This window comes from Poromitra crassiceps, assembly GCF_964638095.1.
Source record: "Poromitra crassiceps genome assembly, chromosome: 26".
NCBI classification, from domain to species: domain Eukaryota; kingdom Metazoa; phylum Chordata; class Actinopteri; order Beryciformes; family Melamphaidae; genus Poromitra; species Poromitra crassiceps.
In genome coordinates this window covers 10,170,753-10,314,931 of record NC_139640.1, presented here as the reverse complement: position 1 = coordinate 10,314,931, position 144,179 = coordinate 10,170,753, and the positions used below count along the sequence as shown (strand labels likewise).

The 144,179-nt window shown below is 45.3% G+C and overlaps 2 protein-coding genes across 2 annotated transcripts; both read left to right on the top strand.

Moving 5' to 3' along the window:
• Window positions 1-27,945: 27,945 nt before the first annotated feature.
• LOC310798940 (histone-binding protein RBBP7-like) lies at window positions 27,946-41,049 on the top strand (the record flags this gene model as incomplete). The annotated part of the gene is made up of 12 exons (XM_083661495.1): window positions 27,946-28,028; window positions 28,215-28,307; window positions 29,410-29,555; window positions 31,681-31,854; window positions 34,222-34,337; window positions 34,638-34,798; window positions 34,979-35,105; window positions 35,402-35,479; window positions 36,037-36,113; window positions 37,882-37,939; window positions 39,423-39,533; window positions 40,981-41,049. The coding sequence occupies 12 exons, from the start codon at window positions 27,946-27,948 to the stop codon at window positions 41,047-41,049; spliced, it is 1,293 nt and encodes a 430-aa protein (XP_083517621.1).
• A 5,463-nt stretch (window positions 41,050-46,512) lies between these two features.
• Window positions 46,513-113,684, top strand: megf8 (multiple EGF-like-domains 8; the record flags this gene model as incomplete). Its single annotated transcript, XM_083661223.1, has 44 exons — window positions 46,513-46,536; window positions 47,716-47,905; window positions 48,073-48,236; window positions 48,344-48,553; window positions 49,455-49,635; window positions 50,097-50,185; window positions 50,882-51,095; window positions 51,805-51,988; window positions 52,246-52,391; window positions 54,098-54,208; window positions 54,317-54,468; window positions 56,858-56,959; window positions 58,612-58,759; window positions 61,043-61,206; window positions 63,341-63,544; window positions 66,544-66,744; window positions 70,779-71,024; window positions 74,851-74,969; window positions 75,588-75,719; window positions 80,798-80,911; window positions 83,201-83,284; window positions 85,313-85,558; window positions 86,285-86,469; window positions 88,137-88,350; window positions 88,905-89,145; window positions 89,832-89,964; window positions 90,120-90,370; window positions 91,376-91,486; window positions 93,130-93,248; window positions 94,662-94,887; window positions 94,994-95,165; window positions 95,521-95,684; window positions 96,461-96,596; window positions 96,885-97,116; window positions 97,219-97,345; window positions 97,988-98,198; window positions 98,683-98,897; window positions 99,299-99,494; window positions 100,395-100,563; window positions 105,515-105,707; window positions 106,880-107,050; window positions 107,261-107,391; window positions 108,498-108,630; window positions 110,566-113,684. 44 exons carry the CDS (start codon window positions 46,513-46,515, stop codon window positions 112,075-112,077), a joined length of 8,667 nt encoding a protein of 2,888 aa, XP_083517349.1. The 3' UTR covers window positions 112,078-113,684.
• Window positions 113,685-144,179: the final 30,495 nt, after the last annotated feature.

The window sequence follows — 144,179 nt, the reverse complement described above, 5'->3', positions numbered from 1 at the left end:
ATGACAGTAACTCACCTGTACATCCTGTTCCTGCATGACAGTAACTCACCTGTACATCATGTTCCGCATGACAGTAACTCACCTGTACATCCTGTTCCTGCATGACAGTAACTCACCTGTACATCCTGTTCCTGCATGACAGTAACTCACCTGTACATCATGTTCTTGCATGACAGTAACTCACCTGTACATCCTGTTCCTGCATGACAGTAACTCACCTGTACATCATGTTCCCGCATGACAGTAACTCACCTGTACATCCTGTTCCCGCATGACAGTAACTCACCTGTACATCATGTTCCCGCATGACAGTAACTCACCTGTACATCCTGTTCCCGCATGACAGTAACTCACCTGTACATCATGTTCCCGCATGACAGTAACTCGCCTGTACCCTAGAGGAGAGAGGAGAGGAGAGGGGAGAGGGGAGAGGAGAGGGGAGAAGGGGAGAGGGGAGAGGAGAGAGGAGAGGAGAGGGGGAGGGGAGAGGGGGAGAGGAGAGGGAGAGGGGAGAGGAGATGGGGAGGGGAGAGGAGAGAGGAGAGGAGAGGAGAGGAGAGGAGAGGAGAGGGGAGAGGGGAGAGGGGAGAAGGGGAGAGAGGAGGGGAGAGGAGAGGAGGGGAGAGAGAGGGGAGAGGAGGGGATGGGAGATTGCTCCCCCGTCCCCTCCGCTCGCCTCGTCTCCCCCCCCTCCCTCCTCTCCCCTCCCCTCTCCCCCTTCTCCCCTCTCCTCTCCCCTCTCTCTCCCCTCCTCTCCCCCCCCCCTCCTCTCCCCTCCCCTCTCCCCTTCTCCCCTCTCCTCTCCTCTCCCCTCTCTCTCCCCTCCTCTCCCCCTCTCCTCTCCTCTCCTCTCCCCCTCTCCTCTCCCCTCCCCTCCCTCTCTCCTCTCCTCTCCAGCGGCCTCTCTGGTGCCCATTTAGAGGCGGTTTGGCTGGATATTTTAATGCCTAAAACCAAGCCCCTTTTAGTCGGGATGTCATTTTATGGATTTCCGTTTTGGAATCCTAACAACAATTGTTGTTGCTAACTATCGATAGTCAGTAGCCGTGCTGGTGCGATCAAGCCATATTATTATTATTATATTATATTATAACATTGCTAACGTTGTTACGAAATGCCATAATTATCGGTGGTAATGTCGTTGTTAAGTTGTTTTTATCAAGATACAGCTTACGTGTAATGTTTGCACGGACATTTTCGTAAGATGACCGGGCTAGCGTTATCTCCCAGGCTGTTTATCTAACAATAGATCATTAGATAAAAAGCATCCTGTCCCTTTTGGACCAGGAATCCAACTGCGCCATGCGCGGGCCTCTCCGGGCACCGTAAAAAAACCTCATTTTCGTAACCCTAACCCTAGGTGCTAGTCGGGGTTAGACAATTGCTCGGCAACGAAACTCCTGAGCGAAAAGGGCCCCATACGTTTTCTGCTCCCTTTTGGACCAGGAATCCAACTGCGCCATGCGCGGGCCTCTCCGGGCACCGTAAAAAACCTCATTTTCGTAACCCTAACCCTAGATGTGGGTATGGCAATTTGCAATGGTTCGGCAACGAAACTCCTGAGCGAAAAGGGCCCCATACGTTTTCTGCTCCCTTTTGGACCAGGAATCCAACTGCGCCATGCGCGGGCCTCTCCGGGCCCCGTAAAAAACCTCATTTTTGTAACCCTAACCCTAGGTGCTAGTCGGGGTTAGACAATTGCTCGGCAACGAAACTCCTGAGCGAAAAGGGCCCCATACGTTTTCTGGTCCCTTTTGGACCAGGAATCCAACTGCACCATGCGCGGGCCTCTCCGGGCACCGTAAAAAACCTCATTTTCGTAACCCTAACCCTAGATGTGGGTATGGCAATTTGCAATGGTTCGGCAACGAAACTCCTGAGCGAAAAGGGCCCCATACGTTTTCTGCTCCCTTTTGGACCAGGAATCCAACTGCGCCATGCCTCTCCGGGCACCGTATAGGTGCTAGTCGGGGTTAGACAATTGCCATGCAAAAAGGCCTGGCACATTTGGAGGAATATTGATAGAAAACTACCTGTTATTATTGAACCATTCCACTTCAGACTCATAGTACCTCACCCCGGGGGTTCACCCAGAAACTTTCAGAAAAAACTGATGTAGCATTTCAGAATAAAAGCCTTCTAACTATTCATATTTCACTGCATCACATGTACATTTGGAGGAATATTGATAGAAAACTACCTGTTATTATTGAACCATTCCACTTCACACTCATAGTACTCCACCCCAGGAACCAGGAATCCAACTGCGCCATGCGCGGGCCTCTCCGGGCACCGTAAAAAACCTCATTTTCGTAACCCTAACCCTAGATGTGGGTATGGCAATTTGCAATGGTTCGGCAACGAAACTCCTGAGCGAAAAGGGCCCCATACGTTTTCTGCTCCCTTTTGGACCAGGAATCCAACTGCGCCATGCGCGGGCCTCTCCGGGCACCGTATAGGTGCTAGTCGGGGTTAGACAATTGCCATGCAAAAAGGCCTGGCACATTTGGAGGAATATTGATAGAAAACTACCTGTTATTATTGAACCATTCCACTTCAGACTCATAGTACCTCACCCCGGGGGTTCACCCAGAAACTTTCAGAAAAAACTGATGTAGCATTTCAGAATGAAAGCCTTCTAACTATTCATATTTCACTGCATCACATGTACATTTGGAGGAATATTGATAGAAAACTACCTGTTATTATTGAACCATTCCACTTCACACTCATAGTACTCCACCCCAGGAACCAGGAATCCAACTGCGCCATGCGCGGGCCTCTCCGGGCACCGTAAAAAACCTCATTTTCATAACCCTAACCCTAGATGTGGGTATGGCAATTTGCAATGGTTCGGCAACGAAACTCCTGAGCGAAAAGGGCCCCATACGTTTTCTGCTCCCTTTTGGACCAGGAATCCAACTGCGCCATGCGCGGGCCTCTCCGGGCACCGTATAGGTGCTAGTCGGGGTTAGACAATTGCCATGCAAAAAGGCCTGGCACATTTGGAGGAATATTGATAGAAAACTACCTGTTATTATTGAACCATTCCACTTCAGACTCATAGTACCTCACCCCGGGGGTTCACCCAGAAACTTTCAGAAAAAACTGATGTAGCATTTCAGAATAAAAGCCTTCTAACTATTCATATTTCACTGCATCACATGTACATTTGGAGGAATATTGATAGAAAACTACCTGTTATTATTGAACCATTCCACTTCACACTCATAGTACTCCACCCCAGGAACCAGGAATCCAACTGCGCCATGCGCGGGCCTCTCCGGGCACCGTAAAAAACCTCATTTTCGTAACCCTAACCCTAGATGTGGGTATGGCAATTTGCAATGGTTCGGCAACGAAACTCCTGAGCGAAAAGGGCCCCATACGTTTTCTGCTCCCTTTTGGACCAGGAATCCAACTGCGCCATGCGCGGGCCTCTCCGGGCACCGTAAAAAACCTCATTTTCGTAACCCTAACCCTAGATGTGGGTATGGCAATTTGCAATGGTTCGGCAACGAAACTCCTGAGCGAAAAGGGCCCCATACGTTTTCTGCTCCCTTTTGGACCAGGAATCCAACTGCGCCATGCGCGGGCCTCTCCGGGCACCGTATAGGTGCTAGTCGGGGTTAGACAATTGCCATGCAAAAAGGCCTGGCACATTTGGAGGAATATTGATAGAAAACTACCTGTTATTATTGAACCATTCCACTTCAGACTCATAGTACCTCACCCCGGGGGTTCACCCAGAAACTTTCAGAAAAAACTGATGTAGCATTTCAGAATAAAAGCCTTCTAACTATTCATATTTCACTGCATCACATGTACATTTGGAGGAATATTGATAGAAAACTACCTGTTATTATTGAACCATTCCACTTCACACTCATAGTACTCCACCCCAGGAACCAGGAATCCAACTGCGCCATGCGCGGGCCTCTCCGGGCACCGTAAAAAACCTCATTTTCGTAACCCTAACCCTAGATGTGGGTATGGCAATTTGCAATGGTTCGGCAACGAAACTCCTGAGCGAAAAGGGCCCCATACGTTTTCTGCTCCCTTTTGGACCAGGAATCCAACTGCGCCATGCGCGGGCCTCTCCGGGCACCGTATAGGTGCTAGTCGGGGTTAGACAATTGCCATGCAAAAAGGCCTGGCACATTTGGAGGAATATTGATAGAAAACTACCTGTTATTATTGAACCATTCCACTTCAGACTCATAGTACCTCACCCCGGGGGTTCACCCAGAAACTTTCAGAAAAAACTGATGTAGCATTTCAGAATAAAAGCCTTCTAACTATTCATATTTCACTGCATCACATGTACATTTGGAGGAATATTGATAGAAAACTACCTGTTATTATTGAACCATTCCACTTCACACTCATAGTACTCCACCCCAGGAACCAGGAATCCAACTGCGCCATGCGCGGGCCTCTCCGGGCACCGTAAAAAACCTCATTTTCGTAACCCTAACCCTAGATGTGGGTATGGCAATTTGCAATGGTTCGGCAACGAAACTCCTGAGCGAAAAGGGCCCCATACGTTTTCTGCTCCCTTTTGGACCAGGAATCCAACTGCGCCATGCGCGGGCCTCTCCGGGCACCGTAAAAAACCTCATTTTTGTAACCCTAACCCTAGGTGCTAGTCGGGGTTAGACAATTGCTCGGCAACGAAACTCCTGAGCGAAAAGGGCCCCATACGTTTTCTGGTCCCTTTTGGACCAGGAATCCAACTATGACAGTAACTCACCTGTACATCCTGTCCCCGCATGACAGTAACTCACCTGTACATCCTGTTCCCGCATGACAGTAACTCACCTGTGCATCCTGTTCCCGCATGACAGTAACTCACCTGTGCATCATGTTCTTGCATGACAGTAACTCACCTGTACATCCTGTCCCCGCATGACAGTAACTCACCTGTACATCCTGTTCCTGCATGACAGTAACTCACCTGTACATCCTGTCCCCGCATGACAGTAACTCACCTGTACATCATGTTCTTGCATGACAGTAACTCACCTGTACATCATGTTCTTGCATGACAGTAACTCACCTGTACATCATGTTCTTGCATGACAGTAACTCACCTGTACATCATGTTCTTGCATGACAGTAACTCACCTGTACATCATGTTCTTGCATGACAGTAACTCACCTGTGCATCCTGTTCCCGCATGACAGTAACTCACCTGTACATCCTGTTCCTGCATGACAGTAACTCACCTGTACATCCTGTTCCCGCATGACAGTAACTCACCTGTACATCCTGTTCCTGCATGACAGTAACTCACCTGTACATCCTGTCCCCGCATGACAGTAACTCACCTGTACATCATGTTCTTGCATGACAGTAACTCACCTGTACATCATGTTCTTGCATGACAGTAACTCACCTGTACATCATGTTCCCGCATGACAGTAACTCACCTGTACATCCTGTCCCCGCATGACAGTAACTCACCTGTACATCCTGTCCCCGCATGACAGTAACTCACCTGTACATCATGTTCTTGCATGACAGTAACTCACCTGTACATCATGTTCTTGCATGACAGTAACTCACCTGTACATCATGTTCCCGCATGACAGTAACTCACCTGTACATCCTGTTCCTGCATGACAGTAACTCACCTGTACATCCTGTCCCCGCATGACAGTAACTCACCTGTACATCATGTTCTTGCATGACAGTAACTCACCTGTACATCCTGTTCCCGCATGACAGTAACTCACCTGTACATCATGTTCTTGCATGACAGTAACTCACCTGTACATCCTGTTCCCGCATGACAGTAACTCACCTGTACATCCTGTTCCCGCATGACAGTAACTCACCTGTACATCCTGTTCCCGCATGACAGTAACTCACCTGTACATCCTGTTCCTGCATGACAGTAACTCACCTGTACATCCTGTTCCTGCATGACAGTAACTCACCTGTACATCCTGTTCCCGCATGACAGTAACTCACCTGTACATCCTGTTCCCGCATGACAGTAACTCACCTGTGCATCCTGTTCTTGCATGACAGTAACTCACCTGTACATCCTGTCCCCGCATGACAGTAACTCACCTGTACATCCTGTTCCTGCATGACAGTAACTCACCTGTACATCCTGTCCCCGCATGACAGTAACTCACCTGTACATCATGTTCTTGCATGACAGTAACTCACCTGTACATCATGTTCTTGCATGACAGTAACTCACCTGTACATCATGTTCTTGCATGACAGTAACTCACCTGTACATCCTGTTCCTGCATGACAGTAACTCACCTGTACATCCTGTCCCCGCATGACAGTAACTCACCTGTACATCCTGTTCCTGCATGACAGTAACTCACCTGTACATCCTGTTCCTGCATGACAGTAACTCACCTGTACATCCTGTTCCTGCATGACAGTAACTCACCTGTACATCCTGTTCTTGCATGACAGTAACTCACCTGTACATCATGTTCTTGCATGACAGTAACTCACCTGTACATCCTGTTCCTGCATGACAGTAACTCACCTGTACATCCTGTCCCCGCATGACAGTAACTCACCTGTACATCCTGTTCCTGCATGACAGTAACTCACCTGTACATCCTGTTCTTGCATGACAGTAACTCACCTGTGCATCCTGTTCCCGCATGACAGTAACTCACCTGTACATCCTGTTCCTGCATGACAGTAACTCACCTGTACATCCTGTTCCCGCATGACAGTAACTCACCTGTACATCCTGTTCCTGCATGACAGTAACTCACCTGTACATCCTGTCCCCGCATGACAGTAACTCACCTGTACATCATGTTCTTGCATGACAGTAACTCACCTGTACATCATGTTCTTGCATGACAGTAACTCACCTGTACATCATGTTCCCGCATGACAGTAACTCACCTGTACATCCTGTCCCCGCATGACAGTAACTCACCTGTACATCCTGTCCCCGCATGACAGTAACTCACCTGTACATCATGTTCTTGCATGACAGTAACTCACCTGTACATCATGTTCTTGCATGACAGTAACTCACCTGTACATCATGTTCCCGCATGACAGTAACTCACCTGTACATCCTGTTCCTGCATGACAGTAACTCACCTGTACATCCTGTCCCCGCATGACAGTAACTCACCTGTACATCATGTTCTTGCATGACAGTAACTCACCTGTACATCCTGTTCCCGCATGACAGTAACTCACCTGTACATCATGTTCTTGCATGACAGTAACTCACCTGTACATCCTGTTCCCGCATGACAGTAACTCACCTGTACATCATGTTCCCGCATGACAGTAACTCACCTGTACATCATGTTCTTGCATGACAGTAACTCACCTGTACATCCTGTTCCCGCATGACAGTAACTCACCTGTACATCATGTTCCCGCATGACAGTAACTCACCTGTACATCCTGTTCTTGCATGACAGTAACTCACCTGTACATCCTGTTCCCGCATGACAGTAACTCACCTGTACATCCTGTTCCCGCATGACAGTAACTCACCTGTACATCCTGTTCCTGCATGACAGTAACTCACCTGTACATCCTGTTCTTGCATGACAGTAACTCACCTGTACATCATGTTCTTGCATGACAGTAACTCACCTGTACATCATGTTCCCGCATGACAGTAACTCACCTGTACATCATGTTCTTGCATGACAGTAACTCACCTGTACATCCTGTTCTTGCATGACAGTAACTCACCTGTACATCCTGTTCTTGCATGACAGTAACTCACCTGTACATCCTGTTCCTGCATGACAGTAACTCACCTGTACATCATGTTCTTGCATGACAGTAACTCACCTGTACATCATGTTCTTGCATGACAGTAACTCACCTGTACATCATGTTCTTGCATGACAGTAACTCACCTGTACATCATGTTCTTGCATGACAGTAACTCACCTGTACATCCTGTTCTTGCATGACAGTAACTCACCTGTACATCCTGTTCTTGCATGACAGTAACTCACCTGTACATCCTGTTCCTGCATGACAGTAACTCACCTGTACATCCTGTTCCCGCATGACAGTAACTCACCTGTACATCCTGTTCCTGCATGACAGTAACTCACCTGTACATCCTGTTCTTGCATGACAGTAACTCACCTGTACATCCTGTTCCCGCATGACAGTAACTCACCTGTACATCCTGTCCCCGCATGACAGTAACTCACCTGTACATCCTGTTCTTGCATGACAGTAACTCACCTGTACAAGAGGAGGGGGGGAGAGAGGAGGAGGGCATCCCCTCCTCCTCTCCCATCCCCTCCTCTCCCCTCGTCTCCCCCCCCCCTCCTCTCCCCTCTCCTTGTCTCCCCCCTCCTCCCCTCCTCTCCCCTCCTCTCCCCTCCTCTCTCCTCCCCCCTCCTCCTCTCCCCCCTCCTCCTCCTCTCCCCTCCCCTAGTGTCCCCTTCTCTCCTCTCTCCTCCCCCCTCCTCCCCCCTCCTCTCCTCTCCTCTCCTCTACCCCTCTCCTCTCCTCTCCCCTCCTCTCCTCTACCCCTCTCCTCTCCCCCTCTCCTCTCCTCTCTCCCCCTCTCCTCTCCTCTACCCCTCTCCCCTCCTCTCCTCTACCCCTCTCCTCTACCCCTCTCCTCTCCCCTCCTCCCCCTCCTCCTCTCCTCTCCCCTCCTCCCCCCTCCTCCTCTCCCCCCTCCTCCCATACGGAAGAGGCATATATACACATATATGTAGTAAACATACATGTAGTATATGTAAGTATATGTAAATATAAGTATTCGACATATATCCACCTATATATCCAGGATATATGTGCATATATGTGCATATGTATCACAATATATGAACATGTATGGAATTGGAACGTTTCATATATGGTCCATATATGTTTGTCCTATATAATTATATATGTGCATACACGTATAGATTGTATATGGACACATATGCAATTAATTATATGTACATTTGTATGCATTGACACTATACCAACCAGGAAAGACTAGTGACTACTGGAGAGTCAGTTGACAGCCGGAACAGGGACGGCACCCGGGTAGCAGTATGGGTTAGCTCCCCAGCCTGCGTCTTCCGTGAGGAAGAAGCCCAACAACCCACGAGAGGCCTTTTAGGAGGGCCATTCAAGCCGCAAGTGGAGACTGCAGTGCCACCAAGTACTGGTACTACATGGTATCCACCAAGATACCATCACCTCGGAATGAGATGTTTGGAGCGGGGGAGTCTGGTGCAGCGCACAGGTCGTAGACCTGGTGAGACGAGGGAGGAACCCGGCCGGGTGGCAACCCACAGAGCCCGGTCCCTCTACGTACTAGAGCCCTCCCCCTCCCCCGGTCCCAGCAGAGTAGTTCCGGAGCAGCGGATTGAGTGGCCCTGACCACGTGACCACCTTCGACCCTCCCTATAGGGCTGACCGTGGGTAGCTACTGGGACGTAAGTTGGGGCTTGGCCAGCCCCGGCTGGGTCACCTGGGCGAGGGTGTATGATGTTGCGAGACCCGAAACATCCTATGACCCCAGGGTACATCACTGAGGATACGTCCCAGTTATGCATCCATGCGATGTTTTTTTTTCTTTATTAGTTAGCCTGGCCTAGCCAGTGACTCATAGGAATAGACTATGTGACAACCAGGAAAGACTAGTGACTACTGGAGAGTCAGTTGACAGCCGGAACAGGGACGGCACCCGGGTAGCAGTATGGGTTAGCTCCCCAGCCTGCGTCTTCCGTGAGGAAGAAGCCCAACAACCCACGAGAGGCCTTTTAGGAGGGCCATTCAAGCCGCAAGTGGAGACTGCAGTGCCACCAAGTACTGGTACTGCATGGTATCCACCAAGATACCATCACCTCGGAATGAGATGTTTGGAGCGGGGGAGTCTGGTGCAGCGCACAGGTCGTAGACCTGGTGAGACGAGGGAGGAACCCGGCCGGGTGGCAACCCACAGAGCCCGGTCCCTCTACGTACCAGAGCCCTCCCCCTCCCCCGGTCCCAGCAGAGTAGTTCCGGAGCAGCGGATTGAGTGGCCCTGACCACGTGACCACCTTCGACCCTCCCTATAGGGCTGACCGTGGGTAGCTACTGGGACGTAAGTTGGGGCTTGGCCAGCCCCGGCTGGGTCACCTGGGCGAGGGTGTATGATGTTGCGAGACCCGAAACATCCTATGACCCCAGGGTACATCACTGAGGATACGTCCCAGTTATGCATCCATGCGATGTTTTTTTTTCTTTATTAGTTAGCCTGGCCTAGCCAGTGACTCATAGGAATAGACTATGTGACAACCAGGAAAGACTAGTGACTACTGGAGAGTCAGTTGACAGCCGGAACAGGGACGGCACCCGGGTAGCAGTATGGGTTAGCTCCCCAGCCTGCGTCTTCCGTGAGGAAGAAGCCCAACAACCCACGAGAGGCCTTTTAGGAGGGCCATTCAAGCCGCAAGTGGAGACTGCAGTGCCACCAAGTACTGGTACTGCATGGTATCCACCAAGATACCATCACCTCGGAATGAGATGTTTGGAGCGGGGGAGTCTGGTGCAGCGCACAGGTCGTAGACCTGGTGAGACGAGGGAGGAACCCGGCCGGGTGGCAACCCACAGAGCCCGGTCCCTCTACGTACCAGAGCCCTCCCCCTCCCCCGGTCCCAGCAGAGTAGTTCCGGAGCAGCGGATTGAGTGGCCCTGACCACGTGACCACCTTCGACCCTCCCTATAGGGCTGACCGTGGGTAGCTACTGGGACGTAAGTTGGGGCTTGGCCAGCCCCGGCTGGGTCACCTGGGCGAGGGTGTATGATGTTGCGAGACCCGAAACATCCTATGACCCCAGGGTACATCACTGAGGATACGTCCCAGTTATGCATCCATGCGATGTTTTTTTTTCTTTATTAGTTAGCCTGGCCTAGCCAGTGACTCATAGGAATAGACTATGTGACAACCAGGAAAGACTAGTGACTACTGGAGAGTCAGTTGACAGCCGGAACAGGGACGGCACCCGGGTAGCAGTATGGGTTAGCTCCCCAGCCTGCGTCTTCCGTGAGGAAGAAGCCCAACAACCCACGAGAGGCCTTTTAGGAGGGCCATTCAAGCCGCAAGTGGAGACTGCAGTGCCACCAAGTACTGGTACTGCATGGTATCCACCAAGATACCATCACCTCGGAATGAGATGTTTGGAGCGGGGGAGTCTGGTGCAGCGCACAGGTCGTAGACCTGGTGAGACGAGGGAGGAACCCGGCCGGGTGGCAACCCACAGAGCCCGGTCCCTCTACGTACCAGAGCCCTCCCCCTCCCCCGGTCCCAGCAGAGTAGTTCCGGAGCAGCGGATTGAGTGGCCCTGACCACGTGACCACCTTCGACCCTCCCTATAGGGCTGACCGTGGGTAGCTACTGGGACGTAAGTTGGGGCTTGGCCAGCCCCGGCTGGGTCACCTGGGCGAGGGTGTATGATGTTGCGAGACCCGAAACATCCTATGACCCCAGGGTACATCACTGAGGATACGTCCCAGTTATGCATCCATGCGATGTTTTTTTTTCTTTATTAGTTAGCCTGGCCTAGCCAGTGACTCATAGGAATAGACTATGTGACAACCAGGAAAGACTAGTGACTACTGGAGAGTCAGTTGACAGCCGGAACAGGGACGGCACCCGGGTAGCAGTATGGGTTAGCTCCCCAGCCTGCGTCTTCCGTGAGGAAGAAGCCCAACAACCCACGAGAGGCCTTTTAGGAGGGCCATTCAAGCCGCAAGTGGAGACTGCAGTGCCACCAAGTACTGGTACTGCATGGTATCCACCAAGATACCATCACCTCGGAATGAGATGTTTGGAGCGGGGGAGTCTGGTGCAGCGCACAGGTCGTAGACCTGGTGAGACGAGGGAGGAACCCGGCCGGGTGGCAACCCACAGAGCCCGGTCCCTCTACGTACCAGAGCCCTCCCCCTCCCCCGGTCCCAGCAGAGTAGTTCCGGAGCAGCGGATTGAGTGGCCCTGACCACGTGACCACCTTCGACCCTCCCTATAGGGCTGACCGTGGGTAGCTACTGGGACGTAAGTTGGGGCTTGGCCAGCCCCGGCTGGGTCACCTGGGCGAGGGTGTATGATGTTGCGAGACCCGAAACATCCTATGACCCCAGGGTACATCACTGAGGATACGTCCCAGTTATGCATCCATACAATGTTTTTTTTTCTTTATACGGACATATATGGTTAATACATATAAAACTATATATGAATAATAACTATACATACATATATGTTTTATTTTATATGAACATATATGACTATTACCTGTGTATAACTGTATGTATTTATCTGTATTCGACATATATCCACCTATATATCCAGGATATACGTGCATATATGTGCATATATATCACAATATATGAACATGTATGGAATTGGAACGTTTCATATATGGTCCATATATGTTTGTCCTATATAATTATATATGTGCATACATGTATAGATTGTATATGGACACATATGGCAATTAATTATATGTACATTTGTATGCATTGACAGTATACAGGCATATATGGTTAATACATATATAACTATATATGAATAATAACTATACATACATATGGTTTATTTTACATGAACATATATGACTATTACCTGTGTATAACTGTATGTATTTATCTGTATTCGACATATATCCACCTATATATCCAGGATAGATGTGCATATATGTGCATATATATCACAATATATGAACATGTATGGAATTGGAACGTTTCATATATGGTCCATATATGTTTGTCCTATATAATTATATATGTGCATACATGTATAGATTGTATATGGACACATATGGCAATTAATTATATGTACATTTGTATGCATTGACACTATACGGGCATATATGGTTTATACATATAAAACTATATATGAATAATAACTATACATACATATATGTTTTATTTTATATGAACATATATGACTATTACCTGTGTATAACTATGTATTTATCTGTATTCGACATATATGCACCTATATATGCAGGATATATGTGCATATATATCACAATATATGAACATGTATGGAATCAAAACACATATCTCTTAATTAAAAGAAATATAATTTTCCAAATTATTTTTGATTGAACAACATCTCAGAAGTGAAACCCACCATAAAAATGGTTAGTTTTGTGCAAGACTTCCAGCACTACTGGATATTTTCAAGGTTAGTCCAGTGTGCATGAGATTGGTTTTTTGACAGAGGTGTCATTAAAATGCCCCATAGTCTATATTATGGTTTTAATGTAAACATTATATATTATATATGATTTAGAAGCTCATCGTAAAGCTGATTCCAAATATATAATTTAGAAATTTCATAAATTAAATCCTGTGGAGTTATTAACCATATTAGATCCCTAATATCTGCCCCAAATGCATCATGGGACTTCCATGCAAATTCTGGAGAAATGTTCACGCCCCCTCCAACCAGTCTCTCTGCTGCACCCTGGATTACTTACATGAACATAGATGATCACATGTATGAGAATACTCATATATGTTAATTGCTTATATGAGCATACCTGCTGACATATGTAAGTAAAGTATTCTATGTTAATTGCTGATATACACATATATGTAGACATATGTAAGTTTAACCCTTGTTCAATGCGTACACAAACATATATGATTACATGTATGAGAATATCCGCATATGTTAACTGATTATATGAGCATATATGTTGACATACATAATAGTAATCATATATGTTTAATGCTTATACGAACACATATTTTGATATGGAAGAGAATAACATATATGTGTGTTGCTTGTATTGGCATATATGCGGAAATATGTAGAAATATTCTTATGTTAATTGCTTATATGTACATATATCTAAACATATGCGAGAATAACCCTGTATGCCCATTACTTGTATGAACATATATGATCACATGTATGAGAATACTCATATATGTTAATTGCTTATATGAGCAAACATGCTTGCATATGTAAGTAAATTCTTATATGTTAATTGCTGATATGCACATATATGTAGACATATGTAAGTTTAACCCTATATGTTCAATGCTTACACAAACATATATGATTACATGTATGCGAACATCCGCATATGTTAATTGATTATATGAGCATATATGTTGACATACGTAATAATGATCATATATGTTTAATGCTTAAATGCACACATATTTTGATATGCAAGAGAATAACAGATATGTGTGTTGCTTGTATTTGCATATATGCGGAAATATGTAGAAATATTCTTATATGTTAATTGCTTATATGTACATATATCTAAACATAATAGAATAACCCTGTATGTCCATTACTTGCATGAACATATATGATCACATGTATGACAATACTCATATATGTTAATTGCTTATATGAGCATACATGCTTACATATGTAAGTAAATTCTTATATGGTAATTGCTGATATGCACATATATGTAGACATATGTAAGTTTAACCCTATATGTTCAATGCTTACACAAACATATATGATTACATGTATGCGAACATCCGCATATGTTAATTGATTATATGAGCATATATGTTGACATACGTAATAATGATCATATATGTTCAATGCTTATATGCACACATATTTTGATATGCAAGAGAATAACAGATATGTGTGTTGCTTGTATTTGCATATATGCGGAAATATGTAGAAATATTCTTATGTGTTAATTGCTTATATGTACATATATCTAAACATATGCAAGAATAACCCTGTATGTCCATTACTTGCATGAACATATATGATCACAAGTATGACAATACTCATATATGTTAATTGCTTATATGAGCATACATGCTTACATATGTAAGTAAATTCTTATATGGTAATTGCTGATATGCACATATATGTAGACATATGTAAGTTTAACCCTATATGTTCAATGCTTACACAAACAGCCTCCTGTCCTCCCCTCTGACCCTCAGTACTGGTGCCCCCCAGGGCTGTGTCTTTTCCCCCTGGCTCTTCTCCATCTACACCAACCTTCTTACATCCCACCACAGCTCAGTTTCATTTTTCAAATATGCAGACGACACCACCATAACTGGACTCATCACCAACAATAATGAAGATCACTACCGGAACCAAGTGGCCCAAGCGGTCACTTGGTGCCAGGACAACAACCTACAACTCAACACCTCCAAAACCAAAGAACTCATCACAGACTTCAGACGGAATCCACCCCCCAAGACACCCCTCCACATCTCCGGTCAACCCATAACCACCACAGACACATACAAATTCCTGGGCACCCACATCAGCAACACACTCAAATGGGACAATAACACCGGTCACATAATCAAAAAGGCCAATCAAAGACTTTTTCACCTCCGGCAGCTGAAAAAATTCAAGGTAAAATCCAATCTGCTCCTCCAGTTTTATACAGCCATACTAGAAAGCATCCTCACCTCATCCATAACCATCTGGTACGGCAACCTGGACAGTAACTCACGAAACAAACTCCAACGAATAATAAAAAAAGCTTCAAAAATTATAGGTACCCCACTCCCATCACTAGACACTCTCTACCATAAACGGACAATCACACGAGCACAAAAAATAGTTTCTGACCCATCTCACCCAGCCAATCACCTGTTTCAACTGTTGCCCTCTGGACGGCGCTTCAGATCACTCTCCACCAAAACAACACGTTTCAAAAACAGTTTTTTCCCCACTGCCATCAGGTTTCTGAACTCCACTCACCCCTGAAACCTCACTGCATACCTCTCCAGCAATGTATATGTTGAATGTTCTGTATTTATGTTGTCATATGTCTGTCTATGTACTGTAATGTCTCATGCTGACACTATATTCATGTGCTAACAAATGCTGTACCGAAAGCAAATTCTGCCGACTTGTTGTGCAGTCCTTAATAAATGAATCTGAATCTGAATCTGAATCTGAATCTGAAACATATATGATTACATGTATGCGAACATCCGCATATGTGAATTGATTATATGAGCATATATGTTGACATACGTAATAATAATCATATATGTTTAATGCTCATATGCACACATATATTGATATGCAAGAGAATAACATATATGTGTGTTGCTTGTATTTGCATATATGCGGAAATATGTAGAAATATTCTTATATGTTAATTGCTTATATGTACATATATCTAAACATATGCTAGAATAATCCTATATGTCCATTACTTACATGAGCATATATGATCACATGTATGGGAGTACTCATATATGTTAATTGCCTATATGATCATATATGTCAATTTATATTTGGATCACATATATGATCCTCACATATATATGCATATATCTCAGGTGGGTTTGTATGCAAAGTGCATACATGTACATGTATGGTGACATATATGTGGACCTTGTGTCGGATGTATGTCCATATATGTGTATATATGCCTCTTCCGTATGGGCTCCTCCTCTCCCCTCCCCTAGTCTCCCCTCCTCTCCTCTCTCCCCTCCTCTCCCCTTCACTCCTCCTCTCCCCTCCCCTTGTCTCCTCTCCTCTCTCCTCCCCTCCTCCTCCCCTCCCCTCCCCTCCTCCCCCCTCCTCCTCTCCCCTCGTCTCCCCTCGTCTCCCTCCTTCCTCCTCTCTCCTCCCCCCCTCCTCCCCTCCTCTCCCCTCCCCTTGTCTCCCCTCGTCTCTCCCCCCCTCCTCTTGTCCCCTCCCCTCGTCTCCCCCTCCTCCTCTCCCCTCCTCTCTCCTCCCCTCCCCTCTTCTTCTCCCCCACTTTCCCCCTCCCCCTCTCCTCTACCCTCCCCCTATCCTCTCTCCTCTCCCCTTCTCCCCTCTCCTCTCCTCTCCCCTCTCCTCTCCCCCGCTCCCCTCTTCCCTCCTCCCCTCTCCTCTCCTCTCCAGCGGCCTCTCTGGTCCCCCCCACCCTCCCCTCTTCTTCTCCACCTCCTCTCCCCTCTCCTCTCCTCTCCCATCTCCCCTTCTCCCCTCTCCTCTCCTCTCCCCTCTCCGCTCTCCCCTCCTCTCCCCTCCCCTCTCCTCTCCTCTCCTCTCCCCCTCTCCTCTCCCCTCAGACAATGAAACACATCATCGACGCTTGCCCTCTACAAAGACTTGAAGGAGGACTAGTCACCCTCCATACAGCAGATCAGGAGGCAACTGCTTGGCTTAAGGACCTTGCATTCGCTAAATAAAACGTGTTAACGTAAAATGTGTTAGAGCAGCACTGCATGTTTAGGGCAGCACTGCATGTTTAGGGCAGCACTGCAGCACTGCAGTGCTGCATGTTTAGGGCAGTGCTGCATGTTTAGGGCAGTGCTGCTCTAACACGCAGTTTTATTTAGCGAATGCAAGGTCCTTAAGCAATGCAAGGTCTCCCAGGCTGTTTATCCTCCTCTCCTCTCCTCTCCCCTCTCCCCTCTCCTCTACCCCTCTCCTCTCCTCTCTCCCCCTCTCCTCTCCTCTCCTCTACCCCTCTCCTCTCCTCTCCTCTACCCCTCTCCTCTCCCCTCCTCTCCTCTCCTCCCCTCTCTCCCCCTCTCCCAGGGTCGTAGGCAGAAATTAAATTATGGGTGGGCCTGGATAAAATTGGCTGGGCCTGGATAAAATTGGTGGGGCAATTGCATGACGAAATTTTGTGCGCAAAGCGTGCAAAATTCCTAGATGTCATGAAGTTGTCATGCATTAGACTCTGGAGATGATGTACCCTGCGTTTTTAAGCTACAAAACCATTAGCTAGCAAGGCAGCAGCAAGTTTGCCTCTAGAAAACAACCAATAAAAAAAAAAAAAAAAAAAAAAAATTGGGGGTGCCAGGGCAAGAAGTGGGTGGGCCTGTGCCTACCCAGGCCCCCCCGTAGATACGCCCCTGCCCTCTTCTCTTCTCTCCCCCTCTCCTCTCCCCCTCTCCCCCTCTTCTCTCCCCCTCTCCTCTCCCCCTCTCCTCTCCCCCTCTCCTCTCCTCTCCTCTCCTCACCTCACCTCACCTCACCTCACCTCACCTCCTCTCCCCCTCCTCTCCAGCTCTCTAGTGGCCTCTAGGGTCCAGACTGTCGACCCAGCGTTCAGCACTCGCCTTTTATAGCCATGGCCTAACGATTCAGCGCAGCGCAGGGCAACGCGATTGGCTGGCTCGCCAGCCAATCGCATTGTACTGCGCTGCGCTGAATGACCGGATGGACCATATATGGACTTCCTCCCCCCGCTTCCTCCCCCCGCTGTTACTGCACGTAACGTAGTTTAAACAGGCCGCGATGTTCTAAGAGCTACTATGGTAGCTCTTAGTTTTGAGGGGCTTTTGGGCCAAGTCCCTCAAAACGATGTTCTAAGAGCTACTATGGTTCCCAGTTCCTGCAGTGTGAGAGTAACTGTTCTCCAACTGTTCTTAGAAATGCCTAATGTTTGGAAAGTGTAGTGGGAAAGAGTTGTCGTGTTTGATGTGTGTTAATGTTTGGAAAGTGTAGTGGGAAAGAGTTGTTTTGTTTGATGTGTGTTAATGTTTGGAAAGTGTAGTGGGAAAGAGTTGTTGTGTTTGACGTGTGTTAATGTTTGGAAAGTGTAGTGAGAAAGAGTTGCTGTGTTTGATGTGTGTTAATGTTTGGAAAGTGTAGTGGGAAAGAGTTGTTGTGTTTGATGTGTGTTAATGTTTGGAAAGTGTAGTGAGAAAGAGTTGTTGTGTTTGATGTGTGTTCATGTTTGGAAAGTGTAGTGGGAAAGAGTTGTTGTGTTTGATGTGTGTTAATGTTTGGAAAGTGTAGTGGGAAAGAGTTGCTGTGTTTGATGTGTGTTAATGTTTGGAAAGTGTAGTGGGAAAGAGTTGCTGTGTTTGATGTGTGTTAATGTTTGGAAAGTGTAGTGAGAAAGAGTTGTGTTTGATGTGTGTTAATGTTTGGAAAGTGTAGTGAGAAAGAGTTGTTGTGTGGGCCTGTGCCTACCCAGGCCCCCCGTAGATACGCCCCTGCCTCTCCTCTTCTCTCCCCCTCTCCTCTCCCCCTCTCGGTACCTAACCACTGCTAGTCTGTACAAGTCGACGAATCACAGGGCGAAGTCAATCTTTCTAAAGCCAACCACATGCCGAGCCTAATCTTTCAAGAACCAACCACATGGCGAGCCTAATAATTCAGAAGCCTATCAAATGACCAAGTGAATCTTTCACAAAGCCATCCAATCAGAAGGCGAATCCAATCTTTCATTCAACCAATCCCAGCGATTCCGACCGCCGAGAGGTCACCGCCCTCTTCTTCACCATAACAGATAACAGCGTGTGTACACAATAACAGCGTGTGTACCAGCCAGTATAGCACAAACATCAAAGCAAATAGAATAACCAGCCTCTTACCTTTAGTAGTTTAGTAGAGCATGCAGTCATTGCCTCGGTCCTGTGGTGTTGCTGGGTGGCCAAGTGAGGGGTGCGTCCTGGCAGGGTTTGAGTGCAATCTCGTGGGCGTGGGCGCGTCCTCCGAGTCCGTGCTGCTGGGGCGAGGTGCAGGGTCCTTCCTGGTAGGCTTTAAGTGCGATGGTGTCGGCTCCTGCTGGTACTGGGGCCGGGTGTAGCAGACTCCTCTCTGCCCAGACTGCCCGGGCAGCCCGGCTGCTTCTGCTGCATAGACATTGGCGCCAGGTGGGCGCCGGTGTGAAGCTGCTCTGCCCCCTCTCCTCTCCTCTTCTCTCCCCCTCTCCTCTCCCCCTCTCCTCTCCTCCCCTCTCCCCTTCTCCCCTCTCCTCTCCTCTCCTCTCCCCTCCTCTCCCCTTCTCCCCTCTCCGCTCTCCCTCTCTCCCCTCTCCCTTCTCCTCTCCTCTCCTCTGGGTGGGCCTGGATAAAATTGGGTGGGCTTGGATAAAATTGGTGGGGCAATTGCATGACGAAATTTTGTGCGCAAAGCGTGCAAAATTCCTAGATGTCATGAAGTTGTCATGCATTAGACTCTGGAGATGATGTACCCTGCGTTTTTAAGCTACAAAACCATTAGCTAGCAAGGCAGCAGCAAGTTTGCCTCTAGAAAACAACCAATTAAAAAAAAAAAAAAAAAAAAAATTGGGTGTGCCAGGGCAAGAAGTGGGTGGGCCTGTGCCTACCCAGGCCCCCCCGTAGATACGCCCCTGCCCTCTTCTCTTCTCTCCCCCTCTCCTCTCCTCTCCCCCTCTCCCCCTCTCCTCTCCTCTTCTCTCCCCCTCTCCTCTCCTCTCATCTCCTGGGCATCCCAGGCCTGGAGCCCCCCTGTCGGGCACCAGAAACCCAGGCCAGCCCCCTACCTCCACACTGCCTCTGCCCAGGCCTGGAGCCCCCCTGTCGGGCACCAGAGACCCAGGCAGCTCCTCAGAGCCGAGAACCAGAGGGGTGCGTGATGCACTGCTGCCTCACCTCTCCTCTCCCCTCTCCTCTCCCCCGCTCCCCTCTTCCCTCCTCCTCTCTCCTCTCCTCTCCAGCGGCCTCTCTGGTCCTCCCCTCTTCTTCTCCACCTCCTCTCCCCTCTCCTCTCCTCTCCCATCTCCCCTTCTCCCCTCTCCTCTCCTCTCCCCTCTCCGCTCTCCCCTCCTCTCCCCTCGCCTCTCCTCTCCTCTCCCCCTCTCCTCTCCCCTCAGACAATGAAACACATCATCGACGCTTGCCCTCTACAAAGACTTGAAGGAGGACTAGTCACCCTCCATACAGCAGATCAGGAGGCAACTGCTTGGCTTAAGGACCTTGCATTCGCTAAATAAAACGTGTTAACGTAAAATGTGTTAGAGCAGCACTGCATGTTTAGGGCAGCACTGCATGTTTAGGGCAGCACTGCAGCACTGCAGTGCTGCATGTTTAGGGCAGTGCTGCATGTTTAGGGCAGTGCTGCTCTAACACGCAGTTTTATTTAGCGAATGCAAGGTCCTTAAGCAATGCAAGGTCTCCCAGGCTGTTTATCCTCCTCTCCTCTCCTCTCCCCTCTCCCCTCTCCTCTACCCCTCTCCTCTCCTCTCTCCCCCTCTCCTCTCCTCTCCTCTCCCCTCTCCGCTCTCCCCTCCTCTCCCCTCCCCCTCTCCCCTTCTCCCCTCCCCTCTCCTCTCCTCTCCCCCTCTCCTCTCCCCTCAGACAATGAAACACATCATCGACGCTTGCCCTCTACAAAGACTTGAAGGAGGACTAGTCACCCTCCATACAGCAGATCAGGAGGCAACTGCTTGGCTTAAGGACCTTGCATTCGCTAAATAAAACGTGTTAACGTAAAATGTGTTAGAGCAGCACTGCATGTTTAGGGCAGCACTGCATGTTTAGGGCAGCACTGCAGCACTGCAGTAGCCTAGGTAAACCCAGCCACCACGTGACCTGCTCTCTCAGTTCCCAGTCACTAGCATCTAGACTCCGGGCCATTCAAATAGTGACTGAGAACAGGTCTGAGAGCAGGTCACGTGGGGGATGGGTTTACCCAGGCTAGCACTGCAGTGCTGCATGTTTAGGGCAGTGCTGCATGTTTAGGGCAGTGCTGCTCTAACACGCAGTTTTATTTAGCGAATGCAAGGTCCTTAAGCAATGCAAGGTCTCCCAGGCTGTTTATCCTCCTCTCCTCTCCCCTCTCCTCTCCTCTCTCCCCCTCTCCTCTCCTCTCCTCTCCCCTCTCCGCTCTCCCCTCCTCTCCCCTCCCCCTCTCCCCTTCTCCCCTCCCCTCCCCTCTCCTCTCCTCTCCCCCTCTCCTCTCCCCTCAGACAATGAAACACATCATCGACGCTTGCCCTCTACAAAGACTTGAAGGAGGACTAGTCACCCTCCATACAGCAGATCAGGAGGCAACTGCTTGGCTTAAGGACCTTGCATTCGCTAAATAAAACGTGTTAACGTAAAATGTGTTAGAGCAGCACTCCATGTTTAGGGCAGCACTGCATGTTTAGGGCAGCACTGCAGCACTGCAGTGCTGCATGTTTAGGGCAGTGCTGCATGTTTAGGGCAGTGCTGCTCTAACACGCAGTTTTATTTAGCGAATGCAAGGTCCTTAAGCAATGCAAGGTCTCCCAGGCTGTTTATCCTCCTCTCCTCTCCTCTCCCCTCTCCCCTCTCCTCTACCCCTCTCCTCTCCTCTCTCCCCCTCTCCTCTCCTCTCCTCTCCCCTCTCCGCTCTCCCCTCCTCTCCCCTCCCCCTCTCCCCTTGTCCCCTCCCCTCTCCTCTCCCCCTCTCCTCTCCCCTCAGACAATGAAACACATCATCGACGCTTGCCCTCTACAAAGACTTGAAGGAGGACTAGTCACCCTCCATACAGCAGATCAGGAGGCAACTGCTTGGCTTAAGGACCTTGCATTCGCTAAATAAAACGTGTTAACGTAAAATGTGTTAGAGCAGCACTGCATGTTTAGGGCAGCACTGCATGTTTAGGGCAGCACTGCAGCACTGCAGTGCTGCATGTTTAGGGCAGTGCTGCATGTTTAGGGCAGTGCTGCTCTAACACGCAGTTTTATTTAGCGAATGCAAGGTCCTTAAGCAATGCAAGGTCTCCCAGGCTGTTTATCCTCCTCTCCTCTCCTCTCCCCTCTCCTCTACCCCTCTCCTCTCCTCTCTCCCCCTCTCCTCTCCTCTCCTCTACCCCTCTCCTCTCCCCTCCTCTCCTCTCCTCCCCTCTCTCCCCCTCTCCCAGGGTCGTAGGCAGAAATTAAATTATGGGTGGGCCTGGATAAAATTGGCTGGGCCTGGATAAAATTGGTGGGGCAATTGCATGACGAAATTTTGTGCGCAAAGCGTGCAAAATTCCTAGATGTCATGAAGTTGTCATGCATTAGACTCTGGAGATGATGTACCCTGTGTTTTTAAGCTACAAAACCATTAGCTAGCAAGGCAGCAGCAAGTTTGCCTCTAGAAAACAACCAATAAAAAAAAAAAAAAAAAAAAAAAAAATTGGGGGTGCCAGGGCAAGAAGTGGGTGGGCCTGTGCCTACCCAGGCCCCCCCGTAGATATGCCCCTGCCCTCTTCTCTTCTCTCCCCCTCTCCTCTCCCCCTCTCCCCCTCTTCTCTCCCCCTCTCCTCTCCCCCTCTCCTCTCCTCTCCTCTCCTCACCTCACCTCACCTCACCTCCTCTCCCCCTCCTCTCCAGCTCTCTAGTGGCCTCTAGGGTCCAGACTGTCGACCCAGCGTTCAGCACTCGCCTTTTATAGCCATGGCCTAACGATTCAGCGCAGCGCAGGGCAACGCGATGTACTGCCATGTAGTTGTCATGCATTAGACTCTGGAGATGATGTACCCTGCGTTTTTAAGCTACAAAACCATTAGCTAGCAAGGCAGCAGCAAGTTTGCCACTAGAAAACAACCAATTAAAAAAAAAAAAAAAAAAAAAAAATTGGGTGTGCCAGGGCAAGAAGTGGGTGGGCCTGTGCCTACCCAGGCCCCCCCGTAGATACGCCCCTGCCCTCTTCTCTTCTCTCCCCCTCTCCTCTCCTCTCCCCCTCTCCCCCTCTCCTCTCCTCTTCTCTCCCCCTCTCCTCTCCTCTCCTGGGCATCCCAGGCCTGGAGCCCCCCTGTCGGGCACCAGAGACCCAGGCCAGCCCCCTACCTCCACACTGCCTCTGCCCAGGCCTGGAGCCCCCCTGTCGGGCACCAGAGACCCAGGCAGCTCCTCAGAGCCGAGAACCAGAGGGGTGCGTGATGCACTGCTGCCTCACCTCTCCTCTCCTCTCTCCCCTCCTCTCCAGCTCTCTAGTGGCCTCTAGGGTCCAGACTGACGACTCAGCGCTAAGCACTGCCTTTTATAGCCAGGGCCAAATATTTGAATTTGAATTACCGGATGGACCATATATGGACTTCCTCCCCCCGCTTCCTCCCCCCGCTGTTACTGCACGTAAAGTTTAAACAGTCTAACGGCTGGCCACATCTACGCGTCGTTTGACGCGTGCTGACGCTGCTGCCTGTGGTGTTTATTGTGTTTGTAGGTCTGACGTAGCTCATGCGAGGGGCATGCTGGGAGTCAGAGCTCGATTGGGATAGAGAAGCTAGCCAGTGAAAACACTCAGGTAACGCATTATTAATTTGTGTCATTTTGCTTAAATGTCATTGTATCGTGATAATTTCGCATGTTTAGTATGGTATCTGACACGCCTTCGCCAGTCTAACGGAGCTGTTTACTAACGTACATGTGGTATTTGGCGAAGTAAAGTTTATTGCCAGTGTTAGCCAGCACGATTAGCCACCAGCTACCTAGCTGCTGCTACAGCGTTACGGTTAGCATTGCTAACAGCAGCAAACTAGTGTTGGCTAACGTTAGCACTGCGTACAACAGCTAACGTCAACCAACCAGCCTACCCTTATAGGTAACGTTCATATTCAAATGTCATATTCTCTGCTAGGGAGTTCAGCTGGTGTTTTCCTGCACGAGTCAACTGCGCACACACACAGGGGCTAACGTTACATCAACAGATGTGCTTGCTAGTTAGCTTAGCTACACAGGTAACTTATAGCGACGTGAGTGTAACGTTAAGGTTACAAGTCATAAAACCTGGTGTTATTATCTAACCGTTATATATATATATATTGGTACAGGGAAGTTAGTCTAACTGACGCAGTAACGTAGCTATTATTCTAGTTGGGTTTCAGCAAGCAGCAACTTGCGAACAAGGTTAGTTAGCTTATCATTAACTTCCGCCCTGCCTGTCGCTTGTCTGTCACAGTCAGTCCCACGAACTTTTACATTGTGTAACTTAATTTCTAGCGATCAACCCGTTGGGAGGGCTTAATTAATGCTAGTCGGCTTTAGTGCTGAGCTTTAACCTGAAATGCTGAAAAGGAGCTAATGATTTGAAGTAACGCTAGCTATTTGTAGAAGTTAACTTGCAGGCCTGAGACTGCTGTCAAGATATGCTCAAGTCAAGACAAGTCGTCCCCTGAGTATATTTTGGACGTTCATGTGCTTACAGTTTGATTTGGGTATCCTAGCGTATATCTTGCTTAAAGGCTAACCTAAAGCTCCATCTCCAAAATTGAACCCTGTCAGGGTATGTTGTGAACTTGCAGTGCTGACATTTTTAGCCCCATGTGGCGTAGTCACCATCTACCTTATGTCGCATTATAGTTCATATTCTGTTTATTATTGCTTTGTCCTATTATAGTCAATTTGTTCCTGCAACAATGCAATTTCCCCTCAGGGATCATTAACTGCTCAGTTTAGCTAGTCCTCATTTTTTCTCTCTCTCCTAAACAATCAGCCAGCGCCATCAATCTAGTGATTTTTTTATTTTATTAAAAAAAAGAAAAGAAAATCATCCAGGATCGAACCACTCAAGTGTTTTTAGTTTAATATAAAATTTGATTGAAGTGGGCACTGGCCCAGCATAATAATAAAGACTGGCCTAATCATAATAAAAGCACATGATAAAGAATTATCCTTGAACATGTGGCTGTTAAATGAAGTGATGCGTTTCCTGCAGCAGTTTGACTGTAAAATAAGGCCCAGGTTGAAAATAACCAGAATGATCCTGAACAGCAAATGTAAAAACGTTCATGAAGTGGAAAATAGGTGAAATCACTCTTCTATGTTATCACTCAGCCATTTCCCAATGTTTTCCTGCTGATACAGGGGAGAGAAAAGGCTCACCATGCAATGCACTCAGCAGTCTTCTAACTTCAATGAAAAATGTCTGCCGATGCCAAGGTTTTCTGATTGGTTCATAAAAAAAAAGATCCGAAAGGTAACTTAATTTCTCTGATGGTCTTGTCTCAGGGAAAGAGGTTCTTCTGCTGATGCAGGCCTTGAACTCCCTGGCCACTCCTGAGAAGAAACTGGCTGCCTTGTGCAAGAATTATGCGGACCTGGTAAGCTCCGGGACGGTCAGTCACTCTTCAAATATTTCCATTTCAGTTAGACTTGAATGCTAGGGCCAGAGTTAACAGACAAAATTACTTAAAGCTAAACTTGGGACTTGTCCCAAAAATGCTTAAAGGAGAACTTCACCGAAAAACAACACTGATTTGTTTTGCGTTCATGCTCTCACAGTGTGAGATCACTGCTTACAGTTTTTGGATATGTGTGTGTGTGAGACTCCCACGCACACACACACATATCCGAAAACTGTAAATAGTTTTGCAGGCATCCATTCAGTTTGACAGTTATTGAGAGTTGATTTGAGGTAAGTTGTGGTTGTGGACCAGTTCAGTCATTTGTGCATGAATAACATCACTGGTCCACAACTGAACTCAAATCAACTCTCCGTGACTGTCAAACTAAATGAATGCCTGCAAAACTGTTGACAGTTTATGTGAGATCACGTGCAAAATAAATCAGCATTGTTTTTCGGTGAAGACCTTTAAAGGGACAGCTCACCCTAAAATCCAAAATACATAATATTTCCTCTCACCTGTAGTGCTATTTATCCATCTATATCATTTTGGGATAATTGCTGAGTTTTGGAGATATCGGTCGCAGAGATGTCTGCCTTCTCTTGAATACAATGGAAATGGATGGCACTCGGCTTGTTGTGCTCGAAGCACCAAAAAAATTAATTTGAAAAACTCAACAGCATTGTCTCTTCCCAGAAATCATGACCTGGTTACTCAATATAATGCACAGAGTTTGTTGTGAGCAGTTTCGTGTAGGAACTATTTTCTTTTGCAGTCTCATGTAGGAACTAGCTAGCAGTCAAAAGAAAATAGTTCCTCCATGAAACTGTTCATAACAAGGTCTGTGGATTATCTTGAGTTAACAGGGTCATGATTTCTGGAAAGGGACATTGCTGTTGAGTTTATCAAATGTATTTCTTTGAGCACCACAAGCCGAGTGCCATCCAGTTCCATTGTATTGGAGAGAAGGCAGAAACTCTGCGGCCGATATCTCCAAAACTCACAACTAACACAAAACGATATAGATGGATAAATAGCACTACGGGTGAGAGGGAATATATGTACTTAGGATTTTAGGGTGAGCTGTTCCTTTAAGCTTAAAGCAGTTTTGGGACAATTGCGGAAGTCATTTGTGTATCATTTCACATATTTGGTATCGGTATAAAAAACGTAGCAATAACCAGTTTTAGTCATGTCAACGTTTTAATTGTGTGTGTGTGTGTGTGTGTGTGTGTGTGTGTGTGTGTGTGTGTGTGTGTGTGTGTGTGTTTGCAGTTGGAGGAGAGCCGCTGCATGCAGAAGCGTCTGAAGGCGCTGCAGAAGAAGCAGTCTCAGATCGTGAAGGAGAAGCTCCACCTGCAGGGCGAGCACAGCAAGGCCATCCTGGCTCGCAGCAAGCTGGAGAGCCTGTGCAGGGAGCTGCAGAGACACAACAAGACACTGAAGGTCCGCACCAACCACACATTTAACATTCTATTTTCTATTCCATGTTGTGCAAAATATCATCTTTATTATCACATGTCGTACATTACATTGATATAAGTGGAACCATGAACATAGTGGTGTCTCGAGCATCTGTTACCGGTTTGTTCCTGACCTATCTAGATTGGTACAACATGAGTATTTTCTCCTCATTCACCATATTCACCCAGCATACTCCCACCCAGAGTCGACTAAATGGTCACAAAATATTGCCAAACCACGCTGGTTTTACGAGATCTAATCTCTGCCCATCACTTTACACCACACTGGATTGTTTACATCCCGGCAGTAGCAGGGAAGGGTCTACAGGGGGTGGCTGCTTAACATTTTAGACGCAACCGTTAGAAGAACACATTATTCATTTAAAAAATTTGTTTGACCGTGACTAGTATTTCTGGTGCCGACGACTAGCGAGGTAGCGGCCATTTAAAGCGACTAGTCGCGCACATCCCTAGTGTTGAAATGGCACAAATCCCTCTCCTAACCTGCCTCGCTCACCTGCCCCTGCGCTCTGGTGGCAGGAGGAGAACGCGCAGCGCTCCAGGGAGTACGAGGACCAGCGCAAGGAGGCCATGCTGCACTTCCAGACCACCTTTCCAGACCACCAGCCGACAAGCTGAAGAAGCTCATCGAGCAGTACGAGCTCCGCGAGGAGGTAAACTCACCCTTTTATTCAATTATTGTGCTTCCAGGAAAAATTAGAGAAATTATTCCCAGGATTAGTGTCTTATTCCTGCAATCGCACAGATAAACGTTCCCATGCGCTCCACCACCAGCGCTCACCGCCACTCCGCCATAGTCTCTACAAGCACTGACCATCCGGGGATTTCCCCCGTCTCCAGGTAAAAGCCTCCAGCTAATCACCGCTAAACACAGCCCCCGAATTCCAAGGCGTGCCAATCACTCTCCACGGGAAACGTGAATTTGACTGACATGTTACGCGACCCGAAGTTGAAATATCAGAATGAGACAGCCTATGAGATTGTCCAGTGTTCCTTTATGTCTGACTGTATTTTCATATATCTCAGCTCTCTCTGTACATGGACAAGTTTGAGGAGTTCCAGAGCACTCTGGCTAAAAGCAACGAGGTCTTCACCACCTTCAGACAAGAGATGGAGAAGGTGAGGGACAATCGGGACTCGGATATTATAGATGCTTCTCTGTTTCAGAGTTGTGCACTTGCCAGCATGAGGCAGAATGTTTCTGATTAATTTCAAAAGGTTTGAAGACACTTTGGAGAAAAAAAAATAGCTTTTCTACTAGAGGACTGGGTTCAACTGAAATCACCTTCTCCTATGTGTGTCAATCACATCAGCAGCGTTACCAAATGAATACAGTAACACATTTCATCAAACCAAAACCTAGTCCTTTTAGACCATAGCACATACAATCCTATAGCTTATTTGATTATTGGCCTTTTATCATTACCAAGGTCATGTCGTGGTACTCTGCAGGCCGGATATGACCAGCAGAATATTATACTTCTGGTCATGTCGTGGTACTCTGCAGGCCGGATATGACCAGCAGAATATTATACTTCTGCTCATGTTGTGGTACTCTGCAGGCCGGGTATGACCAGCAGAATATTATACTTCTGGTCATGTCATAGTACTCTGCAGGCCGGATATGACCAGCAGAATATTATACTTCTGGTCATGTTGTGGTACTCTGCAGGCCGGATATGACCAGCAGAATATTATACTTCTGGTCATGTTGTGGTACTCTGCAGGCGGATATGACCAGCAGAATATTATACTTCTGCTCATGTTGTGGTACTCTGCAGGCCGGGTATGACCAGCAGAATATTATACTTCTGCTCATGTTGTGGTACTCTGCAGGCCGGGTATGACCAGCAGAATATTATACTTCTGCTCATGTTGTGGTACTCTGCAGGCCGGGTATGACCAGCAGAATATTATACTTCTGCTCATGTTGTGGTACTCTGCAGGCCGGATATGACCAGCAGAATATTATACTTCTGCTCATGTTGTGGTACTCTGCAGGCCGGGTATGACCAGCAGAATATTATACTTCTGGTCATGTCATAGTACTCTGCAGGCCGGGTATGACCAGCAGAATATTATACTCCTGGTCATGTCATAGTACTCTGCAGGCCGGATATGACCAGCAGAATATTATACTCCTGGTCATGTCATAGTACTCTGCAGGCCGGATATGACCAGCAGAATATTATACTTCTGCTCATGTTGTGGTACTCTGCAGGCCGGAGGGGAAGGACTATGCGGTCCACAGGCTGGTTCTGGGGACCCACACATCAGATGAGCAGAACCACCTTGTCATCGCCAGCGTCCAGGTGCCAAATGATGATTCCCAGTTTGATGCCTCACACTACGACAGCGAGAAAGGAGGTAAATACGGCGGGAGTTGTCTGCAAGCTTAAATCTTATTAAAAAAAAAAAAAAAAAATCACATCCAGGTGTTAAAGTAAGTGGTGCAGGTTTGTGCAGGTTGAACCCTATAATCCTTCCCCCTCCCCCCTCTCTGGCAATGTGTGTCTGCATGCATGTGTATAGGCGCTGACACTGCGCAGCCTCCACTTGGAGCCTTGCCGCGGACTAGCGGCGACAGCGAGACTGTGCATACTCGAATGTAACTCGGGGCGTTTGGCTGCGGTACACGTCCAAAACACTAGGTGGCTTGTGGTACACTAAGTCCATTACATATGACGTTATCATGTCATTTACCAAGAACTTGCATGTCGGTGGGGGGACATTTTATTGTCCCTCCATTTCAATACTCAATTCCGGTGAGCCTGCAGAAGGCTTTGCTAGATGAGGGACAAGCACTGTTAAATGAGGAAATGGCATTTCCTCATTCCTCACAACAACTACGTCAGCGGATATGTGTGCTGCCCAAGCGAACGGCCAATCGCAGCTCTCGTGCTGGTCACGCGACGTCCGCGTTGACGCCGCGGAGTCACATTTTCGAGGAGCTGCACGCCCCCCCCTCCGCCGAGCTGCGCCGATAGGACGGCCAGCTGCGGCGACCCGTCGGCGCTGGCGATTTCGCGTAAGCATAAAACCCGTTTTAGTGTGTGCGTGCGTGTTTCACCGACCCACTGTGCTTCCTTGTCCTTTTACAATATTGATGCTGTCAAGTTGAAACCGTCTATAAGACCATCACAGAAATGTCAGGTTTCAAGCTTAGTTTAGTTAGGTCAGGGGATTAGGTTTTTGTTGCTTTATAAATCAGGCTCATCCTGTAAAAACTAACCTGCCTCCAATAAAGCAATAACATAAGAGCTCTATAGGGCTTCAAGATTGATCTGTCTATCTCACATCAAGACACTCGATTATTCAAATTATTAAAGTTGGTTAGTGGTTTGGGTTTCCCTCTGGTGCCATTCTGTTAGATTTAGCCAGAAACCATATTTCCTACACGCAGCGATTCCCAAACCGCGGGCCGCCGTGGACGGTGGAGGTACTGCAGGTGGGCCGCGAGTTTGTCAACACTGCCGATAAGCCGTTTTTTCCCTCCCGGAAAAACGTCTTTTTAATAAATTTTCCATTCACAACAACGCCAGTTCCCCTCAAGCGAGGAGGGACCGCCCTCTCTCTCTCTCTCTCTCCCCCCCCCCCCCCCCACCCTCTTTGACTGTCTCCCTCTTTGACTACTTTTCAAGTGTGATTCTTGTCGCTCTCCATTCTTCCTGGGTGCTGAAACTGTCTTATTCTGTCTCCCAGCAGGTATGTTGATGGGTGCCGTACTGTGTGCAGGGCTGCTGAAGGCTCCCTGCTGCTCTGGTGTGATGATAGAGGTAGTCTGTGTTTGTGAGTGTGAATAGATGTTGAGCCATTTGAAGGTACAGTTGAAGTCTAAACCTCCGTGCATACTGCTGCATACAGAAGCCAACGTAGCAGCATTACAGATGGCAGAAGAACAATGTTTTGAGAAGATGTTTAATACTTCTATTTTATTTGATCCATAAAATATGTCTACTATTAAAGGAACACTCCGTCCATTTTCAACCAGCTTTGTATCATTAGAACATCAGTAGTATATCAGAAAACTGTAAACGGTTTTGAAGTCTGTCATTTAATTTGACAGTTATTGAGTGTTAAAGTGTGGACCAGTGACATCACTGGTCCACACTAACTCAAATTAATAACTCATTAACTCAAACCAACTCTCAATAACTGTCAAACTATTCATCATTCATCTAGTTTGACAGTTATTGAGAGTTGATTTGAGTTAATGAGTTATTAATTTGAGTTAGTGTTGACCAGTGATGTCACTGGTCCACACTTTAACACTCAATAACTGTTAAATTAAATGACAGACTTCAAAACCGTTTACAGTTTTCTGATAAACTACTGATGTTCTAATGATACAAAGCTGGTTGAAAATGGGCGGAGTGTTCCTTTAAGTTTTGATAAGAAATCATGTCCCCAATTGAATTCTCCAAATACAAGGCATAAAGGTTTTAACCCCATCAAGTGATGTACTAGTATTTTCTTTGTATTTTCTCTGTAGAATTTGGCGGATTTGGTTCAGTCAGTGGAAAAATAGAGATTGAGATCAAGATCAACCATGAGGGAGAGGTGAACCGAGCCCGCTACATGCCCCAGAATCCCTGCATCATCGCCACCAAGACCCCAACCTCCGACGTGCTGGTCTTTGACTACACCAAGCACCCCTCCAAACCAGGTTGGCCTGCTGTTCTACACCCACCATAATGGATGCTAGGGCCAAAATGTATCTGCAGTCGTTAGATCCTTGAAAGGATGCGCCTTACCTCCTGGTGGTTTTTTTAGTGGCGCTAAACCAACTAATAAACTCACTGGATGAGTGCCAACTCCCTGCAACTAAACGGCAGTAAAACCGAGGCCATCCTCATTGGGACCCCTCTGCAAATACAAAAGGCTGCCATCACCCACATCACCATCTGTGGCCAGTCCATCCCCCTTTCCTCACTCATAACTAGCCTTGGTGTCACACTGGATTCATCACTATCTCTGGACGCACACATCAAATCCATCTGTCAAACCTCCTTTTTCCATCTGAAGAACATCTCCAAACTACGCCCCTCACTAAGCAAACCTGATGCAGAAAAACTGGTTCATTCCTTCATTAACTCCCGCTTAGACTACTGCAACTCCCTATTCGCTGGCCTTCCCTCCAAAACCATCCAGAGACTTCAATATGTCCAAAACTGTGCCGCCCGGATTCTTACAAAAACACGTCAGAGCACACAAGTCAGAGCACATCACCCCGGTTCTGCACTCCCTTCACTGGCTCCCAGTTAACCACCGCATCACCTACAAACTTCTCCTGTTAACATACAAGGCCATCCATCACACTGCTCCAACCTACCTCCAAGATCTAGTTACCCCTCAATCCTCACTCCGGACACTCCGATCATGCAGCTCCAACCTCCTTTCTGTCCCTAGGACCAAACTTACAAGCATGGGTGACCGTGCCTTCTCCTCACTGGGCCCCCGGCTGTGGAATCAGCTCCCAGGACCACTCAGGACTACAGACTCGTTTGACGTTTTTAAATCAAAACTCAAAACCCACTTATTTATTTTAGCTTTCCCCTAGGGTCCTCCCTCTCCATTTACACGTGTTATATTTTTATGTCTTTATCCTTTTATCTTTTTATTCTTTTAGTAGCTGTTGCTTTATATTTATTTTTTATATATTTTTATTTTTCCCTGTTTGATTGCTTGATTGTTTTTATCATGCATCTGTAAAGCACCTTGTGAAGTCCTTGGATTTTAAAGCGTGCTATATAAATTGAATTTATTATTATTATTATTAATAGTTTGAAGCATAAAGTACCGAAGGCACAAGGTAGCACTCGCAAAACTTCAGGACAAAGGAAATCTCAATTTCACCAATTTATTTGGCCATGGTCAATAAAAAAGCGTGCCAACGTTTAGGCCTCTTGGCCTTCATCAGGGCAGGGTACTTTATGCTTCAAAATGTATCTGCAGTCGTCAGTGGTTTCATGCACAACAAAGCAGAACTTGTTGTCATGGACTTTGATAGGGGCTGCATCCATCATCATCATACCACCACCATCATCATCATCATAGAGAGAGGCGTGTCTGGGAACGCCCACAAAACGGCTGGCGCGCGAGTGGGGTAAAACCGCCGATATATATCATAGGCTGACTCACCAAAAGATGGTGCTGCGGCTCTAAACTACATGTTTGGGGGTTCTAGAGTAGAACACAAGACGTCTGCTCAGATGTGCGTTTACTGCGGTGGTTAAATGCCCGATTGTGTCTGCCTGGGCTGGGCTATCAGCTAAATTCTAACTTTGCTGAATGGATAGAACGGGGGAATTTACCCCACCCTGACCCTGTCCCCAGCAAGGCGGAGCCAGCTAACCCAGCGTATATCGTGGGCATTCCTAGAGACTGTATGGGTGTTCCCAGACATGCGGACTGTCTCTATAACTAAAAGAAACTGGGCTCTGCGATTTCTGTCCCGGAAGTGATGTCACTCAACTAGAGCTGCCGAAAATAATCGATTCAGAGATGCATCGCGATGCGGACGTGCACGATTCTGCATCGATTAACAAATATCAAAAATCGATTATAAAAAAAAAAAAAATTATAATCAAATAAAATAGAATGTAAGTACATGCAGTTGTTTATTTTAATTATGGATCATAATACAATGCAATTCCAAATGCACTTTTATTTTAAAAGTAGCCACACAGTGAGAAAAAAGAAAGCGAGAAAAAATAAATCATGTATTGCGGAAAAAGTGATGCATCGATTTAAGATGCATCGCGATGCATCGTTTAATCGAATCGAATCGTAGACTTGTATAATCGTATCGAATCGTGAGATCAGTGAAGATGCACAGCTCTACACTCAACTGGAAGTGATGTCACTTTTTTTTTTTTTTTTTTTGGAAGTGATGTCACTTGCTGATGTTGTCATAGGCATTGTCACATCATCAGTGATGTCATAAGAGCGTGACATGGTGCTGCTCTGTATGTCACTTTGTGTTGAATAGAACACACACAGAGGTGAATTGAGTGTGTGGTATGTCCTTCAGATCCCAGTGGAGAGTGTAGTCCTGACCTGCGGCTTCGAGGCCACCAGAAGGAAGGCTACGGCCTCTCCTGGAACCCCAACCTCAGCGGCAACCTGCTCAGCGCCTCCGATGACCATGTGAGTGACTGGCTAACTCTCACCAGAGGATTAAAATAAAAATCTGTATGTTACCTCTAGATTAACTAAATCAGCCACAATTATCTCTAGATTAACTAAATCTGCCACAGCACATAGCATGAGAATTTGGTCGGGCAACAGCATATATCAATCGACCAACCGACCAGAAGGTGTCAGCACCTAGCTATGACGATCAAATATAAGTGTTGTAGTGTGCTCCCAGCTGAAGACAGACCAAGGCAGTGGGAAAAGAACTGATACCGACTCTGACCTCGTCTTGTCCGTTTCCTTCCTCTCCAGACCATCTGCCTGTGGGACATTGGTGCCGGGCCGAAGGAAGGGAAGATTGTGGACGCCAAGACCATCTTCACCGGCCACATGGCGGTGGTGGAGGACGTTTCCTGGCATTTGCTCCACGAGTCCCTGTTTGGCTCCGTGGCCGACGACCAGAAACTGATGATGTGAGTGGTGGCGGTTTCAAACCGCTATGCTTGCTCCTTAAGCCTTCAGTGAGACGTTTTCTGCTTCTGTGAATTGAGGACGACAAACTCAACTTAAAATCTGTCTGCCTCCTTTTTTCATTTTTCATCTTATTTCAAACACTTGCTGGCTCTGACTCCGTACCTTCTCGTTTCCACCAGATGGGACACTCGGTCGAACAACACGTCCAAGCCCAGCCACTCGGTGGCCGCTCACACGGCTGAGGTCAACTGTCTGAGCTTCAACCCCTACAGCGAGTTCATTCTCGCCACCGGTTCTGCCAACAAGGTAGAAAAGAGGAGGACAACATAACCTAGATTAGACAAACTTGACCACGATGTCGCACTGGTCACTGAAATTGATTATTTTACTAGAGATGGCCTTCTCAAGGCCTAATAGCAGTTTGAAGCAGTTGTATTTTCTGGAATTTGTTTAGAATTGTGCCTGGACTTGTGTCAATTGAAAATCACTCATGAGTAATTCTTTGCCAATAACAGACCAAAATGGTCTGATCATATTAAATGTCTGATCATATTAAATGTATCTCTCAAACGTTTGAATGTCAGTCTTTGTATTTCTCTCAGACTGTTGCATTGTGGGATCTCAGGAACCTCAAACTGAAGCTGCACTCCTTTGAGTCCCACAAAGACGAAATCTTCCAGGTAAGAATTTGCAGTACAACCAAGTGTTGTGCAAACATAACATAACATAACATAACGCACAAAAAGGGGTGTGTTTAGTTAACTTGTGGTCACTTGTTAGTCCAGCCAGCTTTCCACGGACAATCAAATCATCATCTGCGGCTCACCTGTGTATTTAAAAAGAAGTGGACATTAAACACATACATAACATTTAGATCAGCTGTAACACTGCACCCACTATTTGTAAAAAAAAAAAAAAAAAAAAAAAAAAAAAATCCCCAATTGTGATTGGATGGTGAAAGGCTGAACATCTGCCTCTGGGAGTGAAAAGCTCAGCCGTCCTTCAGCGACATCTAGAGGTGGCGACAGGCAACTGGATACTCTGCATCATTGTGAAACGTTCATATTTTTCTGAGCCACGGCCAGTTTTCAGTGATGCAGCAGGTTTTCCGCACCCAAAAAATCCATGATTTTGCACAAAGCTATGATGCACTGCTGCTGTGTGAGTCAACAACTGTGCCGTTTGTGTCAGAGTGGAGTTTTGAACTGCGGGCTCCCACTGTTTCCTACTTTATCAGGTACAATGGTCACCTCACAATGAGACCATCCTGGCTTCCAGTGGCACCGACCGACGCCTCAATGTCTGGGACCTCAGGTAAAACTACAAAGGAAGCTGTAAAGGATCTGGCTTTACGCATAATCAACCCACTCTGTATCATATATACTCTCTGTAATATAAGCACATGGGCAGTGTTTACCTTCTCTCTCCGTTTACCTCACGGAGAAAAATCCTCCTGCAGAAACTCCGCCCCCACCAGCTGCAAGTCATTAAGACTTTCAATGCAATTCTCCATGGCCATACTTAAAAAAATAATAATAATAACAGCCGTCCGCGGAGCAGATTCTGCCTCTCTGGCAGAACTTCCGCAGCTCCGTAAAACGCGTCGCAACGGGGCGCTTTGCCAGAGGAGGACATGGGAGATCTCTGTGAGGAAAACACAGAGAGACGGTAAACATCGCGCATGTGCTTATATTACCGAGATTATTATTGATACATAGTGGGTTGATTATCGGTAAAGCCATCCATTAAGGATGTTAATGATGAACTGTTAATCGATTAATTGCCGTTAAGACCGTCACAGATAAAAAAAATATTTTAACTGATTTGATTAACCGACAATGCGTTGTGTGCATCATTTCTGTGGTGGAACTCTCATAATGTAGTAGGCTGTTTAACTTTTATACCAGCAGCAGACGACATAACGTTACTTCACTCAAACTAGCGGTCACTGTATGATCTGGACTTGCATGTCACTGATGGGCCATGGAAACAGAAATGGTGAGGCAAGAAACGGGCAAAATGTTAAGTCCAGCGTGGGAGCGAACGGACACACACACACACACACACACACACACACACACACACACACAGAGAGCACTTCGGGGTGAGCTGAACTGGCGCGGTCGATTTGATACGTTCCCATTTCCAGCGGAGCGAGCAAGTTGTCAATTAGCCTAATTCAAGAAATAATGAACTAATGTCACGGAGCCAAATATGAAAGAACGTCATGAAGAAGAGAGTTGTTATTGTAGCGGACAGTGCAGGGGGTAAAATAAAGAACGTAGCCTACTATTTTGAGCTTGGTACACAGCAAGCAAGCGAGTATCCACTGTTAGCCAGGTCAGATAACGTTATCGTCGACAATGACGAGCACTTTCTTGTAAAACATACCTGGACTCCAACAAAGAAAGCTTCAGATAGTTTTCTCTCCTCCGAGCGCTCGAGCCACTTACATCTATAAGACCCGCAGATGTTAACGTAATTCCCTGGAATGCGAGACTTAACGAGCCAGTTACATGGCGTTGCATTCTTAGACATTGCCGTTTGCTTTTATTTGGTATGTTACATACAATTGGCCAAATTATTAGTTAATTCAGAGTTAGATGATATTGGAGCAGCGCAGCCATTTTATTTTTTATTTTTTTTTAGCTGGAAGTCGTCACACGACCACACAACCGGGTCAAATGGGCGTGGCTACATAAGGTGAATATTGCGATGCCGTTCTTAAATACAGCTCCTGCATCATCAATGTTGTAGCCTATCCGACGTGAGGTTGCAGTGCACGAGGCGAAAGTGAAACTCACCAAGGTGCTCACGTCTGATTGTTTAGAAGAAGCTGCTGATGTGCCGTGTGCAGCAGAGACAATAACTCTGAGGATTTGCTTTATTGTGGAAAATGACATGATGCAAATAAACATGGTGGACTGTGAGCGATTTCATTAGCTACTAAACTACATTGAGAACCAGGCTGTCTGGTCCCAGTTATGATTTAAAACTAGAAACATCACACTTCCTGCATATTCAAGGTGTCTATTCCCCCAAATGGACTCAGTTTCACATATTGCTGGATCTGCCTTTCCAGTAAAATCGGGGAGGAGCAGTCGGCCGAGGATGCTGAGGACGGCCCGCCGGAGCTGCAGGTGAGTACTGGCCAAGAGCCCAAATCAAGATTAGGGCTGGGTATTGGTTCAAATTTCAAGAATCGATTCGATTCCGATTCACAAGGTTCCGAATCGATTAATCCCGATTCGATTCGATTCCGATTCGATTAATTTCAATATCGATTTGCTTAGTAATGCTAAAACATGTTTTTTGAGCTGTAACCTGAATTACATGATTGTCCAGTTATGTAACACGGGGGTTCCCAACCTTTTTTGCTCGACCGGTTGTCAATTTGAATGGTTTTAGTTACACATATATTTACTCACCAGGTGGTGACAAACGTTAAATAACAGCCATTTCATCTGTCAATAAAGACACTTTCACAATTATGCACAGTGATTTGATTTCAGCCTATATAATTTCTAAAAGTAGATATTAATGATCAAACATTTCCATTTATGTAGCCTACAGTATTCATGTTTTTGTTTCAACTACAAACATAAATAAACGTCAACTTGAAACTATGTTTCAACTACCACACACAGCCTATAATATTATAGCCTATGTTTATTTTAAAAAATAATAATAATAAAAAAAAAATCGATCTCTGGACATATGAATCGATATCAAAGGATTAAAATAAAAATCGATTAAAAAATCTGAGAATCTATTTTTTTTTTAACCCAGCCCTAATCAAGATGTCAGCTGCCATCCACCCAGTTCCACACTCTCCTCTAGATCTTCCACCCTTATATCAGTGCGGAAGGTTTCAGCAGAGACGATGCATTATAGAGACGGTGCAACTTCCAGTCACTTCCTGTATCTGTCACGTGGGTTTCGCCACTGCCACGGCCCCCTTAGGAGACTTGCGGCAGGTCCTGACTATATTGGAGTCAATGGGAGAAGTAAACGTGATCTCAGATTATGACTGATTCTTTCTCCCCCATAATCATCAAAGTAAATATTGGGCCCATTTTCCACAACCACATATCTTCTGAACATTCGGACACTAAAATAGCATTTTTCAGATGCACAGATCAGGAGAAACTTAACTTTGTTGGAGGAGACCTGTCTCTGTCTCAGCAACACACACTCATGAGATTTGGCAACAGGAGCTTACGTTAGCAGGGAGCCATTAGCTAAAGCTACATGTGAAGTTCGCTGATGTAGTAGCCAAATCTGTTGGGAAATTTCTTTTTTTCAGCGAATATCTTAGTTACAACTAGATTGAGCTACAAAGGAGCAGTTGTGTGTTTACATGTGTGGAGCTTTGGGAACTCACAATCTCGAGCTCAAGTTAGCTTGCTAGGTCAGCACAACACTTTAAGTGGAGAGGTGACCACGCCCCTTTAGGAAACTATTGGCAGAGCATGGAATGAGGAATCTATAATCCATCATCTATGGTTTCAGCCACTAAACACTAGACTGCTGTCACAACTAAAAATCATTTCCTCGCCACATCTTGTTCACCCCTCCTCAGAATGGGCTCTAACTGTCTCTCATGCTCTTCCTCCCCATCAGTTCATCCATGGCGGCCACACAGCCAAGATCTCGGACTTCTCCTGGAACCCCAATGAACCCTGGGTCATCTGCTCAGTGTCCGAGGACAACATCATGCAAGTTTGGCAGATGGTGAGTACATGTGCTGTCTAATAGTCCACACTAGTCACGGTATTATGCAGAATACTTTATCATTCTGAAATTGTTCTCAATGATTGAACATATCAAGAGAACTGTTTAACACAGTGATACTCAACTGGCGGCCCGCAGGCGCCCCCTGTGTGGCCCGCAATGGAATTGCACAAAAAAAAAAAAGATACCCGCTGAATAAGTGTCCAAATGTTCATGTCATTCTGGTCAATACTCCACTTCTGTTATAGCATTTCAGTCTGGAATATGGAATGTCTTTCAATAATCTATAATTTAGCTGCTAAATTGTCAAATACCGCCGTCTGCTTGCTACCCAGGCACTTATGTATGTACTAACTTAACCTAACTAACTATCCGGTGTGCACAACATTGGCTGACACCCCAAAAACCTACAATCCGCTACAGAAAAATGTATATTGTTTGTTTATTAACTGGCCGCTGGCCTTCTATCATTTCACGAAAGTGGCCCCTGGGCAAAGCAAGTTGAGTATCCCTGGGAACAGAACACTAAAGCATACATGCACTAAAAGCATGTAATCAGAATAAGTGGTGACCCAAAAAAACAGATTTAATTTGAAGTTTGCAGATGTTGCTTATTCTGGACAAGGGTGCACAGATGTGTTTGATTTAAGTGTTTACATCATTATAAGCTGTTATTTTTCTCCATTTTCAAAGCTTTATACCAGCACTTTCATACCGAACAAAATGTCATTGCCTTGGCCAATCTATTTGGTTTGAGGTAATCACATCAAGAGGTTTTATTCTGTTTAGAATGGCATTACAATTGTTGAACCAAGCTTCTAATTCTGCGAAGCAAATAATGTTAGCAATTTTCATGTTGAGGTACTAGCTGCTAAGTTGTATTTTTTTTTTTTTTTTTTTTTTTTCATATTTAAAATTTTTATAGAACACAAACAAGACAAAACAGACAAACAGGCTCAGACACAGGGGAAAGAAAGGAAAAACAAAACAAAACAATATAATCAACATTACAAAGTGGTGCCGCCAGCCACCTAAGGTGCTTATGTTCCTGTAAACGATATACCTGGGATCTCACTCAAGGGATCTGTGGGAAGCCAGCCGGGTGAGTCACCCGTCACCCCTAGCCTCGTTGAGGTAGACCAAGAACGGGTCCCAGATAGTCACAAACTTTCTAAGTGTATTGGTTCTCAGGAACCTAAGTCTCTCCATGCGTATAACAGAGGTCATGTCCGTCAACCACAATTGGAAAGAGGGTGGACTGGAGAGGGAGATTTCCATTCCTTCAGAATTTGTTTTTTGGCAACAGTTGTGCTAAGTTGTATGTTTCATTGAGTTTTATTTACTTGCATGTACTCTTCTATCTCTCTCTCTCTCTCTCTCTCTCTTCCAAACATACTATAATTATTCTGATATGCATTGTGTACTTCCTTCTCTTCTGTTCCTCCAGGCGGAGAACATCTACAATGACGAGGAGCCAGACACCCCCGCATCAGAGCTGGAGGGCCAGGGATCGTAACCCACCTCTTACCCGCTGCAGGAGTCTCTATCCAGGCACGACCCCTCTTCCACCCCCCGGGCTGCACACCCAGCCCAGCCCATTCTGGTTCATCTTTACTCTAGTGCAAAATGACAGAGAGCCTCGATCCCCCGGCCCACTTTTTGAATAAACCGGAAAGGTACAAGCAGCACGGACGACACTCCACCTCATCAACAGAAAGATTGGATTCAGTTTTGCTTCCACCTTTCCATGGCCCAGGCTTCCAAAAGCACTTTTAGAATAGTTTTCCCATTGGTTTGCAACAGGACAGGGATTGGCCTTTTAGACCTACTTAGGTGGTAGCTTGAATCTCCCCATTTAGCCGCGTCACCTCCTCTTGAGACGCTACCAAACGGCTCCTTGAGTGCTGCCGCTCGGCCAATAGATCTTCCTTGGATTGCAGATCGTCCTCAGCCTTCCTCCACGAGGAGCAAAGACTTTCTACCTGGTTCTTTAAACCTTGGATTTCGTCACATTAGCAGGTTAATTTCATCTTTAGCTTGGATCTCTTCCTTCATGCTCCTCACCTCCTCCTGAGAGGCCAGCCACTTGTTGCTGCAGATGTTCTTTGTGATTAGCACTCTCCTGCTTGTGTCTGACGAGCATAGCTGCCTGAGACTGAACTTGTTCCTCTGCCTTTTTTCAGAGTCACTCATACTTTCTACTTGATTTTTTCGGTCCTTGGATCACTTGCTGTTGCAATTCTGAATTTTTGGAGCTCTCATTCTTCAGCGTGGCCAGCTGTTCCATTTGAACCTGAATCTCCTCGTTTCGCCTCTTCACCTCCTCTTGAGAGGTTAGTATCTGTTCTTCGAGTGGCTCCCTTTGTAGATGACCCTCTCGTTGGCTTGTAGCCAGTAGGCCTTTGCTCAACTTGAATTGAATTTGAACTGTGGTTGTCGGGGCTGAGGAGGAGCCTCTCTCCTCCGGGAAGACGGGGCTGGGCGAGCCCACCGACTTCCTGTCGTAGAACTTTCCTGTCTTGAATTCAAACATTTGAAAAAAGGCGAGACACGCACATCCAAAACCTGTATAGGGCAGGTGCAGAGCTCGAGGCAAGAATAATACAGAAAATAAATAAAGCTCGCACACTGCAAAGGCTCCAGTTTAGGTGTTTTTATTTGACACCGGTGGTTACGTTTCGGGCAGCATGCCCTTCCTCAGACCCAGACCTCAGTCTGAGGAAGGGCATGCTGCCCGAAACGTAACCACCGGTGTCAAATAAAAACACCTAAACTGGAGCCTTTGCAGTGTGCGAGCTTTATTTATTTTCTGTACTTTTCTATTTTTTGAATTCAAACATTGTCAAGTCCATAGTGCCATTAATCGTTTTAGCTAAATCCGGATAGTTTCTCACTCGTTCACCACCTGGACATAAGTAATAAACAACTTTATGGTCAATTCTGGGACCTGAGCGACAAATAACTTCTTTGCATTTGCAACCCTCTTCTAGCACAGGCCAATCTTCCCATCCCTCATCACGAGCTGTTTGTGTACCACGGTGTGGAACATTAAGCTGGGAAATCTGTTTTAGGGCCTTCTCGCTGCTCACTTTCTCCTGCCAGACTCTCTTCTTCAGGATCCTTTCTGCCATTGAAGTGTTAGCCAGGACCTTGGTGATGGTCATTTGCTTCATCCTCCTCCTCAACGGGCTCAAACCAGTCAACAGGAGGCTCGATCGTTGCCTCGCCTGAGCCTACTTCCACGGGAGCAGAGGTGAGGTTTCCATGTGCATCAAGTTCGTCTGAAGGTACCAAGGGCCCCTTTGTTGATAGCACTTAAGGTGTTTTCTGGTCCGCTGTTCCTAGTCTCTGTGCTTTGTTCCACATCTCCTTCCCGAGGCCCTGTGGCCGTGAGACTGGGCCCTCTTCTTCATTCATTGTTCCACCATGCTGCGTCATGGTGCAGACTAGAATGCTACCAACAACACCACAAGACCCGCCCTACTGTGCATCTGATTGGCTGTTCCTGTTTTTTTCCCAGCCAAAAGTGTTGAAGCACTCTCTGCTTTCATTGTCACTGTCCCTACATAGGATCATCATGTCTTTTGAAGAAACATTCCCTTCTGTTTTTGTTTTTTTTTGCCTCCCAATGACACCTTTGAGGCACATTCAGGTACATCAAATAACTCATCCTACACAGCTTAAGGACAGAGGATTTAGGCTCGAGTGAAAGACTAAGCTAGTGCACTTGAGATAAATGCATGTGTATATTTTTCTCCTGTTTGCCGTTGTGTGACAGACGCCGTGTGAAAACCTCATGGAGTGCTGCCCCCCCCACCACCCCCTGCAGAACCCCATGAGCTGGCGTGAATTGCAATAAAACTTTTCTAACTTTGAAAATAAAGTGTTTAAACGCTTCCTTTTTCCCTCTCAATCTCCCAACTTGACCTTAGTAACATTTCATCAGAGGCTCAGCTTCACCAAGAAACGCTGCAAATAAAACAAATCCATCGGCCTGAGATCCGGTCTAGAGACCCACCCGCCTGTATCTGGTCATTTGTATCCGGTATTCTCAGGAAGGCCTTGAGGGAATTCCTTCAAATTTAGCTCAAACATCCGCTTAGACTCCAGGACAAACTGATTAGATGTTGGTGGACTTACGTCCGTCTCATTCTCATGACCGTGATGGAGAGTTTCTGGGTGTGTGGCAAGCAAAGCCCAGAAAGGCATTGAAATCCACAAGTCTCAACTTTCCAGTCATACCCAATTTACACAATTCCAAGACTATTTATGGACCCCAGTATGCAGAAATAGTCTAATAAATCATGTTTGTTTTTGCACACACAAAAACTGCATGGAATTAGCATAGATTGGGCATGTCTAAAGGCGAGACTCGTGGGTACCCATACAACCCATTCTCATTCAATAGAGAGCCGCAGGGATGACGTATTTTTGTAGTCAGAACGCGGAAGTCCCGAACTTCCTGGTTCTTCACTGTTTCTGTCTATGGGATTTTTGAATGGGTTTTTGCCGCGATGCTTCAAATACGGTCTCTGGGCAACGCAAGATTAATCAAACGCGAACCAGAGTTCCGTCGGATAATCTTCACACATGAGGACCACTTTCATGAGTTTTGTAGCGTAAATGCGAGCCCTAGAAGTAAAATGCTCGAGCTAAGCTAATCCAGAACTACACACTGTCGCATAGGCTTCCACGTCACGTCAGCACTCAACTGTTGTTGATGTGTGCACTGATTACCCCGGGCTGAACGGGGCTGAACCAGGTGAGGGAAAGAGAATTTCCGTGTTCGCCCTTTGAAGTGGTGAAGTTATTGACGTATATATCCCCATCGACTCAACAGTGTAGTCTCATTTAGCCGTTTGCTAGCTAGCTGCCCTTTTAACGGCACGTAAAAGCTTCAAAACTCGTAAAAGTGGTCCTCGTGTGTGAAGATGATATTACTAAACACTGGTTCGCGTTTGATTAAGCCAGCGTTGCTCAGAGAGATTATTAGAAGCATCGCACCAAAAACCCATTCAAAACTCCCATAGGCGAAAACTGTGAAGAACCAGGGCTGTTAGCATCGATTATTTCCGGACTCCTTACTGCGGCTCTCTATAGCAGTATCTTCACTCTGGCTTTAGACGCTGCCAGTGTCCTCAAGGAGTAACAGCCTTTTAGACTTGCAGTTACTGCCCCCTGACAGCAGGGTGTGCTTCAGCACCCCTACTTCCAGCGTTCCCTGGGAGTTTTCAATGCAGCAATCTCATCTGTTTTTGAAACTGGGTTAAAACAGGACTGCAATGTGGACGTTGATGGATACACTATAATCAGAGCAGACAAAGAGATAAGGTAAAATCACCAAAATCTATTGCCGGTGGCCTCGGTTTCTGGTTGGCAACTACAGTTCACTGTTTTGAACAAATGTGTGGTGGTCTCTGAGAAGAACCCTTCACATGTGGCTGCTACACATTGTTGGTAATGACCTAGTCTCAACGCCAGACCCATGAGTTCTTACGCCGATACAATACGGTGCAAAGTGAATCGATTCACCGTGTCAGTATGTCACTAATGAAACAGAGCTGTGCTGCGTTTAAATATTCCTGACTGGAAACTGGAGGAAAAAAGACCGCTTTTTGCTGCAGCTGCGTCTGGTCAGTGTTCAGCGCCATTGTTGTTTTGAGTTTTGACCGCCAGAAGGGGCGTTCCTTGTACTTACGTAACGCCCCTTGAAAGCTATGAATTCTTCCTGGGGTCAAACAACTTGCATAGTTTCAAGATATCACATACAAAATTCATCAGAATCAGAATCAGAAAGACTTTAATGATCCCCGGGGGGAAATTGGGACAAGTTACAGTTGCTCGCACTCAGGCATGAATATCCACATAACAAGGTTCAAGGTTCAAGGTTAACACAACATAGCATAACACAGTATCACACAGGATCTCCCTAAATGTAAAAACTGTCATTACAGTAAAATGCAATAAATACAATAAATTAAAATAAAATAAAATATAAAATAAAATAAAATTACATTGTACAAAAATGCATTCTGTACAAACGGTACAATTTTGGATATTACATACATACTGTACCTTTCAAGATATTGCATACATCAGAATTACCTACATACCATTAGATGTGTAGAATATACATAAAACTATATCACATATTATGTATACCTATACCATTACCATATCTTATATATATAATTATATATATAACTATTACCATCACATATGTATATTATATATTAGATATGTACATGCTTCAATATGCTCTATATATATATATATATATATATATATATATATATATATATATATATATATATATATACACATACATATATACACATACATATATATATATATATATACACACACACAGAACTCCATAACTCCAGTTACAATTCCCTTGCAAGGTTACAGTGGATTCAGGGCTACTTGTCTCCTAGTCTCGACGCCAGACCCATGAGAGTTCTTACGCTGATACACTACGTTACTGCATTCTGCAGATCTCTCTCTGAGTAGTATGTAGTATGCGGAGCACAGCGATTCAATGTAATATTTGAGTCTGGGGAGAGACTACTGCTAGCCAGCCAGCTACAAACACCAAAACAGGCATCCCCAAGATGGACCGTAGAAATGATCTCGATAACGCGAACTAGGTGCATTTAACTGGCTGCATTTCATTGTGCACTGCCATAGCTTATTTAACACATGATTCCATCATTATACTATGGAGAATTTGCACTATTCGCAAGAATGACTTACTGATGATGGTTTTTGTTGCCGATTGACGGCTGCGCATCTGGATTTGGCAAAGCTGGCTACTAGCTACTAGCTAGACCTGTGCTAGGCTAGGCTAGCTAGTTAGCGAACAAGCTAGTGGAGTAGAGTGTGGTAGCGGTGCTGTGATTCAGAGAATCACTAGTGACTGAGCTAACGACAAGTTAGCTTCTGTACTTAAAGCTGGTCACTGAAAATGTAAATGACAATGGGGCCGAAGAGACGGGAACTGGTGAGTGTGGTGATACAAGCTTGCTAAATAACCAGCTAACGGCCATTGGCTTTGAACGTTATTAGCTGAATAACGTTTCGCACTCACGTTAGCCTTGTTTTGATAGCCTGCGGAGACAGGTACCTGGTTGTTATTAGCTAGCTTAGCTGATCAGTTACGCTAGCTAGCTAACGTTAGATAACGCTATAATGAATGCAGTAAATGCACAAGGCTTATATCATTTGGGTAAATGCGTCGCAGTGTTAACTAGGCACCTACCAGCTACCTATGCAACCTAATTGAGCTGTCACCAGTCATTGGTGGTGCTGGACAACGTTAATCGGGCTAAATAGGCATTGCACTTCGTACAAGACGGGTCCAGCTTTAACGCTACATACCATCACACAAGTTCACAGTGGTAAATCAATGCGCCACAACACTAATAAGTTAAGTGCTTCTTCTGAATCTAGCCGCATATTTGATCTTGCTCTAGTCTTGATCCTCATGAGATTCAGAAACGTTTGCTGTCTTGTCAAAGATGTAAAAGAAAATATGTCATTCACGTGAGCTGGAACTTCAGGCAAATTCAGCCAGGCCTCTATTGAGCTGATTCTTGGATTGCCATGCAACAGTTCTGTCACTGATCCACAAACACAAGAAAGAAGCACCTATACGCTGTTGCATGCTGGCACAATTAATCTGCCCTGTTTGGTAAATTTGTGACCAGTCAGTACTGTAGTTCCTGTCTGTCACAGATTTCCACAGATCCTTGACAGATTGAAATTGGGTGTGTTTGTTTCTCTGTTTGCCAATATCTATGTTGCAGGGCATAGCTGCAATTAGGGATGCAGCGGTATATCAAAACCACTAAGATTTGCCATCATACCTTCCCCACGGTATCAGCTGTTTCCCCAAAACAAAGTGCCCAGGTCGCTTGCAGAGTGCAGCTTATGCTGCCCCTCCTCCTGGCTGCATGCCTACCTAGACTAGAGCACAGTAGAGAGGAGCTGTCCCTGACTGTGTTTACAACCATGTGTGTGATAATGGCTGAAGCAGGAGAATGCACATAAAGGTCCGCAATACCGCGACACCGTGGTATTTTTGTCCAAGGTTATCATACCGTCAAAAACATACCGCTGCATCCCTAGCTGCAATGCCCTTGTTGATAATATCTTCCACTTGTGTCTCCCCCTCTTCCAGGTGGTGGGAAGGATGATCTCCCTCCTCCCTGTCTCCCTGGTGCTTATGGTTCTCCTGCTGGCCGAGGCCCCTGGGTGCCAGGCAGGGGACTGTAAGGGCCACAGGCAGGTGTTGAGGGGACCACCAGGCTACGTCACAGATGGACCAGGGAACTACTCAGTCAATGGGAACTGCGAGTGGCTCATCAAAGGTATATAATGAGTGAATATATTGTTGTGTGTACAATATAATTGCTTGTTAAATCAGATGCCTTTCAACCCACACACCATTTGCCATTCAACCTGTAGAGTGAATGCTAAACTGATGTGGCTCAAGCCTAATCACATTGCTATTTCCCTCTCATTCTTTATCTCCCAGCTCCCAGCAACAATCACCGCATTGTCCTGAATTTCACCTTTATGGACACCGAGTGCACCTATGATTACCTGTTTGTGTATGATGGAGACTCCTACCATAGCCCCCTCCTGGCCAGTCTGAGTGGCAACACTCTGCCGCAACCCATGGAAGCCAAATCGGGAAAGGTAACAACTGACACACGATTCATAATGTGAAGAATGAAACCAATAAACATTTTAACTTTGTGAATTGTTGACTCAATCTTGCTCCTTTCTTCCATTCTTTGTCCCAGATGCTGCTCCATCTCTTTAGTGATGCTAACTACAACCTTCTGGGCTTCAATGCCACCTACACCTTCTCCCTGTGCCCTGGAGCCTGCGGGGGCCATGGGCGCTGCGATTCATCTACATCCCAATGCCACTGCCACCTGGGCTGGGGAGGTGTGGACTGTATGACCCCTCTGTGCTCCCAGGCGTGCTCTTCACATGGCCAGTGTGACAAGGTGAGCCGAGGGGAGACAGATGCTAAGGAGCTAACAAACAGCCTGCAGACAGTAAAGATCTCACTGAGTGATCTTTGATTATGCCTCCTCAGTAGTGCAGCGATTTCTTTGAAACGCTGATTGTTCAATTTGCCGTTCATATTTCTCCGCTCAGAATATGTGCTGCTCCCTTCGGGCCTTCGGCTAAATGTTCCGAAAAACAGATACAAGTTTTCTTTCGTTCCTGTTTCCATCGCAGCTCTAAATGCTGCTGAGAGGAGGAGATAATGCACTCTCTCTCTCTCTCTCTCTCTCTCTCTCTCTCTCTCTCTCTCTCTCTCTCTCTCTCTCTCTCTGTCTCGCTCTCTTTCTCTGTCTCTCTCACGCAGCTTAAATGCTGCTGAGAGGAGGAGATAATGCTCTCTCTCTCTCTCTGTCTCGCTCTCTCTCTCTCTCCCTCATCACAGCCTTATTAGATGCTGGGCGGAGGAGTTTGAGTGCATAGTCTAGCTGTGATCTATGCCTCTTAAGGCCTTAAGTATGCACTTTTTTCTTTTTTTCTCTTAGGTAGGTAATGTTGCTGCTATTAATAGAGATATATTTTATTTACTTTTACCTACCTATCTATGCGAGCTCAAATAGTCCCTGACTTTTATTACTTTTAAGTACATTGTACGGATCCTTTGAGGTGTGACTTTTACTATTTCTGTGTTCACTCGATCCATTCTGCTGTAAAACTGCTGCACATGATCCGTGTTGTTTCACTTGTCCATCTTTTTGTTTGACATGTATTCTGTATGTTTTTATATCGGCTTGCACACAAATTGCCCTTCTGGGACAAATAATAAGCTTGAATCTTGAATCTATTTGCCTTGACATTGGAATTCAGCTCTTACTCTCATTTTCACATGTTCATTTTCAGAAAGCAGAGCACTGTCTGTGTAACTCCGGCTTCCTGGGTCAGAGCTGCCAACTCGGTCTCCGTAACGACAGCGGAGCGGGGCAGTGGTGGTACGTGAGTGAGGGAAACCCCTACACGCCTCCCAGGACGGGTTCCGCTGGAGCCTACCTGTCCTCCACTGGCGCCATGTACCTGTTTGGAGGTGAGGGCAGCGCACCATTCACTTCCATTCATTTGTAATATTAAGTGAGCAAACCCTCCCTTAGCTCCAACTGATCCACACACGATGGTACAGTAGATAGTGCAGTTTTAAGCACAAGGGCATGGCGCAATAAAGATAATAATTAATCCACCAATGCTAAGGTTATTAAATTCAAACTTGTCACACTAACACTTGTTAACTAAAACCTGTTAAATCTTTTGTTGTCAACCAATCTAAACATCAACAGGGGTTGTTTCTGCCTGTACTAGGTCATCCTTTTAGTTGCAAATACAGTTTCACTCTGATCCTTTCTCAGAAGATTCAATTTAGATACCGTTGCAATCTAGAACAGATGGAAGACTTGACTGAATGAGTTATTTTTGTTGTCTCTGCTATGTGATAGTGTTTAGGCTGTTTAATGACAAAGATGCATGTTTTTGAGTATTGTTTTTTCTCACCAGGCTTTGACCTGAACAGAGCTCTAGGTGACCTGGTCAAATACAACTTCACGTCCAACCAATGGGAGAACAGGTCTTATGGTCACTCCCCTGTAAGTACCTCCGATATAAACACACGGCCTCCTGAAAATATGTATCATGTAGCTTAGGGGTGCACCGATCACGTTTTTTGCCACCGATTGCTGATCGCCTATGGGAAATATCTGCCCAACCGATCATCGACCGATCACCGATTACCGATCACCGATCACAGATATATAAACTCCTCAGAAAATGCTTGGAAACGTTATTTCGGTCGATTATTTCTCCCCTTTAATAATACCAATTGGCATTGTATTTTATATCGTTGGAAAGCCTGATTAGTGATAGGGCTTTTTTTTTCTTTCAATAATATATATATATATATATTTTTTTAATATAAAAAAATATCGGCAATCAGCCGAAATATCGGCAATCAGCCGAAATATCGGCAATCAGCCGATCGCATATTTGAGGTCAAAATCGGCCGATACAGATTGCTTGCCGATCGATCGGTGCACCCCTAATGTAGCTTTAAGAAAAGTTTGTCTTTTTTAAACTATTGTTCCAGAAATGATCTATCCTTTACTTTATTCTCTGACTGATCTATTTCTCCACTCTGTTCTAGCCTTTTCTCATTTTTTGCTTCTTCCTAGTCTGTTCTCGCATCTCAGTCATTTTGAACACAATTGCTCTTATTCATTGTTATATACTTCCTATAATTCCCTTCTCCTTTTGTCTCTACTGTTTGTCTCCCTCCTCCCTCTCAGACGGCCCGTCATTCCCACACAGCAGTAGAATGGAAGGGTAATATGGTTCTCTTTGGAGGAGAGCTCGCCAACGGCACTCTGGCCAGTGATGTGTGGATGTACCGCCCTGTTCAGGACGACTGGCAGCAGCTTGGCTCATCAAATTCACCCGGAGCTCCTAAACTGGCCAATCACGCGGCAGCTGTAGTGGACAGTTATCTCTATGTATTTGGAGGTGGGTTTTCATGCAATATTATCACCCAGTAGCTTATTTAGGTTATGTGTCTGCAGAAGGAAAACGTTTGGTAGCTCAAGTTGATCCCATGCGAGGTAAACGGTAGCGGTGCTCCGATCCGGCTAAGCCACGATCCGATCCGATTCCGATTCCTGGGGTCGCGATCCGATTCCAGAATCGATTCTCGATTCCAACGATTCTCGATTCCAGAATCTAGAATCGATTCTCAAGTATGTAGTTTTATATTGCAATAACACACAAAGGTAAATCTAAGACAAAAAATGACAAATGTATTAATGCTGAACTTCAAATTCAACTTCTCAAGTATTACAGTCGGGGCCTAAATTCATTTTGCAAACTAGGGGGGAATTCCCCCTTATGTTCTTCAGATAGGATGGATTTATAGACTGGGGGGGATCTGTAGACTTTGAGAAGGATTTATAGATTTTGGGGGGAATACATTAACCAGAGTTCAAGAGGTGGTGGCACCGTGGTAGTACAGTATCTTGCATGTTGCGTTCAGGTGCACTGTAATTTTTATTTTATTTATTCTATTATTTAACAATACGAAGAAGAATCGATTCTTGGGAGTTTGGAATCGATCCAGGAATCGTGGCATTAAGAATCGCGATCCTTTCAAGAATCGCTTTTTTGGAGCACCCCTAGTAAATGGTACTTAAACGGCTTATCTGTTCCCCCTTCCTACCAGGTCGCACAGAGGAGGATATGTTTTCCTCCGCTCTGTATCAGTTCGGCCTGCAGGGCTCTGGGCTGTGGGAGACCGTTCAGTTCACTGGGGGGAAGCCGCCGGCCACCGCTGGCCACTCCATGGTGTTCCACAGCCCCTCCAGGATGCTGCTGGTCTACGGGGGCCACAGGCCAACCACTGCCAGGTACACCCCCATGCTCATGCTGGAGCATACACACACACATAGCCAGGTCCAGGTAGGTACACCCCCACGCTCATGCTGGAGCATACACACACATAGCCAGGTCCAGGTAGGTACACCCCCGGCCCACGCTCATGCTTGAGCATACACACACATAGCCAGGTCCAGGTAGGGGTGTGGGCAGCATCTTCACTGACAGATTTGACTAAAAGTGCACCTGCTGTTCTTACTTACTTTGTCCCTCCTCCACTTCATCTAAGGTTCAGCGTGAGGGTGAACAACACTGACGTATTCCACGTGGACCGGCGGTTCTGGACGTCCTTCCGCTCGCGTTTCCCAGCCACCGGGCCCAGAGAGAGAGCCTTCCACTCGGCCACCGTCATTGGAAATTACATGGTGGTCTACGGTGAGCAGAGCGATCGTACTAGATCAGGGGTGGCCAAACTTTTTTGGTTGTGGGCCGCATACAGAAAAATATAAGGAGTCGCGGGCCAAACAATATTAAGCGCGGGAGTTTTCGCGGCAAAAAAATTGGACCAGAAAACCCTTGTGCCATCAAAAATTGAATTTCTACCTAAATAAATATATGACACATAGTTTATTGATGCGCTCACCTATTACAATGGGTATTTCTGTATGTTATCAAATTTTCTTTTCCTGTGCCAACAGGTTAAGACAGAGATAATTTAATATAACATTAGTATTAAACATTAATTCAGTACTTTTTTTTTTTTTTTTAACACGTTCACTGCCAATGGCGAGTTGAGTCGTCAAAAAAAATCCAACGGTTGACTGCCAATGACGAGTTGAGTCGTCAAAAAAAAAAAAAAAAAAATTTGACGGTGGGACGTGGATCAATGCCCCCCACGTCTCCTATAAAAATATTGGAGCCACCGAACGTGTACAACCCATTCCACCGACCCACTAAGTGGCGACAGTGTTTTCCAGACTAGAGGAAGGCAAGCAAAAAGCAGTGTGAGGAAGCCATTCTCATGAAAATGGATTGGCGAAAACGCTTTCACTTTCGCGCTTGGGAGCTGGCGGTGGGGTTTTGCAAATTTGCATAATAGATTACGGGTGGAACACACTTTGAAACACGCAGCATAAATAAGACCAGAATCGCAAAAGCTTCATCAAAGCTCTCAACAGAAACCCCAAGAAACGAGCGAGCCCATCCAGACTTGCCCAGCGGCCGCCAGCAGACAGGAGCAGCAGCAAAGCAGTGAGCCTGGTGACGCGAGGTTACAGCAGCAGCAGAAACAAGCTTGTGACACGCCCGCTGCAGCCAAGAAGAACACAAACGGAGGGAGGAGTTTGAAGGAGAGGGGTGTTTCCTGCTGTTATGGAGGAAATTACTGTTCAAAACTATTGTTTAGATGTCTGACGTCTTACTGATGCCAAAAATGAATGGTTAAAGTGACTGTTCTATCGAATTTCACAAAAAGCTATTTATCTCAGCTTAAATTGTCAGACGCTGAAACCATGCTGTATTCAAGTGCTAATGCCTACATAACTACTAACTCTACAAACTAACTCTTTTAGACAGAGAAAGCACACATTCTATTAGTTCTTTTGAGATATTTTGTGTTCACAAAATCTTAGCAGAAAAGAATCCTCGGGTCTTGAAAGATGAGCCAGAATCCTCAAAAAACCCCTCTGGCAGAAGCTACCTACAGTAAAAAAAAAACGGCTGGCAGTGAATGTGTTAATAAATAGACCATGTCAGGGTGCCCAAGTATAACCCATTTTCAATGGTTTTAAACTGAAAAAACTAAATGGGGGGAATCCGTTTTTTTGTTTTATTTTTTCAGTTTCTTTTTCTTAATGTTTTTGTTTTTCCGTTTTTCCCCCGTTTTCGTTTTCGTTTTCCGTTTTAAACTTTGAAACGGAAAAACGTTTTTAGCAAAAAAAATAAAAAAAAATAATATTTTTTCTAAATTCATGGCGGGCCACTTAAAAACGGGCAGCGGGCCGCAGTTGGCCCGCGGGCCGTGGTTTGGCCACCCCACTAGAGAAATCGGCGAAATTCAATCGATCCCAGCCCCCATTTACATTTCTCTCTTTCTCTCCGTCTCTCTTTGCTTCCTGCCTCTCTCTCTCTCTCTCTCCCAGGGGGCAATGTACATATTCACTACCAAGAGGAGAAGTGCTATGATGAGGAGATCTTCTTCTACCATCTGGGTTGTCACCAGTGGGTATCTGCTGGGGAGAGCTTGTCACACAGTAAGTTCCTGTGCAAGCCGGTGACTTCTATAACCACTCTGCGTTGCACTTTGTGTCACTTGCTCGCAACACATACAGTTCATCCAAAATGGTCTCCGTTTGTCTCAGGAGGGGAGGCCGTGAGGGGCCGTTACTCACACGTGGCCGCGGTGATGGAGGGTGGAGTGCTGCTGGTTGCCGGGGGTTACAGCGGCGTCGCCCGTGGAGACTTGGTGGCTTACAAAGTTCCTCTGTTCATCAGCAGCGACCCAGGAGACCGGGTGAGGGAAGAAAAGAGTCGTGGAGTCTAGGGCACGGGAAGTCCTGTCATCGGGGAGTTTGGCAAAACGGTTCACAAGTGTGTAATAGGGCTGGGTATCGCCACTGACTTCCCGATACGATACGATTCCGATACACAAGGTCCCAAGTCGATACCATTTCCGATACGAGTCGATATCGATATTTTAGTTACAATACCAGTTTTGCTTTGATAATGGAAGAGATTCTCAAAGAACTAATGCTGTAAATTGTACAAGGAACCCTCTAACCTGGTGCATTATTAAAAAATATTAATATTTACATTAAGAATTGACCATAAAGCAAGCAGTTACATCATGTAATTATTTTTTATGTAAACATGACCAACATAGTCATTCAACATCTTATCTTTCTTTACAGTCTTCTGTCTCTTTCTTTACAGTCTTCTGTGAGAAGCCAAAAAATTTAGATTTCCACTATACAACAGAGTCATTGAACAGCAGCATGTTGTAAAACAGTGTTTCATAAAGTATAAATGCTTTGTAAATAAAATAAAATGAAATACAGCTCATGAACATTTCCAGTTCACAAACATTATAGTGCAAACAGATTTGAGGTCTGTACATCTGGCTCATGGTGCATGCACAATGCAATCAATCAATGTAGCCTACAGTATTTATGTTTTTGTTTAAACTACAAACATAAATAAACGCCAACTTGAAACTATGTTTTAACTACCACACACAGCCTATAATATTATAGCCTATGTTTATAAAAAAAAAAAAAAATGTAAAATGCATTTTAAAAGGTCGATACTGGGATTTACGTATCGATGCTTGTTCCTTCACACGAATATCGATTCAATATCGATATATCGATTTTTTTCAACCCAGTGTGTAAGGACTCGTGGGAGACAGGATAATGAAATGTGATTGGGAAGAATAAATAAGGACTACTAGACATCAGTTGAAGTAGGGCTGTGAATCTTCACTGGCCTCACGATTCGATTCGATTACGATTCAGAGGGCTACGATTCGATTCGATAACGATTATCGATGCATCTCGATGCATCTTAAATCGATGCATCACTTTTTTTCCCCCAATACATGTTTTATTTTTTCTCACTTTATTTTTTCTCACTGTGTGGCTACTTTTAAAGTAAAAGTGCATTTTGAATTGCATTGTATTATGATCCATAATTAAAATAAACAACTGCATGTACTTCCATTATATTTAATTTGATATATATATATATATATATATATATATATATATATATATATACCGTAATTTCCGTACTATAAGCCGCACCGGAGTATAAGCCGCAGCAGCAAAATTGCCTGTTTGTTACATATATAAGCCGCACCGGACTATAAGCCGCGGGTGTTTTAATGTTTTTTTTTTTTTTATTGTGTTTTAATGTTTAATTACCATATGTAAGGGTTCGTGCACAGAGGGGATTGTCGGGAAAGAGATGGCTGTTTGAGGAAGCTCCCATTTATTAACATTTCAACAAAACAACATAACACCACCTGTGTTTTTTTTTACAGTGCACACAGTGTCCGCGGTGTGGTGAAAAGAGGGCAAGAGAGGAAATTAAAACAGAAGTGGATTTATAGTTAGAAAGAGTGCTAAAGAAGAGAGAATTCAGTTTTTTTTTCTTTTTTTTTCTGAAAAAATCCATAGATAAGCCGCACCGTTATATAAGCCGCAGGGGCCAAAAAACGGGGAAAAAGCCGCGGCTTATAGTCCGGAATTTACGGTATATATATATATACCGTAAATTCCGGACTATAAGCCGCACCTTTTTTCCCGTTTTTTGGCCTTTTTTGGCCCCTGCGGCTTATATAACGGTGCGGCTTATCTATGGATTTTTTCAAAAAAAAAAAAAAAAAATCTCTCTTTTTTATAGCACTCTTTCTAACTATAAATCCACTTCTGTTTTAATTTCCTCTCTTGCCCTCTTTTCACCACACTGTATGACACTGTATGACACTGTGTCCACTGTAAAAAACAACACAGGTGGTGTTGTGTTATGTTGTTTTGTTGAAATGTTAATAAATGGGAGCTTCCTCAAACAGCCATCTCTTTCCCGACAATCCCCTCTGTGCATGAACCCTTACATATGGTAATTAAACATTAAAACACAAAAAAAAAAAAAAAAAAAAAACATTAAAACACCCGCGGCTTATAGTCCGGTGCGGCTTATATAAGAAAAAAATTGTCAACTTTGCAGGTGCGGCTTATACACCGGTGCGGCTTATAGTAATAATCGATTTTTGACATTTGTGAATCGATGCAGAATTGTGCAGGTCCGCATCGCAATGCATCTTATAATCGATTATTTTTGACACCCCTGAGTTGAAGTGCACCTTGCAATAGTGTGCGTTTTGTGTGTGTCGCTTTTGTCAGGATGCCGTTTGTGCCGAGGCTCCGGATGAAAGCTTGTGCCTGAAGAATCCAGAGTGCAGCTGGTGTGAAGGCCGCTGTCGGGAATACCAGCCCACTAACCCGGTAACACTTTCCCCCCCAGCTCAGTCTCACTGTACGCACATGCACACATGCAATGTAGAATAGACCTTATTCGATTGACGTCACTCACGTACGGGCACGCCCACCGCCGCCATATTGTTGACATTCCGCAGCGCGCTGTTTAAAAGTGACTGACAGCTGTCATAGCTTAGGACGCTAGCCAGCGTTACTTACTAGCCTATTTAATGCTGTTTTTACTGCGTCAGGAGCTATTTCACAACAGCGATAGTGTGCTGTGTAATAATACACGGCTGTAGTAATAGCAGCAATAAAAGCCTGGGTGTTAGCTACTAGCTACTGTCCACAAACGTGAAGGGAAAGAGACTAGAGGCTAACGTTAGTAGCAAACATTGGGCTCATGCAAGCAAGCATCAGATCATATCAAACATTTAACGTTAAGGTTATTTACCTTTGCTGTCACGACAATGTTTGATGATGATGATGATGATGTCGTTGGTGGCACAAAAGTAAAAATGTCAGACCAATTGCCACAGATGAAATACCGGTAGTTATAACGCTAGGACTCAAGAGATTTGAAAGCCTTCAGCGCCTAAGACGTGTAGCCTATGCCAATACTGTATTCACAATGTCCGGTACGTTATACCTGTAAATATAATGAGTTATATTTACTCTAAGTCAGTTTTTTATAGGGCTCCGCACCTTCGACCAAACTTATTTTTTCATCGCTTCTCTTTGACGAAGCCATAACTGTTGCTATACGCTCGGCCAGACTACGTTACGGCTGCGGTTTGTCAACAATATGGCGCCGTCCGGGGTTATCGAATATTCATTCACGCAGCAGGTGACACTCGGGGCGGGAGGTCCTGCACCGTCAGGGGAGCTGGATGGGCCGGTGCAGCAGGAGCCGGGGCCGACATCAGTCAATCAATAATAAACCATGTATGAATTTCAAAATGTGTACTCTGATTATCTGGCTATTGTTAGCACACTTGTAGATTGTTAGCTCAGACGTTCTAGTTGTCTTTTTTTTATTTTGTATCTCAAACATCAGTTTGACATGTCACAATGTTTTATATACTGTGATCAGCAGCTCGTTGTCATCATAGAGACAGTCGGCATGTCTGGGAACGCCCACAAAATGTTAAACAGCTGGCGCGCGAGTGGGGTAAAACCGCCCATATATCTCATGGGCCGACTCACCAAAAGACGGTGCTGCGGCTCTAAACTACATGTTTGGGGGTTCTAGAGCAGAACACAAGATGCCTGCTCAGATGTGCGTTTACTGCGGTGGTTAAATCCCCGATCGTGTCTGCCTGGGCTGGGCTATCAGCTAAATTCTAACTTTGCTGAATGGATAGAACGGGGGAATTTACCCCACCCTGACCCCGCCCCCAGGCTAACCCAGCGTCTATTGTGGGCGTTCCTAGAGCCTGTATGGGCGTTCCCAGACATGCAGACTGTCTCTATAGCGGAAATTACAAGAAACCGCAATGCATAGTGGGTAATCTGCAGTACTGAAAATCGGAAACGACACTTGTCATGGAGGGGAGGGGAAGTCAACAAGGGCATGTTGAAAGGACTTAATGAAACGCAGCATGTGTCAGTCAGTATGAATGTCTGTGTGTAGTAGAGAATACCGTTGCCGTTGGTAACCACAGTTTGTTTGTCCACAGTGTGGCAGCACCGGGTGCCTGGGCCTGGCACGCTTCCTGTCCGACTGTCAGTCCTGTCTGGTGTTCAGCGGCACTCCGGCCTCTCTGGCTCGCGCCCCCGGTGACTTCGGCTGGTGTGTCCAGAACGAGTCTTGCCTACCGGTGTCAGGTGAGACCACCAGGGAGGAAGAGAGGAGGGCAGAAAAGAGAGGGTCTGTGCCGCAAACTTCATACAAAAGAAGTTGGGAGTTGACACCGGACTAGACCCAGTTTTGGGGCGCTTTTCAGAGGCGACACAAAGAGGCCATTTACACCTGGCGTTAACATGTGGTTTCTGCAATCTGATTGCAATCAGATTGCAGAAATGGTTGTCCTCTCAATCCGCATAAAGTTGCTGTATCCAGATTGAGAGGACACATTGCATTTACACTTGTGTTCAATGTGTACACAATGCATCCCCTGACCACCTCCGGAGGTGGTTTGGCCGATGAGATTGCAATCCTTCTTCAATGCGTTTTTTGGGGGTGTTTACACCTGGCATTTCAAGTGATAAAACACAATCTGATTGCAATCTGATCACAGAAAACGCATGTTAGCGCCAGGTGTAAATGGCCTCGATGACTTGACTGCACTCGGCGGAAATCGGACAAGGCTGCTCACGCCACGATTTGAGCGACCTCTCCGATTTGCATATCGTTCTCGGGGAGCAGTCCGGTCATCTTGTTTCGCTCCTCTTGAACGCGCCCCAAAACAAAGATGCATAGATTGCACTGCTTCCAGTACAGTAGTGCATTGTAGGAAAACCCGCTGTATCATGAGCTTATAAGCAGTGTTGGGCAAGTTACTTTCAAAATGTAATCTACTACATATATTACTAGTTACTTTCATTTGAAAGTAATAAGTTACTTTACAACATTACTTTCTGTGTAGAGTAACTCATTACTTATTACCAGTGTTGGGAACGTTACTTTAAAAAAGTAATTAGTTATAGTTACTCACTACTTGTTCCAAAAAGTAACTGAGTTAGTAACTGAATTACTCTATAATAAAAGTAACTAGTTACCAGGGAAAGTAACTATTTGCGTTATCTCCACCTTGAAAATGCCAAATTTTCATGGATTGCTGCAAACCTGAGGGTACTCTCACGGGCCCCTCAGGCCGACCAAAACGGGCCGAGGCCGGGCTTGTTTTTTATTTATTTTGAATTAATAGGTCCGGGGTCGGGCCGTTTCAATAATTCAATTAAATAATGTTGTATTATATTAGCGTACTCGCTTGATTTTACACAGCGGAGCACAGTCAGACAAAGAGGAGGAGTGCACAGACACTCCCATAGCCACACACAGACCCTGTCCGTCCATGTACAGCGAGCGGACAGCTCCCGAACACAGAGAGAGAGAGAGAGAGTCAGAGAGACAGACAGAGAGAGGCTGCGCAGGACGGCCGCGCGGCGACGCAGCACGCGGAACAGAGAGGGAGAGAGATGTGTCATTATATCGTAATATTGGCTTCGGGCCTCGCAACGGGCTGGATCGGGCACGGGTCTGCATGTCACGGGCCGGGGAGGGCTGGGCCGAAATGTCAGCCCCGCGCAGCTCTCTACTCCGGACTCGCCATTTCTGCTGCTTCCTCGAATCTGTTTGGTGTGTCTGTGTGTGTGTGTGTGTGTGTGTGTGTCGCCCGTGTCCTGACTCCTGGCTCGTGTGTAACACTGGCTCCGATTGGCTACCATGAAACACATGACTCTGCCTTAGCCAATCATAATCGTTTATCTCGTTATAACCCACCCGGTCTCCTCACTTGACAACACTAGTGTAGGCTACGGGTAGTTTACTCAATCATTTCATAGTAACGCACCGCATTTAGCGTTCAGTAACGATAACGGCGTTGTAACGACGGAAACAGTAATTAGTTAGATTACCCCGTTACTGAAAAAATAACGGCGTTACCTAACGCCGTTCTTTTAAACGGCGTTATTCCAAACACTGCTTATTACACTACTTTTGCATTACTTTTACCAAAACAACAGCAGCAGCAGAATGACATCGCTGCCCCGGAACCATCCCGAAAAATAATTTCAACCGCCTTGAAGTCAGTGTAAACAATCCAAAATTCTAAATGTTATCCTTTTCCTTTGTTATTGTCATCTATAGTGGTTATTTGCATAAAAACACACAGTTTGATTAGGGGGATGATTGTATCTTTTTTAAATATGTGCTTTGATTTAATAACATGTAACTCAATTTGTAACTTGAGTTACTTGACAAAGTAACTGGTATAATATTACTGAAATCCTATAAGTAATAAGTTATATTACTGAGTGACTGCTAAAAGTAATATATTACATGTAATATGTTACTTTTGTAATGAGTTACCCCCCAACACTGCTTATAAGAGGTCAGGTGTGTTCTTTGTGTTACTGACCTCTGACCTCTCCCTCTCGGTGTCGCAGAGCGAAGTGCGTGCCGTGTGGACCAGATCTCAGGGGCGTACGGATGGTGGGGGGAGCGTACCCGTTTCCTAACCTCCCTCCACGACTGTCGCACCGAGAACTATGTCCCGGGACTGCACCTGCTCACCTTCCAGCACCCCCGCAACCACTCCCAGCCTGACAAGGTACGGAGTCCAAATCTCAAGCTGTTACTACTACTACTACTACTACTACTACTACTACTACTACCCCCCCCTCTGCATATACTTACCCCTCCTTCCTTCCTCCTACCCTGCTTTGGCACTTAGGCCATGTTCAGACTAGGAGGCCAAATCTGATTTGTGAACTTTAGTGACCTATTAATGACTTTATCCAGATTGGTTTTATGAGTCTGGAACGCTCCAAGTCTGATTTGTGTCACTTGTCCCAAACCACATATGGAGGTAGTTTCCGATCTGCTTTCGACTGATGTGACTTCAGTGCGGACGCGCAGATCCACCAAATCTGATTTGAACGTCACTCGCGACTCGTCATCAAATGCTTCTGCGCAGGAAAACCGCGTCACCAACGTACGTATTTACTGACGCCCACGTCGTTACCATAGCAACCCATGCAGATAGGCTGTTTAGGTCTGGACACACAGATCCGACTTGAGAATCAGATTTGTGGCAGTGCGGACACACTCCCAAATCAGATTTGGGAAACCAATCAAGATAATGATGATTAATGACTTCATCAGCAAATCGGATTTGCCTGTAGTGTGAACATGGCCTAAGACTCCACTGCAGGTCTCAAACTCCCAATATTATCATTGATTCTATTTAGAGATGCACCGATCGATCGGCACGTGACCGGAAATGGCCGATTTTCAGCTGATCGGCCGTGACCGGTGACCTGCGCCGTCAGTCTACATATCCGATTCTGTGTGCCGGTCGCCCCCCCCCCCCCTTTTTTCACGTGACGTGCGCGCACAACCAAAGCAGCGAGACAGGAAGCCACCACACCGCACACGCGCCAGCATACCCTCCTCGGTGTAGAATGTTTTCACTGTCAGTGAAGTAGGCAAAGGTCGCAGTTTATCACACATGCAAGTCGAAAATAAGCCATGGAGACAGAGGTGCGGCCGAGTCTCTCAGTGTGCAAGGTTTTCTGTGCGTGACAATCTTTTTTTCGGATGGCAGATTAAAGAAAACGCATACGAAATTACAGACTATGTGTAAACTCCGCCTGATATTCAGACTGAAGATCGTTAACTCATAAACTCATTTCCCCTCTACTCAAGAGGAGTGGTCTGGAGCCAGGCTATAAACTCCTCATCCTTGTACATTTTGACGTTCTGTTGCACCTGTTTTCTTTTGGAAAAGTAAATGCATGATAGCTGTGGGATATAGGCTACTACTGGATTTTATTTAATTTTTTATTCATTGTATTTGCACAAAAAAGCTCTGTCCAGTAACCTGGAACACTTTTATTTTGAGATGTGTTTGAGCGAGATGATCCCGCTTCATGCAAACGATAAGAATTGTTATATGAATGTTAATTTTCAAACAAAGTTACAAAATGTTTGTGTAAGCTGTCAATTATTGTTGCCATTCACACCAAAAGCGTTTTTGGAGCTGCCAGCGTCTTTCTGCAATTCATTCTCTATGTAATGACGCGCTAGACGTGCTCCTCTTTTAATGAACGCACCTGGTGTTTCAGCGCTGGTGGCGTCTGTTGTTTTTGGAGGAGCGCTGTGGAGCGTTTTAAAGCTGAAAAAAGTTGAACATTGAGGAAAAGCGCCCTGCTCGTCTTTTTCACTCCTCCTACCTTTTCTCCTCCCGAGGGATTTTCAACCTCTACTGCCAGAATTGGCAATAATCTGGCTTTCATGTTGACAGTGAACAACATCAAACAGACAAAACTAGCTGGCTACCGTCCGTGTGGTCGTTGTGTTCTGATCTGTACTGCACGCGACTACAGGGGAAAACAAACGTAGCGCAAAAAAAACGCTCCATGCGCTGTGTTTTGTGCACAATGGAAGTGCTCAACACGCTTTGGGTGTGAACGCCGCCTTAGAAAGAAAATCAGAATCGGCAAAAATCGCTATCGGCAAGTCAGACTATTCAAAAATCGGAAATCGGAACCGGCCAACAAAATCGCAATCGGTGCATCCCTAATTCCCTAATTGTTTTCTGTTCCTCTTCTTGTTTTGCGCTCATAGAGAGGCTTCCTTTTCAACTAGTTTGTCAAACTTGTAGAGCAAAAGTCTATAGAGGATAGTGCTTCTGTTGACGTGTTTCCACTTCCATCCACCATCCTCCTCACGCCCTCGCCCAGGTGTCCATCCTCCGCAGCACCACCATCATCCTCAGCCCCACCACAGAGATGGACGTAGCGCTGCAGTTCAGGGGCTTCATCCACCCGCTGTGGGGGGCCCCTCCGCCCGTGCCCCCTCCCAGTGAGACCGTCTCCATGTGGGCTCGCATCCAGCGGCTGCACTTTGAGGCCCGCATGGCACCAGGGCCCAATTCCAGCCAACTGGTGAGAGAGGAGAGGAGTGCATGCTAACACTGTAAATTGTGTATCAGACAAAAGCTGTTTTAACGTAAATTGTGTACTGTTATTGTGTTTTACGTATTATGATGTTCAATGTTGGACCATAGCTTACGCATGAACTGTACTGAAAACAAATTCCACCAGCCTGGCTGTGTGGTCATTAACTCATTGAGTGCCAGCCGCTTTTGGAAAACGGATGCTCCCAGTGCCAGAGTTTCAGAGCGTTTTCAGTGATTTCTCGAGGCCCACAGAATATTGTGTGATATTACTATGTAAACAGTGAACACGCCCAAAGAACGATGAGACTCTCTTCTATCATCAGCAAAAAAAAGTTTATGGATATAATTTTCCGTTCTTTAGTTATGAGCCGGAGAAGATAGGTTGATTTCACCAAAAAGAGACGTTTCAAATTAGAAGCTGAGATAATTAGCCTTTTGTGAAATGAAGCATTTCAAGCACATGACTGACTCTGAAGCTAATATTTTCTGATGTGACACCTCAAAAATAATTTCCTTCAATAAAACAGTGAAAACAAAGGAATTTTGTTTGGCAAAATAATATTTTTTAGCTGCAACCAGCAGCGCTGGCCCCTGCGTGCGCTGCTGGTTGCAGCTTCTTGCTGGTCTTGATTTACTGCTGGTGGGCATCAGATATTCTAGCTTGCCAATCTGTCCATCGAGCCTGCTGTCTGGATCTGTCTGGTTCGGTGTTGTATGCTGCCCTGCGTGCACCCCCCCCCCCCCCCCCCCCCCCCTCAACTGCAAACCCCTCCTCCGTGGGTGTGTCTCTGGTGGCTCTCTGCTGAGTTTGCTCTGCACTGAAAAGTGCGCTACATCCAGCTTTTTTACAGCGTTCCGCGTGTATTTGTCGCCCGCTCCCATCGCTTCCAGTTGAGAATAATAACAACTCCACAACTAATCATGTGGATGGGGCTATCGCAGCGGACACGGAGGGGCTCAATTGTGGCAGCAGATTGGCTGCTGCAGGCACAGCTAACGTTATGCTTCATGCATATCGATGCATACCGATGCGATTTCCGTTTCCCCATGACTTCTTCTCTCTTTTTTCCTCGCCTTTCTCTAATCTGGAGAGCACTGTCGCCACCTAATGGGTCTGTAAAATAGCTTTTACACATTCAACATCCACCATACTTTCACAGGAGATGGATCTGGCTTTGATCCACGTCCCACCGTCAAAAAACGCAATTGACGACTTTAGTCGTCATTGGCACTCTACGTTAGTATTTGAATTGACGACTATAGTCGTCATTGGCACTCAATGAGTTAAAAGTGTAACTAACCACCAAAACACTTTTTTTCAGCTTTTAACCAATGACTTTGGGGGTGATGTGTGAAGAATGCTGGTCAAAATTTCCACATTTGTGACCAAACTGTTGCCATTTTACCATTTGTATCATTTTTCAGCAGCATACCTGGCATAAGCGCCCTCTAAGGGTGGAACACTGCTTTTTTTTTGCCCTCAAATGAATGGGAGATTTGGTACAACCTGACGTCAGGTTGTCCCCAAAGACTATGGGATTTCAAGATAGTTACTCCCCCTGTACCCTTTCGGCTCCTCACAACTACAAGCCTATTCCCATGATGTCACTTGACCTGTTAATCACCTGTAAATTGATTACAATCGCCTGTTATTTTCCTACCAACTCCTATGTAACACAATACTATCAATAAACGCCACTATAATCATAAAATGAACGACATGGCCATCATATCATCAATCATAAGCACTTTCTCCCGGCCAGTCAAGTGGGAGAGTCACAGTCTGCTCTGCACATGCACGGAGCCCCAAGCTCCGGGGGCGCGCGCAGCAGCAGCAGCACGCAGCAGTGCTCTGACTGAGCCTCTCAGTCATGGCCGAGGCGGGCAACATCAGAGGCGGGGGCTTTTGCATGGGAACAGTCTGACATTTCCGCAAACAAATCTCATCGCAGTTTAGCGCACATGTAAAATATAACGCTATACTACGACGTGACAACGTGACAACGCTGCTCTAAACCCATCGGCTACTATAATATATTTCCCTGAATCTCCTACTGAGATTATATCGGTATTGAGTTTGGACAGACTGAATGGGCTGACTGAGGAGAAGAAGAGCTCTGCAGCTCTGCCTTGCGCTGCCTGCGCCTTGAGAGTAAAAATCAGAGGTGCTGTAACAAGAATCACGAAAAAGCCCCAAAACGCAAATTAAAAAAGGATTTCATGGCGCGGTTTATCGCTAGTTAGACGAGGGAATGACGTGGAGAAATCTCGCATTGTGTTACCCCAGAGCGAGAGGTTTGTCCTATTGTGGGTGTGCTGCGGTAACGAGCCTCGCGTCAATTATGCTCTTTTAGCGATAGATACACGCTACATACACATACATGGAAAAAATAATTAAATTTCTAGTTCGCCACTGAATTACCAAATTGATATAACTTTCAACCATTTTAAGCAACCCTGTTTTCATACAGGCCACCAGCGTTGGCTAGTTGTTGATATTTATAAAGTTATTGCAGCTCTCAAATAAATTATTTTCGAGGCGGTGGGCAAATTGTAATGGCGTTGATTTCCAAAAAAAATTCTTGAGCTGAGGACAGCCAAAGAGTTTAGTGTAGACAAGAGCATATGTCATTTCTTGTTTTTTTCCATAGGTATTTTCAAATCACTGTTCTGATACATATCTGGGGGGTTAGTCCCCCTTTAAAGAATCTAATCTAATCTAATCTAACTGGAACTGGGGGAAGCGGGGGGGTTAGGTAATATCATACCTTTAGTGGTGTATACTTGCCAGCAAGCCAACATCCATGTTGGTTGTCCCTTTTGATATATCTTCTGTTTATTGGATAGATTTCTATTTATTTATTTATTAGTTAGTAAGTTAGCAGCAGTTGTGCATTGCTATTTTACTGAGCTCCACTTTGCACTGGTATTTCTTTCTTCCCTCTTGTCTCATTCTCTTGCCATCTTTCCCCTGTGGGATGATAGGAGGTGGTGGGTCGCTGGGCGGCACAGCAGGAGAAGGAGCTGAAGTTGTTGGCGCGCACCGACGGGACGAGGCTGTTCCCCAACCTGACCAGGGGCAACCATTACCTGGTTCAGGCTGAGGGCTACCTGAACAACTCGGGCTCCGGACAGACCAGTGAGATGGCCCTGATCTGGAACAGAACTGCTCTGCCTGGAGGGAGCGTGAGTACAGGCTAGAGTTCTCAGTTTCAGCGCAAGCCTGAGGGGCAACGCGCGAACACACACACACACACACACACACTCCATCTCTCTTTCCTTCTCTCTCTCTCTCTCGGTTAACGGAGAGAGAGGTCTCCTCCGAGCAGTCTTCTCCGAGAGAGAGAGAGAGAGAGGAGACCTGCTGCAGACGGGACACGCCCACACAGTCCGTGGGAGAAAATACACTCTAAAATCTAATTGATTGTCATGACTTTTGCCATGACTGTCAAACCTAAATTTATGTACTTTGCGACGTTCATCATCGTTCAAATTTGGCTGGTGGCTTATTAACATAGGTTCCTGTCATGTGATGAACTCAAAATGCTAAATAATAAAACAATATTTCTGGTTTCCAGGGACTTTAACTTACTAGGGTCAGGTTGGGTTTGAATTTTCAGGCCTGTTGAGAACTCTAGTACTGGCACAGTTACACCTACATTATACTGAGAAAATGTTTATCTCCTGTCATGGGCAAATGCACTGTCAGTGGAGACGTGAATGCATATCATTCAGCAGCATTTGTGCCTCTAAGTTAAATATCAGTCTCGCTGGCCAGCCTCCTCTCCCTTCCGTCCGAGGAGTCTGGCGCCGCAGGTCTCCATAGTGGGATTGCAATGGGTGGCGCTTAGCGGCAGTGCCCTTGGAAAATAGTTTCCAACAATCCAAACTTGCCGTTTTCAGCGTGTAGCAGCAACGAGCTAGCGTGTAGGTTTCTGCCGTTAGCTTGCTAGCTAGTTAGCGTTGTTATTTTCACTGAGGCAGCAGGGCACTGTTTACAGCAACACACAGGGAGGAGGGAGCGGAAGCCGCTCTGATTGACATGGTCGGAGCCAATGACAGAGTTTGTAATAAGCCGGGAGCGGACATCCGGCTGCCACTGAAACAGTCGCGCCAATAGAGAGCCGCAGTAACGAGTCCGGAAATCATCGATGCTAACAGTCCTGGTTCTTCACTGTTTTCGCCTATGGGAGTTTTGAATGGGTTTTTGGCGCGATGCTTCTAATAAGCTCTCTGGGCAACGCTGGCTTAATCAAACGCGAACCAGTGTTTAGTAACATCATCTTCACACATGAAGACCACTTTTATGAGTTTTGAAGCTTTTATGTGCCGTTAAAACGGCGGCTAGCTAGCAAACGGCTAAATGGGACTACACTGTTGAGTCGATGGGGATATATACGTCAATAACGTCACCACTCAAAGGACGAACACGGAAATTCTCTTTCCCTCACCTGGTTCAGCCCCGTTCAGCCCGGGGTAATCAGTGCACACATCAACAACAGTCCAGGTTGTGTGCTGACGTGACGTGGAAGCCTATGCGACAGTGTGTAGTTCTGGATTAGCTTAGCACGAGCTTTTTACCTCTAGGGCTCGCATTTACGCTACAAAACTCATGAAAGTGGTCCTCATGTGTGAAGATTATCCCGCTGAACCTTGGTTCGCGTTTGATTAAACTTGCGTTGCCCAGAGACCTTATTTGAAGCATCGCGCCAAAAACCCATTCAAAAATCCCATAGACAGAAACAGTGTTGAACCAGGAAGTTCGGGACTTCCGCATTCAGCCTACAAAAATACGTCATCCCTGCGGCTCTCTATGGGAGAGCAGAGTAGAGCAGGGGAGGGTTTATCCCAGTTATGGAGACCTGCGGCGCCAGACTCCTCGGACGGAAGGGAGAAGAGACTGGCCAGCGAGACTAGTCAAATATGAAATAAAAACCTTTATAAATAAAACACATAAAAAGTGTATTCTTTGCATCATTTTTTTCCCCACAATGAACTTCACTTACAGCTGGGAATATAACGAATCGATACACTCAACTCACGATTCGATAAGATTCACGATACTGAGTTCACGATATGATTTTCTCATGATTTTAACAAAAAATGAGATTGCAGACAAATTCTTACTGAAAAAGATTCCTTGAAATTATTTCTTAGACAAAAACCACAAATTACTATGTTATTATACTCCTTATCTTTTTTATGCCTCCGCCGGCGAAGCCAGGCCGAAGGCATTATGGATCCGGGTTGTCCGTCCGTACGTACGTACGTACGTACGTACGTACGTACGTACGTACGTACGTACGGCCGGCCGTCCGTCCGTCCGTACGGATGTTTGTTAACGCCATATCTGAGGAACGCCTTGATGGAATTTCATCAGATTCGCCTTAAACATTCACTTAGGCCCAAGGATGATCTGATTAGATTTTGGTGGTCCAAGGTCAAAGTTCAAGGTCACTGTGACCTCTCGAACGCCATTTTCAAGCTTGTTAACGCGATATCTGAGGAACGCCTTGATGGAATTTCATCAGATTCGCCTTAAACATTCACTTAGGCCCAAGGATGATCTGATTAGATTTTGGTGGTCCAAGGTCAAAGGTCAAGGTCACTGTGACCTCTCGAACGCCATTTTCAAGCTTGTTAACGCGATATCTGAGGAACGCCTTGATGGAATTTCATCAGATTCGCCTTAAACATTCACTTAGGCCCAAGGATGATCTGATTAGATTTTGGTGGTCCAAGGTCAAAGGTCAAGGTCACTGTGACCTCTCGAACGCCATTTTCAAGCTTGTTAACGCGATATCTGAGGAACAACTTGACAAAATTTCATCAGATTCGCCTTAAACATTCACTTAGGCCCAAGGATGATCTGATTAGATTTTGGTGGTCCAAGGTCAAAGGTCAAGGTCACTGACCTCTCGAACGCCATTTTCAAGCTTGTTAACGCGATATCTGAGGAACAACTTGACAAAATTTCATCAGATTCGCCTTAAACATTCACTTAGGCCCAAGGATGATCTGATTAGATTTTGGTGGTCCAAGGTCAAAGGTCAAGGTCACTGTGACCTCTCGAACGCCATTTTCAAGCTTGTTAACGCGATATCTGAGGAACAACTTGACAAAATTTCATCAGATTCGCCTTAAACATTCACTTAGGCCCAAGGATGATCTGATTAGATTTTGGTGGTCCAAGGTCAAAGGTCAAGGTCACTGTGACCTCTCGAACGCCATTTTCAAGCTTGTTAATGCCATATCTGAGGAACAACTTGACAAAATTTCATCAGATTCGCCTTAAACATTCACTTAGGCCCAAGGATGATCTGATTACATTTTGGTGGTCAAAGGTCAAAGGTCAAGGTGAGCTCTCGAACGCCATTTTCAAGCTTGTTAACGCGATATCTCAGGAATGCCTTGACGGAATTTAATCAAACTTGTCTCAAACATCGACTTGGACTCAAGGATGAACTGATTACATTTTGGTGGTCAAAGTTCAAGCTCACTGTGACCTCTCACACACCCAATTTCCAAGCTCTGTAACGCAACATCACAGGAGCGCCTTGACGGAATCTCTTCCAATTTGCCTCAAATGGCGATTTGGACTCCAGAATGAACTAATGCGGAGGCATAAGTCCGCGTTGCGGTCGTTCTAGTCTTTATCAAATTAAAGAATAAATTTGTATTTCTGAGGTAGGATATAGTAACTGCAAAACACAAACTTTGCAATGAATGCATATTTCCTTTTCTTTGTAAAAGAAAAACTGGGGCATAAAAAGCATAGAGACAGTCCACATGTCTGGGAACGCCCACAAAAAACGGCTGGCGCGCGAGTGGGGTAAAACCGCCCATATACCTCATGGGCTGACTCACCAAAAGACGGTGCTGCGGCTCTAAACTACAGGTTTGGGGGTTCTAGAGCAGAACACAAGACGTCTGCTCAGATGTGCGTTTACTGCGGTGGTTAAATCCCTGATCGTGTCTGCCTGGGCTGGGCTATCAGCTAAATTCTAACTTTGCTGAATGGATAGAACGGGGGAATTTACCCCACCCTGACCACGCCCCCAGCCAGGCTGAGCCAGCTAAACCAGCGTCTATGACGAGACGTGGCCTCAACCTATTGCGATTCATTTTTCACAAATCGATGTATTGTTACATCCCTACTCAACAGCAGAATGTCCTTTCCTCTCTTTTTCCCTCAATTGGCTCTTGCTTATTGTATGTAGGAGATCTCCTTCCTGTTCTTGGAGCCGTACCGTTCAGGTTCCTGCTCGGGGTACATGTCGTGCCTGGCCTGTCTGTCGGACCAGTCCTGTGGCTGGTGCCCGCCTCTGTCCCGCTGCCTGCTGCGCGCCAGCCCCGACCTGGAGCCCTGTCCCGAGGAGCAGGGAGGGGGACAGCGCCATCTGCTGTTGGCTCCGCAGCACTGCACCTTGTGTGAGGAGTACAGGGACTGCTCCGCTTGCACTCAGGTACAGCACAGATAACGCCCAGGAAAACTATTAACATCAGCTAGCATTATGCTACTAGGTGCTATTATGCACTATACAAGGATAAGTTCACCCAAAAAATGGAAGATTCAGTTATTATCTACTCGCCTCCATTCCAATTGAAGGACGGGTGAAGTTTTCTATTCCACAAAACACTCCTGGAGTTTCACAGCAAAACACCATTGCAGCATTTTCCTAGCTAAACATGTGAATCAGAATCAGAATCACTTTTATTGCCACAGTATGCAAGTTACATACGAGGAATTTGTCTTAGTGTCTGTATGCAGCGTAGCGGTTACATAAATATACAGAGATAAGAAGTAGGAAGATAACTAAAGACAATCACAAAGTTGCAAGTGCAATCAAATCGAGTCAATATATACAATATGTACATGAGTGGTGAAGTGTTCTGTGGATGATAAATATGAATTTACGTTGGATTTACATGAGATTTACAGACTGAGTTAAATAGACGTTAAATAGGCAGTGGATTTACATGAATTTACAGTCGGAGTTAAAATAAGAGTTTACATTGAATGTACATGAAATTTACAGGCTAAGTTAAAAAGCCACCTGAAGTGGATCAGCTTGGTTGGGTGTCTATACGGGCACGATTGGCTGTGCCTGAGGGTGGGAAGCCAGATTGGGGGTACGTGTCCTGGTCGCTGCTCTAGTGCCTCCTCTGGTCAGTCGGGGCGCCTGGTCGGGGTAGAAGGGAACTGGTGGGAATAGCGTGATCCTCCCACCACGTGCTACGTCCTGCAGGTGAAGCTCCTCCCCCTGTCAGGTGGTATAAAGAGGAGGAAGTGTGCTAGCCTCGGCTCTCCCCAGACCGGCAGAGGGTGGAGCAGCGACCGGGGGCAGCCATGGGGATAAATTGGCCGAGTATAATTGGGGAGAAAATGTGGGAAAAATCTGAAAAAACAACCAAAGGTAACAACATAAAAAACAACAGCAAAAGATAAATGAATCAAATAAAATTGCTCCATACTGCTCGTCTGGCGTAATCTTCAAAATCCCTGAGATAACACGTTGACTTGAAAAGACGTCATTTACATCCTGTTTTTAGCTGAAATGTTCACTGTAGCCGATTTGGGGGGGGGGGGTATTTTATTTCAGCTAATTTCAAATATATAACGGAAGCGTGTCCTGCAACGGACAATATTTTTACAAAACTCCTGTTAAAATTGTGCTTCAAACACTGCTACAATGATCATGTCATGTTTCCGTGTAGTTTAACGGCGAAAACGTTAAGTCGAACTTCTTTCTAGCAACATACCGTTGAAATAATTTATTTTAGTTGTGTCTTTGATTTACCAGAGTCGGGGAACGGACGCTACCGCTGGCGTCTTAACTGAAAGCTGCTCTTGTCCTGTTACGGACAGCTCACTCTGCGGCTCTGCTGGTTAGCAAGCCAGCAGTCTCGCTAGCCAGCCTCTCTCTCTGACGGAAAGGAAGAGAGGCTGGCTAGCGAGACTAGCAAGCCAGTGGTTAGCAAGCCAGTAATAGTCAACAAAGAGTGGCTTGTAGTGGTCGCTGAGTCCCATTTTGCTGCATTATTGCCACATGCTGGCCTTGTTGTGTTTTAGACAAAACTAGCGTTAGCTAGCTAGCAAGCTAGCAACTTTAACGATCAGTAACTCTCGTCGCCCAAGCACGTCTTATGGCTTTCTGTCATCAAAGTCACTTTCCTAAAGTAATTTGACATGTTACCATGCACATATTCATATGAAATTCCACATATTGACACATATAGATGTATAAATTAGTTCCACTTTCACAAAGCGGGGATCCAGCATCTGAAATGCCTGCTAAAGTACCGGAAACCACGTCGAGAGACCTCTGACCCGGACGTGACGAAACAGGCGTCCAGGTGTCCGTTGCAGGACACGGTTACGCTACATACTACAGCATGCGCTGGGACGCGTCATCAGTGATGTTAACTGGGGTCGTGGGGTGTTTCGGGTCTCTCAACATCATACACCCTCGCCCAGTAGACCCAGCCGAGGCCGATTACGACCCCGACCCGCGTCCCAGAAGCAGCCGCTCATGGATCAGCCTTACTACTCTGTCTGCAACGTTGCCCGCGGAAGGGTAGCATGCCCAATCCGCTGCAATAGAGTTTAGTGCTACGCCGCAGTATTGAGAGACCATCGGTGCATGGAGGTCTAAGGCCCTGTGGGGTGAGTCCAGGCCGGGCACCTCCTTCGTCTCACCAGAACCTCCCGTGGAAGAAGGCAATCCTACCATGCCGTACCATGGGCAGGGAGGATGCCTCAAGGAGGCCTGTGCGCTGCACGTCATACACCTGCGATGAGCACCTCGCTCTAGCCTGAAGGACCACAGCCCGCGCCGATGTTTACGCAGATTTTCAGGAGGCTGATCCGTAGCGTTTGTGGATTTCTCCCTCATGAGAGAACCAGGCTTTGGTGCTAAACCCATCCCATACCGGATGCCGTCTCTCCGACCGTCAACTGTCTCTCCAGCTTGTCACCAAACTATACTTGGTTGTCACCTAGTCTATTCCTAAGTGTCACTGGCCAGGGGGAGCCAGTGACACTAATAAGATAACATAAATAAGATTTCAGCTAATAAAAACAAGGTGTAACTTATGTCCTTAAAGTTTCAAGTCAACTTGGCATACACATAGCACTGACTCTCACTCTGCGGTGAGTGGCTCTGGGGGAGGGCGTGGCCCCCACAGTAACCCAGTTCCACCTCTGTGGGGAGAAAACAATTTAGCAAATACAGGGGAGGGTTGTGGGGTACGCTGCACATTGTAATGTATTGTATGTTGTTCGTTTGTTATTCAAACAATTTAAAAAATATTATACACAAGTCAACTTGGCATCTCAGGGCTTGTCGAGACTTGGATTAAGCCAGACGAGCAGTATGGAGGAATTTTATGATGTTGTTTTTTCTGTTGGTTTTGTTTTTGTTTACGTTTGAAAGTTGGTCACCATTCACTTCAGTTGTTTAGGAGAATGCTGTAACTCTGTTTCCCTGGAAAACTCCTCAAGTGTTTTGTGCACAAAATTTTTTTGGCACGGGGGTGAGTAGATAATGACTGAATTTTCATTTTTGGGTGAACTTTAGGGGTGGGAATCACCAGATGCCCACGATACGATGCTAAAACGATACTTGAGTCACGATACGATAGTATTGCGATATCGCCGATATTGCGATATATTGAATATTGCAATATATTGAATATTGCGATATTTCGATATATTGCGATTTCTTACTTTTTCAACTGCAAATGATGTCCCCAAAGGAAAACTTTGTCAACATCTGGTTTATATAAGAACAATTTTTCAGTCTGTACATCTGACTTCAACCATTTTATCGCAGCAACATTGTCAAGTAGACAGACCAACAACTTTCATAAAGTCACGTCATAGTTGCATGCACCTGACAAACTGAACTGTTTGTTACAGTCTACTTACGGTCCACCTTAACTGGATGTGTGTGTGGACTACTGTACTTAGGTAGTTTTTGAACAATGCAACTTCACTTCCCTTGCACAAAACATCTTGTGCAGCCCATTCAGTAACTGGGGAATTTGTAAATTGCTGTTATGACAAAACCGTTACTGTTAAAACAAAATGAAAATATGCTACCGTTTGTTTACTGCTGGCCTTGGAACTAAAGTTTATAGTAGCCCGGTGGCCTGGCATGGCCTGCCAAAAAAAGAATCGATGCAATATAGATACAATATCGTCAGGCAAAATATCACGATACTATGGTGTATCGATTCCCCCCCCCCACCCCTAGTGAACTTATCCTTTAAGTTAACTTGGTCCTGCAGGATTCATACTGTGAGTGGCAGATAAACTCCAGCAAGAAAGGGGACTACCAGTGCAGCCGACGGGGACGGCTAGACGGATCCATTCGTGACCCAGGAGGCTGTCCTAAAGTCTGCAACCAGTAAGTAGTAAAACTGTACTTTTAATACAGTGGTTAACAGTTAATTACAGCTAATACAACATGTTGTGCATTCCTTTATAACTGGGAACTGGTAATCTTACGGTTCAAAGTTCATGAGCTGGGACGGTGACGTCACTAGAGCTGGTATTTCCCATTCCAAACTCGTAGGAGCCTCAGCAGCCCCGACCTCAAAAATCCAAGATGGCTGCCCCGCACGCAAACAACAGTAGTTATAATCGTATAAATGCTATTTAGCACTTCTGTCTTGTTTGTGTCTCATTAAATCAGCTGTACACACAGCACTGCCTAACATCTATCTGTGTGGACATGAGGCTGCAGTGTGTTTGTATGCGCAAAATGCCACGAAATGCCTTGTTATCAACTGTTATTGCTAACAATGGCTAGCCTGGCTAGCGAGTGGATCTGACCAGTGAACAGTGAACTTCCCAGCTCAACTTTTCTGCAAATGGAACGCTAACAAAACGGATGTGACGTCATTTAGCCTCCACATCCCAGTTCTTTTGCGATAAAGGAATGCGCCAATGCTCTCAATAAGATGTACAGCTCCTGATACCCTCATTGTTGTCCTCTCTCTTCCTTAATATCTGTCTTGTAAAGGAGGAGGACATGTGGTGAGTGCCTGTCTAACTCCAGCCAGTGTGCATGGTGCGAGTCGGCCCAGGCCTGCTTCTACTTTGCTGCCTACCTCACAAAGTACCCGTATGGAGAGTGCAGGGACTGGTATGACAGGTAGGCTGCTGACTTGAGCTCAAACACATCTTCCATTCACATGACTTCAACACAATTAAATAAGGAGAAGCAGACATTAAAGTCGAGGTGAACCCGTTCGTCACGTGCATCCTGTTGTTTGGATCTTGTTTTTATTTGAGAGCTTCATCTTGTTCACAACAGGAAATATAAGTAGACACTAGAACAGTACAGCGCTTCAGCACCACCCAATGTCAAATTGCTATATTACAACACTCCCACTCAATTTTACAATTGGCATTTTACTTCAATTTGCACTTCTCATTTGAATTATATTTCAAAGAATGTATATTGACAAATAATGTCAAGATAATAAGTCTTTAAACAAAAAATGTGCAATTCATTATAATTTCATTATAGCCTCTCCTTATTATAATGTACATGAGTTTTTTCTTTTTTAACACGAAAACAAAAACAGTGCCTATTACTCCACAGGGAAAAGCCCAATCTCTCTCCTCAGATATTCAAACTTCTGCTTAGGCAGTGGCTTGGTCAAGATATCTGCCTTCATGTCACCTGTTGGGCAATATTGCAGTTGTATCCATCCACCCATTTTGATCCTATGGCCTTTCTGTCCTTTGGTAAATCCACTAAGTCCCACGTCTCATTTTCCAGCAGCGACTCATATTCCAAGTCAGCCGCTTCTTGCCATTCCTTTGCATTAGGACTTAACATTGCTTCTTTCAGTGTGCTTGGCTCTGTTACACTACACACATTGGCATGATGATCAACAGTCACTATATCAGCATATTCATCATATCCATATCTTGTTGGAGCCCTTCTGATTCTGCCGCTTCTTCTAGCAGCTTCTTCGACAGTGACCACCTCATCATCTTGTGTTCCACTCTCATCTGTCTCCATGGTTACCTCATTCTTTGAGTAGGTCACTTCCTGTTTCCAGTCAAAGTCTGATTCATTAAAGATGACATCACGACGAATTAGAATCTTCTTTTTCTCTTCATCAAACAGGCGATAGCCTTTAGCATTGTTTGCATATCCAACAAAACGAAGCTTTACTGCCTTCTTGTCCAGTTTTCTTCTCTCTATGTCTGGAATATGTGCATAAGCAACACAGCCAAACACTCTCATGTGACTCATGTCCGGCTTTTTTCCACACCATCTCTCATAGGGTGTCTCTTCCTTCAGGACAGATGTGGGCAGCCTGTTCTGTATGTAAGCTGCGGTTGCTACAGCTTCTGCCCAGTACATCTTTGGCAATTTGGCATGTGACATCATGCTTCTAGCTCAGGGGTGGGCAATTATTTTTCATGGGGGGCCACATGAGAAACCCAGATTGTTGCCGGGGCCGAACAAATATTGTCATGCCGTAACCCATGGATGGGTAACTTTGATGATAGAGAGGGCCACAAAAAATGTCCTCGCTACCAGGTTTTGCTGAGGGCCGAACGGCGCCAGCGTGAAAAATTTGGTGCATTTGAAGCCACGTTTAGAGGAATAACTCATTTTAAATTAACAGTTGTGATGTCATTATTCAGTCTTAACCACCAATATTTCATCCTTTTCTCACTCACTCCTATGTCACCACCTGCTCTCAGGGCTTGAAATTAACTTTTTTGACCACCTGCCAATATGGCTGCTAGATTTTAAAGTTACCAGCCAATTAGAATTTCCACTAGCCAAAATGTTTTTCTTGAAATAAATCAGAATATGAGTGGGTTAATTTAAGCATAAGTATCAGTAAGTGGCCCGGGATGATCAAAGCCTGTGTTGAGGGTCACATGAACAAAAATGCAGTCTTGAAGCTAAATAAATCCAAAACCAATGAGTTAATTATTTAAATTTCTAATTCAATGTAGCCTTTTAGTCATAAAGATTATTGAAAGATATTCCATATTCCAGACTGAAATGCTATAACAGAAGTGGAGTATTGGTCAGAATGACATGAACATTTGGACACTTATTCAGCGGGTATCTTGCATGTTGCGTTCAGGTGCACTGTGTAAAAAAAAAAAATTTTTTTTTTTTTTTTTTTTTTTTTTTTTTTTGCAATTCCATCGCGGGCCACACAGGTGGCGCCCGCGGGCCGCATCCGGCCCGCGGGCCGTAGTTTGCCCATGTATGTTCTAGCTGCTTCAATTAGTGTCCTATTTTTCCTTTCTGCAACACCATTTTGCTGTGGTGAGTGAGGTACTGTCAACTCATGGTGAATGCCTTGAGCCTTCAAATATTCTTGAAACTCCTTTGACGTGTATTCACCACCATTGTCTGTTCTCAGTCTTGTGACATTCTGCCCACACTCATTTGAAAATATTTTCTCAAATTCCTTGAATTTGCTTAGGACTTCACTCTTCTGTTTCAGAAAATACACCTTGCAGCATCTAGAGTAATCATCGATAAAAGTTACAAAATATTTAGCTCCACCTATAGATTCAGTCTGCATGGGACCACAGACGTCACTATGGATCAGCTGCATCTTGTGTTTGGAACGGATTTTTCCAACCGGCTTGTATGGCTTTCTAGACAGCTTGCCTTCCACGCATCCTTCACAGAAAGGAACCTTTTTCTCTGCAGAGAAATCCACTCCGTTCACCAGATCTTTTAGTTCCTTCAACTTGGTCGTGTGTCCTAGGCGCTGGTGCCACAGGCTGGCTGCTACTGATGCGCTGTGACAGACAGAAGAGCTTCCCTCGACGTCTAGTTGATACAGCCCATCAGCTCTTTGTGTTCCCATTCCCTGTAAAGTTCCATCTTTCCCACGTATGTACAGTAGCAGCGAGACTTCCTGAACTGCACTGTATTCCCTTTTCTGACAGCTGCTCCCACTGAGAATAAATTCCCAGATAGCTTTGGAACATACAGTACATCATACATTGTGACATTTTTTTCATCGCTTAATCTGAAAGTCATTCTCATTTTGACATTGCCAAGTCCTAGGGCATCCACCACCCTGCCGTCACCGAGTTTCACACACTGTGCTTTTGAGAATTGCTGGTAGTCTTGAAGAATGTCTTTATCACCTGTCATGTGCTTTGATGCTCCAGAATCAATCAACCACTGTTGTGGCCTCTCAGCCAGGCTTGCTGCCTCTTTAGCGACAAAGGCACTTTCAGATGAATCGTCTGCATCTTCACACACCATGTTTTTGGCCTTGTGGGTTCTCTTTTTATTTTTCCAAGTTGGACAGTCGCGTTTTATATGTCCCTCTTTCCCACACTTGTAACATCTCCATGTACTGGGTCTTTCAGCTCCCACTGCCTTGTAGTCTCCACGAAATTGTGATGACATAGCTGATGCACCACCTGACGTAGTACCACTGGAGTTATCATGAACATTCACTCTCTTTTGCTCTTCATTTATCAATGCTTGCTGAACAAATCGCAGTGTCAGACTGTCAATCTTTGTTTCAAGCGCAGTGACAATTGTTGCATAGCTTGGTGGCAAACTACCTAGGAGTGTTACAATCTGATCTTCCTCTTCAATCACAGAGCCTATTGCTGCTAGTTGATCAGTCAGTTCCTTCATTCGTTTTAAATGTTCATTTAAATGTTCTCCTTCTTTCATCTCACATCTGAAATATTTTTTCTTCAGGAACAGTTTATTTGCCAGCGTATCTCTCTCAAAATGTCCTTTCAGAGTGTCCCATGCCTCTTTCGGGGTCTGGCAACTTGTTATCAGATACAGCTGTGGTGTACTCACATTCAGCACTAGCATTGAGAATGCCTTCTCTCTCCGCTTTGTAAACTCCACTTGTGCCTGGGCATTAGCATCTGCGGCTAGCATCTCTGTCTCTGTTAGCATGCCCCATAGTCCTCTTGCCTTCAGAAAGTGTTCCATCTGAAACTTCCAGGTTGCCCAATTCTCTGGTCCGCCCAGCCTGTCAATAAACAGTTTATCCTCCATTGTGTCTTCCACAACACTGTTTATCTCTTACACAAATCTCCTGGCAACTGGGACCTGGGAGGCTGGGCCCATAACCTGTTGTTTGGATCTTGTTTTTATTTGAGAGCTTCATCTTGTTCACAACAGGAAATATAAGTAGACACTAGAACAGTACAGCGCTTCAGCGCCACCCAATGTCAAATTGCTATATTACAACACATCCGAGTCCGTTTCAGACTGAAAACAAATTGAGAGAAGGACCATATACGGTGTCGATGATTTGATTTGACAATTCTGAGGACTGGCTTTGGCATCGGCCAATCCTGTCGTGTTCCACCCCCCAAATCGGGTGGGATTCAGCGTGTTGTCGTGCTACGCGAGTGGGATCCGCGGAGTACCAGGCAGCCAGGCTGCTTCGTGCGGAGCGAGCGGACAATCCGATGCATGGGTGCTGCCCGCCCGCCTGGAAACTCCGAGGGGCGACCCCTGACAACCACGCTCTCAAGCGCGCGCCATTTATGCTATTTCTGTAAATACGATATTCCTGGAATGCGTGTTTTAACGAGCCAGTTACATTTCTTTGCATTCTTAGAGATTATAGTTTTTGTTTTTTTGTTCATGTTTCTAACAATTGGCCAAGTTAGTAGTTAGTTTATGGGATAGGAATTCTGCCAGGTGACAGGCACTAGGCGCCATTTTCTACTTCATTTGGAAGAGAAAATTATCCTGAAATGAAGATTTGATTGACAGCTGCATGTCGTGATATGATTGGTTGAAATGGGGTAGAAATTTGATAGTACTAGGGGACGTCAGCAAACTGTACATTACCGTTATCAATGAAATCTTGAAAAATTAACTTTTGATGTGAAAAAGTGTGAAAAACTAAAGAAATTACATTTGCACACATTATTAAATAGGTGCACTGCATACCCAGGTATTTGAACTAAAAGAAAAGAAAAGAAATTTTTGGGTTCAGATCGACTTTAACCCATTGATACCTGATGCAGCATTTGTGTGTATATCCCTCATTTGTGTGTGTATCCCTTTAAGACAGCGAACCGCGTATGACGCGTTTCGCGGTCTTAAAGGGATACACACACAAATGCTGCATCAGGTATCAATGGGTTAAAAAGTAAAAGGTGTATTTTATATTTTTTGGTTGGTCAGAGGGATACAACTTGTAATCTAATAATCTGTGTGTTAATTCTCCTACCTTCCAGTGTCCACTCAGTTCCTCAGTGTAAGCAGTGCTTGGCTTTAAGCACTTGCACAGACTGCCTGCACACGTTCCAGTGTGGCTGGTGCGGGGACTACAACAACCCCACCATTGGAAAGTAAGAGATGGCAAACACACAACTAATAGTTTGACAGCCACAGCGCACATGGAAATCAGACATTGTGCCAGAGAGCCACTGATTAAATTACTGATGAATAGGCCTGGGTATTGGTTCACATTTCAAGAATCGATTCGATTCCGATTCACAAGGTTCCGAATCGATTACCGTAAATTCCGGACTATAAGCCGCGGCTTTTTTCCCGTTTTTTGGGCTTTTTTGCCCCCTGCGGCTTATATAACGGTGCGTCTTATCTATGGATTTTTTCCAAAAAAAAAAAAAAATCTCTCTTTTTTAGCACTCTTTCTAACTATAAATCCACTTCTGTTTTAATTTCCTCTCTTGCCCTCTTTTAACAACATAACATAACATAACATAACACAACACAGGTAAGCAGAAAGAAAAAGACGAAGCAATCACGCCATGAATGAGGAAATGACTCACCTGCTGGAGGTTGGAGATACACCGCTTGGGCTAAACTTTTACTCCGTGAAACACTATCGATTAAGTCCGACATCGCTCAGAGGTTTTGAGCAGCTTGAAAACAAGTTTGAAAACGTGCAGAAGTCCATCCACTCACTCACTAAAGAAAATAATGCAACCGTGAAGAGTTTCACTCGTGTCCAGCCATCTGGCCGAGTTAGAGCCGAAGTCCCGAACACAGTGAGAAAACCTCCCGAAGCTGCCTGCTGCTGCAGCGGGGTGCATATTGTCCGGCCAGCCGACCGAGAGGCATGCGAGCCGGGCACTATTAAACAGTTGGGGTGTGTGAGGTGGCTGGCTGTGGAGGTGGCGGTTTCTCCTCCTCCTCCTTTCTCCCGCACACCGGGCGCCTCGGCCACGTCCAGACCCCGGCCTGCCACCGAGGGCCATCTTCATCTGCCTACTCCGCTGGCCCGACCGTCAACTCATCCTCCAGGCTGCGGGGAAGAAGCCCCTCACCGTCCGCGTTGGTGCAACAGAAACGCGCAACATACAACAGCATCATCGAGTCAATGGATATCGCTTTGGCGTACTGTACCCAGCGAGACTCGTCATAACCATTGATGGACAGCGGCGGAACAAGAGCTCAAAGTGAAACTGCCGAATATCTTTTGAGTTGGACTGGTCAATAGTACTGTGAGTAACTAAAATAAAAAAATAAAAAACGGAATTCTCTCTTCTTTAGCACTCTTTCTAACTATAAATCCACTTCTGTTTTAATTTCCTCTCTTGCCCTCTTTTCACCACACCGCGGACACTGTGTGCACTGTAAAAAAAACAAAAAATACCACAATGTGTGATTTTGTCTGGGGATTAGTGACCTGACTTTTGTTTTGTTGAAATGTTAATAAATGGGAGCTTCCCCAAACAGCCATCTATTTCCCGACAATCCCCTCTGTGCACGAAGCCTTTCATATGGTAATTAAACATCAAAACACCCGCGGCTTATAGTCCGGTGCGGCTTATAGAAGAAAAAAATAGTCACCTTTGAAGGTGCGGCTTATAGACCGGTGCGTCTTATAGTCCGGAATTTACGGTAATCCCGATTCGATTCCGATTCGATTCATTTCAATATCGATTTGGTTAGTGATACTAAAACGTGTTTTTTGAGCTGTAACCTGAATTACATGATTGTCCAGTTATGTAACACAGGGGTTCCCAACCTTTTTTGCGCCAAGGACCGGTAGATACATGGGGAAAGAAAGTTGCGGACCGGTTGTCAATTTGAATGGTTTTAGTTACACATATATTTAGTCACCAGGTGGTGACAAAGGGTAAATAACAGCCTTTTCATCTGTCAATAAAGACACTTTCACAATTATGCACAGTGATTTGATTTCAGACTACCGGTATATAATTTCTAAAAGTAGATATTAATGATCAAACATTTCCATTTATGTAGCCTACAGTATTTATGTTTTGTTTCAACTACAAACATAAACGTCAACTTGAAACTGTTTTAACTACCACACACAGCCTATAATAGTATAGCCTATGTTTATTAAAAAATAATCGATCTCTGGACATATGAATCGATATCAAAGGATTAAAATGAAAATCGATTGAAAATCGGATAATCGATTTTTTTTAACCCAGCCCTACTGATGAATGAATCCTTGTTTGTCTTTTATTTATGTATTTATTTCCCCCTTTCTACACAGATGTCTGCAGTAATTCGATTTCTTTTTTTTACACAAATTCCTATTCATTCCTAATGGCAACTACTGCTTTCTTGGTTTCTTGTGTCCCTGATCATCACATGGTAGATTTACTGATGTGTGAATCCTCATGTCTTTCTCTTCCCAGATGTCTGAGAGGGGACTGGTCAGGAATAGATGACTCCTCTGTGTATAACTGCAGTGTGGCTGTGGCTGAAGTACGGGCTGCAAAGTAAGCTCCCACTCACGACATGACACAGTCCAGTAAACTCTCACCACTCTGCTCTAGTGAAACTGCAGCAATGCAAAAAATAAATTAATAATAAAAAATAAAAACAAAACAAAGAAAGTGCTATTGTTGTATGTTATGTGCATAATGTCATATTTTAAGATTTTCCTATGTAACATTAATCTTGGCGGTGGTAACCAGAAAGCTCATTTTCAAGCTGCTGTGTCAGTAATAGTACCGTAGTCATCTGTCCTGTTGAATCTGGCGTATAAAACACATCTGGACATCATGTCCCTAAATGGTTAGTTAATAGTTTCAAAACATTCATTAGCTGTTTGCAATTGAAAATAAATCATTTAGACAGCTATTTGTTTCTTCTCTTTGGTTGCTAAATTACTCTTAAATTCAATCCCAGGTAGTGAAGCAGGGGTGCCCAATAGGTAGATCGTGATTGTTATAGAATGGAATTGACCATCCCTCATCCACTATATAATATATAACAGCTAATATAAACCAAATTGAATGAAGCCAAGAGTCCAGGAAGTGTCTATGAATCTTGAAAGAGAGGGATCGCTAAATGTGTTGACTGTGTGCCGGTGTTCAACGAACAAATATAAGTGTTCCGGTTTGGACGTTCAGCCTTCAAAAATAAAAGTGGCCGCTATTCAACCACATACTATTTTTTTGCAATTTCGGCTAAAATAAGCCCATACAGTACCAGTGAATCGACATTCACCTCTTTTTGTAAAATATCGCCGCTATGCAAACACACAATGCTGCTACTATTTTCAGCTATTTCGGATCAAAATAAGCCATACGTTCCCACTCTTTGACAGCGGCACGCACCTCCTTGCTAGGGAAAAACTAAATAAACAGGAAGTGGACAACCGGCTACCGCTGAGAATCATGGGAAACGTGAGTCCAGGAAAAAGGTGAATAAAAAAAGATTGAAAACAAGAGCCATGCCGTCCCTCTGGGCAGAATCATCGTGATTCACCGGGCCAGCCAACTTTTTCCTCAGACAACTTAATAGGCCGGTTGTAAACACCTTTGTGATGCACCGAATTTGAATCTGATTTGGTAATAACTACAAGTCTGACTTTTCCTGCTAACAATTAGCCATTTAAAAAATGTATGCTACTATGTCTTTGTGAGCTGTATTCCATGGTTTTTAGTAGGGGTGCACCGATCGATCGGCAAGCAATCTGTATCGGCCGATTTTGACCTCAAATATGCGATCGGCTGATTGCCGATATTTCGGCTGATTGCCGATATTTTTTTATATATATATGTATATATTTTTTTTTAATAAAAAAAAGCCCTATCACTAATCAGGCTTTCCAACGATATAAAATACAATGCCAATTGGTATTATTAAAGGGGAGAAATAATCGACCTAAAATAACGTTTCCAAACTTTCTTTGAGGAGTTTATATATTGTGATCGGTGATCGGTCGATGATCGGTTGGGCAGATATTTCCCATAGGCAATCGGCGAACGGTGGCAAAAAACGTGATCGGTGCACCCCTAGTTTTTAGCTTACAATTGGAGCCAATGACTTCCGGGTTTGACGGCAAATTTTTTCACATGGGAAGAAAGTAACGGGAGTAGAGCAAACACATTGTTGATTTTGTTATTTTAGGTTATCCTTTAAAAAGGACGTAAAAAGTCTTAAATGAATAAAAATTCTTAAATGCTTTCTGAAACTGGCAGATGCCCTGGGATCACTACCAAATCTAGACGACAAAGTAAAAGAGAACTTCTCGGATCGGCAGATTATCGCATCACAAAAAAAGGAAAAAGGAAAACACAGGTGTTTTAAATTTACATGAATGCCCATAATAAATAATAATAATAATAATAATAATAATAATAAATCAAGTCAACCACAACTCCACAAACAAAACATACAACAAGACTATACATCAATTAGCATCCAGTTTTTCCAATTCCTTACATGTGGCACATGGGTGATGTCCCCTCCCATGTGGCCTCCACCTTTTCATCTCTGTCCTCGTCCTGCTCCTCCAGCCCTGAGCCCCAGACCTCGGCCCCCCCTCGGCCCATCGAGATGGAGATGGAGCTGGAGATGGAGCACCTGGACGACGGGGAGCAAGACGCCGTCTGGTCCTACCCCACCTGCCCCGACGTGGAGGAGTGCAGGCTGGGCCTCCACAACTGCCACCTCTTCGCCACCTGCGTCAACACCCCCACCTCCTACGAGTGCCACTGTGAGAGAGGCTACACGGGGGACGGCACTCTGCACTGCAACCAGACGTAAGAGTCCTAACTTAAAGTCCCTGGAAACCAAAATCCACAAAAACCTTCTAACTATTAAATTTAGGGTCTTATGTGAGTCATTGTGTGCCTCAGAAAGTGGTTTACATTACTTTCAACCCTAAACCCAAAAATCGACACTTTTCTACAAGGTCTGGATTCCCATTTCCTCATTGAAGAGAGCGGTGCGCGCGGTGCTAAAATGCATGATCTTATCACGTCATAAGATTTAATCGAATCACACGCCCGCATGCACACACACTGACACACACACAGTAGCGCTGTGCACTCGCAGCAGCAGAGATGTCTTCCTCTCGCCGAGCAACGCGCGAACACACACACGCACACACACACTCCATCTCTCTTTCCCTCTCTCTCTCTCCGACGGAGACCTGCTGCAGACGGGACACACTCACACAGTCCGTGGGAGAAAATACACTCTAAAATCGAATTGATTCTCATGACTTTTGCCATGACTGTCAAACCTAAATTGATATACTTTGCGACGTTCATCATCGTTCAAATTTGGCTGGTGGCTTATTAACATAGGTTCCTGTGATGTGATGAACTCAAAATGCTAAATAATAAAAAAATATTTCTGGTTTCCAGGGACTTTAAGATGTGTTCCTCTTGATTACATTCTTAGAGCTAGAAGAACGAAAGGTGACATTTTGAATAAACACATTATTATTTATTTCCCCCCCCCCCCCCCTCCTCCTCCCGCAGCTGTTACAATGAGTGTCGCGAGGGCCAGTGTAGCGGCAGCCCGCGTTTCGAGTGTGAATGTTCCCTGGGCTGGACGTCCGACCCGGCCACTCTGGTTCTGAGCGGCGTGGAGTGTGATGTGGACTGTGGCTGCAACTTTCACTCCACCTGTATCACTGCTCCAGGGATCTGTGACCAGTGCCAGGGTGAGATATAAATAGATTGATTCAGATGGGTGAGATATAAATAGATTGATTCAGATGGGTGAGATATAAATAGATTGATTCAGATGGGTGAGATATAAATAGATTGATTCAGATGGGTGAGATATAAATAGATTGTTTCGGATGGGCCTGGTTTTCAATAGCTCGTTCTTCTCAATCATATTTCCTGCTGGCAGCGACAGTTTACATTTACATTACAAAATGTATTTTTGAAGTGACCTTACAAGGATAACATTGATAAACAATGTTGTATGTGACTTATTTCACCTAATTTGGAATTGCATAATGCATGCTAATGTACCATTTTATATGAGATTCATTCATCCAAATACAATTATTTATAGTGTAACCTAGCCTTTAAATTCAACACATCGTCACACAACTGGGAGCTGCACAGTAGAGCCACTGTCCTGAGAGATATGTTCTATGCCTTAATAAATTATACCATAGCTTAGCCTTATACTAGTAGTAGTAGTAGTAGTAGTATTTATTTGTCCTTTCGGAAAGTTGTCCTGCATCTGTAGCAGTCAGACAAAACACAGCAAAAATACAGTACAAACAATATACAATACAGTACAGTACAACACAATGCGACTACAATACATCAAACAATAACAATGGATATGATCACAAAGTGCTTCACACCAACCCCACCCCAGTGGAAAAAAAAAGGTAAATAAATAAATGACAAGAGCTCTGGTCATGTGTTCAGAGCTTATTAAGCAGACCAATACTGGATGGTGTGAAAGATCTCTGGGCACGGGAGGTCCACAAAGGCGGTATCCTGTACCTCCGTCCTGATGGCAACAGTTTATATTCAGCGCTGAGAGGGTGTGATGTGTCACTAAAGATTGCCCTCCCCTTCCTGATTACACCAGACTCACAGAGCCGCGTCATGCTGAGTTGTTGTCGGCCTACAGTCTTGCTAGACATATTAACAATCTTATTTAGTTTGTTCTTGTTAGCGATTGACAATGAGAAAAACCAAGCAATAAAACAAAAACTGAGGATACTCTCTATAAATGAGCGATAGAAAAGAATCATTATATCTTTGTCCACTCCGAACTGTCGAAGCTTCCGTAGGAAGTAGAGTCGTTGTAATCCCTTCCTGTAGATGACACTTGTGTTTGAATCCCATGTCAATTTTCTATCGATTACTGTCCCCAGATATTTATATTCATCTACGACTTCAATACAGTCACCACCAATGACTGTCTGTTGATGTGTCCCTCCTTTTGTTCTGAAATCAAAAATAATTTCCTTAGTTTTTTTGGTGTTTAACTGTAGGAAGCTAGCATGACACCAATTTACAAACTCATCCACACATTTACGGTATTTCATTTCATCATTATTCGTGATCAGACCAACAATCACTGTATCGTCAGCAAATTTAACATTGAAAACATCAGTTGAGTTGAGGTTACTGTTAGTGTAAAGAATAAAAAGCACTGCTGAGATGACACTCCCTTGTGGGGCCCCAGTGTTGGTGATGATAGGGGAGGACACTGCAGCATTTACTCCAACAGACTATTACTATAACTCCCTAATGCTTGCTTTGTCCATCTTGCTCTGTCTTCATCCTGTCAGACTGGACAACAGTGTGTCCAGTGTAGTCCCTAACCTTAACCCTGTCTTGTCCACCCTCTCAGACTGGACGACAGGCCCCCACTGTGAGCACTGCCGTCCAGGGGGCTTTGGTTCAGCCCTGGCCGGTGGCGGTGGCTGTGTGCCCTGCGAGTGTAACGGACACGGGGACCCACTCCAAGGCTACTGCCACAACCAGACAGGCCAGTGCTACTGCACACACAACACCCAGGGACCACACTGTGAGTCCTGCCTGCCCGGCTACTACGGAGACCCCAGGTGAGGAGGATACAACTCGCGTCTATCCATGCACCATTTCCCCCCCCCCCCCCCCTTATGTGCACTGATTGAAAGTAATCTTAGATTAGATGTTGATGAAAGTATGGTTTAAAAAAAATGGTAGAATCTTTTTTTCCCTTCTCTCTCTCCATGTTCTTTTATCACAACTTGTATTAGGGGTGTCAAAAATAATCGATTATAAGATTCTGCATCGATTCACAAATGTCAAAAATCGATTATTAAAAAAAAAATTTTTTTAAATAATCAAATAAAATATAATGGAAGTACATGCAGTTGTTTATTTTAATTATGGATCATAATACAATGCAATTCCAAATGCACTTTTATTTTAAAAGTAGCCACACAGTGAGAAAAAAGAAAGTGAGAAAAAATAAATCATGTATTGGGGAAAAAAGTGATGCATCGATTTAAGATGCATCGATAATCGTAATCAAATCGAATCGTAGCCCTCTGAATCGTAATGGAATCGTGAGGCCAGTGAAGATTCACAGCCCTAACTTGTGTTATCCTGTCATCTTTTCTCTTTCCCTCAGCAACAATGGCACGTGCTTCCGGCAGTGCCAGGGTCGTTCTGTGCTGCTCTCCTCCACCTCCTCCTCCCCCCTGCCCCTCTCCTCTTCTCTGGGGTGGAGAGGTGGTGCCGGGGGGAAAGGAGGCCTCTCTCATTGCCTGTGGGTTCTGTCTGTGACTGAGAACCTGGCACCCTGTCTACCCACACAGCTGTGTCCCCCTGTGGCTCTCACTCTGCACCCAGACTCCCACACACAGTGCACTGTGAGTACTCATTAGAAATCACCATTCACGGGAAATGCACACGCATATGAGCATATATAGACCTTATTCGATTGACGTCACTCACGTACGGGCACGCCCACCGCCGCCATGTTCTTGACGTAGCGCTGCAGCTCTCAAGTGACAGCCTATGTGAGAGCAGCGTTTATAGGAAGCTAGCCGCGGTTAGCGTTACCTGTATCGTTCCTGTTGTGTTCGGATGGTGACCTGCGTTACACACGGCTGTAGTAATGACAGCAATAAAGTCCCCGTGGTTTGTTTCTATCTCTACCGTCCACAGACGTGAAGGGAGCGAGACGGAGGATACGTCAGCAGCACAGGAGATGTGTGGATAGTTAGGAGAGACAGGTGAAACTTTCTGACAGCTCCTCACAGCAAAGTCTGTTCACCTCGTTCTTTTGTTTATGTATTACAGGCATTAACGGCAGCATACAAACAACAACTGTGGGTTTTTTATTGCTGTCATCACTATCGCTATTTTGTAATGGAACAGAAACGACAATAAGGCTGTTACTATAGTTGTCAGCTGCAGGACAGTATGTCAACAATATGGCGCCGTCCGGGGTTAGCGAATAAGGTCTATACATGTTTGCTTTTCTATAGCATAACAAAATGCATCAGTATTCCTGTAACACTTCCTCTTACCTTCTTCACTGTTTGTTCTGTAGAGCTCCTATGTCTATGTGTTTGATGGTCTTCCTCGTTTCCTGGGCAACGGAGTTGTACATTCAGACCACAACCTGATTGGAGCATTTTGTGGCACCACAAGGTCTCAGCCTATCACTGTGGAGGCCACCTCAGGTATCCCCTTGATGCCTTACACTTTAAAATCTGTCGCACTGCCTCATCTTGTTTATTCACCAATAAAAATGTTGACAGAAGAAATCCATTTTGAGATAACATCAAATAAAAACAAATAATTTTACAACACTCCTGTTCTCCTGTCTTACCACCAGGTGTGATCTCGGTCTACTTTGAAGCAAACGTCTCCTCGAACAGACCCCAGGGTTTCAACGCTTCCTTCTGGGTGCGGCGGTGTCGGCAGAGCACAGACGGTGGTGAAGAGGGGTCACCGCTGTGCCAGGGCGGGGCCCAGTGCCACGCGGGGCTGTGCCAGTGCCCCCCGGGTTACGGAGGCCCCCACTGCGACCGGCCCATCTGCCCCCAGGACTGTGGGCTAGCAGAGGGAAGAGGCTCTTGTAATATAGTAAGTGATTTTTATTTGTATTTATCATGAGCAGTTTGCCTCCATTTTCCAACTTTACCTAAGATTCTCTCAGGGCACGGGGTTTCTTGTCTGATAGATTTCATAGAGTCCATTCCACTGAAAATGCAGAAGGAATCTCTTGCGCTACAGCCCCTCCACAAAGGGAGGTCGGTGCTCTTAGACGAGGACAGAATACTGGAAAAGTAAAAAAAATAACTTTCGTTTTTGTACCTTATTAAATTTGCTTGCCATCAACTTCAAACTTGGGGAGTGCGCTTAGGGGGACGCAAGGGAGCTGAATTCCATGCAATTCGGCATAGCGCCACCTACTGGCAACACAAAAAGTGGCTTATCTTGAGAACCGTTCATCCGATTGACTTCAAACTTGGGGAGTGCGCTGCTCGGACCCAGATGGAGTGCAACACAACAAGCGGTTTACTGTATCTCGAGAACCATTCATCCGATCGACTTCAAACTTGGCGGGTGCGTTGCTGGGAACCCCAGATATCTCAGTGGTAAACTTTGTTCAATTCAACGTATCACAGCTTTCACGTACCTCCAGGACTGTCTGTCCGATCGACTTCTGTATGTCTGTCCTTCGTCTTCAAACGCACAATAAAAAACTTGACAAAAACACATAAATATACGTGGGTTACAACACATACAATAAACCCATCATAAATACATAAACAAAACACTAAAATAAAAGCAGACAATAACATTATGATTTACAATAGCATCTCAGTATGACAACACTCACTAACACATTGCATTCAGACGATGTCTCGTCACACACATGGTCTATGGGTCAGCTTGGGGGAAAACGCGGTGTGCACTTTTCTAGTTGTCAATAGTCCTATAATTGAACACTGACCTGAATTCTTCCAGTTCCCGAATTTCAGGTCTGGAAGTCCAGTATGGACTTTTGAAATGTATAAGAAGAACACTGAGGGTACCTTTTACCCAATGTCTACATCGCTAATCCACATGTTTTGTCTGTCTCAGTCTCTGGGAGTGTGCGTGTGCCAAGACGGCTGGGCCGGCTCAGATTGCTCTACTGCTCTGGACTCCAGCAGCTTGGTCTGGGAAACACTGCTGGACACACAGCTGACAGTGGTAAGAGCAGAACGTAGCTGCTAGGGCTGTCACTTTTTATTCGAAATTCGAATTTAACTTTGAATGTGGGGGAGGAGGGGCATGTTCGAATGTAATTTGCCATGTTCGAACTTCGTATTATTGTTATTATTTTTTTAATTAACCCAAATTAACCAACTGCTGCTTGCTGGTAATGTTAATCCAATGTCAGAGAAAGTCTCCAGATTTGTCGCGTTAGTCTCTTCTGAGAAAGATTGTCTCCAGGGTCTGAAAAGTTGTCTCGAGTTGGATGCAGCCAAGTTTGTGAGGCAGTGTTGTGACTGTGAGCGTCCAAGCTAACACAGCAGCGGAGAGGAGCTGACTGACTGGACCATGAGGACAGCCGAGGATTTTTTTTTAATATTCTTTTAATATTTTACATTATATATATTTATACGATGTAACCGGCAGGCGCGAACTGCTTAATCGGGCACGTCGGGCCCGATTATGCAGAAAAAGAATTTAATTAACCAAAAAACGTTGAATATATTAGAACATTTTGTGGGCAATTCGAAGTTCGTTCGAACTTTATTTTGGGGAAAAGTGACAGCCCTAGTAGCTACACATACACATGGGGGGGTAGGGTCACAAATTGAAAAAGTTTCACAACCACACAATTAGTGCTGCATGATTAGAAGGAGGAGAGAGATGTGTATGCAGAACTAGTGCAGCGGGTAATGAGCCGCTGTGATGAAGAATATAGCGAGATGAACCGGGTTGACAGCAGAGAAAACACTATCGCAGCTGCAGCAGAACCTCCAGGTTCGCAGGCTCCTAGCCAGTCAGCCTGCACATGATGCCTTCAGGGTACCTCGATAAAGTCTGCACGTAACCTCGCATCACCAGGCTCTCTCTCTCAAAAAAAGAAGAGTCACGTCACGTCAGTGTGGCGTTTAAGGCCATCGGTAATCTGTCGCTACAAAATAAATAAACTGGGTGTGTATTACTCATTTAATTACTGGACAGACCATGGATGTATTGGGGACAGACATGTAACTAAGGTTGCAGTCTGAGCTATCTTATATGCTATGTAGTTTGTATTTTTCTGTTGCGTTTTCTTTTTTCTATGTTTGAGACAGGCAAATGTCTCAAACAAAGACTGATATCACAGGATGTTGTAGTACATGGCTATATAATTTGTAAATATTTTATTATAAAAAATATACTGTGTTCTGTTCTTAAAATGATTTTATTTTATTTTAAATTATTTCATTCATTAAATATTTAATGTTTTTTTTTTTTTGTATTTCTGATTTATTATGTATTGAATCAGTATTGAGTATTGTATCAAGTATCATGATTTTAAACTTGGTGTCAGTATCAAAGTAAAAATGTTGGTGGTATGGCAACACTAGTCTACGATACCGTGAAACCGTGGTATTTTTGTCCAAGGTTATCATACCGTCAAAAACTCATACCGACGACACATCCCTAGATACAATTTGTTTATTATATTGCAAACTCAAATCGCAATATTGTCCACAATCATCACAATCGCATTTTTCCCCCAAATCATGCAGCACTACACAGAATACATAACACAGACACACTTCATATGAATGTTGTTTAGAACCTTTAATATGTGAACTCCAACATTAAGAGTCACCTTCACTCTTGCTCCACAGAACCAGGCCCACAGGTTCCTGCATAGGATGGGCCACTCTCTGGTGTCTGGACCACAGGGGAACCTCTGGATGTATGGAGGACTCTCTCTGTCTGAGGGCATCCTGGGGAACGTCTACAGGTAGGAAAGTGTGACCTGGATTGTAGGAAAGTGTGACCTGGATTGTACTTGTCCAGGACACGGTAGGTAAAAATCCACTTCTGAATATTAATGTGGCTGTGAAACGTATAGACCCTTTTACAGTTTGTAAACAGCATGATGTATTTTGTGGGCGGAGCCGAATTCGTTGCAGAAAGTTACAACTTTACAACTAAATATGGAAGATCCCGACGCCTCCATGTATTTTAAAGCTTCACCAGCAACAGACGGGTTACCTTACACAGATAAGCTAACTCTTTCAATGGGGTGAGGTTTCCTAACCCGTACTCACTGTCAGGATGGGTCTAGGAGCCAATGCATCGCCCAAGTTGCTGTGCCGCACATCGTCATATTCCTAGTGGGAATGTCCAGCGTCTATACACATACGCCACAAGACGTCTTTTACCTGTGTTCCGGGGATCTATCTCGTTTCGGCTTGAGTTCCGCGGAGTTGTGCATACCGCCATGCGTGCGCAACTAACCCCTCTGACGTCGGCTGTAAAAGGGTCTATATTAGGGCTGCACGATTAATCGTATTTTCATCGTCATCGCGATATGAAAATGCGCGATGAACACATCGCAAAAGTCACGTGTTATCGCAAAAAATAAATAAATATATATATATATTTATAAAAAAAAATTACAGTGCATCTGAACGCAACATGCAAGATACCGGCTGAATAAGTGTCCAAATTTTCATGTAATTCTGGCCAATACTCCACTTCTGTTATAACATTTCAGTCTGGAATATGGAATATCTTTCAATAATCGTTATGACTAAAAGGCTAAAAGTAATCTCATGTGTAAGAAATGACTGTTCTACATTGAAGTAAAAATGTAAATAATTAACTTGTTGGTTTTGGATTTTCCTTTAGCTTCAAGAGTGCATTTTTGTTCGTATGACCCTCAACACAGGCTTTGAGAATCCCGTGCCACTTACTGATACATAGCTTAAATTAACACACTCATATTGCAAAATGAATTTAGGCCCTCACTGTAATACTTCAGAAGTTGAATTTGAAGTTCAGCATTAATACATTTGTAATTTTTTGTCTTAGATTTACCTTTGTGTGTTATTGCAATATAAAACTACATAATTGAGAATCGATTCTAGATTCTGGAATCGAGAATCGTTGGAATCGAGAATCGATTCTGGAATCGGATCGTGACCCCAGGAATCAGAATCGGATCGGATCGTGGCTTAGCCGGATCGGAGCACCCCTACCCATTAATATTTTTGTTTATAGCATTTATTTATTTATCGCAGGTCATATCGTCATCGCAATATTGAACAGTGTTATCACACATCGCAGCTTTTCCTCATATCGTGCAGCCCTAGTCTATATATCTATTTTTTAAAATAATGCCTCTCCTTCTGGTGATTGGTTGGTTTAGATATTCTGTGTCAGAGCGGCGTTGGACCCAAATGTTGACGAGCTCAGTGGAAGAGGGCTCTGCTCCCAGCCCGCGCTATCACCACGCCTCTGCCCTGTTAACCAGTCACCAGTCTCAAGGAGCCAGTCACACCTTCATGCTGGTGGTGGGCGGGGTCACTCAAAACGGCGTTGCCATGGATACCTGGAGTCTCAATCTCAGTAGTTTAGTCTGGAGAGAATACAAGGTTTGGATTCATCATATCATGGGAGTAGAAAACAGTGGCAGTATCTATTGAGCTGCAATGGAATGGACTATCTCTAACCAATTTAATTGTCTTCTTCCTTTGACAGAGTTCAGTGCTGCCCCCGGTGGCAGGCCACACTCTGACGGTGCGTCGGGACTCTTCTGTGCTGCTGATAGGAGGCTACTCTCCGGAGAACGGCTTCAATCACCACCTGCTGGAGTTCAGCCCTCAGACTGGAAACTGGACCAGCGCCGCCCACACCGGCACTCCACCTACAGGTCTACAGAAGAACCATGTGGCCCTTTGCTTGCTAAGAGTTGTAACATAGCTTTTACTTGGTGGTTAGTCTCGCTGGCCAGCCTCCTCTCCCTTCCGTCCGAGGAGTCTGGCCAGCGAGACTACTTGGTGGTAAACTGACTAATGGCTAATGAACCACCTAGTTTGGGCTACATATAGGTACTAATGCCAGCTTAATTGTAGACTATGATGGGTGATGGGCAGATACACATACATGATAGAACATATGTACATACTGTCGTTATTTACTTAGACATGCTGTAGTAATTTTGTTCTAAGGCAAACTGACTTGTTGCACTCCAACTTGACTACTGTCCATGTTTGTTCTCCATTCAGGTTTATATGGCCATTCAGCAGTGTACCATGAGCAGACTGATGCTGTCTACGTCTTCGGAGGCTACCGTTTCCACGTGGAGACTGTGGAGCCTTCAGGAGAGCTGTACAGTCTGTATTACCCCAACCTCACCTGGTCTCTGCTGGTCCCCTCACAGGGCAACAAGGTATGAGCCCAGCCTCACCTGGCATGACACCCCTTTCACAGGGCAAGTGTTAGACCAGGGGTGCCCAAATTCTTTCCCATGAAGGGCCAAAACTCAATCTGGGTGGAGGGCCGAGGGCCAAAAATAAACGTTGTGGAATTACATTAAAATGTATTGTGTTTTATAGAAAATTAACATTCTAAATCTAAAATAACATTTCAATATAATAATCTACTTTTTATCTGTTTGGTAATTGTAATAATTTGCAATTGGTTATATATATTTAAAAAAACATCTGCATTTGTGGGGAGCTTAAACATTTAATCAGTAAACACCAGTTAAAAACAGTTGTATTTTCTTTGTAATCAAGAGAGAAATTTGACTTAATTCACAACTTGAAAAATCCTCAAGGTACTTTGAAAATCAGCTTTATTGTCTATCTTTTGTAAACAATTTGCCATGACAATTTGCAGGGATGCAATCTCAGGAGTGAACACAGTATCCGCAGCCACAGTCAGACACTGTTTCACAAAGTCACCACATGAAAAAGCTCGTCCACCCTTTGCAATCAGTGCAGATATCTGATAACTTGCCTGAGTTGCATTCTGGATCAAAAAATCTGGGAAAAAAATAAATAAAAAAAAATCCCCCCAAATCCGTGGCGGGCCAAAACAAACAGAGCGCGGGCCAAACTTGGACCGTGGGCCCCAAATTGGTCAGCACTGTGTTAGACAAACCAACCACTGCTATATCGGTCTACTCCTGCATAAAGATAACATATCTGCTCTTCTCCCCAGCCTCTATCACGTTTCTTCCATGCTGCAGCCCTGATCAAAGACACCATGGTGATTGTCGGAGGGAGGACAGAGGAGGAGGACTACAGTAACTCTGTGTCTCTCTACCAGATCAACTGTAACACCTGGATACAACCAGGTGGCTTAATGTCTCAACGTCTCGTCTTTGCAGCTCCAATTAAGGTGACGTCATGTTGGCTCAATAACTTAACCACTCATTTCTTTCTTTCCTCTTTCTCTCTCTCTCTCTCTCTCTCTCTCTCTCTCTCTCCCTCTCCCTCTCTCTCTCTCTTCCTCTCTCTCTCCCTCTCTCTCTCTCTCCCTCTCTCTCTCTCTCTCTCTCTCTCTCTCTCTTCCTCTCTCTCTCTCTCCCTCTCTCTCTCTCCCTCTCTCTCTCTCTCTCTCTCTCTCTCTCTCTCTCTCTCAGCTTCAGCTGTGGGCGAACCCGTTAACCGCTCGGTGTGTCTCGCCATGACGAGCTGGGGTGGCCACCTCTTCCTGTCGGGCGGCTTCAACGGTGTCACGCTGGGCAGACTCCTAAACCTGACCGTGCCCTCTGACCCCTGCGCCCTGCTGCCCACACCGGAGGCCTGCAACACCACCACGGGCAGCTGCGTCTGGTGTCGAGGCGCCTGTGCCTCCTCCGATACCGCTGAGAGGTACAACATCTAGATCAAACCATCTCATGCTATGTCCCTGAGCTGAAGATCAAATACATTCTACTCAATATAATAACTACGCTCTCCCTCGGTCTCCGTCAGAATGGGCTGTTCCACTGGGCTGTCTCCCTGCTCCCCCACCCCTCGTCAGGCAGATCAGTGTCGCAGACTGAAGACCTGCAGTGAATGCTTGGCTCGTCACCCTCGGACGTTCTCCAGCCCCTCACAGGTAACGCACAACGCACACGCTCCAACACCGCCACCAGATCAAAGAGAGGATAAGCGCTGGTAAGCGCTGTCGCCTCACAGCTCGAAGGTCCTGGGTTCGATTCCCACCTGGGACGCCGTGAGCGCTGAAGGAATGCGTGCCCGTCCGCATGTCCTCGAGTGCCCACCGCCCGGGTGGGGTCGTCAAAAGGGCCTTTCTGTGTGGAGTTTGCATGTTCTCCCCGTGCCTCCCGGGGGTTTCCTTCATATAGGAACCCCCTTCACCAAAACATGCAATATCCTGGTTGCTAATGTGGTTCCTCCTCTTGGTCGTTAAGGGCGCCTGTTCGGAGGGAGGGGAACTGGTTGGAATAGCGTGAACCTCCCACGTGCTATGTCCTACCGGTGAAGCTTCCCCTGTCAGGTGAAAAGAAGCGGCTGGCTAACTGCCCATGTCTCGGAGGAAGCATGGAGCCAGTTTCGGCTCTGCCCAGATCGTCAGAGGGTGGAGCAGCAACCAGGATAAATACATTAAAATGAGCTTTAATGGGGGATAAAAATGTGATTAAAAAAAGGATACAACACACACGCTCCAACACCGCCACCAGATCAAAGAGAGACGGATACAATCTTTTTCTAAAATCTCCATCATTGAATCTCCCAGCCTGCCCTGCAGTGTAAGTGGTGCACCAACTGTCCAGAGGGGGCGTGCATCAGCAGCTCCGTCAGCTGCACCTCTGAACACGACTGCAGGATCAACCAGAGGGAGATCTTCCTGTCCAGCAACTGCACCGAGACCAGCTGTGAGGCTTCGGACTGCCCCAAGTGCACCGCCTCGGGGAAATGCATGTGGACCCGCCAATTCAAACGCACAGGTACATGGTGTTGAAGAGACGGACCACAAAACCAAACCAAAAAATGAATTCACTACCAAACAAAAATGATCTCTTAATTGTCCACCTAGTTGTATGTACTGTATATGTATGTATTTTTTGTTTTTCAAAATGAATAATTGCTGAGTAGTGGACCATTGGTAAGACTGAGAAAAAAAAGAACGTTCACTGTGGTTGAGAATAATCAAGATGTAAGATACAAACACTGAGGTAAAATAATGTGGTTCCTCACATAATTAAGACTAATAATCATGTTTAATGTGGTCACGTCATCTAGCAAAATTACTTGAATTATCATTTTCGCCGGTATTGTGGAACACTTATAAAAAAAATAAGTGTTATAAGTTGCAGATGACTTTTGGTAAATCTACATTCAAGGTTTTGATTTCTCATGAGGGTTTTTCTCATGACTGATGAACAACCCTGACCCATTTTTAACCGCTTCACTGTGTTGCGATTCCTGCAGGCGAGACCAGGCGCATCTTGAGTGTGAACCCCACCTACGACTGGACGTGTTTCAGCTACGCCCTGCTCAACGTCTCCCCCATGCAGGTGGAGTCGTCTCCCCCTCTGCCGTGCCCTCCCCCCTGCCACACCCTCCACAACTGCAGCCTCTGTCTGGGCTCCCGAGGCTCTGACGGAGGCTGGCAACACTGTGTGTGGAGCATGGCTCTACAGCAGGTAAGGCTGCTATCCTTGAGCTACGTTCACACGGAGAACCTACGCCTTGCCTCAACCCACGCCTACGCCTGCAGACCTTGAGCTGGGCGTGAACCTATTACACGCTTTTGCAATCACACCGCACGCCTTTGCACGCTGAACCTGGCTTGAAAATAGAACTCACGCCTAAACGATAAAATCGGCGTGGCACAGGCGAGGCGTGGGTACACGCAGGGTTCACGCTCAGGCGCCCGGTGTACACAGCCTCATTGACTAAAACGGACGCCTATTTAAAAGTGTGGGTAAAGGCAAGGCGTAGGCAAGGCTTGGGTCCCCCGGTGTGAACTAAGCCTTACAGATGATGTGGTGTTTTCAAAATAAAAGCATCTCGCTGAAACGTCCAACCACCCTTTCCCCCTTAGTGCATGAGTCCGTCTTTCGTGCCCCTGCGGTGCGAGGCGGGCCAGTGCGGTCGTCTGCTCTCCGGAGGGGACTCCTGCTCCCCGCAGTGCTCCCAGCTCACCCAGTGCTCCCAGTGCATCGGCAGACCTCAGTGTGGCTGGTGTGCCGCCCGAGGGGGGAACGGGGCCGGACGCTGCCTGCAGGGTGGACTCGATGGTGAGAAATCGCTCTGAATCACTGAGGAACCTAGGAACCTAGGGTGTAAATCAGTGTTTCTCAAACTTTTTCAGACCAAGGACCACTTAAACCAATGAAAAAAACTCAGGGATCACCTAACTCCCAAAACATCCCCAAAAACAATAGGCCTACTACTTCAACTGTAAATTACAAATTACAGGCTAATTAAATGACAAATAGCAGTACAATTAATCTAATTTTTGGCTTCCCACAATTATGAAAACAAGATAACCGATATAAAAAATATGTATATGTAATTTATTTTAGTTAGTCCATTTACCGGTACTTTTTTTTTTTTTTTTAACATGTATTTCTCCTGTTCAGTTCAAATATATTGAAAGTTCAAAGAAAGTTTTTTCAGGTTCAATAAATGCACAATGTTGCCAAAGTCAAATAGGCTATCTGTTGCCATCTTCAAGTTGCATTCAGTGATGTTTTTGTGTTCAAATAAGTGTTAAATGGCTCTATATTCTGACAGCAATCACTGAAATAGAGTGTTTGGTCAGTAACTTGGTACTCCCAACCACCCGCTGTACTCTGTCTCTCTCCTGTAGCCCTGCAGGCAGAGTGGAGGTATCTCCGCAACCGTAAGTCGTAGAGAGTCACTGGTGGTGGCGTTGGATTCGGGGTGAAAAAATACATAATAGTCTTTTATTGGCAACGTGATCTGACCTTGATTTTCACAGAAAATGTAAACATTTCTCTGATTGGATAGTGGGAGGTAAAAAAAGGAAAAAAATATAAATCTACTCGCGGACCACTAGGGGGCGCCCACGGACCACTGTTTGAGAGAAACACTGGTGTAAATAGTCCAATGTTGAATTCATATAATGGTCACTTTTGTTGGCCTCCCTCCCTCCATCCTTGTCTCTCTCCCAGGTGTCAGTGAGGGGGTTTGCCCGCTGAGGAACAGCAGCTGGTCTTTCCTCCACTGTCCCGAGGAGGACGAGTGTGCTAACGGCCATCACCACTGCAACAGCACCCAGGACTGCCATGACCTGCCCCAGGGCTACCACTGCACCTGCAAGCACGGCTACATACTCAGCAGGTTAGTCATGACCTGCCCCAGGGCTACCACTGCACCTGCAAGCACGGCTACATACTCAGCAGGTTAGTCATGACCTGCCCCAGGGCTACCACTGCACCTGCAAGCACGGCTACATACTCAGCAGGTTAGTCATGACCTGCCCCAGGGCTACCACTGCACCTGCAAGCACGGCTACATACTCAGCAGGTTAGTTCCTTCAGAAGGCCCAGGGCTACCACTGCACCTGCAAACATGGCTACATACTCAGCAGGTTAGTCATGACCTGCCCCAGGGCTACCACTGCACCTGCAAACATGGCTACATACTCAGCAGGTTAGTCATGACCTGCCCCAGGGCTACCACTGCACCTGCAAACATGGCTATATACTCAGCAGGTTAGTGCCCCAGGGCTACCACTGCACCTGCAAACATGGCTATATACTCAGCAGGTTAGTCATGACCTGCCCCAGGGCTACCACTGCACCTGCAAACATGGCTATATACTCAGCAGGTTAGTCATGACCTGCCCCAGGGCTACCACTGCACCTGCAAACATGGCTACATACTCAGCAGGTTAGTGCCCCAGGGCTACCACTGCACCTGCAAACACGGCTACATACTCAGCAGGTTAGTGCCCCAGGGCTACCACTGCACCTGCAAACATGGCTACATACTCAGCAGGTTAGTCATGACCTGCCCCAGGGCTACCACTGCACCTGCAAACATGGCTATATACTCAGCAGGTTAGTGCCCCAGGGCTACCACTGCACCTGCAAACATGGCTATATACTCAGCAGGTTAGTCATGACCTGCCCCAGGGCTACCACTGCACCTGCAAACATGGCTATATACTCAGCAGGTTAGTCATGACCTGCCCCAGGGCTACCACTGCACCTGCAAACACGGCTACATACTCAGCAGGTTAGTGCCCCAGGGCTACCACTGCACCTGCAAACACGGCTACATACTCAGCAGGTTAGTCATGACCTGGCCCAGGGCTACCACTGCACCTGCAAACACGGCTACATACTCAGCAGGTTAGTCATGACCTGGCCCAGGGCTACCACTGCACCTGCAAGCACGGCTACATACTCAGCAGGTTAGTGCCCCAGGGCTACCACTGCACCTGCAAGCACGGCTACATTCTCAGCAGGTTAGTGCCCCAGGGCTACCACTGCACCTGCAAACATGGCTACATACTCAGCAGGTTAGTGCCCCAGGGCTACCACTGCACCTGCAAACACGGCTACATACTCAGCAGGTTAGTCATGACCTGGCCCAGGGCTACCACTGCACCTGCAAGCACGGCTACATACTCAGCAGGTTAGTGCCCCAGGGCTATACTGCACCTGCAAGCACGGCTACATTCTCAGCAGGTTAGTGCCCCAGGGCTACCACTGCACCTGCAAACATGGCTACATACTCAGCAGGTTAGTTCCTTCAGAAGGCCCAGGGCTACCACTGCACCTGCAAGCACGGCTACATACTCAGCAGGTTAGTTCCTTCAGAAGGCCCAGGGCTACCACTGCACCTGCAAACATGGCTACATACTCAGCAGGTTAGTGCCCCAGGGCTACCACTGCACCTGCAAACACGGCTACATACTCAGCAGGTTAGTCATGACCTGGCCCAGGGCTACCACTGCACCTGCAAACACGGCTACATACTCAGCAGGTTAGTGCCCCAGGGCTACCACTGCACCTGCAAGCACGGCTACATACTCAGCAGGTTAGTGCCCCAGGGCTACCACTGCACCTGCAAACATGGCTACATACTCAGCAGGTTAGTTCCTTCAGAAGGCCCAGGGCTACCACTGCACCTGCAAGCACGGCTACATTCTCAGCAGGTTAGTTCCTTCAGAAGGCCCAGGGCTACCACTGCACCTGCAAGCACGGCTACATTCTCAGCAGGTTAGTTCCTTCAGAAGGCCCAGGGCTACCACTGCACCTGCAAGCACGGCTACATACTCAGCAGGTTAGTTCCTTCAGAAGGCCCAGGGCTACCACTGCACCTGCAAGCACGGCTACATTCTCAGCAGGTTAGTTCCTTCAGAAGGCCCATGACCTGCCCCAGGGCTACCACTGCACCTGCAAACACGGCTACATACTCAGCAGGTTAGTTCCTTCAGAAGGCCCATGACCTGCCCCAGGGCTACCACTGCACCTGCAAACATGGCTATATACTCAGCAGGTTAGTTCCTTCAGAAGGCCCAGGGCTACCACTGCACCTGCAAGCACGGCTATCTACTCAGCAGGTTAGTCATGACCTGCCCCAGGGCTACCACTGCACCTGCAAACACGGCTACATACCGTAAATTCCGGACTATAAGCCGCGGCTTTTTTCCCGTTTTTTGGCCCCTGCGGCTTATATATGGATTTTTTCAAAAAAAAAAAAAAAAAATACAAATAAAATCTCTCTTTTTTAGCACTCTTTCTAACTATAAATCCACTTCTGTTTTAATTTCCTCTCTTGCCCTCTTTTCACCACACCGCGGACACTGTGTGCACTGTAAAAATAAACAACGGTGGTGTTGTGTTATGTTGTTTTGTTGAAATGTTACGGTAATACGGTAAATGGGAGCTTCCTCAAACAGCCATCTCTTTCCCGACAATCCCCTCTGTGCGTGACCACTTACATATGGTAATTACGGTAAGCAAACGGCCACTCGACCAACAACTCCCTCCCCCGACTACCAGGAGAAAATCACAAACTTCGGCGAATTCACACAAAGGAAGATCAAGGAATATTCACAACAAGACGAGCAGTAGAAGCAACACTCTCACTTACCATGGGGAAGGTACGCAGAAATTCACACGACGCAGCTTTCAAGTTGAAAGCAGTCAATCTCGCATTAAAAGAGGGAAACAGAGCAGCAGCGCGTACCCTGGGCATCGATGAGTCAATGGTGAGACGTTGGAAGAAGCAGCAGGAGGAACTGTCTCAGTGCAAGAAGACCAAAAAGTCCTTCAGAGGTCATAAAAGCAGATGGCCCGAACTTGAAGATTCCCTTGAAGATTGGGTGTTGACCCAGAGAGCAGACGGCCGAGGCGTTTCCACGGTGCAGATCCGACTGAAGGCCAAAACAGTCGCCACCGAGATGAAAATTGAACATTTCAGAGGTGGGCCATCTTGGTGCTTCCGATTCATGAGACGAAAGGGACTGTCCGTCCAGGGGAGAACTACTGAACAACTCCCTCCCGACTACCAGGAGAAAATCACAAACTTCGGCGAATTCACACAAAGGAAGATCACGGAATATTATAGGAGTGTGAAAACATCCACAATCACCAACGGGTTCCAAAACGCTGGACTGCTGCGGGATGAAGAGGATGACGCCGCCACAGCTGGCGCTGAGGGCCGTCAGAGGCTTCAGAGGCTGTTCGATGCCGACAGTGATGAAGAGGAGTTCGTTGGTTTTGAGTGACAATGAAGGAGAGAGGAGAGTGGTTGATGAAGCCACCCTGAACCTGTTCGTTTCCGACACTGAAGATGAGGACTTTGGTGGTTTCAGTACGCAGGAAGAAGAGGAAGACGAGGATTAGTGACTTGACTTCTCTGGTTACAGGTTTGCAGGGGGCTACCACTGCACCTGCAAGCACGGCTACATACTCAGCAGGTTAGTGCCCCAGGGCTACCACTGCACCTGCAAGCACGGCTACATACTCAGCAGGTTAGTGCCCCAGGGCTACCACTGCACCTGCAAGCACGGCTACATACTCAGCAGGTTAGTCATGACCTGCCCCAGGGCTACCACTGCACCTGCAAGCACGGCTACATACTCAGCAGGTTAGTCATGACCTGCCCCAGGGCTACCACTGCACCTGCAAGCACGGCTACATACTCAGCAGGTTAGTGCCCCAGGGCTACCACTGCACCTGCAAGCACGGCTACATACTCAGCAGGTTAGTTCCTTCAGAAGGCTAAGATGGATATTTCCATTCAGTTATCATGACATAAAAAATATCTGTATCTATCTATCTCTCTCTCTCTCTCTTTCTCTTTCTCTCTCTATCTATCTATCTATCTCTCTCTATCTCTCTCTCTCTCTATCTATCTATCTATCTATCTTGATATATAAACTGAGGTACTACAGCGGGTACTTGAGAGAAAGGGGAAAATGCAAAAATGTAAGAATACATCTTGAAAATAAATTCAACTTTAACATAAATTTGCTCAGTTGGCACTAATTGGAACTCTTTCACTCCTTTTCTTATTTTGTAATGTTATGTTCTTCAAAAGGTGGGTTATCATTCATTCATTGCATCATATGCTATAGTTTTCTCTTGCCGTTTTCTAAAGCTGCGTTCACACCGACCTATTAAAGTTTTTCGCTGGCATCGAGTTTACATACAAAGTCAATGCAAACGAGCGATTGAGCGTATATTCGCCTGGGAGAAAAATCGCTGGGCGTCCGAGCGACAGAGACAGAGCGCTAGGGCGAAAATACGCTCGTCGGCCCAGATGAAATATCCCAACTCGAGCGAAAATACGCTGGCATCAGTCGCTCGCTGTTCAACGCTGATTGGCTGCCGTGTGAGAGTGAGTCAAGGATCACACTGGCTTGGAACAAACCGCTGGTTTATTGTGTGGCAACAAACCACATTGACAGGCTGACAGCTGACATGAAGTGAAGTCTGTACTACCGGTATGGAGCTTGTAAACAACTACGGTGGCTCGTAGTGGACAAACATCATGACATTGCGTAACGTTATAGCCCCTACATGTCCGTCAATTCGTGTGCCTGTTGATGAGCGATTTAAACAGAGCGACAGAGCGATTCCAAAGGGTTGAATCAAGCGACAGAGCGAAAAATAAATATCTCGGTGTGAACACAGCTTAAGCAAGATGTTGTGGTCGGGTAAAGGGGATACTGAAGCCAAAAAAGATTGAGAACCACACTGATCGAGCACAATGCCTGGAGAAGTGTTTAAGTTTGACCCATGCTCCCGCTTTGCTTGTTTCTTCTTTCCAGTGTTTCTGGCCAGTGTGAGCCGGTGTGCGCACAAGGCTGTGTGAACGGGACGTGTGTGTCTCCAGGAGTGTGTCAGTGTCACTTTGGCTTTGTGGGGGAAAACTGCTCTTCTCAGTGCAGCTGCAACAAACACAGCAACTGCGCTGGTGTCAACAAACCGGACGTTTGTCTGGAGTGCCACAATAACACCATAGTGAGTGGTTGGAGACACACACACACACACACACACACACACACACACTATGGCTAGGCGATATATCATATATTAATAATATTGTGATATGATACTATATGTCGTCTGGGATCTCATATTGTACTATTGTGAAATAACTTAAAGCCCCATTCAGCAACTTTTCCAAGTTTTGCTATTGGAGAAAATGCGCCCTCTGCGTGCAATAGTATCGATAACGATATCGCCGTTCAAAGTCAACAAAACACAGCGCCAGAAAGCTCTATGTACATGTTGTGACATCGGGTACTCACCACGTGATGAAATATTAATCCATAGTTCCGTGAAACATCATTTTCATAGCAAATCCGAATCGAGTTACTTCGTGTTTTCCGGCCGCTGTAGAGCGCATGCGCGCATCTTGCCTCGGGACGCTGGCAGCAAACTGCTTAGTCCCAGGGCTGGCCAATGGAGGGCGGTGTGGGATAAATAAAGGCGAGAGTCTCCCTATTACAAGTCAATCTACCATGTCCTAAGACTAAAAAGATCTCATATTACAGTAAAAAAATTAAAAAAAATTACTGATTGGGGCTTTAAATGTTATGTCTTCCTGGTCTTAATTTAAAGGCTGTGTTTACAGTAAGTGATAACATTTTCTAAATGTATGAACCTGTTCTGGCTGAGTAAAATGAACAATGATTGGCTTTACCTGCTCCTCATATCCTTATTACACATTACTCATTAGTAATGCTCATTACTCATTTTCAAAAACTTGTGTGTAAATATCTTGTAATTCCCCCAAATATCGTCACCTTATTTTGTATCAAGGTATTTGGTCTAAAATATTGTGATATTTGATTTGTCAGTATCGCCCAGCCCTAACACACACCCACTCAACATACACACAGCATACTTAAATTCTCAGGCATTTTTGATTTGTTCACTGGTGCATCTGATGTACAGACTGTAATATGATTGGTTCACTGGTGCATCTGATGTACAGACTGTAATATGATTGGTTCACTGGTGCATCTGATGTACAGACTGTAATATGATTGGTTCACTGGTGCATCTGATGTACAGACTGTAATATGATTGGTTCACTGGTGCATCTGATGTACAGACTGTAATATGATTGGTTCACTGGTGCATCTGATGTACAGACTGTAACATTATTGTCCTTCCCACATTTCCAGGGCAAGCATTGCGAGAAGTGCAAGCCTCTGTTTGTAGGCTCTGCTAAGGGCGGGGGGACTTGTCGTCCGTGTCGCGAGTTCTGCAGAGGTAACAGCGCCGTGTGTCTGTCCCGGGACGAACATAAAAAAGCCCTCGAGAATCTACGCCTCTACCCTCTGGACTCCATCAGCGTAAGTGCTCGGCATCTTGGGTAGTGCGTACTTTACTTTGATTAGGGAGCTGTAGTTTGACTCCCGTAAGCGTTTCCTGATAAGTGGTGAATAATTTAATTTCTATTATTATATTATATTATATATAATGATTATTATAGCACAGCCTATGTTCTGTTTGCCTCCTTTCTTGAGGTGTGGGTGTCCATGATTTCTTTTTCCCTTGATCAGATTCAGAACTGGGTATCGGAGGGTCCCACTGAAGAGAATGCGGTGTGTGTGAGTTGCCAGAACAACAGTGTTGGAGACAAGTGTGAAAGCTGCCTCAGCGGTTATTTCTTACTGCAAGGGAAGTGTGACAAGTGAGTGAGGTTTATGCTGCGTTTCCATGCTTTTAAGTTGAGTTGATGAGCTACTTGAGGTGCTACTATTGATCTACTATCAGTGAGCTTGGGATGCACCAAAACTGTGATTGGTATTCAGTAGGGGTGTCACGATACACTCAGTTCACGATACGATACGATACACGATATTGGGTTCACGATAACGATACGATATTTTAACAATATGTTATTGCGATCGATTTCTAAGTTGAGGGGGCATCCTCCACGCTAATTTGAGTCATTTCACCATTTTCATCCTCCGTGTCTGTAACGTCCCTCGTCTGTTCAAACAAAGCAATGAAAAGGAGAGCGAGCATGCAATCAGATGCAGATCAGTGCCACCATGTTCAGCTTCTTTTTCTCGCGATATGAGATTTCATCTCCACGATACATATTGTCACGTTTTGATATTGCGATATATTGTGGGACGATATATTGTGACATCCCTAGTATTCAGTAATAGGGTGCTGTTATTGGACAATTCACAATTCCCCTATTGAAGAAATAATAATAATCTGATACCAAGAGGCATGTTTGACACTTGAATGTAGATCTCTGGAATTGAGCAAACAAGATCAGATCAGATATTATGTTATATCCTGAACTACTTTAAGTTTAACTTTAATGATCGCTGTGGGAAATTGGGTCAATGGAGCAGCATTATGAAAATGTATAAAGAATAGGAAGTACAGTATGAAGAGAAATGAAAATTCAAAAAAATATATCGGGGGAAAAAATATGGCAATATAAAACGAATGAGAAAATATGAAGATAAATAAATGTATATCATACATGACAGGATTTCCAAAATGTGCAGCTTATTCACATTAGCAGGTCTACAGAAGGCCATACACATACAGAAAGGTTTGTAGATGTATGACTTCTCACATCAAATAAATTAGATTACATTTACACACATAGATACGAATGCACAGATTTGCATTTTCATACATGCATTACTAGGTGTTTTATCTTTTATTTTCTTTAAGTAAAAGATCATTATGAGCATTACTGAGTAGCATCAGATCCTTACTCAGCAACAGCCAAAGCGTTTAGTGCTCAATTGTGCCCCCTCTGTCGTGCAGGTGTCAGTGTAACGGCCATGCAGATACCTGTAATGAACACGATGGAACAGGTTGCCCCTGTCAGAACAACACAGAGACCTCCTCCTGCCTCAGCAGCCCTCAGAGTGACCGCAAAGACTGCTACAGACAGCAGGTATGCACAGCCTGGAACTCATTGATTCCATCAAAGTGTGGCATAAGAATTTTGAGAATATCTTGTGCCGTTTGCCTGCACATACAAAGTGGCCTGTGTGGCCCAATATTTTTGCATAATATACAAGAATCCCAGACAAGAATTGAAAATAGAGGAAAAAGTTCAAAATTAAGTCGGCTTAAATGTTGTTTTGCTGGGTTCATATCTTCCTGTGTTCTAGTGTATTGCCATCCGCAACTCAATCTCCCACCCCAGAACAATCTCCCAGTGTGGTCGGAACTCTTCCAACATGGAGGAAAGCTTTCTACTCGCCATGTTGCATTCGCAACGTTTTTGGGATGGCTTTTAAAATAAATTTGACTTTTTATGTTCAAATTAGCAGGAAGACACCCTTCATTCTGGAGGGAAATATTTTATTCCTACTTTCTCATGATTGAACAAGTATATATCATACCAACCAATATGACTTTTGCTATGAAAGCACATTAAGAATTCTTTCTGTTGACTTATATATTAATACTGGGGAGAATTTTTAATTTTCTGTAACATGCACCAGTGCTATCTTTGTTACTACCAGCTATTGTGATGCTCCATTAACAATGCAGAGTTTGGAAAAGTCTGTATAGGGCACCAATCTGTTACTCAAAAACTTAAAAACTACGTTAGAAAAATCCTCTATTGGAATGAATGACTTCCCTTCTCTTTTAGTGCTGCACGATTTGGGGGAAAGGTGCGATTAGCGATGGTGGACAATATTGCGATTTGTGATTGCGATTGCGATATAATAAACAAGAGGTATCTAGGGATGTGCCGGCATGAGTTTTTGACGGTATGATAACCTTGGACAAAAATACCACGGTTTCACGTATCACAGACTAAAATACATGAAATATGTTACAATTTAAAATATATTAAAACTAAATAAATAAAACAATTTGAAATAAAATTATCTTTACAAAAAAATAAAACATTTTGAGACATTTGCCTCTCCCAAACATGTAAAAAAGAAACACCAGACAAATAGAAACTGCACTGTGTTACAGCACATAGAAGATGGCTCAGCAAAGTTAGTTACATGTCTGTCCAGTAATACAATGATACACCCCGTTTATTTATTTTGTAGCGACAGATGGCCTTAAACGCCACACTCACGTGACGCTTCTTGAGAGAGAGGTGAGTTAACGTGCATCTGCAGACTTTTTCGAGGGACCATGAAGGCATCATGTGACAGGCTAGCCTGGAGGTGCTGCTGATGGCAGCTGCAACAGTGTTTTCTCTGCTATCAACCTTGTTAATCTTGCTATATTCTTCATCACAGTGGGTCATTACCCACTGTGCACTTAAACGTGCACTAGTTCTGCATAAGCACCTGCAGCTCTCTCCTTATTTTACTGACGTTCTCACTAATCACATGGCTGTTTACATGCGTTTCTGAACGGCTAGCTAGTTATTAGCATAGCTCGCTGTTAGCAATCATGGATGTTCTCTCTCTCCCTCTCGGTAAAATGTTATGTAACCTTGCCTCGCATAACATTACTTATTTGCGGGAGTGCATGGGAGAAGTCTCCCGCTAGTGTTGATGCCCAGTGTGATGGCAGAGAAACGTGCGTTTGCTGCGTCGCGTGTAACGTTAGATTAGAGGAGGCACACACATACACACACACTCAAAAAGACGTGAAAAAAAATTATCGCACACTTTTGCGGTTATGTAATCGCACGTGCTGGCATCGCGATTGTGATTGCGATTAGATTAATCGTGCAGCACTATTCTCTATCAAACCAGTGAAGCATGACTATGTGAACGCAGTCTTATTTTCTCATTTTATTTCACAGCTTTTTCACACCAAAGTAGCCTTTTTGACCTGTGAGCATGTTGTTGTTCTTCACTCACATGGTGGTATTTGCTCAAACTGTCTTCATGTTTTGCTCTCTTAGTGTGCCAAGTGCAAAGACTCCTTCAACGGCACGCCGGTAAACGGCCGTCAGTGCTACCGCCAGTTCAACGTGGACAGCGAGTGCTGCTTTGACCCCACGTCCCAGACCAACTGCTTCCACGACCCCACCATCCGCAATCTGCCCAAGGGGCGCACGGTCTTCTTCGCCGCCCAGCCAAAGTTCACCAACGTGGACATCCGTGTCACCATCGACGTGACCTTCGGCGAGGTGGAGGTGTACGTGTCCAACTCTCACGACACCTTCATCGTGGACGTGGACCGCCACACGGGCGTTCACGCCATCAAGATCGAGGAGGAGTCGGCGCCGGTGTTTCGGGGAACGGCGACCGGGGCGGAGAAGGACTCGCCTCCTTCCCCGATAAAGGTCTTCGCCAACGCCTCGTCCGGTCTCGGGGGTCCCATGCTCTCCACCAACCCCTTGCAGCTGCAGGCCAAGCCCCCGGGGGCAGAGAGAGAGATGAGCGAGGAGCGCGCCGAGGGACTCATCTCCTACATCACCGTGTGGAAACCCCAGACGGTGCTCATCGTCCGCTCCGTTCGCGATCGCGTGGTGATCACCTTCCCCCACGAGGTGCACTCCCTGAAATCCAGCCGCTTCTACATCGCCCTGAGAGGGGTGGGAAGCGAGGAGAGACTGGGCGAGTCCCAGGGCCTGCTGTTTCTGCGCCAGGACCAAGCCCACATCGATCTCTTTGTCTTCTTCTCCGTTTTCTTCTCCTGCTTCTTCCTCTTCCTGTCCGTCTGCGTCCTCCTCTGGAAGGTGAAGCAGTTCCTGGACTTCCGTCGGGAGCAGCGCCGGCACATCCAGGAGATGACCAAGATGGCGTCTCGGCCCTTCGCCAAACTCACCGTCTACCTGGAGCCCGAGGAGCCGCAGCTCATCTACTTGCCGACGGCCGTCGGCGGGGTCGGGGGCGGCAGCACCGTGTCGCTCGCCCACGCCCGCACGAGCAAGCTCGGCGGCGTGGTGGTGGGCCAGAGGGGCAGAGCGGGCGCCGTCTCCTACAAACACGACCCGGCGTCCGGACCCACCGCCCACCACCACCACCATCACCTGACCCTGGGCGGCGGAGTCAACAGCGGCCAGCACCTGCCCCTGCACTACCTGAACACGCACCACTACGCCGGCACCACCGCCGGCACCCCGGCGTCGCACCATCACCACCCGTCGACGCACAGCGGCTACCAGCACTTCTGCCGCTCCGACCCGTTCCTCTCGCAGCTCATGGGCTTCTCCTATTCCTCCTTCAAGGTGGGGCCCATCACCCTGGAGCCCACGGACGACGGCATGGCCGGCGTCGCCACCGTCCTCATTCAGCTGCCCGGGGGCATCTTGGCGCCGAACCGGGCCTGTCTGGGCTCTGCACTCGTCACCTTGCGCCAGAACCTGCAAGAATATTGTGGCCACGGAAGTGGAGGAGGGCACCCCGGGGGCAGTGCAGGGCGTAAGGGGCTGCTAGGTCATCAACACCTTACCACTATGGCTATGTAGGAAACAAACTAACGACGTAAATGGCAGAAGAGGATGCTGATGCACAATAAATACATTTTTTTGAAAGAAGCCATAGCTGCAAGTCGAAGAAAAACCTCACGTCATAGCACGTTTAGCGGTTAGCATCGTGAACAGTCAGATCAGCGTTACGAACAGAGTTGTAAATACACTGTATAATTCATTACTGGGTGTTGTTTATTGTATTATTGTATTGCTATACTGTATTTCAATGCTTCACATGACCATGCCAGCTGTCTCTAGAATGCACTACAACCGCTATACGTATCAACGAAACAATGTGCGCATCCCGTCTGTGATCACTACGAGGTATGGGCACTCCCGACAGCCACGTCACACACAAAGACGTCAGCTGGACTGTCTTTTGTTGTTGCATCATTGACCAATGGAGGTGGAGTGGAAGAAATCTGCTTACTTTGGAACCAACATGTGCTTTATACCCGCCCAGAAAGTGACAATCAAAATTGCCGTCGAGAACAAGAAACGTTGAAAGCGGTTCAGCCTAATGCGCAAGATTTGGATTGTCGGCATAGGAAAAAAGAAAAGTCAAAGTTGCTTGTGAGATGGTTTTTATAATCACAGTAGATACGAGTGATCATAATTGTGATATGGCTTCTACGCTTCTACGCTACGTGTTTATGTGAAACTGACTCAAAACCCCCGAGTATATTTTGGCATATTCACCTGGCCTTGTTACATGGTTGATGTTGTATTTGTTTTTCTGCTCATCTGCCTTCACTACTTCTTGCCTTGTCTGAGTCAACAGGCTCACACTTAACACTTTGAATTGTGTGGTGCAGCAAATACCGAATAAGAAGAATAACACATTCTACATTTTTCATTATGAATTGTCTTAGCAAAAAAATGAAGGATAACTGCTTCAATATCTGTTTTCAATTCCTGACAGTATTTTTGATTTTCCATAGAACCCCTCAGCGGAATGATGGACTGATCTATAATTTTGGAACATTGAATTACATATTGATATAAATGTGTGTAGTTTTGCTGGAATGGTATTTTCAGGCTGTGTGTGTGTGTGTGTGTGTGTGTGTGTGAGTGAGAGATGCGATTAGAGATGGACAAAAAACAAAAATCAATATGGAAATTGTTACTCAATGATGATAAAGAAATGAACAATATTGTATGGAACCAGACAGTTGAAGCTGAAAGTTGTGTTCTCCTGGTGAGACGTATGAAAGAAAAGGATTCAAGTGTTTTCATTTTCAAGGAGCCCAAATTACTTTTTTAGTATTCTTTTCTTTTTTTGCACTGCATGGGAGGCGTATGGACGGGATACAGTGAAATGGAGAAACTCAGAATGGTGCTACTGGATTATTCTCACAGGAAAAAAAAACTCATGACATGTTCTCTTGAACTGTATATTCACAGGCGTAGTCAAGCAAAAATAAAGTTCAAATTAATACGGTCACTATTTAAAACAGCCCTCCACGAATAAGCGTAAATAATACTACTTTGTTTTGTCTCTTCTTTTTTTTTTAACACGCTTTACTATTTTTGTATATAACTGTGTTTTGCTGTTTGTTTTTGTTTTCAAAAGAAGGGAACAGTGTTGTACAGAAGATTGTTTATGCCTGAAGATTCTCTGTCCTGGTGATGAGTTGGCGAAAATAAAGTCTGTGGAACCATTTTTTTTTTGTTATCTTCCAGAGGAATAAATCGTGTGATGTGCAGTAATCACGTGAATGCATGTATACATTGCATGACATTACTTTGCTGCTTCCAACAGTATTATTGACCGTTGTTAAAATAGTGCTGTACAGCAACTCAGTCTATCAGAATCCGCTTTATTGGCCAAGCAATGGCAAGCATGTAGACCTACATACAAGGAATTTGACTATTAACTTAAATATCTCTATTGCCAATGCCTGGTCAGTATGTAGGCTATTTTCTTAAAAGATAATTCACTATTTATTATTTAAGGTGTGATAAACCTTGTATAGAGACAGTCGGCATGTGTGGGAACGCCCACAAAATGTTAAACGGCAGAGCAGAACACAAGACCTCTGCTCAGATGTGCGTTTACTGCGGTGGTTAAATACCCTGATCGTGTCTGCCTGGGCTGGGCTATCAAGCTAAATTCTAACTTTGCTGAATGGATAGAACGGGGGAATTTACCCCACCCTGACCACGCCCCCCAGCCAGGCTGATGAGCCAGCCGTCTATTGTGGGCGTTCCTAGGGCCTGTATGGGCGTTCCCAGACATGCCGACTGTCTCACTGGTTTGTACCAGAGCCGTGTATCGCTCTGGTTTGTACGACCAATCAGCTCAGGTCAGCTCTGGTCGGCCAGAGCCGCGGCGGAAGTGCATTGGTCAAGTTCCGGTGTTAACGGTATTATCGTAGCCAGATCATCTTAGCTAGCCGCGGCAGCCGCCTAGCATCTCGATCCAGCCAAAAGACGGTTAACTTACAAAGCCAAGGTATGTAATGTCTTCTTTACCTATAAAAACTGAACGAGTGGCACTGACAATTGCACGTATGAAAGCTGCAGCAATGGATCCACGGTGACAATAATATGCTAAATAATACTAGTTGTAACGTAACCTACAGCTAGCTACACTGTTGTGTTCACCAACACCGACATCATAATGATTGTTTTGCTTTCTTGCTGAATTAGCACTGTATGTATTGTTAGCCAGCTTCCAACTTCGTAACGTTAAGTTACCCACCTCACTAGTGTGTCCCTTTGCTTCACAGCATACAGAAGAGAAGAAAGCCTAATGGTGGCAACATGAAGATCAAGTCTGCTAAAAAGAAATGTTTGCTCAGCAAAGCGAAGGGAGTTAAAAAACGCGGTCACCACCTGATCATAATTAAGACTGAATCTGAAGTACAGCTGGATGCTGAAGAACAGGAAGTCACCAATGAAGCTCATCACACTAATGGAGTTGATCCTAACGTCCAAATCAAAGAGGAACCAGATCCACACACCATCAGTGAGGAACACATTGGTGGTGGCACATCAAGCCTTCTAGACACTGACACTGGAACTGATGCATCCAAATCAGAAGTGTACCTTGAACCAGGAAATATAAAGATTAAGGATGAGCCCGAGTCTGACCGTGAACCAGAATATGAACTCAGTGAGGCAGTGGTCAAGAAGGAATCGGAGTCTTCGTGTGTTAAGGAGGAGAGCTGCAGTGAAGAGGGGGATGGGGAGGGTGCAGACAACCTCCAGGAAGACACTGATGCTGGAGGAGAACAAGGTAGGTAAAGTAGTTCACACACTGGTCTCAACAAAGTCAAAAACACAGTGGGTATGATTTAGATTTGGTCAATTCTGATTATGTTATAGGGATACACCGATATATCAGCCTTATCGGTATCGGTCGATATTCGCCTTGTTGACTGCCATCGGCCTATTGGCAAATTACATGACTTTCACAGATGTCAGTGACCGATGTTTATGATGTGAAAGAAGGTTATATTAGGTTGTTTCATACATTTGTGTGATTGAATTTGTGCTCAAATTGATGAATATATGTGATCTTTTAGATATAAAAGATTTTTTTTTTCCCTGTCACAAAATAGGGAATAAATAACAAAAACAAACAAAAACAAACAAACAAACCGTCAACATTGGCTAGCAACCAAATTATCATTTTAAACATGGTCAGTCCAGAATTTCACAATTGGTGCATCGCTCCCTAGTTTATTATTTCCTGTAGGTATCAAATTAAATTGTATGTGTTAAAGTACAACAATCATTCATAATCTCTTTCTAATTCTAATGCTCTCTCTTCTTTCTGTGTCCTCCTCTGGGTCCCTGGCCTTCTTAGGGTCTTCATCGGAGTTCTTCCCCTGTCCACACTGCACCACCTCCTTCACAGACTGGGACTTCCTGGAGAAGCACATCAAGTGGGTCCACCAAAAAGAGTATCTCGCCACGCTGAAGAAATGCCTCTCGAGCCGCAAACTCAACCGCGACATCCCCAAACACCCCTGCACCGTCTGCGGTAGCTCCTTTAACTCTAAAGTCCGCCTCCAGGGCCATGTGCGTGAAGCCCATCCTTCCGCCCCGCCCCGGAGACTCCACCCTTGCCCGACCTGTGCGCGCAGTTTCCAGTACCTGAAGAACTTGAAGAATCACTGCCAGCGTTGGCACAGCATGTCCGTGGTGACCAAAGGTGGACATCTCTGTTGCGCCGACTGCGGGAAGAGCTTCAAAACCACCTGGGGCCAAGGTCCGCACGTGTGTCACGAGCCTGAGGACTCGAAACCTAACGATAAGCCGATCTGTCTGGACACTAATGTGCAATGTCCAGAGTGTGGCAAGAAGGTAGGCACACCTCAAAGCTTGGGAATCCACATGCGGATCCACACGGGAGACAGGCCCTTCGTCTGCAAGGATTGCGGCAGGAGGTTTGTGGAGCGCAGCGGGTGGAGCCAGCACATGAAGATCCACGCGGGGGTGAAGCCGCACAAATGCCAGTTCTGCGGGAAGGCCTTTCTGCGGTCGCACCACCTCAAATGTCACTTGACCACTCACTCGGGCAAGAAGGAGTACTCGTGCTCCGAGTGCGGAAAGGAGTTCGGCTTGAAGGCGAGTCTGAATCTTCACCTGAGGACTCACTCCAGCGAGAAACCCTTTCACTGCACCGTGTGCGGGAAGAACTTCAACACCAGGAGGAACCTGCGGGTTCACACCAAGCTCCACACCAACGAGAAAGCCCACCAGTGCGGCGACTGCGGTCTGAAGATCGGCGATCTGGGGTCTTTGAAAATCCACTTGAGGACGCACACCGGGGAAAGGCCGTACCACTGTACGGTGTGCGGCAACAGGTTCATTCGCCTCTCGCATCTGAGGAACCACCAGCGCACCCACACCGGGGAGAGGCCCTACAAATGTACTGAGTGCGACAAGAGCTTCACGCAGTCCGGTGACCTGGTGAAGCACAAGAGGGTGCACTCGGGAGAGAAGCCCTTCGAGTGCCCGGACTGCCATCGCCGCTACACGTCCTCCGGAGATCTGGGCAAGCACATGAGGAGCCACACGAACCTGCGGCCGTACACGTGTCAAGAATGCGAAAAAAGCTTTCGTCTGTCGGGACATTTAAAGACCCACATGCTCACGCACACGGGGGAGAAGCCGTACTCCTGTCCCAACTGTCTGCGCAGGTTCGCTCGCTCCCACCATCTTTCTGGTCACGTGGCCAAATGTCGCTGAGTCTTTTTCGGGGAGGAGTGTAAACAAGCGATGTCTGTGCTTAAGGGGGCTGTATACGAGTAGATCAGTGATACTCAACTTGCGGCCCGCGGCAGGGTGCAGAGTGGCCCCCCGACCATTTTCTAATAATTTTACGTTCGTTTTCATTGTGAATTAGAATCTAATTCACAATGAAAACAACTAAAATAAAAACTAATATGAAATAAAGTTTGACTAAGCTCCAGCTAAATTGTCAACTACCGCCGTCTGCTCGCTACCCAGGCACTTATGTATGTACATAACCTGACTAGCTTAACCTAACTAACTATCCGGTGTGCAGTGCACAACAAACTCCAGCTGACACCCCAAAAATCCACAATCCGCTACAGAACATTTTATATTGTTTGTTTATTGGCCTCTGGTCATTTCATGAAAGTGGCCCCCAGGCAAAGCAAGTTGAGTATCCCTGCAGTAGATGATAGCCTTTGCCCTTGTCATATTAACCGTTTGATGACTGAATGTGTATAAATCATAGCTGTAAAATACTTAATTATTTATATGATTTGGCGGGCAAACTCTCTCGACTCAAACTGTATTAATTTATTTTGAAAAGTAAGTTGAATATACGGTACGGTAACAATCGAAAGTTTGACCACACCTTCCCATGAGAAAGTGTCTCCAAACCTTTGACTAGTACTGTATGACTTGTGTTTATTTATGCATGGAACTTCTTTAATGTACTGGCCCATGACTCGTATGAATTTGTTTTACGGGATAGTTCTGAATTGTTCTTGCAATACGCCAATTTTATTGGAGGCGTAAGGAGACAAAGATAATAGAGATGGAAGTCCACTTTCGCGCCTGCGTAGACTGCTGTATTATTTGCAGAAAAGCTAATAAACTATTTATTAAGTCATGCATGTTTTTGATGTATTGTTTTTAGTACATCTCTGCTGCCATAAAGGAAAATGCAGGTATTACATCGGTGTGTCGGAACTGTTAAGGCCCATAATGGGGATGGTAACTAATTTCATCAGCAGCTAATCTCTTTACAACACATTATTGGCATGTCTAAAAGTAACAAGACATATAGTCCAGGCATTTTACGCAAATATGTGGGTCAACCTCACACTAATTGCAACAAAACCAAACTCAACTGATTTTGTATCCTCAATATGTCCTCAATGAAGGAAAAAAAGTGTTAAGGAAATGTATGAAGGGAAAGTTTTGAAAATGACCTAAATATGATGGAAGCCTATGGAAGCCTTTTTTTTTTTTTTCAATGTGCCATAAATCTCATCACTTATATCCTGTATGTGTTTTTTGCTTCAAGGAGAAAAAAAAAAAAGTTAAATAAATAAAAAAACGTTTTTGGTAGCATCATATAGGTCATTTTCAAAAATTTCCCTTCATACATTTCCTTAACACTTTTTTTCCTTCATTGAGGACATATTGAGGATACAAAATCAGTTAAGTTTGGTTTTGTTGCAATTAGTGTGAGGTCAAGTGACATTTTTACTGGACTAATAGGAAAGATGTGATTGACAGCTCTTTTTTGTCAAAACAAACCAGGTGACAGATTATGACTTATTTTTGTGTCAAGTGTGTCAAATTCTCATTTTATACCGATGAGGCATGTAGTGTTTTCTTCTTTCAATTCTGAATTTAGTTATAGTATGCCTCCACCGGCGATTAGCCATGGCCAGAGGGATTATGTTTTCGGGTTGTCCATCTGTACGTATGTACATAGATAAGTATGTCCGATGCTTGTTAACGCGATATATCTCAGGAACGCCTTGAGGGAATTTCTTCAAATTTGGCTCAAACATCCACTTGTACTCACGGATGAACTGATTAGATTTTGGTGGTCAAAGTTCAAAGGTCATTGTGAGTCTGTGTGACTGCATGTCCATTCATTCCATCAAGGAAGGGGGCGGGGCTATGGATAGGAAAGTCATAGACTCTATATGACATAGTCGCCTAGTCGGGATTTGAGCGATGGGTAGAGGTAGTGTCCTCTAGAGAGAGAGTGGCGTCAGCGGAGGACCAAAATGCGAGATTCATTAGCCAATGAACAGCCAGGAATGGGTCTCGCGCTACTTTTGCATGCTAAAATAAAGCAGATAATGTACAATTTGATTCATTTCAAGGGATGAAAAACCCTTTCAAAGTACAACACTGTCTATTTTGCTGCAACTCAACAGTGCTGCTTTTTTTACTCAAGAGTTCCACTTTCTACTTCCTGGAAAAAAACTGGTCCATTGGAGTGAATGGAGATGTCGGAACTCTTCTATTATACGGCTCTGGGTAGAGGGTGTCGGTGGTGGTGGGGGGTCAAGGAAGGGGCGGGGCTGGGGAAAAGGCTGTAGCTAATCGTGCGTTCCTTTATCGCAAAAGAACTGGGATGTGGAGGCTAAATGACGTCGCATCCGTTTTGTTAGCGTTCCATTTGCAGAAAGGTTGAGCTGGGATGTTCACTGGTCAGATCCACTCGCTAGCCAGGCTAGCCATTGTTAGCAATAACAGTTGATAACAAGGCATTTCGTGGCATTTTGCGAATACAAACACTGCAGCCTCATGTCCACACAGATAGAAGTAGGCCGTGCTGTGTGTACAGCTGATTTAATGAGACACAAACAAGACAGAAGTGCTAAATAGCATTTATACGATTATAACTACCGTTGTTGCGCGGAGCAGCCATCTTGGATTTTTGAGGTTGGGGCTGCTGAGGCTCCTACGAGTTTGGAATGGGAAATACCAGCTCTAGTGACGTCACCGTCCCAGCTCATGAACTTTGAACCGGTAAGATTACCAGTTCCCAGTTAAAGGAATGCATGATAAGTACAGGGATGCAAACTAGTCACCTTTAGGTGACGGGCACCTTTTTGATCCTAAAATAGGACATTTAATTGATTGATTTTGAGTGGTTATGTGTCTGCCTTGGTATCTGTCACCTTTTTCACTCTGGCGAGTTTGCATCCATGGAAGTATAGGTATGTTGTGTAGAGCAGTGGTTCTCAACCCAGGAGTCCTTGAGGGGGTTCCCCCAGCCAAAAGGGGGGTAATTTATTTTCGCTATAATTCCATTCATAAATAACACAATGGCTATTTTTTGTCATGGGTTTTATACACTTTCTGTAATAAAACATCTAAAAGCATCAATCTTATTATAATATGGAGGACCGTGGGACAAAATCCTATCAGACCCGTGGTCTAATCTTTGTCAGTTTAGGGGGCCCTCATGAGAACAAATTTGAGAATCACTGGTGTAGAGTCAGGATCGGAGGGGACACTAGGTTGGGGGAATGGCTAGTGGGATGTGGGAGGGGGGTAGGGTTAGGAAGGTCGTGGAGTCGTGGTTCGAGCGTGGGTTCGAGGGGTGGGTAGGGGGATGTGGGAGTAGGGGGTAGGACCATTTATTTTCCATGTTGAAAATGATTAGCCGTGTTGTTGAGGTAACCCTAAACATTGCCTAAAGTGCCATAAGGCTGAATGTCCACATTACTGCACCGTGGGCTTCAAGGTATTTTGTGCTTGTATGAGTCTGGACAGACGCAACTTGACTTGTTGGCAGAGAGGCATAGAACCACAAGGCGGTTATTTCTATTATTCTACTACAACCTGTAGTGATGTAATTGTCTCAATGTCTCATTCCTTATGTTATAATTAGAATACTACATGTGTTATTCTGTAACGGACAAGTGTGTTGTTGAAGCTGAAACTTCACTTCAGATACTTGGTTGTAGATAACCTCGCGTCACCAGGCTCTTCTCGGTGAGAAAGAGCCTGGCCTCCGTTTACTATGCAAGTGATTTTGTCACCCGGCCTAGACAGGAAACAAGCAGGGGAAATAGCTCGTTCACTTGAGAATCAGAATCAGACACAACGAATAAGAAAATAAAACGGCAAACAACAAAACAAAAGATGCAACCTAACGAAGTTTTTAAAGAAGTTATTGTAGAAACATCGCGGATTCACAATAATTTGGCTCTCCAGAAACCTTCCTCGGCAGTGACTACTGGAGAAATGTGCTAACGCAACTTGTGTTGTTCTTTTTTATCGGGCTCTAGCTAACGTAACCTCGCCGCGTCAAGCTAACGGCAACAAAGACTTTTTTGCGCACTTATTTCCGGTATTGTTTCCTGTTTCCTTGGTTTACGCCCCCCCATGGCAAAAAGCGGTGTAAAAAGGGTGCCCAGACTAGTTGTAGATGCCGTGGCCGGGGTGTCCCAGCGGGGCGGGTTATCGTTGTATCCGGTTGTATCAGCATCGTCCCAAATGTAGAAGCTCCGCCCACGAGGAGCAGCCGGAGAAACAAAACGTGTGCCGACCTTCTCATTCGAGCGGGCAGAACACGTGGGGAAATCAATATCGCTGGAGATTCATCATCTTGCAGGGTTGTTGTTGTTGTCTAATGGTCTATAGCCGTAAAGCCTGGTAAGCAATGCATGGTTTAATCATCAGTTGTGTCCTCCCCCTATGCTATGGATCGGTTTATTATAGACACTCGCACGTAGCCTTGCAGATAGACAAACTACACTAGCTATCTCGACCCGAGTCAAGTGTGTGGTGAGCAAAGCCCAGGGACTGCAAACACAAGCTACAGCTAACGCAGCTAGCTATTAGCAAAGCTGTGTTTGGTTTGGGTGCAGAAAGTTTTCTGCATCCAAACGCACCTTGGCTTTGCTAACTTAGTAGCTCCGTTAACGTTAGCTGTAAGCTTGTGTCAAACTAAAACGCGGATTGTGAACATCTAGTGGGGTTATCTATTATTTAGCTAACCCTAGGTCAGTGGTTACCTGTAGCCCCTTATAGTTTTAGGATTGTCTCCTCACTGCTGCTTGCTAACACACACACACACGACTCTGCCCAGGGAGTGTTACTCTTTGAGAGTTGCATTCTCTCCAATTGCCAAGAGTGACTATACAATTGAGGAGAGAATGCAACTTAAGGCAGGCTACATTTGAGCTAACGTTAATGCAGGTAGGCCTAGTAAGGATGTGGTATCCATTGTCTGTTTACACTGAATATGCATATCCCCCAAATCATCATCATCATTCGATGATGTCTTCAGTGATGGTCACTTGAGCAATTGTGATGTCACTGTTGATCAGTGTAGGAAATTAAAAAAATATTTTGCCCCCACGGTCTAAAAAATTGGGGCATTTACACAATTTTGGGGGCACTTAAAAAAATGTATTTACTGCATAAAGTTGCTAAAGCCTAGTGTGGACAACAGCGCACTGTTTGGGTGAGTGTCTTCTTCGTCATCATCTTCAGACAACCAGCTTGCAGGTGTTGAGTTGAGTGTGTGTTAGAGATGGAAATTAAGTTAATTGAATGAAAAGAAAATTATAGAAATCTTGGGGGCAATGTTTGCCCCTGGATCATGGTTTTTAGGGGGATTCTGAGATTTCTTGGGGGCATTTTTGCCCCTGGCTAAATTCCTACACTGCTGTTGATGTCATAGACATTGTGACATCATCAGTGACATCACAATTGCTCGATGATGTCATCGTGACTAACCTATTTACATTAGTGTTCTGTCACTTCCTGCTTCATTCTGATGAAGGTCGCCACTGACGTAATCAGTGATGCGAAGTTGAGCAATTGTGGGATGAGTGATGTCACTCCAGCACTCCCTGTGTGCAATTGTGATGTCATCAGAGCAGTTGCCAATAGAGCAGGTGAGGCCACGCAGCGGCCGAGCTGCATATGTGAGCCTGCGACGGTGAGAATCAAGCGCGATTTCTAGTATTGCAAAATAGCCCATTCTTGCGGTCAACTCCGGTGATTGTTGACAGTTTGTTGCTACGCAGCGCTGGGGGACCGGGGGTCGCTCTCCTATAGATGGGCTGTTACTCTACATTTTACATAAATACCACCTGTAATGCCTACATTAACAATAAAATAAGTAATCTGAAGGGCTGGGTCATTTGAGCAGTGAGTGTGGGTGGCGCTAATGCATGTTTTAATTTGTTTACAAACCAACTGTTAAACATAACTGTAGAAGAAGAAAAGCAGCAGTGAGTGTGCTGTCGGGGTTGTTCGACTTGTTGATGCCTCACCTGACTGCGCTCGGCTGCTCTCGTCTGCTTTCCAGGCGAGGCGGCAGTCAACTCAAACGAGTGTGTGGAGCATACAGTCTAAGGTGTGGAGCGGCTTTCTACCCCGGTGATGCGCGCGCATCTATGTGATGACGTTGCACAGGAACCCGTCTGTGTTAAGCCAAACTCAACCACTGCCACCAGCCCACCACCTTTTGACCGGCCACGGCACTAGCACATGTCTGTCTGTCTGTCTGTCTATCTCTATCTTATAGTGCTTGAAAAAGTACTTGAAATTCCTTGCATTTCATTTTGTGATGTCAGTGGCAGTGGATGAATGTTATTAAAGTTGGAATTGTTGCTTGCATTATCTTCACCGTTTGCTCTTATATTATTCGTTGTTTCCTCTAGTCTAAATTATATCATCCTATTAAAATTGACTGCAACATTGCAATTTCCCACTTTCGATCATTGAGTTTCATCTGATGGAATCTTTTGTTTGATTCTCTCTGTCTCAGATGAGGATCAGGCTGAAGCTGACATGGTTGAGCAGCACGAGGAGGAACTAGTTGAGGGGGAGAAAGGCGCTGTGACACTGCTACAGGAAGAGGAGGGCATGGAGCTGGAGCAGGGCCCCTCCACTGTGCCGGAACCTGGCCCCGATGAGCCGCTACCGGTCAAAAGGAAACGAGGGCGACCCCCGAAGAACGCCCCCAAACCTCTGAAGAACGCCCCCAAACCTCCCCCCACCAAGTCTGGCAGGGTGGCTACCGCCATGCCCTCCACTATTCGGGGTTTGTACAATGTTTTGAAAATGCTTAATTTTAACAAGTCATGTTTTCAAAGTTAGGCAAATGCTTGAATTTGAAATTGCTCATTGAAAAGTGCTTGATTTGTGCGGTTGTGCGATGTTTTAGCTTGTGCATCCTCTTTGCATTTTGTCTGAGTACATTGAGAGCAACCTAAACCACATTTCTTATACTGTACTGTATGTGTACAGAAGCACATGGGTTAGAATACACACAAAATAGGATGCAATGAAATAAATGGCTTACACTCCCACTATGTACATTAGATACAAGAAAGGCACGTGGCTAGGGTGACCAACCACCTGTGGGACTATTCAACCCAACCACACTGTTAACTGACAAGACGGGAATCCTGGCAATATCAAGTCCTATAACAGACAGAAAGTAATGCGGAAAACATGCTACATCGTCAAAAGTCCTCGCCGTATGTGCCAAGGGCTGCGCTGCGACTGGCACGCCTGCTGGTGTGCTCCCCGAAAATCGGACTCGACGCAGCTGACGCGAACCGCGCAAGTATAATATAATGTCGATGGGGAGAGAACAGGAGAGAGTGAAAGCTATTACCAAGTATTATGCACTGAGCACTACATCCTCTCCTTGGGCTAACTTCTAGTCATTGACATCCAGTTTGCTTACGTATAAACAAAAATGGAATAAGCAATAACCCTAAATGACTGGCTGGCTGACTAAACAAGCCTTTTGCACAGAAAGCAGTCCAAATCAAATACAAAAACAGCAGTGGCAACAGAGCTCCTCCTTCACCAAATACAGCAGAGCTAGGCCAACCCCACTACATGTGCAAGTGAAAGGAAATCAATTGAGCAGATTGTATCTTGTGCGCACGAAAAAATACAACTCAAATTGCATATCATGCGCACACAGTACAGTAAATCGTGGCCATGACATAAATTATTTCTCCCGATGGCCACTCCCAGGCTCTGTAGCATTATATTAACCCATTGATACCTGATGCAGCATTTGCGTGTATATCCCACATTTGTGTGTGTATCCCTTTAAGACGGTTCGCAGTCTTAAAGGGATACACACACAAATGCTGCATCAGGTATCAATGGGTATCAACAAAAACAAAAAAGCTCACATTTGTGTTTTTCCTCCGGTCCTCAGACCTGATGGAGGAGATACCAGAAGGCCAGGAGTGCGTCAACTGCCATGGCTCCATCTCCACACTGTTTCGGAGGGACGGCGCCGGACGCTACCTGTGCCACGCCTGCGACCTCTTCTACCACAAGAAGAACCGAATCAACCGGCTTCTCATTAAACCACAGAAAGGCCTGGTAAGACATATGAACTATTTGAAATTGAAGTGAATCCATTCTGGGATGTAGAGATGGGAAAACTGACCTAAACTCATTTCAATCTTTCAAACCTTTTTATTTGCGGAAAGCAGTTTGCCACCTTTTTACAGGGCTCGTACAAAGTCTTGAAAGTTTGGAAAATGCTTGATTTTAACCGTCATGTTTTCAAGGTTAGGAATATGCTTGAATTTGAATATACTCCTTGAAAAGTGTTTGATTTTCAACATAATCCGGTGTTTCATCTACACCAGGGGTGCCCAAATTCTTTCCCATGAAGGGCCAAAACTCAATCTGGGTGGAGGGCCGAGGGCCAAAAATAAACGTTGTGGAATTACATTAAAATGTATTGTGTTTTATAGAAAATTAACATTCTAAATCTAAAATAACATTTCAATATAATAATCTACTTTTTATCTGTTTGGTAATTGTAATAATTTGCAATTGGTTATATATATTTAAAAAAACATCTGCATTTGTGGGGAGCTTAAACATTTAATCAATAAACACCCAGTTAAAAACAGTTGTATTTTCCACCTTTGTAATCAAGAGAGAAATTTGACTTACCGGTAATTCACAACTTGAAAAATCCTCAAGGTACTTTGAAAATCAGCTTTATTGTCCATCTTTTGTAAACAATTTGCCATGACAATTTGCAGGGATGCAATCTCAGGAGTGAACACAGTATATATCCGCAGCCACATTCAGACACTGTTTCACAAAGTCACCACATGAAAAAGCTCGTCCACCCTTTGCAATCAGTGCAGATATCTGATAACTTGCCCGAGTTGCATTCTGGATAAAAAAATCAGGGGGGGGGGGATCCAAATCCGTGGCGGGCCAAAACAAACAGAGCGCGGGCCAAACTTGGCCCACGGGCCCCAAATTGGTCAGCACTGATCTGCACAATCAACTTGTGTGTGAAAATCTTTTAATACTGTTGTCATATTTATTGTCTCCTGGCATCTCACACAAAATGGCATCACAAGACTGTTATAGAAGCCACAATATTGTTATAATATCAACAACCGGCCAACAGATATCAAAGCTGTGTTGTGCTTCGTGGCACAGGTTCTGAAATGTTTTTCAGCTAAGGGCCCCTTACAACAGGGGTGGGCAACTGGCGGCCATTCGGCCCCCAGCCCTCAGCAAAATGTGGCCCTCTGGTAGCGAGGACATTTCTTTGTGGCCCTCTCTATCATCAAAGTTATCCATCCCATCCCTGCCTTACAAGATAGAAAATATACCGGGGACCCCCTCATTCTGATTTGGGATTTTGGGCTAAGCTTAATTGTTTCCACTGTAACGTGCTTGACTTTTAAATTGATAGGTTTGTTAGATTAGAATGTAGTCCATGAACCATTTTAGATTTAAAACATAAAATATCTTCGTTGAACTATGAAGCTTTTGCAACAACAAAAAAGTTTTTAGTTTTATTTTCCTGAAAACTTTTCGCGGACCCCCTGGCAAAGTGCCACGAACCCCTGGGGGTCCCCGGAACCCCATTTGACAACCACTGCTCTTTGGAACTCGTTAAAGAGATACTCAACAGGCTGAGACAGACAGCACAGCTGCAGCACAGATATTTCAAATTGGTCATTCAGTGGTGTTTTACACCCACGTAACTAACGTAGCTAACAGCCAGAGGCTAACGTTACCTTAACTGTATTATCTGTCAATCATACATCAGACCATTATTATGTCTGACCTCATCACCTGTTTTTAGCAACATCTTATTATTTTACTTTGAGCACAAAATGAGGTTATTTATTTAAAAAAAGGCAAACAGTGTGGATAATGAACAGACTAGGTCATCATGACTCACCAACACATACAATTTCTTAAAAATGACAAAACACACGGGAGCGGGGCTTTAATTGGTGTGTCAGTGTCAGCTCATATTAGTGCACTTAGTGTTAGTTCATAAAGCAAAAGTATTTTTTAGGGCTGGACATCGCTTGTCATGATGACATTAAAAAAATTAGCGTGCTTCGCTTCCTGCGCTCAATTCTAGTTTATTTTGCGCACTCAATTTGACTAATCGCCGGGTCTGCTTCATTTGCTTCTCCCCCCTTTCTTTGGTTTTCATGCCAGCCCCCTGACAAGGGTTTCGGCAAATTTTGGAGGCGATCAGAGCAACGGCACGTCTCACAACTCCAGACAGACAAACACACACACACCAATTATAGAGACAGTCGGCATGTCTGGGAACGCCCACAAAATGTTAAACGGCTGGCGCGCGAGTGGGGTAAAAGCCCATATATCTCATGGGCTGACTCACCAAAAGACGGTGCTGCGGCTCTAAACTACAGGTTTGGGGGTTCTAGAGCAGAACACAAGACGTCTGCTCAGATGTGCGTTTACTGCGGTGGTTAAATCCCCCGATCGTGTCTGCCTGGGCTGGGCTAGCAGCTAAATTCTAACTTTGCTGAATGGATAGAACGGGGGAATTTACCCCACCCTGACCCCGCCCCCAGGCTAACCCAGCGTCTATTGTGGGCATTCCTAGAGCCTGTATGGTCGTTCCCAGACATGCCGACTGTCTCTATAGTAGTATAATGATCAACATTCAAATGGTTGCACTTGCACTGCAGTATCCATCTGTGAGTGTGGCTTGTGTGATTATGTTCATCTTGAATTGTTCCCATATAACCAGCAGCATATTGTGAATGATGATGATTGACTGAACTGAAACTACTAGAGCTTAATGTACAGGAATGGTTGATTGAGAAAACCACAGATCATCCTAGTACAAGATCTGTACTGTGCAATTTTCACTGCACTTATTGTGTGTGTGTGTGTGTGTGTGTGTGTGTCTGTGTGTCTGTGTGTCTGTGTGTGTGTGTGTGTGTTCTAACACTTTATGCAAACTATTTTCAATAGTTATGTTGCTCCAAGAATGATTAAATACTTGCTACGTAGATGTGGGAGCCAATGAAATAAATTTGATAATACAAGTTTACACAAACAAGATAGTGTGTATACTGACTCCTTTGCCCTTTCACAGAAACCCTATGTGTGTAAGGTTCCAGGCTGCACTAAGCGCTACACAGACCCCAGCACCCTGCGTAAACATGTGAAGACGCTCCACGGCCCTGAACACATCATCACCAAGAAACGTCGTGGTCGCCCACCTGGCTCAGCTACGACCCCTGGTGGCCAAAACTCTGAACTGCTACTGGAAAAAGAGGAGACACGCAGGGAGGACTACAAACTATTGGCTCCTCAGACTGCTCTGGTTAGTGATAAAGGATTCATTAAAAAAAATCATATTGTGTGGTGGCCTGCAAAAACCCTTGGCATGGTTAAAATTTGACTTTTTTTTTTCTTCATATTTCCATAAATTAAAAACTATAACTATATAACTTTTTGAATGACAGAGATAATTTCAAGTTTGAGCCGAGGTATTTCCATACCAGACGGTTATTCCAAAGGTGAGGATGCTCTCAATATCAGCTCGGTATAATGACATCATTCCCTCACAAGAGATAGCAAACTTTTTCAACTGCCTTTAAAAGAAAAGTCTCTGTTGTGCGTTTCTTCAGCACTGTTTTTGGTGTTGTCTTCCCACTTTAAGGAAGAGGAGACGGTGATGCTCCACCTGTTGAATTCCCTCTGGCCATTTATGACCAGAGGTAGGTGGCCATCGTGGCTCTTTACGGAAGTCTACCACTACTACTTCTGTTTTGGAGGCATTCAACTCCCAAGTTGTTGGCTGCACACCAGTCCACCAAAGACGAGACCTCGTTCCTGTAAGCCAGGGATACTCAACTTGCTTTGCCCGGGGGCCACTTTCGTGAAATGATAGAAGGCCAGGGGCCAGTTAATATACAATCAATATACATTTTTTTGTATGTAAAACTCAGACCCAAAAAGGATTGATACACTCACTGAAATAATTTCTCCAAGGCTGCACGTTTGCATCTGGGAGACTGTTGCCAACTTTGTTTGATGATGTTATCATTAAAACCGGTTATCGTTACATCCCTAGCAGTGTTGGGAAGTAACGAGTTACTAGTTACTCGTTACTGTAATAATATTACTTTTTCCAAGTAACGAGTAGTGTAACGAATTACTATAGAATATAAGTAATAATATTACAGTTACTTCAAGATAAACGAGCTCGTTACGTTAGTCGTTACATCTTTTGTTGAGTCCATTCTGTGATGCCGCTGCGCTGACACGCAGTCGGCATTCACTGATCACAAGCAGCATGGCTTTAACGCTCCCAAAACAAGGTGACGTCACCGCAGAGCCCATTCAGAGCAGCAACAGGCAGGCAGGCAAGCACACCTGACACCTCCCTCTCTGTCCTGCTGAGCCGAGGAGGAAAATCCGTGGCTGCGGATATATTCCCATGACTTTGTTTTTGTCGGGAAGAAAGGTGACACGATTGAACATCAAAGTCAAATGTAAACGGTGTCCAGGACAGGTAGGCAACACTCTTTCCACTGTGAAAAACACGAGCTCAAACTTCCTAACGTTAACGTTACGAGACGAGAGGACAGCACAACAGAAACCGGAAAACTGTTCAAATACAGAGATAACGTAAAAACTCACAAGCTGGTGGACATCAAACATTGCTGTTATTATTGTCAGGTTAATGTTGCAGAGCTAACGTTATTTGTGACACAAATTTGTTAAGCAAAGATGTAGCCTATACGTATTGAGTTTGCATTGGCAGTGCATACTGCATTCTATAAAACAGAAGATAAAAGATTGCATCTTGTCAGTCATCACTTTGAGCCAGGTGTGCTCTTCATCAAGTATCTCTGTAGGAAGCTGTGCTCTGGCAAAGCGATTAGTTTAAATGGAACGGCACATAATAGACCTAGTTCACACATTCGCACCGCAAAGTCTGCATTTTGATGAGAAAAACGCTATGGGCCTTTTTCACAACGGCCATTTGTGTCTAGAAGACAGAGTATACACAGGTGCAACCAACTAACTAATTAAGGCTCCAGCACTGGAACACCTAAATGGACTGGAAGTTGGAAGCCCTAATTAACATCTTGGTGCACCTGTGTTACCTCCTGCCTTTTAGATACAAAATCGCTGCAGTGAAAAAGGCCTATTGCCATTTGTGTGGAATGTAACGGAAAAGTAATATAACGAGTATCTAACGAATTACTTTTGGCATGGAGTAATAAGTAAAGTAATAATATTACTTTTGAAAATAGTAACGAGTAATATGTAATATATTACTTTTTTAGTAATGAGTGCCCAACACTGATCCCTAGTAACATGAATGGTTGATTGAGAAAACCACAGATCATCCTAGTACAAGATTTGTACTGTGCAATTTTCACTGAACTTATTCTGTGTGTGTGTGTGTGTGTGTGTGTGTGTGTGTGTGTGTGTGTGTGTGTGTGTGTGTGTGTGTGTGTGTGTGTGTGTGTGTGTATTTTAATGCTTTATGTAAACTATTTTCAATAGTTATGTTGCTCCAAGAATGATGAAATACTTGCTACGTAGATGTGGGAGCCAATGTACAGTGAAATAAATTTGTTAATACAAGTTTACAGGAACCAGATAGTGTGTATACTGACTCATTTGCCCTTTCACAGAAACCCTATGTGTGTAAGGTTCCAGGCTGCACTAAGCGGTACACAGACTCCAGCACCCTGCGTAAACATGTGAAGACACTCCACGGCCCTGAACACATCACCAAGAAGCGTCGTGGTCGCCCACCTGGCTCAGCTATGAATTCTGGTGGCCAAAACCCTGAACTGCTACTGGAAAAAGAGGAGACACGCATGGAGGACTACAAACTACTGGCTCCTCAGACTGCTCTGGTTAGTGTTAATTAAGGATGAATTAAAAAATCATATTTGTGTGGTGGCCTGCAAAATCCCTTAGCATGGTGAAAATTTGACATTTTCTTTTTTCCCCTCTTCATATTTCCATAAATTAATTAATTCATGGCCAGTTTAGGACTGCCAATATTTAGCACAGGCCAAAGATTTTCATAATTGTTGGTCATCTTTCAAGACCCACAGTAAATTATCTATTAGCACCAAAGTGATTTGCAATACCTCAAAATGAAGATGTACGTCTCTGGGTTCACCAGGAAAAAAAAGTGAGCTTTTAGCATGTTCTGTACTCTACTTATAGCCATTTATATACACCCTGTTTTCACCAAAAAGGTCTCTCTGAGAAGACAAACAGGAGAAAAGGCCATTTTTGTAAAAGACACAATCTCAGGCAGAACTCGCTCTCAATTCTTTTATTTTGAACTGTATTGACATCAGACATGTAAATATTATTCGTTATGACACAAATGACAAAAAAAAATTATATATATATATATACATGAAGTGCTTTTTTTACATTCAACAATACCGTTTACTCAGTGTGAGTGAGTGTGCAGACAGACAGACAGACAGACAGACAGACAAAAACCCTAGAACGTGCAGTATGTCAACAACTCTCTCTCCACCTCACTCAAAACAACCTCCTGGACCCCTTACAATCTGGATTTAAGCCCGCTCACTCCACGGAAACAGCCCTCCTCTCAGTCACCCATGCCCTCCACACAGCCAAAGCCTCCTCCCTCTCCTCTGTCCTTGTCCTTCTTGATCTTTCTGCTGCTTTTGACACGGTTAATCATCACATCCTTCTCTCCACTCTCACTGATCTCGGTATTTCTGGTTCTGCACTCTCATGGTTCACCTCCTATCTCTCCAATCGCACTTATCAGGTTCTCTGGCGTGGGTCCCTCTCTAAAACTTGCACTCTGAACACGGGTGTCCCCCAGGGATCTGTCCTCGGCCCCTTCCTGTTCCTTCTATATGTTAGGTCCCTTGGTCACATAATCACTTCCCACGGTTTCTCCTACCACAGCTATGCAGATGACACTCAACTTTTCCTCTCTTTTCCCCCTTCCGACACCCTAATCCAGTCACGTCTCGCCGCCTGCCTTAAAGGATGGGTTTACCGATGGGGAATATGAATATATATTAATTCTTAAAAAATCTTAAATTTCGAATCCGTTGAAATTTTTGAAATTGCTTGTTCACAGCCAGAGAAAAAAAAAAATGAAAAAAAAAAAAAAAAAAAAAAAAAATGGGCCAGGTGACGCGTTTCGACGCGAAACGCGTCACCTGGCCCAATTTTTTTTTTTTTTTTTTTTTCATTTTTTTTTTTCTCTGGCTGTGAACAAGCAATTTCAAAAATTTCAACGGATTCGAAATTTAAGATTTTTTAAGAATTAATATATATTCATATTCCCCATCGGTAAACCCATCCTTTAAGGACATTGTCTCCCGGATGACTGCCCATCATCTTAAACTTAACCTCAACAAAACCGAGCTCCTCTTCCTCCCTGGGAAAGATTGTCCACTCTCTGACCTCTCCATCACTATCGACAACATCATTATACTACCGTCAAATACTGTCAAGAACCTTGGTGTAACTTTAGATAACCAGCTATCCAACTCAGCCTTCATCTCAGCAACCGCCCGCTCCTGTAGGTTTTTACTGTATAATATTAGAAAGATCCGTCCGTTCCTCACTAGGGAGGCAGCTCAGCTCCTGATCCAGGCACTCGTCCTGTCCCGCCTTGACTACTGTAATGTCCTATTGGCGGGGCTACCTGCCTCGGCCATTCAACCCCTCCAACTCATTCTAAATTCTGCTGCCCGTCTGGTGTTCAACTTACCTAAATTCTCCCATGTCACTCCCCTTTTCCGTGACCTTCACTGGCTCCCCATCTTGGCCCGTATCAAATTCAAGACCATGGTACTGACCTACCGTGCAGTTCACCGGTCAGCCCCGCTCTACTTACAATCCCTGGTCAGCTTCCAAACATCCCACCGTTCCCTCCGCTCCTCCACCTGCACGGCTCGCCTCGCCCCTCCATCGCTACGTGACCCCGGTGAACGCTTGTCTCGTTCAAGACTGTTCTCCTCCATGGCTCCGCAATGGTGGAATGAACTTCCCCCCTTCGTCATGCTGGCCGAGACACTGCCGATTTTTCGCCGGAGACTAAAAACTTACCTTTTCGGGCTACACCTGGGTCCCTCCGGAATCGGTTAACCCTTATTGATTATATATGGTTTTAGTTATGTTTTCATTGTTTGTATTTCTCTGAATGAATTGTATTGAAATGTGATGTAAGTCGCTTTGGATAAAAGCGTCTGCCAAATGAAATAAAGTAAAAGTAAAGTACACACACACACACACACACACACACACACACACACACACACACACACACACACACAGAGAGAGAGTTCTGTCCACAGCTGCTGCTGGATCGCACCTCTTCCCAGGGAACACTACTGATCGCCCCGCAAATTAGCATAGGAGGGGAACACGAAACTGGTCTGAGATCAGCGTCTAGCCTCCTCTGCCTCTGCATCGTTTTCCTCCTCTCGTTCGGGCTGGGACGAATGCTGCGACACAGGAACGGGGTCGGCTTGGCTTTGGGACCAGGCGCTGGAACCGGATCGATCATGTTGGTTTGACTAGCGCGAACAACTCAATCCAGGTTCGCCCTGCAGCAGAGGCGACCAGCGCACCGCGCCGAGGGGTGTTTCAATAGCGTTTCTCCTCTATGCAACAGGCAGCGTTTCTCCGTTTTCTCCTCTTCCATTTCAAAACAACAGCTGCGGTATGTGTTTGATAACGTGTTGTCGGCTTGTCTTTGAGGCTAGGGACCTGATAACATGTCACAGGCTGGGGAAGTCTTTGAACTACGCGCTGTACTATTAAAAACAAAAACACGTCAAACACGTCTTTGGCGTGGATGGCTATTCCTGATAACACGTCAAAGACGTCTTTGGCGGTGAATGAGTTAAGACACACTCTCCTTTATATCACTTTTTTGTTAACTACTGGACCCGTGGGAGTTGGACGTTCTTCGAGATAAACCGCTTCTTGTGTTGCCAGTAGGTGGCGCTATGACTATGCACGTGTCCGAAATTGGGCACCGCACTCCGTTAGGTTCTCGGCAGCGCGGTCCCCAAGTTTGAAGTCGATCGGATGAACGGTTCTCCAGACAAACCGATTTTTGTGTTGCCAGGAGGTGGTGCTGGACTAGAGCTTAATGTACATGAATAATAGATCGAGAAAACCATAGCGGACATCCTAGTACAAGATTTTGTACTTTGCAATTTTCACTGCAGTTATGTTCATAATTACGGTCGTTTTTTTCTTTGTGTGTGTGTGTGTGTAGTTTATGCAAAGTTTTCAATAGTTATGATCAGTGGCGTGCCGTCCATTAGGCGAACTAGGCAAATGCTAAGGGCACTTGAGCCGTTAGGGGCGCCAGAGAGGGTAATTTTTTTTTTTTTTTACAAATACTTTTTCATGATAATAGGCCTACTATTATTTTACAATAGTAGACAAAAATAAGAAGAACAATGTCTTAAGTCTTTAAATAATAGTGAAATCATTTTTCTAATTCTGGCTTTCTGGCTGCCTGGGCTGCAGCACTTTCACCATGGTCCCTAATCCATACCACCCCACCCCCTGCGCGGCCGCGCCCCCTTCTACCTGCTCGGAGCTTTTTCCCAGAGTGGGGGAAGGGAGCTGGAAGGTGGGTGCTGAGGGTGCTGCAGCACCCCCTGGTGGCAAGAAATGGATTTTCAAAATTGTTGGATTTGGCTGTCTTGTGTTTATACCACCAACAAGATGCATTAAAAAACAGTTTGTGCTTCCCAGCTCTAATCTTATTTCATACGCTCTCTCTTCAAAAGTGTTTGATTTTCATCATAATCTGGTTTTCCATAATAATAATTATAATAAGTTCAGTGTTTATGCCTGTGTTGCTGTCTGTTGTAGTGTAAAACGACTAAAGGGAGAGCAGGTGCTTACATGAAAGTGAGTGAGAAAAGGAGAAGATCCTGAATAATGACATCACAACAGTATAATCCTAATGTTAATTTAAAATTAAATATTCTTCTAAATATGGATGAAAGTCCAAAAAACGTAAAATTTCGCGGGCAGCACCGAGAGACCCTTCCTTACAGCACCCCCTACCTAAAAGTACTTCCAGCGCCACTGGGGAAGGGCGATTCTGAGCCTGCACTGCAGTGCTGGATTAGCTGCGATATAATTTTTATTATATTTTCTTTGGGGGGGGGGGGGGGGCACCAGCAAAAATCTTGCCTAGGGCACCAACTTGGTCAGGCACGCCACTGGTTATGATCCAAGAATGATGAAATACTTGCTAGATGTGGGAGCCAATGGACAGTGAAAAGTTTGATATACAAGTTTACACTAATAAGATAGTGTGTATACTGACTCCTTTGCCCTTTCACAGAAACCCTATGTGTGTAAGGTTCCAGGCTGCACTAAGCGGTACACAGACTCCAGCACCCTGCGTAAACATGTGAAGACGCTCCACGGCTCTGAACACATCACCAAGAAGCGTCGTGGTCGCCCACCTCGCTCAGCTATGACCTCTGGTGGCCAAAACTCTGAACTGCTACTGGAAAAAGAGGAGACACACATGGAGGACTACAAACTACTGGCTCCTGAGACTGCTCTGGTTAGTGATAAAGGATTAATTAAAAAAAAAATCATATTTGTGTGGTGGCCTGCAAAAACCCTTGGCATGGTGAAAATTGTACATTTTCTTTTTTCCCCTCTTCATATTTCCATAAATTAGAAACTCTCCTTTATATAACTTATTTTGAACTAGTGGACCCGTGGGAGTTGTACGGTTCTTCGAGATAAACCGCTTCTTGTGTTACCAGTAGGTGGCGCTATGACTATGCACGTGTCCGAAATTGGGTTCTCGGCAGCAGCACACTCCCCAAGTCGATCGGATGAACGGTTCTTGAGATTAGGGATGCAACGATTATTTTTTTTGATCCACGATTATAGTCTGAGAAAAAACCACGATTATCACGGTTTCACGATTATTGTTATGGACGTATAAAAATCACATGAGCATTCTCTAAATAGAGGTTTTATTGTATTTCCCCCACAATCTTAACAGTTGCTGCCTTCCGGAATACTAATGCATGATATGGATTTTTACAGCCGATAGTATAGGCCTACGCTAACCGATAAATATTCTCCTGGCCAATAACCGATACGATAAACATACTATGTTACTTTTTTCACATTTTTGTATTTAAAAAAATAAGTTCTTAACCTGTATTTTATGCACACCTGGGATTAAAAAAAGAAGAAAGGGCAGATGTAGTGAGCAAAGATGGATGATTTAATATTCCATGGCTCTGACCTAATCAAATCTAACTGACATCACTATTGTGAACATAAAACAAACAACATTTCTGATATAGAATATGATTGTATTACTCAATAGTCAATACAAAAAATATTTTATTATTACTTTATAGAAGCGAAAGCCTATAGCTGCTTAGTCTGCAGAAAAAACACAAAAGGCATAGTAACTTAGACTCTTATTGGCATGTTACTGGCAACTAAATGTGCCGTCTGAAATGAATTTTGCATTGGGGTCAGTTCTATTGAAGTGATGATGGGGCAGGCATGGAAAGCCTCACTATAAGCCATCATGTGTCGTTTCACTTTTTACTGGAAAATGCTCCCTCTGGATTAAAGAAAGGACACTCTGTGGTGTTGACTGGTGTTTGTTATGTAAATGTGCGCATTTGTTTTCCTTGTCTCAGTCAGATCATGACTGCCAAGCAGCTAGCTACGTTAGCTTCACGTTATTAGGCCTACATGTAACGTTAGCGGGTTGCTTTTGGAGTTAACACAAACCCTTGATGTTTCTTTTCATGTAAAGCATGAGGTTCTCTATGGTTTAGGCCAGCGCTGGGAGCATGAAGTGCTTTAAATGCGGGGATGTTTGGTCACAACGAGCTTGAGGAACTATGTACGCTAGGCCATGGCCAGCTAGCTAACATTAGCCACAACAGCTAACGTTAACGTCAATGACTGTATGTTAACGCTAAACAAATCCGCTGCCTCTTCCCCACGTTTGGTTTAACGTAACACCAGCTCAGACTTTCCCCTAATCTCAGAAACCTTGCGGGACATGTATTGCAACATTTATGTTGGGCTGGCATCCATGGCTAGGCTACAGACTAGCTACTACTGGGAGACATGGCAGCTGCCTGTGTTTGGTGCCTCCGCTAAATAGTCCGTGCGGAAACGAAGCGAGAGACAGGTTCCTCTCCTTCCAGCGCCGTCTGCGCCGCATGGGAGTTTAAACTGACGGACTGTTGTGAAACAAAACACTCGGTGTAGCGGAGCCTCTGCGGTTATATAACCGTGACGTTTTAAATCGTGGTTAATAGTCAAACCGGTTAACCCCTGCATCCCTACTTGAGATAGATCGCTTTTTGTGTTGCTAGTAGTAGGTGGCACTATGACTATGCGTGTGTCAGAAATTGGGCACCGAACCCCGTTGAAATACTTGCTAGATGTGGGAGCCAATGTACAGTGAAAAAAGTTTGATATACAAGTTTACAGGAACCAGATAGTGTGTATACTGACTCATTTGCCCTTTCACAGAAACCCTATGTGTGTAAGGTTCCAGGCTGCACTAAGCGCTACACAGACCCCAGCTCCCTGCGCAAACATGTGAAGACGCTCCATGGCCCTGAACACAGCATCACCAAGAAGCGTCGTGGTCGCCCACCTGGCTCAGCTATGACCCCTGCTGGCCAAAACTCTCAACTGCTACTGGAAAAAGAGGAGACGCGTACAGGACTAGCTGTCTGCACCCTGCAATACCGTTTCAAGGTATGCCCATATTTCAAGATAGGCCCACTTAACTCATTGAGTGCCAGCCACTTTTGGAGAACGGACGCTCCCAGTGCCAGAGTTTCCGAGCGTTTTCAGTGATTTCTCGAGGCCCACAGAATATTGTGTGATATTACTATGTAAACACCGAACACGCACAAAGAACGAGGAGACTCTATTGTATCATCAGCAAAAAAAAGTTTATTGATACCATTTTCCGTTCTTTAGTTATCAGCCGGAGAAGATAGGTTGTTTTCAGCAAAAACAGACATTTCAAATTAGAAGCTGAGATATTCAGCCTTTTGTGAAATGAAGCATTTCAAGCACATTCACTGAGTCTGAAGCTAATATTTTCTGATGTAGTGACGTGGTGTAGTTGTGTGGTGCCCTGCGTGCCCCACCCCCCTCTCCCCCCCCTCAGCTGCAAACTCCTCCCCACACTAACACACAGCCTCACGCACCCAGCGTCTATTTTCGGAGGGCTCCGTTTTTGTGCGCCGGCTCCCAGCGCGCCTCCGAAAAGCCAAACCGGACTGCTGAGAATGGTTTGGCCCTTCGGCGTCGGGTGCTGCTTTTCTGGCGGCTAATCGTGTGGAGAAACTATGCAGCAGAGACAGAGGGGCTCAGTTGTGGGCGCGGATTGACTGCTGTTCGCAGCTAACGTTAGCTCCAGCCAGAGCAATCTATATGGCTCTGGCTGCAGCATGCATCGGTTTCTCTTTCATCACGGGTTTTTCCTGCTGTTTTCCTGACCTTTCTCTATTCTGGAGAGCACTGTCGCCACCTAATGGGTCCGTAAAATAGGTTATACACCTTCAATAGCTACAATATTTGTACAGGAGATGCATGAGGCTTTGATCCACATCCCACATCAAAAAACGCATTTGACGTCGATCGACGTCATTGGCACTCAACGTTACTATTTACTTTGACGCCGATCGACGTCATTGGCACTCAATGAGTTAAGCTGCTGTTTTATCCACTTCGTACTACAGTATATTTTGTGTCATGACAGAACAAATGAGCAGAAGAAAAACAACAAAAGAAAAAATTAAACAAAAATTCCACATGATCAGATCCTATACAGCACAGTAATCAATGGGCCTTTTTCACAGCAGCCATTTTGTGTCTAAAAGGCAGGGTGAACACAGGTGCAACCAAAACATAATAAAGTGATCTGAAGGTCTGGGTCGTTAGAGCAGTGAGTGTGGGAGGTGCTAATTCATTCACATATTAATTTGTTTACCAACTCCCGCTATACAAAACTGTAGAAGAAGAAAAATAGATGATTTTGTGCAGTCGGAAGTGTTCGGCTTGTTGGTGCCTCGCCTGACTGCACTCAGTCCACTCAAACAAGCCTATTGCCTGCTCGTCCTGCAGCAGACTACGTCCCACCAGCTCCTCCTGCAGCAGACCACGTCCCCCCAGGCCGGCCTGTGCTGCGCTAACTGCCGGACCAGCACCACCGCACAGTGGAGACACAACACCGAGGGAGAGCTCGTCTGTAACGCCTGCAGCCTCTACATGAAGAATCATGGGGTAAACCACGTCTTCTCATGTCCCCAACCTGCAAGTAACAGCTTCTGTTGTGTCAGGGACTGGGAGGTACGCTGAGATAATGTGTGTTTCTCTCCTCCCTTCAGGAGCCCAGACCTCTGGCCATGAGGAAAAAGAGCATTCTGACCAACACAGCACCTAAACACATGAAGAAAAAGATCCCTCTGACCAACACAACACCTAAACATACAAGGGACATAACCCAATGCCTGCTCGTCCTGCAGCAGACCACGTCCCACAAGGCCGGCCTGTGCTGCACCAACTGCCACACCAGCATCACCGCAAAGTGGAGACACAACGCTGAGGGAGAGCTAGTCTGTAACGCCTGCAGCCTCTACATGAAGACATATGGGGTAAACCACGTCTTCTCATGTCCCCAACCTGCAGGTAACACAGCTTCTGTTGTGTCAGGGACTGGGAGGTACGCTGAGATAACGTGTGTTTCTCTCCTCCCTTCAGGTGCCCAGACCTCTGGCCATGAGGAAAAAGAGCCTTCAGATCAGGAAGCGCAAACCCAAGTTGCCCACGAATAAAACCTCCACAGGTAGGAATGATGAAAAGAGATGGAGGTGATAGATATAGGTGGATAGATAAATCATTTTCCTTACCTTTGTATGCTATTATACATCCCATAAGGGGTTAGTTAAGATATCCCAAATAGACCTTATTTCAGTGATTAAGGTGTAAATATGTTGGTAATCTTTTTCATTATTATCTGACATTGTTCATTATAATATGACAATCCACCTGACCATACACTAAAATAGTGCTGCACGATTAATCCAATCGCAATCGCGATGTCAGCACGTGCGATTACATAACCGCAAAAGTGTGCGATTATTTTATTTTTTTCACGTCTTTTTGAGTGTGTGTGTGTGTGTGAGAGCCTCCTCTAAACTAACGCGACGCAGCAAACACACGTTTCTCTGCCATCACACTGGGCATCAATACTAGCGGGAGACTTCTCCCATGCACTCCCGCAAATAAGTAATGTTATGTGCAGCAAGGTTACATATCTACCGAGAGGGCGAGAGAGAACATCCATGATCGCTAACAGCAAGCTATGCTAATAACTAGCTAGCCGTTGGTTCAGAAACGCATGTAAACAGCCGTGTGATCAGTGAGAACGTCAGTAAAATAAGGAGAGAGCTGCAGGTGCTTATGCAGAACTAGTGCGCGATTAAGTACACAGTGGGGATGACCCGCTGTGATGAAGAATATAACGAGATTAACAAGGTTGATAGCAAAACACTGTCGCAGCTGCCAGCACTGGCAGCATCACCTCCAGGCTAGCTAACTAGCCTGTCACATGACGCCTTCATGGTCCCTCGTTAAAAGTCTGCAGATGCACGTTCTCACCTCTCTCTCTCAAGAAGCGTCACGTGAGTGTGGCGTTTAAGGCCATCTGTCGCTACAAAATAAATAAACGGGGTGTATCATTCATTAGTATTGCTGGACAGACATGTAACTAACTTTGCAACTTTGCTGAGCCATCTTCTATGTGCTGTAACACAGTGCAGTTTCTATTTGACTGGTGTTTCTTTTTTACATGTTTGGGACAGGCAAATGTCTCAAAATGTTTTATTTTTTTGTAAAGATAATTTAATTTCAAATTTTTTTTTTTTTTTTTTTTTTATATATTTTAAATTGTAACATATTTCATGTATTTTAGTCTGTGATATGTGAAACCGTGGTATTTTTGTCCAAGGTTATCATACCGTCAAAAACTCATGCCGGCACATCCCTAGATACCTCTTGTTTATTATATCGCAATTACAATCGCAATCGCAATATTGTCCACCCTAATCGCTAATCGCACCTTTTCCCCAAATCGTGCAGTACAGGGATTTATGATCACCTGAAGGACATCGCTACAAACTAGTCACCAACATTCCATCATCGCTCAACTTTGATTTTGGATGCTGTAAAACGTATAAACACAGAGGTGGTTGTGGTGATTTCACTACTATGCTATAGAAATCCTCATGAAGTACACTGCTGTTATTTACTGTCTAAAACAAGCAGCTTTAATTTTTTCAGGGTCTGGTCATCTTTATGGTCTAAAAAGTAAACGGGGAATAGAGCTCGCAACCCATTGGCAAGTGCTTTCAGTTCTCAGAAGTACAGGTAATAGTACCGTAAATTCCGGACTATAAGCCGCGGCTTTTTTCCCGTTTTTTGGCCCCTGCGGCTTATATAACGGTGCGTCTTATCTATGGATTTTTTCAGAAAAAAAAAAAAAAAATACAAATAAAATCTCTCTTTTTTAGCACTCTTTCTAACTATAAATCCACTTCTGTTTTAATTTCCTCTCTTGCCCTCTTTTCACCACACCGCGGACACTGTGTGCACTGTAAAAATAAACAACGGTGGTGTTGTGTTATGTTGTTTTGTTGAAATGTTACGGTAATACGGTAAATGGGAGCTTCCTCAAACAGCAATCTCTTTCCCGACAATCCCCTCTGTGCGTGACCACTTACATATGGTAATTACGGTAAGCAAACGGCCACTCGGCCATCAACTCCCTCCCCCGACTACCAGGAGAAAATCACAAACTTCGGCGAATTCACACAAAGGAAGATCAAGGAATATTCCATCGAACCGGAGCAGATCATAAATATGGATGAAGTGCCTTTGACGTTCGACCTGCCACTCACTCGGACTGTTAACAAGAAGCGCCCTGGAGGATTCTTTCACCAAAAAAAAGCTTTGCTCGTTCTCGACAGCATGAGAACGAGCAGTAGAAGCAACACTCTCACTTACCATGGGGAAGGTACGCAGAAATTCACACGAGCAGCTTTCAAGTTGAAAGCAGTCAATCTCGCATTAAAAGAGGGAAACCGAGCAGCCGCGCGTAACCTGGGCATCGATGAGTCAATGGTGAGGCGTTGGACGGTGCAGCAGGAGGAACTGTCTCAGCACGGAATATTATAGGAGTGTGAAAACATCCACAATCACCAACGGGTTCCAAAACGCTGGACTGCTGCGGGATGAAGAGGATGACGCAGCCACAGCTGGCGCTGAGGGCCGTCAGAGGCTTCAGAGGCTGTTCGATGCCGACAGTGACGAAGAGGAGTTCGTTGGTTTTGAGTGACAATGAAGGAGAGAGGAGAGTGGTTGACGAAGCCACCCTGAACCTGTTCGTTTCCGACACTGAAGATGAGGACTTTGGTGGTTTCAGTACGCAGGAAGAAGAGGAAGACGAGGATTAGTGACTTGACTTCTCTGGTTACAGGTTTGCTGCACATATAGCCTATTGTTGTGTGATTTTGTCTGGGGATTAGTGACCTGACTTTTGTTTTGTTTTGTTGAAATGTTAATAAATGGGAGCTTCCCCAAACAGCGATCTCTTTCCCGACATTCCTCTCTGTGCACGAACCCTTTCATATGGTAATTAAACATCAAAACACCCGCGGCTTATAGACCGGTGCGGCTTATAGAAGAAAAAAATAGTCAATTTTGGTCCCGCGGCTTATAGACCGGTGCGTCTTATAGTCCGGAATTTACGGTAATAGAGGGATGCAACGATACTGGTATTGGTATCAGGTCCGATACTGTGCTTATTTACTGTACGTGTACGGTACTCACCCGTTACTGACACGACCGCGCCTGATACCACTTTAGGTCAAGTATACTATAGAGACACTGCGTAACGCGTCATCATTCAGAAGCCACGCCCAAGACGGGGGAAAACAGAAACCGCCCCTCCAATCCTGGCGTTCTCCTATGTCACGTGCATGGTTGCGTGTTGCACAAAAAGATTGTATATACAGAAGATGAACACTCCAACTTACTTCCTTGACAGCTAGATCCACATTTTTTTCTCGCCAATTCTCAATGGCTTCCTTGTTTTGCTCAGGAGTACAAAAAAAATTTAACTGGCGATTTTTTACATTTGTTGTCTGCGCAGCCCCACCACACAACAGCTTTTAGCTATGTTTAATTCAAGGAAAATGATGCTGGTGTGTGGAAATGAACGGAGCTTTTCCCCCGTGATGGGCGTGGCCTATTTCATGCAGTGTCTCTATAATGTAGATGGGGAGGTAACAGGAGAGAGTGAAAGGTATGACCAAGTATATGCACTATATTCTCTCCTTGGGCTAATGTCTAGTCATTGAAATCATATTGAAATCACACATTTAACTCATTTTGCTGGGGACTCCCCTGGGACCCCTCGTGAAGCTGACGTTTGAGTATGTCTGTCTAGAAGTAGCCTCGACGCGAGACTCCGCCTTCATTCTTCAGACTGAGTCTCGACTTAGTAACCCCTGAGTCAACTGCAGGCATAGATGATTAAAATAGTCTCAAGCAACATACACGTTATTAATCACGATAAAACTTTACCTTACCCCCACGCACAATGTTGTTATCCAACAATAGGGCACAAGAGTATCCCAAAATATTACGTAGTTTCCAATACCGAGCCCTTATTCTCATGCCAAATGTCATGCCAAATCTCTCTAAATAGTTACTTTGACTGACTCAATTTTTTTCTAAACTTATAA